The sequence below is a fragment of the Clupea harengus genome, chromosome 11 (genome assembly GCF_900700415.2).
Source record: "Clupea harengus chromosome 11, Ch_v2.0.2, whole genome shotgun sequence".
NCBI lineage: Eukaryota > Metazoa > Chordata > Actinopteri > Clupeiformes > Clupeidae > Clupea > Clupea harengus.
Window position 1 is genome coordinate 9,125,179 of NC_045162.1, and position 128,404 is coordinate 9,253,582.

The 128,404-nt window shown below is 43.1% G+C and overlaps 11 protein-coding genes and 1 long non-coding RNA gene across 18 annotated transcripts in view; 10 read left to right on the top strand and 2 right to left on the bottom strand.

Annotated features, from left to right (window-relative positions):
- Positions 1–933, top strand: part of rab13 (RAB13, member RAS oncogene family) — a 7,005-nt gene extending 6,072 nt beyond the window's left edge. Inside the window, exon 8 of the mRNA XM_012818142.3 lies at positions 1–933. This exon is cut by the window's left edge and continues 1,520 nt beyond it. The gene's annotated coding sequence lies outside the window, so the exon portion shown is untranslated.
- Positions 934–1,857: 924 nt separating this feature from the next.
- Positions 1,858–15,378, top strand: fam189b (family with sequence similarity 189 member B). Its single transcript, XM_031576692.2, has 14 exons — positions 1,858–3,188; positions 4,787–4,843; positions 4,964–5,071; positions 5,275–5,391; positions 6,004–6,111; positions 6,362–6,522; positions 6,669–6,768; positions 7,649–7,721; positions 8,450–8,732; positions 9,065–9,393; positions 9,749–9,814; positions 10,217–10,386; positions 11,366–11,500; positions 11,826–15,378. The coding sequence occupies exons 1-14, from the start codon at positions 2,976–2,978 to the stop codon at positions 12,078–12,080; spliced, it is 2,175 nt and encodes a 724-aa protein (XP_031432552.1). The 5' UTR covers positions 1,858–2,975; the 3' UTR covers positions 12,081–15,378.
- An 823-nt stretch (positions 15,379–16,201) lies between these two features.
- nbn (nibrin) lies at positions 16,202–28,645 on the top strand. Its single transcript, XM_031576434.2, has 16 exons — positions 16,202–16,468; positions 16,800–16,921; positions 17,315–17,442; positions 17,623–17,782; positions 18,190–18,293; positions 18,727–18,844; positions 20,040–20,230; positions 20,909–21,006; positions 21,168–21,306; positions 21,579–21,944; positions 22,173–22,926; positions 23,138–23,218; positions 23,825–23,986; positions 26,007–26,120; positions 26,471–26,520; positions 28,323–28,645. The coding sequence occupies exons 1-16, from the start codon at positions 16,438–16,440 to the stop codon at positions 28,357–28,359; spliced, it is 2,655 nt and encodes an 884-aa protein (XP_031432294.1). The 5' UTR covers positions 16,202–16,437; the 3' UTR covers positions 28,360–28,645.
- A 71-nt stretch (positions 28,646–28,716) lies between these two features.
- On the bottom strand, positions 28,717–39,826 carry osgin2 (oxidative stress induced growth inhibitor family member 2). Of its 2 annotated transcripts, XM_031576086.2 has the most exons (6): positions 39,111–39,826; positions 34,474–34,566; positions 33,825–33,961; positions 33,260–33,451; positions 32,464–32,555; positions 28,717–32,072 (listed from the first exon to the last, which is right to left on the bottom strand). In XM_031576086.2, the coding sequence occupies exons 2-6, from the start codon at positions 34,538–34,540 to the stop codon at positions 30,800–30,802; spliced, it is 1,761 nt and encodes a 586-aa protein (XP_031431946.1). In that variant the 5' UTR covers positions 34,541–34,566; positions 39,111–39,826; the 3' UTR covers positions 28,717–30,799. The 2 variants fall into 2 exon arrangements, with proteins under 2 accessions (XP_031431946.1, XP_042564993.1); XM_042709059.1 differs by lacking the exon at positions 39,111–39,826 and having other exon boundaries at positions 34,474–34,644.
- A 4,742-nt stretch (positions 39,827–44,568) lies between these two features.
- Positions 44,569–47,334, top strand: LOC116222447. The gene is made up of 2 exons (XM_031576594.1): positions 44,569–46,945; positions 47,285–47,334. The coding sequence occupies exon 1, from the start codon at positions 45,929–45,931 to the stop codon at positions 46,856–46,858; it is 930 nt and encodes a 309-aa protein (XP_031432454.1). The 5' UTR covers positions 44,569–45,928; the 3' UTR covers positions 46,859–46,945; positions 47,285–47,334.
- A 7,762-nt stretch (positions 47,335–55,096) lies between these two features.
- gtpbp10 (GTP-binding protein 10 (putative)) lies at positions 55,097–72,010 on the top strand. 2 transcript variants are annotated; one of them, XM_012818175.3, is made up of 11 exons: positions 55,097–55,309; positions 55,840–56,033; positions 57,031–57,122; positions 57,333–57,477; positions 58,156–58,229; positions 58,463–58,515; positions 60,483–60,590; positions 61,061–61,138; positions 64,035–64,158; positions 64,430–68,837; positions 70,698–71,143. In XM_012818175.3, exons 1-10 carry the CDS (start codon positions 55,277–55,279, stop codon positions 64,678–64,680), a joined length of 1,152 nt encoding a protein of 383 aa, XP_012673629.1. In that variant the 5' UTR covers positions 55,097–55,276; the 3' UTR covers positions 64,681–68,837; positions 70,698–71,143. The 2 variants fall into 2 exon arrangements, with proteins under 2 accessions (XP_012673629.1, XP_042564994.1); XM_042709060.1 differs by lacking the exons at positions 55,097–55,309; positions 55,840–56,033; positions 57,031–57,122; ... (4 more) ...; positions 61,061–61,138; positions 64,035–64,158 and adding an exon at positions 71,737–72,010 and having other exon boundaries at positions 64,682–68,837; positions 70,698–71,507.
- Positions 72,011–72,065: 55 nt separating this feature from the next.
- On the top strand, positions 72,066–74,648 carry LOC105891810 (interleukin-6 receptor subunit alpha-like). The gene is made up of 7 exons (XM_031576595.2): positions 72,066–72,265; positions 72,420–72,571; positions 72,741–72,891; positions 73,172–73,206; positions 73,320–73,368; positions 73,805–73,907; positions 74,039–74,648. The coding sequence occupies exons 1-7, from the start codon at positions 72,178–72,180 to the stop codon at positions 74,271–74,273; spliced, it is 813 nt and encodes a 270-aa protein (XP_031432455.2). The 5' UTR covers positions 72,066–72,177; the 3' UTR covers positions 74,274–74,648.
- Positions 74,649–77,092: 2,444 nt separating this feature from the next.
- Positions 77,093–104,535, bottom strand: LOC116222449. Of its 2 annotated transcripts, XR_004164665.2 has the most exons (4): positions 103,531–104,535; positions 82,999–83,510; positions 79,173–79,299; positions 77,093–79,016 (listed from the first exon to the last, which is right to left on the bottom strand). It is a non-coding gene; the product is annotated as an uncharacterized LOC116222449 (long non-coding RNA). The 2 variants fall into 2 exon arrangements; XR_004164664.2 differs by having other exon boundaries at positions 77,093–79,299; positions 103,531–104,534.
- On the top strand, positions 84,852–94,538 carry LOC116222448. The gene is made up of 7 exons (XM_031576596.2): positions 84,852–87,616; positions 90,487–90,644; positions 90,794–90,937; positions 91,047–91,071; positions 91,301–91,366; positions 91,452–91,530; positions 91,650–94,538. The coding sequence occupies exons 1-7, from the start codon at positions 87,580–87,582 to the stop codon at positions 91,759–91,761; spliced, it is 621 nt and encodes a 206-aa protein (XP_031432456.2). The 5' UTR covers positions 84,852–87,579; the 3' UTR covers positions 91,762–94,538.
- LOC105901679 lies at positions 102,367–106,356 on the top strand. Of its 4 annotated transcripts, XM_031576598.2 has the most exons (7): positions 102,367–103,660; positions 104,817–104,974; positions 105,130–105,273; positions 105,383–105,407; positions 105,652–105,705; positions 105,791–105,899; positions 106,019–106,356. In XM_031576598.2, exons 1-7 carry the CDS (start codon positions 103,462–103,464, stop codon positions 106,131–106,133), a joined length of 804 nt encoding a protein of 267 aa, XP_031432458.1. In that variant the 5' UTR covers positions 102,367–103,461; the 3' UTR covers positions 106,134–106,356. The 4 variants fall into 4 exon arrangements, 3 of the variants coding, with proteins under 3 accessions (XP_031432458.1, XP_031432457.1, XP_031432459.1); XR_006152660.1 differs by having other exon boundaries at positions 105,794–106,356; XM_031576597.2 differs by having other exon boundaries at positions 105,791–106,356.
- Positions 106,357–108,830: 2,474 nt separating this feature from the next.
- LOC105901673 (regulatory subunit of type II PKA R-subunit domain containing 1) lies at positions 108,831–115,377 on the top strand. The gene is made up of 7 exons (XM_031576987.1): positions 108,831–109,070; positions 110,970–111,133; positions 111,414–111,551; positions 111,664–111,688; positions 112,030–112,080; positions 114,140–114,245; positions 114,350–115,377. Exons 1-7 carry the CDS (start codon positions 109,037–109,039, stop codon positions 114,396–114,398), a joined length of 567 nt encoding a protein of 188 aa, XP_031432847.1. The 5' UTR covers positions 108,831–109,036; the 3' UTR covers positions 114,399–115,377.
- A 45-nt stretch (positions 115,378–115,422) lies between these two features.
- LOC122128477 (RIIa domain-containing protein 1-like) lies at positions 115,423–117,658 on the top strand. Its single transcript, XM_042709061.1, has 4 exons — positions 115,423–115,593; positions 115,882–115,958; positions 116,127–116,173; positions 117,561–117,658. The coding sequence occupies exons 1-4, from the start codon at positions 115,504–115,506 to the stop codon at positions 117,623–117,625; spliced, it is 279 nt and encodes a 92-aa protein (XP_042564995.1). The 5' UTR covers positions 115,423–115,503; the 3' UTR covers positions 117,626–117,658.
- The last annotated feature ends 10,746 nt before the right edge of the window (positions 117,659–128,404 follow it).

Genomic DNA, 128,404 nt, shown 5'->3' on the forward strand with positions numbered 1-128,404 from the left:
GTTTTTAGTTTGTGTGTGTGTGTGTATGCATGTGAGGGCGTGTGACAGAGAGAGGCTGCAACAGCAGTAACAGTATGGCTGGAGTAGGTTGCCCGTCATGATGACGTAACCCTGAACATGCGACTCGTCATGTATCTCCAAATCAGGTGTTACAGAGAGATCTATACAAATACTTTTACCTGACAGCATGACTGATGCCTGTAGACTGCCATGTTTATGAGTGTGGGGTGGGGTGGTTGGTTGTTGAGGATTATTTTACTGCTGGCTGTGCAACAAATTGCTCCTTGGGGATAATAAAGATGTCCTTACCTTATCTCATCACCTGCCACTAAATCATTTCACCTGCTGTGACTGCATCCCAGTTTTTGGTACAGCTAACTTACTGATGGGACCTTTGAGGTGACTCAAAGTTTATAAATGAACCAATGTCACCTTTGTACACATAGCACAGAGATCAGAGATTTATAATTTTCTTTACTTTCTGTTTACAAACTTGTCTAGAAAAAATAGGTTAGATCAATGAACAAGCGAAGGTGGATATGAATGAAAAAAGACAAAGGATGCAAGAAGGGAAAAGTGTAAAAGAAGAAAAAAGTATGTCAGAGAAATGAAATTGACGATGTCGAGGAAGAAAATAATTGGTCTTCAATGACCTGGGTTTCAGCTGTACAACATTCTGTTATGACACCAGCACTGCTATTTTCTGCTTGATTTTTGACACACTGTACCGTCTTTCGTGTGTATGTGTGTTTGTGTATGTGAGCGGTATGTTTGTTTGTGTATGTGAGTGTGCGTGTATGTTTGTGTGTGTTCGTGTGTGTGAAACCATTTTTCCTTGACTCTTATTGAACTTATGAATCTTTCTCAGGCGGTCAATGAAACACCCTGTCTCTGAATCTTTTATGGCGCTTTGAATAAAAAAATATGTTATAATATGTAGTGATTGTATTTATTTATTATATGCTGAAAACTTGTTGAACAATTCTGGTCCTTGATTCGTGTTTGCTGTGTTGTGTACACAGAGGCCATGTATCAATGCTGGGACAAAGCAAACGGCACAGACCAGCACTGTGATGTGATTTATGAGCCTGTGCTGAATGGGTTTTGGTCAAACCACCATTCCTATGTTTAGACCAGCATTACCCAATTAAAAACTGCACAGCCCCCGTGTGTTTGCGTGGTGATGTGCAAGTGTAGTGATCAGCAATGCGATGTCCTCTACTCGCTTTTGATATCACGTCATTTTAAACGTGTCGGCTTTGTGGCTGGAATCGCTGTGCTTTTGTATGGATTTTCTGTATTGATATAATACACTGTTTAGCTTAAATGGAATAAATGGGCGATTTGTAGTCTTCAGGTTTAGTCTACAGTAGGTGTTCTGTCAGCTTTAAAAAGTTGTCAGCATAATACATTTTTCTTTACAGGAATTTGTTTTATTAAAATAATTTGGCGTTTATAGGGTATTCTCCGTGTCCAGAAATACACATGCAAAAGGAGATAGATTGATTTAGATAATATTGTCCGGACTCAGCGTTGTCACAGTAAAACAAGATCTGATTGGACTACCACGGTCCATGGAGCTCGTTGCTAGGTTACCGGTCCTCCCGTGCTACATCAGCACCTTGCGCTTGCCCAAAGACTCTGCGGCAGAAAAGCACCCGTGTGTGGGCTCCCGCGATTTATGTTTGTTGATCAGCATTTGTTGTAGGGCTGCATGGTTGAATGCATACATTCCTCACATGAGCACACAAATAAGCACACACTTCACCGAGTCTCTTGTGTTGTATCCCAATGAATGCTTAAAAAGCGCGCGCATGTGTTTATGTTTGGGTTACTGTCTGGGTTTATGAGTGTATAACTGATGAGCCAGTTACTAATACAGCGAGCAAAACGTGATGCTCGAAGTCTGGCGATGATGACGTAGCCAGCGACGCAGTGAGGCATATGTCCGGGATCTTTACCGACAGGACGGGGGTCCGCGTGACTGCGGGGAGGAGAGAGGGGGCAGCAGCACGGAGCATCGTGAAACGCCCCCGAAGAAATGTGAGATGTCATATTTATAAATTACGTTTTCAAAATAGAACCACCCTTCCACTAGGCTAAAATTTGTCGTCATCGGCGTGAGGTGAATTCTGGTCAGAGCTGGTTGTGTGCAGGAGTGTGAGTGTTTTAGCATCTCTCAATTTGGCTATCGTCTGTGCTCATGTCCTCAGTCCTTTAGCGTCTGTCAAATAGGACCTTGGTGATTCCGCACCTAAGTCCCGGAGGACAGTGGAGCCTAGAGTGGAGTGCTTTGCGCAGTGTTCGGTCCCTCCCCGCTCGCAGGGTACATTGCCAAGTGTCAGTGAGATACCCACCGGAAAAAAGGAGTGCATGTGGGCTCCGGTGGCAGGCCCTTACAATACTGTCCGTTGATAGTGTAGGCAATTGCAAGTGCTCGGCCTGCTGAAGGCTCCCGTTACCGCAATGCTGCTCAGCCTGAAAGCAAGAGCGGAGAAGGGTTTGGAAGACGAAGGGCCGAGGCGGGATGTTGCGATCCATTATTCACCGACAGATGAAAACACAACATAAATATCATAGCGCATATTTGATGCGTTGTGTATTTGTACTCGTGCTGGAAGCTTGTGCTGAGAAGATGGGAAAAGGCTTAAACTGCTGAACTCGTACCGATGCGCGCGGAGACTGCGTTGTCTCGTGCTGCGGCGTGTGTTTATGAGTATACACACATCGGTTCACTCAAACGGTACTTTCAAGAGATTCATTGCTGCGAAATGACATCCTTCCGCCAGCCCCCCTGTGTATTAAAATGGTTATTAGATAAGTGCCGGATTATTGAACTGGACTTTGCATAGAATTGCCTTGGAAACAACTGAGGTAACCCCAAGCGGTGTGCCATCCCACTTGTCCTCCGCATCTCCTTACCCATTACTTGCTCTTTAACATCCTCCGCGGCGCGCTCTGAAAACCTGACAACGATGCCATCACCGTCGGAATCCAGCAGCGTGGTGTCCATATCGGGATCCCGGGCTCTGACTGGAGGGCGACGCGGGAGCGCTCGGCTGCTGTTGTACCTGGGACTCTGTCACCTAGGTCTGGGGGCCATGGTCTTGGCGTTCAGCTTCACCAGCTTGGCATTCACCTCCTCTGCGCGGGTCCGCCAGTCCTGCCCCTTCTGGGCTGGCTTCTTTGTAAGTTGCACTTGCCCAGCTGTTTTTTTTATACCCATTTAGTCTCGTGCCTGTTTTGAGTTATTCTGTGAACGTGCAGTATAGGCTGATTGGGAACTGATTGGATTTTTTTTTTATATATCTGTGCTGGTTATTTAACTGGTTTATCAGTTAATCAGTCTGTCTGTCTGTCTGTCTGTCTGTTTCTCTGTCCACAGTTCAAAATCTGGACACTCTCGATATGCTCTAGTAATCTCAGAAACATTCTGCCATTCAATGGAATTCTAAAAGGGTAGTTTCCAGGTTGAACTGTAGTGAAAGGGTAGTGTAGTGTTAAACATCATACCATAACTGAATGCCCCTTGAGTGTGTTTGTGTTTTTGTAAAGATAGGTTGTAAGTGTCAGATATGGAACAGCTCAACTATTAGCAAAGAGAAATAGCAGCTAATCATAACTTTATATCATGAACGTCAGTCAGTCCAAAACAACTGAAGAAGTTTGAAAGTGTCTTTAAAAGTGCTGTCACAAAACCCATCAGGCATTTTGATGAAAACAGCTCGGCATGGTTGCCTGTGCCGGAGAGGACACAGTCATCAGAAATCCCCTATTCACTGCACCTGAGAGAACAAATGAATGTCTCATAAATTTCAAGCTGTAGTCATATCTCTCTGTCACCTGCTCAGAGGCCATTGTATAATAAACAGGTAGATGTACTGTGGAGGCCTCGGCTAAATGGGACAGATACAAAGAATAGACATGCATTGGACAAGAGACACAGGTAGTGGACATATCAGACCAATGGGCATCTGTCCTTTGGTCTTATGTCCATGTCTGTTCAAATTATATTTTTGGTTCCAGCTGCTTTTGAGATGAAGAGAGAGGGAGCATATATTGTGTGTGTGTGTGTGTGTGTGTGTGTGTGTGTGTGTGTGTGTGTGTGTGTGTGTGTGTGTGTGTGTGTGTGTGTGTGTGTGTGTGTGTGCGTGTATGTGTGTGGCACTCAGTGTGATGTATGGGGCAGGAGGATGGGGAGGCTTTGCCTGTGACACTGTAAGACATGTGTTTAGTAATGCAGCACTCTTAACTAGCAGGGCTAGTAGAGCATTCTGTGGCTACATGCCGTTTCTAATGGCTTGGCTGTCCTTCTTGGTTCTAGCAAGACGGTCCAGGAAAACTGGGACTGGAGTGTTGAGAAAATAGACAAGTGCTCAGCATATATTCTAGACTGTTGGAAAAGTGGCCCGGGTGGCCGAATTCCAAGAATGTACAAAGCTGTCATCAAGACAAAAATGTGGCTACTTTAAAAAATTATATTGTTGTGATTCAACTTAGCTTTCAAATCAACTTTCAACTTACCTTTTTCTTTTACTGTGTAATTACATTATTCCTAACTTGAACGTCTTCATTGCCATTGTTAAATACAGGAAATACAAAAATTAGAGGGAAAACCCTTCTCAGCAACGGAGTGTCCAGATTTTGACATATACTCTGTCCGTCTGTGAGGGTGTGTCTTTCTGTCTTTCTGTCTGTGAGGGTGTGTGTCTGTCTGTCTGTCTGTCTGTGAGGATGTGTGTGTCTGTCTGTCTGTCTGTCACTGATCTTAAAACTGTGTCCTCAGGTGGTGGCGTCTGGAGTGGCCGGTGTGGTTTCCTGGAGAAGGCCTCTGACTTTAGTGGTATATAACTGTGTGTTATTCAATGTGATAGCACAATAGCCACATCAGTTGTTCCATATGTGTTAAAGTATTAACTCACGGGAATTCATCACATAAATACTGTATGTGTGTATTCCACAGGTCTCTCTTTTCATGCTGCTGTCAGCGGTGTGTGTGATACTCAGTCTAGCTGGCTCCATGCTCTCATGTCAGAATGCTCAGATGGTCAAATCCCTCCTCACTTGTCAGGTAAGCTCTTCTCTTCTCTTCTCTTCTCTTCTCTTCTCTTCTCTTCTCTTCTCTTCTCTTCTCTTCTTTTGTCTTGTCTTGTCTTCTCTTTTCTTCTCCTCTCTCCTCTTTCTTCTGTGTTATTCAACAGGAATTGTATTTTATCTGTCCCTACATTATCTCTCAATATAGACTTGTGCGTATATGTCTCTCTCCTTGCACAGGTGGAGAATGGCCTGTGTGTTTGCTGTGATCCTAAGGACACGTGTTCTCTGTCAGAGGACGATACCTTGGTCCTCTACCTGCATGCAGACTGTCACTCTGTGCGACACCAACTTAAGGTGTGTGTGTGTGTGTGTGTGTGTGTGTGTGTGTGTGTGTGTGTGTGTGTGTGTGTGTGTGTGTGTGTGTGTGAGAGAAAGAGAGAGAGGGACTGTAGTGAGGGTAAAAGAGTGTGTGTTCTATGTGGATGTGGATATGAAGGAGATAGCAAGCATAGCCTGTTGATGCTTCAGTCCCATCTATTCTCTTCATACAGAAGATAGAGATGTAAAAGTGAATGTGTTGCACATGTTACGGCACTGCCTCATGATTCTCTTGTTTAGCCTCTGATAAAATACGGTTTGTTGCCAAGTAAACACATGACTCACCATGGATGGACACATTATGTCACTTCTGTCTATTAAGATGTGTGAGTTAGTCTCTTAAGATGTGTGAGTTAGTCTCTTAACATGTGTGAGTTAGTCTCTTAACATGTGTGAGTTACTCTCTTAACATGTGTGAGTTTGGACCTTCAGTGGTGTGTCTAAGATCTGAACGTGTATTTGTTCTCTTTGCTTAGTCTGGGATATTTTTCCCGTATGTTCTTAACTCTCTCCCCCTCTCTCTCTCTCTCTCTCTCTCTTTCTCTCTCTTTCTCCTCCACGTCTGTGTGTGTGTGTGTGTGTTTGTAGGACCTGTTGTTCAGTGCCTGTGGCCTCAGCATTCTCTCTACTATCATCTGCACCCTGTCTACAGTCACCTGCAGTATACACATCTTCTCTTTGGACCTGATGCACCTGGTGTGTGCTGTACACATGGACATGCAGACACAGACATTCAGACACAAACACAGACAGACACATGCATGCGCACAACTATCTATGTGTTTGCATTATTTGAAAATGTAAACATACACACTTACTTTACAGAGCTACAGAGAAAACTGACTTGGAAATGTATCTTCTTCTCTCTCTGTCTCTCTCTCTCTCTCTCTCTCTCTCTCTCTCTCTCTCCCTGTCTCTCTCTCTCTCTCTCATTCCCTCTCTATAGCTGGCTCCTCACCGCTCGCGGTCCGTTAACCCAGAATGCACCACTCCTCAGGATGCCTTCCTTACCAACATGGTGGACTTTGAGGAGTTTGTCCCGCCTATACCCCCGCCCCCCTACTACCCACCTGAGTACACCTGCAGCTCTGAGACCGACGCCCAGAGGTGGGGCCAGCACCTGTCAATCAATCAGCCCATGCTCACAAACCTGTCTGTTATTTCCGAACTGATTCAGATTCTTTCTTGCCCTCCATGCTTTTTTTTCTCCCTCCCCGTCTCTCTTTCTGCCCCCTCTCTCCCCCTCTCTGCAGTATTACGTATAATGGGTCAATGGAGAGTCCGGTGCCACTTTACCCCACAGATTGCCCTCCCCCCTATGAAGCAGTGATGGGCCAAAGAGCAGCCAGCCAGGTGTGTGTGTGTGTTTATGTGTGTTTGTGTGTGTGTGTGTTTATGTGTGTTTGTGTGTGTGTGTGTGTGTGCGTGTGTGTATGTGTGTTTGTGTGTGTGAATGTGTATTTGGGTGTGTTTTTGTGTGCATTTTTCGTACACCTACTGTACATGTGAATGTGAATGTTTGTGAACACTAACAGCATTTGTTAGCGTGTATGTGTGTGTGTTCTTGTTCTGGGATTGTGTATTTTGTCAGTCTGTGTGTGTGTGTGTGTGTGTGTGTGTGTGTGGTGTGTGTGTGTGTGTGTGTGTATCAAACTCCACACACTGGCAGTATAGAAAATCTGCAACATAATGTTTCTCCTGATGGCCAGTGGCCCTGGGTTGCAGATGGGCGCTCCACTACTAACAAAAGCCATATTCTGCAGCCTGGCACGCAAACGCCAGCTTCAGCACTTTATGGCCAGCAAGACTCCCGTCGCCTTTGGCATCTCAGCTCTCCTGCTGCACCTTCTTGGAGAGCCAGGGTCGTTTAGGCATTCAGTGGACACCCTTGAAAAACTGTGGAAAGCAACTACTTTCAGCGAGCAAGCAGAGGAACTCATAGTCGAAGGCTACTGTTCCACTGACCGCCCGCAGACGTTAAAGTTGTTTCTTGCTCGCACAATAAGATATCCTATTTCAATAGCTTTTTGATAAAAGACATATTTTCAGTTCAGAGATGAACATTTTCCTCCGTGTTCTGGTGTCTCACAGAATGTTTCTCTCACACGGTGCTTTACTATGCAACCAATGGGCTGTGGCCGAAGGGCCAAATGTAGTGAGAGACTGTAGACACTCCACTGTAATACCTCTGAGAGATGTAAGAGACTGTCTGCTATCCCATCTCGTCTTGTAGGCCACAGTCTTTGATACCCATGCCACAGAACACTCTGGAGAAAGAGGAACATCCACAGGCTTCAGTGGTGAGGGTGAGTAGAGATGGATTTATTTACAGTGGGCATTTATCTCTTGCTTCTTCTTCTTCTTCTTCTTCTTCTTCTTCTTCTTCTTTTCTTCTTCTTGTTCTTCTTTTATCTCTCTCTCTTTCTCTCTCTCAGTTTCTGTTTCTGATTGAAATGTTTTCGGGAAGCGTGTGGTAAAATCTAAATATTTCTTACACACTTACGTCTTACTTCATATGCTAAAAACAGAGAAGGTTTGGTCCTATACCCGTGCAGAAAGGGAGATGACATCAAACACATTTAGTAACCTGACGCCATTTCCTGGCTGTGTGGCTAATGATATCTCCCTGTGTGGTTTGAGTGGAATTGTGATGTCAAACGAGATTGAGATTAGTCAGAATGGCCTGATGTGCTTTGAAGATCCTTTGCTATCAACATAATCTAATGATGTACTCTAACACCCCTCCTTTCTCTCTCCCTCTCTCTCTCCCTCTGTCTGGTAATCCCTCTCTGTTTTTCTCTCTCTTCCTCTGTCCCTCTTTCTGTGTGTGTCTCTCTCTCTCTCTCTGTTACTCCCTCTCTGTTTTTCTCTCTCTTCCTCTGTCCCTCTTTCTGTGTCTCTCTCTCTCTCTTTCCTTGTCTCATTCTCTATCTGTCTTGCTTTCTCCCTCTCTCCCTCCCTCTCTCTCCCCCTCTCTCTCCCCCTCTCTCTCTCTCTCTCTCTCTCTCTCTCTCTGTCTTTCTCTCTCTTCCAGTATCGATGGACAGTGGCTCCCTCCTCATGTCTGAGATCGTGGACATCCCTGACGACAGCTCGCCCTCTGAGGACTCGTGCCTGCTGGAGGTGGGGGTGGGCCTGGTGCGCCGGCGGGGCACGAGCGAGGGGACGGACGGCGGCGGAGAGTACGTGAGCTTCCGTTGCCCCACGCCCCAGCCATCCGAGGGCTCGCCAGTTATGCCCCAGCCCAGACACTGCTTCCGCGGGGAGAGGTCAAACTCCTGCTCCTCCCCCAGCACCTACAACACCTCCACCTACAGGTCAGGAGGAGATATGGCACATATCCATTCTCCTTATTGATGATGGGTTAATGTAGTGATGATATGTTTAACCAGAAGGCAAAAATCTATCAACTATCCTTCTTCCTATATATCCAGTCTGTTGATCTATCTATCCATAGTTCTGCCTGTGTCTGTCTGTCTATCTATCTATCTATCTATCTATCTATCTATCTAATCTATCTATCTATCGATCTACCTGTCACTCTGACTATCTATCTATCTATCTATCTATCTATCTATCTGTCTGTCTATCTACATGTTGATGTAGTATTGCTCTCTCCTGATTTCTTCACCTCTCCTCTCCTCTCCAGGTCTCCCATCTTGCACAGGCAGGCTCTGCTGGCCAGTAGCTGTTCCCAGTTGGAGCAGCTCAGTGTCGCCACCAGAGCCTCCCAGTGCTCCTCCATCCCAGAGATCAGACTCCACCCGTCCACGCCATCACGGCACGACTCCTCCCACAGCCACGCCCCCGCATCTGCTGCGGCTCAGACTGATGCTTCAGATCGCCGTGGCACCCCTCCTATGATACCGCTCCAGCGGCTGTGGCACACCAGTGGCCGCGCTCGGCGAGACAGCGATGGCCCCCTCCAGCTGGTGAGGTCCCACAGCGAACCTGGACTCAGCTCCTCAACTGACACAGGTAGTGTGTGTGTGTGTGTGTGTGTGTGTGTGTGTGTGTGTGTGTGTGTGTGTGTGTGAGCATCTCTGATCAAGGTTAAGCCTGTTAGTATGCGAATATGTAGTAATGTATGTGTATATAGTGTAAGTATATATGCATTTGCATGCTGATGTGAACAAGTTTGTCTGGTTGGAGTTGGAGTTGGAGTGTGTACTGCTTTTTGTGTACACACACACACATACAAAAATGTTCGTGGAGTGTGTGCAGTTCAGTGCATTCTGTGTGTATGGTTTGTCATATTTTGTGCATGTATATACTTTGTATGCATGCATGACAGTGTACACCCTGATTCACTACAAACTGCTTTCTCCTGCAGGTGAACTGAGTGGTTCTATTGGCAGTAAAGGTGTGAGTGTAGAGTCTCAGACGTCTACGGACACAGGTGAGAGGAACCACGTACCGCACAGGTGGATGTGGTGTTACATCACTGAAGGCAGTGAAGTTATATTGTTATTTCATAGTAGAATCGTACAGTTGATTGTTTTGATTGACAAGTACAATTTACTTGTCACTTAAAACTAAACAGAAAAACGAAGCACATCATGGCATATGGAGTTCAAAATTCCTTGTTACCTATGTCATTTTTAGCTTTGGACTTCCTTTGAGTCACTATCACTCTTCAATCACTATCTCTCTTTGAATCACTATCACTCCTTGAATCACTACCACTCTTTGAATCACTATAACTCTTTGAATCACTATCACTCTTTGAATCACTATCACTCCTTGAATCACTACCACTCTTTGAATCACTATCACTCTTTGTGTGTGTGGTTTCCTGTAGGTCCTGGATCTGAGGCGTGTCTACTTCAGCGTAGCTCAATGGTGCCCCCTCTCTCTCTCCCACGGAAGGGCAGTGTGAAAGCCCTCGCTGGGCACACGCCCTCCAAGCTGCCCCCTGGCACTCCGCTGCGTCTGCCCAAAGACTGCGCCCGCTCCCTCACTGACCTCAAGGTCTCTTCACACCTCTCTCTCTCTCACCAGCTCCAGCCAAGCCCTCAAACACTAACACTTAACACTTACCCCAAACCCTCTCTCACTAACTCTTTAATACATACTCCTAAAACACAAACGCTTAACACTAATATTAACCCAAAACCCTCTCTCACTGATTTTTTTAGTACAAACATTTGGTATTTGACACTGATTTTTCAGAGGGATGAAAAAAACATATTATGTAAGTGCAAACATATTACAAAGCACGCACATAGACATGTACAGCAGACCCACTACAGACCACTGAGAACAGGTAAATATTACAGAGAATGATAGGCGAGATTAAAGAGGTATGTCTTAAGTTCACCGTTTCAGCCATTCTTAGGTCTTTCTGGCAGAGTATTCCATAGAGCATAGAAACTAAAAGCTGCCTCTCCATGTCCCGTTGTCCTGGCCTTTGGAACTGTTAGAAAGTTCAGTGCCAGAAGACATCAGGGATCTACTGGGTGTGCCTTGAGAACATGTCTGACATTTATTCAGGTGCATGACTATGGCTTGATTTATAGACAAGTAAAAGAATCTTGAAATCTTCTGAAACTAACAGGTAACCAGTACATGAAGTTAAGACTGGTGTGATGAGCGCCCTCTGTCTTGTTTTGGTGAGGGCTCGTGCTGCTGCATTCTGTATTATTTGTGAATGACTAATGGCTTTTTTTGCTACTCCTCAAGCATTAACGCTTAACACAAACATTAAGCCAACACCCGATCAATCATCCAGTCTTAACTATTTTTAAGGACTTTCTTTCATTCTTCGTCTAAATAAGAACCTTTAAAACAAACTGGAGCATGATGTAGCTCTAAATCTAAGTTGTATGTCTTCGTATTTGTTGAGGCGTGTCTGTGCACACAAGCTATGTCAGGCTATTGTTTCTAAGCAAACATTTGATGACACTCCTTTTTTCTGATAACTTTCGCTGAACTCTTGTGTTTCCCTCAGGTGACTCGGGTGCTGGTGGCACGCTTCCTGCAGCGCTCCAGGAGGAACCTGGCTCCCGCCGCTGAGCACTCTGGGAGCTGTAGTCAGGGGCCGAAGAGGCGTGCAGGAACTGAAGGCAATCTACCCCTCGAGCAGGTGTGTCTATCAGAATCAGAATCAGAATTTTTTTTAGTAAGTTTACGCCTACCAGGAATTTGTTTTTTGCATATACTACAGAACATAAGAAAAACAATATACAATAAAATATATAAAAAAATTAAAAGTAAAAAGTACTATGTACGCATTGTTGTGTATGGCTGCAGTGTATCAAGGGTATGTTTACAACTAACATTTCGAATGGCTATGAAGATGCTCAGAGAATAGCATGAATTTTACTATTTGGCCAAAGAGTCTCAAAATTAGTATTTAATATGTATTTTGTTGTGTGTGTGTGTGTGTGTGTATGTGTGTGTTAATCCAGGTGCTGCGGAACTCCTGGGGTGCCAGCAGAGGGCAGCAGTACCAGCAACACGTTCACCGCAATCGTCACCACCATTCCCACAGCGACAGTCGCCATGACGCCCAGCGGCGGAACGACGACCCGGCTGTGTGTGTGGAGGGCATCCACCTGCGGAGCTGCGGCGACCTAAGCTCCTCCTCCGCTGCATCACTACGCAGACTCCTCCAACAAACTCATGGCTCCTCAGGAGCCCTGCACTCTGAATCAGCACTGTAGAGAGAGAGAGAGAAAGAGAGAGAGAGAGGGAGGAAGAAGGAGATGGAGAGAGAGAAAGGGAGAGAAGAAGAAACGAAGGGGGTGCAGGAAGAGATGGAGAAAAAAGGGGGATAGGGACAAAGAGAAAAATAAGTCTGAGATACGCACAGAAAAGGAAAGAAGCAAAGACAATGGTTTGTCATGGTTTGCAGAGAAAACTGAGGAAAGATAGCCAAACTATTTAACTTTGTGTGCTCGCTTGGATAAAGATATTTTGGTGGCACATTGTACTGAAGTGGTGTCTGGAATCGGAGAACAAACTTATATAAAGTAGAAGTTTAGGGGAGGTAAAAAGGAGAGAAGGGAGAGGGAAGGGAGGACTGAGTTTAAAGAGAACCAATGGAGGAAGTAGGGGAGTGGGGAGAGCAAACAACTAAAAGAGAAGATTCTGGACTGATAGACTGGGAGCAGAACTGTAACCACGGTGACTGAACAAGCAGTGTCAAAAACAGGCCCACAGGGGATGATGTGACAGTGACGAGGCTTGATTCATTAAACTATTAGACTATTATGATGGCAAAAAAAAGAACAGAAAATAAAACTAGCTAATGTTCTTCATCCACCCTCCCGTAACTCCTCTGGAGTCCGGCAACATCACAAGACTCAGTGGACGTCTTCAAATCCACACCACGCCTGGACCGCCACCGTCCACGCCACCCCTGCGAATGGGAGACTAGGCAGTGGACAAGGGAGTGGACTTTGGGACAGAGCCTGTGTGAGAGCACAGGCAGCCCTACTAGTCGCCATCCTCTGGTGCTGACCCACAACTATACACTCCTCCACTCCCATCTGTCCGTCTCGTCCTTCTCCTGTTCATCATCTGTTCATCAGTCCTACCTCGGGGCCTTTGTTTTCATTCAGGACTGAGAGAAAAAGCAGGTTTCTAGAGATAATGTCCTAGGTGAATCACACGCAAACGCACACACACACACACACGCACACGCACACGCACACACACACACATGTACACACACACACACACACAGGTAATTTGCTGTTGAATACATCTGGGCCCTGTCTTAATTCAATTAAAATTGTCATAGCTACCTACTCTCAATGAAGTAACAATGAAGGTGTATGACCTGATCATTGTTTCTATAGTTCAGTGTGCAGTCCTGATGCCACGCATCACCCATTCCCATCTCCACTGCTGCTTATGGCTGTGCATCATTCTTTCAGTTGATTGTACACAACCTCACATGTAACTGATCTATACATTGACCCAGACAGGAAACGTGGTAGCTTCTACTGAATGTTTGTCATCATGGAACCAGCAGCTAGCTTCACCATTGGTGCATCACTCGCCCTAGTTTCCGGTAGGTCTGTCTAAAAGCATCACATCCAAAAGAAAACATAGCACACCTCGGCCGTCAGCCACATTAATCTCCCAACCGGCCGTTTTAAATACCTATGTTAGCTTTCTACAAGTGCATGTCTTTTTATGAACAAAAAAAAGAAAGAAACTGCTACAGTGGTAGAAGGAGGGAGTTTAAGGCTGTCTGTATGTTTATATGCACCTGAGCCACACTGCTCCAGCTATACCTATCTGTCCTCTGAATGAGGCTGCATGCTCTGCTGAAGCCTATTTGAGCCAGTTTCTCTTTCTTTCTGTGCTGCTTTCTCCTCCTCTTTGTTGCCCCCCACCTAAAGTGAAAGGAGACATATTGTACAGAATCATTTTTTCCCTTGTCAGAACGCCAGTCCATATGTGTGTGGGTAGTGGTTCTATCCATAGGCTGAGAACGTGGGAACATGTCAAAGTTTCTACATTTCTGCAATCATTTTCCATTTTAGGAAAATATGATTGTAGGCTAGCTGTAACAAATCCAATTTCATTTGGAGTCTCCTGTGACAGCACTAAGGGCCCACATTGTTCTTAATGGCTACCGAATGAATCAGAACACCATTAAGAACTGAATAATGTTGAGCCCTCTGTCTATACACTGGAGAGTAGTGGTTCATCAGCCCTAATGCAACACAAGTTCCCTCAAAAAGTCTGCATATTGTAAAAAGCATATTGTAAAAAGCATATTGATTTAAAGAGTTGTTGTAGTAGACTTTATAATGATTTCAGAGACCATTTGAATTATTTGGTGTAAAATATGTCTCCTTAAACTTAGAGCTAGTGTAGAAAGTAGGCTTTATTTGAGCAAATATGTAAAGAAATTGACAATTATGCTCTGACACGATGATGCAACCCACACAATGCCCCTGGTTTAATATGTAATAATGAATGCAGATATTATTATCTAAATCCACATATTGTAACAAGGGCCAAATTACTTTGACATGGATTTAGGTAGGACCTGCAGTGTTGCTCTTTGCAACATTTTTTACGTCTTTTCAAATGCATATAATGGATAATATTGATGGTGCTGTATGACTACATTTGCCTACATTTATCTTTACAATATGATCAGCAGCAAGCTCCTTTCCTTCCAGAATTTGCTCCTAAATGTGAACTCATAGGCTTGATTCCTTTGTGCACTGAGGGAGCCTCACCCCACCGGCCATTTCATAATATAACTGTCTGTACGCTGTTGGTTTTGGCTTTTTCTTTTTCATTTATGAAAACCAAGGACAAGGCCATGAACTTTTGAAGTTTACTGCTCACTGAGGTGTGCAAAAAAAATGACCTTAGAGCTTATATGTTTCTGGACAGAATGGAGGTTTTTTTGTGTTAAAGAGTTGTTTTTAAATAGCGCCCTCTTGTGTTAAGGAAGGAATTTGGCCCACAGTCTTCCATTGCAGTGCACTGCTCTGCACACACACACTGGGTAGAACCAGGGTTGTATCACATTCTGATTTAAAATAGGCATGCACACACACACACACACACACACACACACACACACACACACACACACACACACACACACACACAGAATTGGTGTAAATAAATGACGTTGTAATGCACAACACAAACCACTCACAAACCCCCACCCTAACCTCTTGCCAATGCGCGCGCAAAGTCACACATGGGCAATTAAGACTCTTTCTTTCCAAAGCACTGAACTGACTTTGAACAGGAGCCCAAGGTTCTACCTCCTTTCTTGTACATTGATGGTAATGAGTGAATATAAGACTGTGGATAGTTGATATGAAGCCTGGACAAAGGGACATTACTGAGAATTTATGTTAATGAAGGTTTCAAAATAGGTTTCTAAATCAGGAACTTTTAATGCAAGTTATGTATTTAAATATGTACTGAATAAATGTAAAATGACACGTGCAGATGAGATGAAAAAATATAAATATAGGCCTACCTAGTGTGTGGTTTTTCATGTTTATTTGTTTATACAATTCTTGGATGTGTAAAATAATAACAAAATCAAAGGTACGCTAGATATTGTAGGCTATCTAAAGTGTCTTTTTTTAACAGGTGGTTTGACTTTAAAGTAACACTATGAAACCATTTCACACTTTTTGAGGGATGGTTTTGTAGGCAACTAGTTTTGGTACCATCCTCAAATTAATTTTGATAGCATATGGTCATGTGAAGTACAGATAAACACCTGTGTCTGTCTTCTCCACTAGCCATCCAGGATATGCCCTATGTAGTTCTGTGTACCGGGCTGAAGCTCCCTGCAAAAATGAAAAAAAAAAAACTTTCACACGAATGACATTGCCAGCTATACTGCCAAAAGACACCAGCTAGTGTGTTGGCAAGCTATCGGTGTCAGCTGGGCTGTTAGATAGATCATAGGTCATCCAGTAGCTTATACACTTATACACTTATACACCTCACCGACATACATACATAAATCACATATACATAGGGAGAACATATTCACACGGAGTGGGGGTGTTTACAGATACAAGAATGGGTCTGTCCCTATGGTACAGAATGCAATGATTGTGACAGTGTCGATGTCCAGGAGGAAAGTGTTCTTGTGCTGCTGGTGTGGATAGTGCAAATATATATATTTTTTGTTAGGTGGTGGTGGTATTTGCAGGCCTTTTAAGTAGTTGGCTTACTAGTTTTGGAACAGAACTCCGAACTCTTTAAATTCGGTGTGACCTTGGAGACCTTTGCTGTGGCTGCGGTTACTTCAATGATGAACTCGGACTTTTATTTTGAAATACGTTAATGAACAGGAAACTATGATAAGATTTGGCGCTGGCAAAGTTCGCCGAAAATGTCCCTGGCTAGTTAGTTTCTCTTCTTTCTTTCCGCCCATTGGTATTGTACGTAGATAACGTTACAAAACTGCAATGTAGAGTGACACAATAAAGTTCACGGCAAGATCAAACATGGAGTAGTATACGTGTGGAAACCACTGAACGCGTCAACTGTCAAGACAGAGCTGCGGTCGCAATGTGGAAGCTGGTACCCCTTCAATCTGGAGGTAGGTTAGGTTGTGGTTTCGTTTCTTGTTTCAGCTCAGTCGTTTGTCTGATCAAGATACCCTTTCAAACAGTGGATTTCCGTCAACCCAATATGCTAAATAAAGCTAATTTTCCTCTTGACTCGCAGATCTTAATCACAGGGTGACTTTGCCTTCAGTTAACTTAACGTTACAAAGTGGCTAACGTGGCAATAGTATGAGCTGCTATTTGTGATAATATAGGCCGTTGCTTCGTACTTATCCAGTCAGCCAGCTAAATCGCCCTGTACAAATGCTCAGATGTTTGATGGCAACGAAACCAGTGGAGTTTCATACATCCGTTGGTTTTCAGGGGAACCCCTCTACTTACTGCCTGGAAACGAGTATGTTGTGGGTCGCAAGAACTGTGACATCCTACTTGGCAATGACCAGTCCATCAGCCGTGCTCACGCTCAACTATCCCTCAGCAACCAGGTAAGTGACGTCAGCTTGTCATGGCGAGGGGTCTGAAGCCTTGCCGGTCAGCTTGTTTAATTTGTACAGTCACACATGTTGCTAAAGTAGTTATTGTTTTTTTGTGATACCCATGCTGTGTGGTGCATGCAGTTCCACACGGTGACATCTGTCAGGCGTTGGTCATTTATTTTTTTGCTGACATATATCCATGGGCAGTATAGAGAGGGCATGGTTAATACTCTTGAGCATGAAATGGATAGTTGTGGAGGACGGTGTGTAATTGTGTTTGGAGAGAATGAGTTAAAAAACATTTTCCTGACACAAACATCCATTCCCTCAAAAGTGTGTGTGTGTCTGTGTGTCCTCATTGCCTGTTCTACAACAATAACTCTGTGCTACTTTCCCGTACAGGCTCTGACATTGAAGGACAACTCTAAGTATGGCACTTTTATCAACGATGCACAACTGGCCACCGGCACTGTTCAGACACTGAATTCTGGAGACAGGTTGACATTTGGGGTCTACCAAAGCAAATTCAAGTAAGTGTGATTGTGTGCGTATGTGTTTGTGTTTGTGTGTTTTCATGGGAGAGAGAAAGAGGAGAAAAAGATCAGGTAGACAGACAGACAGACAGACAGACAGACAGTGGTGTAACAGTGGACAATAAGGCACATGTATTAAAAAAAGAGCAAGACTGAAACGGTTTCCCCCTCCATCAGGGTTGAGGTGGTGAGTCTGAAGGTGTGTTCCTCATGTTTGGACAACGAACGCAAGGCGGAGTTAGCCCAGGCCCTCTCCTCATTGGGCGGCCGGTTGGTGAGCTCATGGGACCAGGAGTGCACCCACCTTGTTATGCCTTCTGTGAAGGTCACCATTAAGGTCAGTTCTAGAGCGCATGGCCTCTTCATTCATTCATTCATTCATTCATTCATTCATTCATTCGTTCGTTCGTTCATTCATTCATTCATTCATTCATTCATCCATTCATTCCACCTGGACGGTCTGCTCAGCAATAGCACTGCACAGTACATGCCAAAAGCGTTAAAAAATAACAAACTGACATAAAGAGCATTGTATTATAGATCCATCAATGAAAAATGATTAAGAGGAAAACAAATCTTACAATGTTGATTGTGACAGAACTGAGTGCATTGTCAATCTGATGGACCCTTCCTTCTGTCCTTCTCTCTCTGTCTCTGTCTCCTTCTCCGTGTCGCTCTTACTCCGCCTCTCCCTGTCCCCTCTCTCTCTCTTCCTCGGCTCCTCTCCCTCTCTTCCCCCCTCAGACCATCTGCGCTCTGCTCTGCGGTCGGCCCATAGTGAAGCTGGAGTTTTTCACCGTCTTCAGCGCGGCCTTGAGGGAAAAGCAGAGCCCCCCACAGGCAAAAAGGTACTCCTGGCCACCAGCTACATATAGACTTCTTAACCTGCCATACAGACACCATTACATATACATACCAGGCCCAAACCTAGAGCAAGAGCAATCAACACTGCACCTATGGGCAGCATAGTGTGTGTGTGTGTGTGTGTGTGTGTGTGTGTGTGTGTGTGTGTGTGTGTGTGTGTGTGTGTGTGTGTGTGTGTGTGTGTGTGTGTGTGTGTGTGTGTGTGTGTGTGTGTGTGTGTGTGTGTGTGTGTGTGTGTGTGAGAGAGAGAAGGTGCTAATACGTGCTCAGTGTTTTCAGATAACAGTCAGGATGAAGGGGATTGCTTGGTAGCATACTGCACAGTTGCAGCCATCTTGGAGTACCTCAGAGGATTTAATGATGCATATTTGTAATACAAAGTACATGAAGTTGTGTGTGTGTATGTGTGTGTATTAGCTATTACCCTGAGATTGATGAGCCCAGCCTGACCAAGGAGGATGTGGATCTGAGCTCTCGTCCCGAGCGGCAGCGAGTCTTTGCTGAAAAGACCTTCATCTTCCTCAACTCTAAACAGGTCGGTCACTAGCCTGCTGACAGCAGAAATTAATATATGTAAAAGATAAAATTGATTAGGTTTATTTGAAAAAGATCGGGTATGTGTATTCTATTTTATTCTATCTATCTCATCTAATACATCTTGATCTCAACTCAACGGCCCTCCCTGATGTTGTGTGCATAGCTGTGTGTGTGTTTCTGTATTGGTCTGCATTCCTGCGTATTTGTTAGGGGTGGGGAAAAAAATCGATTTTTCGATTTCTCTCTAGAACGATTATGTCTCGATTCAGAAAAGTTCATAATCGATTTTTTAATAAAATAAAAATATAAAAAATGAATATATATATTTTTTTTTTTACACATTCATTTTGTGTTGAAATGCAAGCTGCATCGATTATTGCATTGTTCATAGAAAGTCATAATTGTGACAAGGACACACTTTTTCTCTAATAAAAAAATAGATCTGTTGATTTTCTTTAATTATCAAACACAAAGTAGGAAGTGATTTGAGACTCTGAGTAGCAAACTCAAATGTTTTAAAAATCGAGATGCATCAATAATCGTTTTATCGGTTTAGAATTGATAATCGATAATCGGTTTAGAATCGATAATCGGTTTAGAATCGAGAATCGGTTTAGAATCGAATCGTTGACCTCTGAATCGGAATCGAATCGAATCGTGAGGTGCCAAGAGATTCCCACCCCTAGTATTTGTGCAGAGCTGAGGAGTGTGAGTTTTACACCTGACTGGGCACCTTACATAAGACACACACACGCACGCACAAACACACACACACACACACACACATATCATGCCTCACAAACACACATTCATCTCTGCAGCCCCACTCCCTCATGTCTATAGCTGTTAGGGAGAGCCACTGTGTTTTATTGTAGAGTCTAGTTGTAAATGGTGAGGGTAATTATTGGGGCAGGACACTCTGCACAGATACCAGGTTGTAATGGTACCTTTATTTAAGTGCCATGTTTTATAAAACTTGTATATTATAGTTTACATTCCAGTGTTTCTATAGATGAGTCTTCCTATTGCTCAGAATAATTCTAGAATGTATTTGTATATTGACTATATTTAGCCCCTTTAAGCAGATTGGAGATTAGACTCTAACACAAATCACACGAATAATAGATGTGTGTGTCTCTGACCTGTCTGTCTGTCTGTCTGTCTGTCTGTCTGTCTGCATGCGTTTCCTCTAGATGAAACGCTTGAGTCAGGCAGTAACTTGCGGAGGTGGGCAGAGCCAGCTCCTGGAGGAGGGGTCTGTCCCTGTGTCACTCCTGGAAACGTCAGGGAGCTGTGTGATAGACATGGCATCAGGCAGCTCTCAGACGCTAATCTCCACCTCTACCAGGAAGTGGATAGATGCTGTGGATCTGGTTCTCCACAGGTGAGTGTGGGCACATTCATATAATATCCATTATACATGGAATGAATGACATGTACTCTTGCTAGTCTTCCAAACCTCTTCTTTTAAACATTTACTTCTCTGTCGAACTGATGGATGGGTGCACAGGTTTGTTGTGCGAGCCTGCCTGCGTGCGTGTGTGAGTGTGTCACAGATGCAACAATACAGTGGGCCCACAGCTCTGTATGTATCATGGTTTTTGTGCCACGGTAATAGTGCTGTTTTGGTATCTTCGAATTTTATAGAAAAAATCAAATCACCCTTTAAACAATGAACTATATAGATTTTGCCTATAGACAAATAAAAGGTTATATCCAAAATGGCAGCATGACTGACTAGATCTGGTTTCTGTCTCTACTACAGTGAGGTAGCTTTCACTTGCTCTGGAGGTCCTACTATAAATGGAAACAGCTAGATTGTGTGTGTGTGTGTGTGTGTGTGTGTGTGTGTGTGTGTGTGTGTGTGTGTGTGTGTGTGTGTGTGTGTGTGTGTGTGTGTGTGTGTGTGTGTGTGTGTGTGTGTGTGTGTGTGATTGTGTGTGTGGACATGCACTGCTGGACAACGTTTGTGTGTGGCTTTTGGGAAACTGGCTGTGTATGGAGGAGTGGGAAGATGGGTGCTTGTAGTCGTCATTGACACTCTTCTTTCTGTGTGAAACAGGCGAGGCCTGCGGTGGATCACTGAGTCTGAAATTGGATTGGCCGCCATCTATGTCAGTAACTCCACCTACTGCAATCCTTGCGCTTCGACAGAGACAGGTGGGTGGGCAATGCTGCAGCCTGTTTCTCTTAGTCACTTATTCACACACACACCTATACTTACATCTCCACACACACACACACACACACACACACACACACAGTCACACATAAAGAATGCTCACTGTTTGTGGTTCCTCTGTGCGGTGTGTGTTCTGCAGAGACAGTCAGGATGAAGCCGGTTATTCCCGGGCCCTCACTGTCCCAGAGCACAGGCGTGGACGAGACGGTTCTCCCCGCAGCGTCGCAGAACATCACGGCCTATGCTTTCAACACAGAACCTTCACAGGGCATCAGCTGGTATGGATGAGATGCTGACAACACACGCTCACATTAATACTTGCTTGTGCACACACACACACACACACACACACACACACACACTCTCTCTCTCATAGCCTAATAGTGATGCTGCAAGGTTACAGTTGTATTTGAGGAAAAAGATTTTTGATCATCAAGGTTTGGACCCATTTGCCTGTTCAGTAATGGTATTAAGTGGGCTATTGCCCGACCCATAGCATTTTTATTGAGCAGCTCCTTGTTCAACGCACTTTGGTTTTTTCTTCCTCTAGCCCAAAGGTCAGTGAGGTCACCTCAGTTGGAGAGACCCCGGAGAAACAACCCAGTCGGGCTCGATCAACCTCACATCCCAGGACAGCATCCTCCTCTTCCTCCTCCTCCTCTTCCTTCCAGAAACCTGCCGTCACCAGGGACCGGCCAGCATCCTGTACCACCATCACAGAGACTATGATGTCACCGCTTAGTGCTGCTCAAGCTGGCCAATCGGAGAAAACCAGGAAGGCAGAGATTGCTCGGTCGAGCAAGTGGCCCAGTGGCAGTGACTCAGCAAAATTCAAGGCTCCACAGAGTTCATCCAATAAGTCCCCCCAGAAACAGTCATCCCTCACCAACTTCTTCCTGCCTGCCAACAAAAAAAGGTAAACACTTACTGTTGACGAGAACATGATGAGGTCGTTCCTGTCCTTGGTTGCTGTGTATGCCGTGAAATGATGATCTGCTGTATATAAGAACATTTGTCGTGATATACATATTAATCTTGCGGTATAGATATGTCAAATTTATATCATCAGCTCACCCTGTAAGCAAAAGAATATTAAACCTGTACTTCATTTTCTGTGCAGCTGACCCATAATTCTTTGTTTCAGAGCTCGAGATGGCAGCACGGAAACTAGCCAGTCGGAGTCTAAGCTTTTCCGGTTGGACAGCGAAGACGACGAGCTCAGTAAGATGAACTCCACTCCTGCTGCAACCCACACTGCCGCTCTCAACAAGACACATGCGACTGCGCGCAAACACACCCTCACACACTCCACAACGACCACGCCTGCAGCCCAGAACCAGCACAGAACATTGGACAGCAACCAGGACAGAAGTTCTGGTCTGGGTGCAGGGTTAAGTGCTAGTCCTAGTCTGGGTCTGGGGCCTGGTTTAAGCTCTGGGTTTGGTTTGGGATCATCCAGGGGACCATCCAGGGGAATTCTAGATGGAGTCTCCAGTGAATTTAGTCTTGGACAGGAGACCAAGAAGAGGAAGGAGATGGCTCAGGAGGAGACTGTAGATCCAGATCTAGACCTCTCTCTGGAGGAACTGGAGTCCCTTATGAGTGATGACATGGACATACCCCCGGAGCCAACAGCCAATAAGAAACAGCGACTGGACCAAGAAGAGCAGAGCTCAGCCAGTTGGAAACAAACAACAAAGAAAGATAATGGCAATGCTAGTTGGCAGAAGTCCTCAGAGGCTCTGAAAGAAAACACTAAAAACCAGAAATCAGAACGGGGCAAGGGCAGTCCTGCCAATCAGAAGGTGTCCCTGGAATGTGACAAAACAGTCTCCGCCAATCAGAAACAGAAGGTGGAGCCGAAGGAAGGTGTCAAAGAAGAGGAAGTGTCTTTTGTGGTAACTGTTCTATATTCCCACTGTCTGGCCAGGGTAGGGTAACTGTGGCTATATTTTGATTTTGTTCCTGTTGTGCAACTACTGTATATGAGGACTAACAAGTACATTTATTGAGTCAGCAACACCTCTCTTATAGCAAAGTTATGTTCTGTTGAATCATGAATGTATTTGACGTTTGTGTGTTTGTGTGTGTGTTTGTTTTGTGCTGCAGGTTGCAGAGCCTAATGGAAACACTTCGTCTGAGGAAGGCAAAGCTTCTGTCAAGAACAGCTCAGTAAAAGAAGAACAGAAGGTGACAGACAATCTTACATACCCACTAGTAGCAACAACTAATCGACTTAGTCGACTATAAAAATAGTTACCAACTAATGTAATAGTCAATTTGTCAAAAGTTGCTTATGTTATTAAAAACGTTGTTGCCCACATTGACTAGCTAATTCGACATAGACCAGAGCAATATGATGTCAACTGAGATAGTTCAGTGGCCACGCCCCTTTTTGGGTGAAAACAAAGCGGTTTGTGACTGGCAGCGGATGGGAGATCCAGGCTGTCGCTATGCTCAAAGCCGCCTTTACACTGTTGCGTAGTTTTGGCTCAGAAATGACTAAAAGTCGTCCATCGCTATGGTTATGCTGTGATAACATTACAGACATTACAAATCCTGCATTATCTGTTAATACTAATGTTAACGCAGATAAAATTAGACGCTCCATCTTGTCTGCCATTTTTTTTTGTAGTAGTAGTAGTAGTAGGTTGGTGAAAATCTGAGCTGAAACCACACAGAAATGTAAAGGTGGCTTGCGTGTTTGTTTATGTGTGTGCTTGCCTACATGTGTGTGTGTGTGTGCTCGCGTGTCCATGTCTTTGTTCATGCCTGTGTGTGTGTTTGCATCCACAGGAGTCCAAGCCAGAGGTGCGCTCTGAGACGGATCAGGACCTGCCGCGGGGACTGCTGCTGGTGGAGTTCAAGTCTCTGGTGGTGAGCGGGCCCTCCAGGACCCGACCGGAACCCCTGCAGAGCCGCAACCAAAATGACAAGAACTTCAAAAAGTTCCGCAAGGTCAGTCACATGACATCTTCTGCTGATCTAACCACTAGGTCAGGTGTCTGTGTGTGTGTGTGTGTGTGCGTGTGTGCGTGTGCACGTGTTCGTGCTCGTGCACGTGGACTGAGAGTAGTTGTGTTCTCTGCATGGCGGTCAGATTCCTGGGGGTGTGACATCTGCCTCTATAACAGGTCATATTCCTTCAGGGCACTGGAGGGCGCACCTGTGACTACTGTTTATGTGCTCAGACACAATCGATGTGTGTGAACTAGGGCTGTCAGCGTTAACGCGTTAATCTATGCGATTAATGCGGCCGCGATTAACGCGATAAAATATTTTAACGCAGTTAACGCAACTTTAAAAAAAAAAAAATAATTTAAATATTTTTTTTTTTTTTTTTTTTTTTTTTAACTTTAGTTTAGTTTAGTTAGGGCTGTGTAGGCTACGGTTAACTTGCCTTGCTCCTATATTGATGTCAGGTGAAAACTTATGAGTGAAACAATAATACACAAGAAACGAAACACAGCAAGTTACTATTAGATTCATTACACCAAGAATCAGAGCAACAACAGATTACAACACAGCTGGCTAATAAGTGCTAACGTCTGCCACCAACTGGGTAATGAATGAATGGTGTGCTAACGGTCACATATTAGAACGTAACGTATCTAAATTAATAATAATTACATTTTACGTTACAACAAACTAACACAGTTCATAGAATTTAAACATAGGTCACTTAAACATATTTATCACAGTGTGAGACAGCTAAATAACTTAGTCATTGTTTTTGAGCGTGCAAGGGAAAGCATCATTTAATAGTGGCTTACTAGACATGTGCGTTACTAACTGTCACAGTTGGCAAAGTAAAAGTCTGTCAACAGAAATAAATACAATAGTGTGTGCGTGCAGGGATGGATTACCAAACGGGCTGAACGGGCCCAGGCCCAAGGGCCCCTGAACTTAGGGGGGCCCTAAACCAGAGCCTCTGCGTGAAGTCGCTGTTATTAACTTTGCTTGCTGTCAATTGTTTTTAGACTTTGTATTTGTTAATATCAGAAGTGGCTTAAATGTATCTCTTATTTGTGGTTGGAAGCGGTGTATTTTGTTACACGTCCTGACCAATGGTTTCATAATCCGTCCATGTGTGCGTGTCCATAGCAACAAAACACTACAACATGAAACATTAAATCACTCCAAGCAATATACATTTGCTGACCTAAATAAGATGCTATTTGTTTTTACTTGAGGTTATTTCAATAATTGACAATTTTAAGCTTGGCCTACCATGTTATGGGAGCGTTAAGGGACAGGTGGGGCTTGAAAAGTGAGGAATGACAGAAAAAGTTTGAGAACCACTGTGGTAATTGAAGATGGAGAGAGCTGAGGGATTGTTGGGCGGAAAGTCTCTGTTTAAAAGCCAAAATGACGGAACAATCGACACAACTAAAGTTGTATGTAGTATTTGTCAAGCTGAATTTAGCTATCACAGAAGCAGCTCGTCTTTAAGTTATCACCTTAATGTAAAGCACATTAACGATCTTACGATTTATCGTCGAGGGGCACCATTGTGTTTAAAAAAAAAATAAAAAATACAATTAAACAACAGTGTCTAAAATTCACGCTGTATGAAGTGATTACTCGTTAATTCATAAGATTTAGTTTTAAGAAGAAAAACAAACTTTTAATCGCGATTAATACATTTCAAAATGTGCGATTAATTAGTTAATTTGTTTTAATCTATTGACAGCCCTAGTGTGAACATTTCTAGAACATGCTTTTTTTGTGAACATTTCTAGTACATGTTGTTTCTGTGTTGGGGTAGTGTTGGACTATGGATTTGAGACAAGGGTTCTGATCCATTACCATCTCTGTATTTGGTGTGTGAATTCTGGTCTAATTGTCTTCAGAGCTTCTATCCCTTATTATCTCTGGTTTTGGCACTTTTCCACAATTTGTTTTACCTTTGTGTGTGTGTGTGTGTGTGTGTGTGTGTGTGCGTTTGCGCGCGTGCTTTGTGTGTGTGTGTGTGTAGGTCCCTGTCCCAGGCTCGCAGGGTCTTCCTCAGATCATTGGCGGCTCTGATCTGGTGGCCCACAGCAGGGGGAAGAACACGGAGCTGGAGGAGTGGCTGAAAGAGGCTGCAGAGGTGAGGGGGGAGAAGAAGAGATGGGGAGAGGGGAGAGTGAGATGGAGAGATGGGGAGATTGAGATGGAGAGATGGGGAGATGGGGAGAGGGGAGATTGAGATGGGGAGAGGGGAAATTGAGATTGAGAGATGGGGAGAGGGGAGATTGAGATGGAGAGAGGAGGGTAAAGGGAAGGAAAAGAGGGCAGGATTGTAGAGTGTTGTAGATCTCATAAATATATATCTCAGATATATACTGTATAGACTATAAGCATGATGAAGTGCAGTGTGATAAAGAACCTGGAGATGATGCTAATTGCTAATGGTGCTATGGAAATAAATTATATTGATATTGTGTGTGTGTTTTGTAGGAGGAGAAGCAACACGAAATTGAACAGGCAGTGGGAGACGAGCTGTTCAGGTAAACACACTCAGTTATGCTTATCTCTCCCTCTCTTTCCCTTACCCTCCCTCTCTTTCTCTTACCCTCCCTCTATTCTCTCTCCCTCTTACCCTCTTTTATTCTCTTCCTTTCTTTCTCTTACCCTCTCTTTATTCTCTCCCTCTCTTTCCCTTACCCTCCCCCTATTCTCTTACCCTCTCTTTCCCTCCCTCTTTGTTTGTTTTTTGTTGCCAACTCCCAGAGATATTAGACAGTATTAGACAGGAGTGAACTGATGAAAAACGGAACTCTGATTTTGCACATTTTGGCCTTTATGACTGTACATCCCTTCTACACACACACACACACACACACACACACACACACACACACACACACTCACTCACACTCTCACACTCTAGGGGTATACTCTCTCCCTCCCTCTCTATCTCTCTCTCTCCCTCCCTCTGTCTCTCTTTCTCTCTCCCTCTCTCTCTCTCTGTCTCTCTTTCTCTCTCCCTCTCTCTCTCTGTCTCTCTCTTTCCCACTAGCTCTCAGAGCTATCTCTACTATCAGCTAATCCTGGCAAAAGAAATGCTGACTTGGATAATTTGCTCAAACGCACACATACAGGCACACAAACGCACACATACAGGCACACAGACACACACCTTCCTCTCTCAAATAACTCATGAATACTATCCAACTCAAACACATCAAAGTTGATGTCTGTCTAAGTGCATTTCTTGTTTACACATCCATTTTTTTTTTTATTTACATTTGTTTTCTTCGAGTAGCTGTTCAATTTATTCACTGCAGCTTATTAAGTAAACACAGATACTGTCCATGTTAGAAGGGTCATGAGAACTCCTCCAACAAAACAGAAGCAAGTGTGTCCTCGTAAGCCCTTGGAATGTCAGAAAATGACCATCACAGACGCCAGTGTCTGTGGTGCGGAATATTCTAGAATCTTGAAGATTACACAATAGCAAGGCAATAGACAGTGTTTGGGGAGTAGGGATCTAGTAGGTTTTGATCAGGTTATACCTTGTTAGGTTGTTGTAGGTGTGTGTGTGTGTGTGTGGTGTGTGTGTGTGTGTGAAGGGGAAGGGGGTCTGTGTATAATTGAGAGGACTGGATTAAAACCCAACATAATCAGATATAGATACGTCTTGTTGAGGGAAGCTGATAGAGTTGGAACTGAATCATCCAGCAGAGACATGACCGAGCAGGAGTGGCAGGTGGAAAGAAGCACATACCAAAAAAAATAGAGGTGTTGCCAGGAAACAGTGGCAGGCCCCTGATGTAACCAGAGCTAAGAGAGGTGTCTCCTCTGCCTGAGCAGAAATGGACCGCTCAGCCCATGCCTCTATCGTCAATCATGCAGAAAAAGAAGAGTGGAGAGGGAAGGGGGGTGGAGGAGAGGAAGAAAAGAGGGAAAGAGTGAGGGAGATAGACGGCAAAGATAGACGGCAAAGAAAACAGCTCCCTTGCCCCCACCTCTCCCTAGCGAAAGAGAGGTGCAGGGGTAAAAAAGGCGCCAGACATAATTTATTGTGGGCATGTTTGGTTTGCTGAGTGGAGGACGCTGTCTGATGGGGAAGGTCAACAGTGATATCTTTATGCCAGCCGAACTTTCCATTGAGCGTAAGGCATCCTCAGCCTCCTGCAGGAATGTTAAAAGCTTGGCCGGACGACTTTTATGGGTCCATATTTTATCACTCTGATGGTTTATGTCTGGTCCGGTTAAAATCCCATTCCTCTTTATTTGTCTTTCTGCTTGTGTATCCAGGTTGCTTTGTTATTGATGATCAATTAATCAAACCATGTTGTTTTAACAGGTACAACCCCAAACCTGTGAAGAAGTTATGGAAATAGTGACAGGTGCACAAAGAAAAGAAAACCAAGAGGAACGTGTTCGCATTCTGAACTGCTCCATGAGATGAAGCCTGTTGGAAGCAGCCTGATAGTTTGTTGGGATGACATTGGAAACCAGTTTGATTCAGATACCGAAAAAATAATGTTTTCTGATGTATGGGTTTAGCATTTTTGTTAGCATTTCACTGATGGCATGCAATGTAACACACACACACACAACTTCAGTTGTTATTGGAATATTTTGAAAAGATTTATTTGTTCTTAATAAAAAATATTGTATACAAAACATATTAAAACCTTCCTTTATGTGTTTAATCAGAAGGATAAGTCACGCTTTGACCTTCGGCACATCAGATTGCATTTCTGCGCCTCTGGGCTGAGAGAGAACATTGAATATATACCTGCTCGTGTGTCTAGACCTCACACATTCGTTTCATTCTCCCCTTCTCCCCCACACTTCACAGTTGACTGGGTTCTCAACTTAGCCATGTGGCTACATTATAATGGGATGGTTAGCATGTATCATCATTATAAGCAGTACTCCTGTATATGCTACACACGGGAGTCCCAGAGATCAAGCCAGAGTAGAGTATTTGGGCGGAATTCACTACGAGCCTACCAGTACTGACGTCAAACAGACGAACCACAGACAGGCTGGATAGCTAAATAGGATTGGCTGTCTTGGCGTGAAAACAACAGCCCATGTCTGCTCCTGCCCCGGTCCTGGCAAGTCTGGGGTCTTGCAGGGGTGAATTCTGGTCGATTGGCATTGTGAGCTCGCCGGGGGATGCGTCCGTCTGTGTTTCCATTTGCCGTCCGTCATGTTTGAATTCCAGCCATTGTTTCGGCGGGACTGTCCGGAGGACCGCGCATGACTGACCCAGTCCCGTGAATGAGGCTAGACAGGCCCTACTCCACAAGCTTTTTAACCCATTCTCTATTGGCTCTGCTTGCAAGAGACATAGTTTGGCACAGTAGAAAACAGTTAAGGAGTTGCCTTTCACCCACAACAAAGAGCTGCAACGTGAGATGTTTGGTACCTTCCAAAGTACACAGTAACTGAGGCGACAGTTGTCAGGAACGTGAAAACAACGGCACTTGTTATGTTGAGGGAATGGAGACAGTGCACCTGTCTATTGTCCAGGAGGTAATGCCTTACATTCAGTTACACATCGAAGGGGAGACAATGAGGTCAGGGATAGGCAGTCTAGCCCTCAAATGGACAACATGCCTTCAGGTTTGCATTCTACTCTGCAGGGTCTAACCGATTTGTCACGAACTTCAAGCGATTCATTTATTGTAGGTGCACTAGAGCTAGGCTGCATCCAAACCAACAGCCATCCAAGCCCTATAGAGATAAGACTTATGTTGCTTATCATTCAGGTCATTGCATAGCAGAACACAGCCATAGCTACTTGATTGTGGGCACTACTCAAATAGATCACAACCCACTTGAGTGGGCTGAAGATCCAGGTCTTTATTTTTAGCATTTTGGAAAGTGTATGTGGTATTACAGTCCTATCCACTATGCCCAAACATGAATACCTCTTAAAGCATGAGAACAGCAATACCTAGGCAATGTATCTACGTAAGCCTATATATATATATTTATATATTTGCATGCAGTCTTTTTGTTTGAGGTCCTTACATCCAAATACACATCTATTATGTCAAATTAAAGACCACTGTCTTAAGTTTAGTATTATTGTTAAAAAAAATAATAATTAGTTCAGTCACTAAGTTTGAAAGCTATTTCAAGTATCACCAATGCAGTTATATATTTTGGCACTAACTGGCTGAAAGATTTGGTGTAGTGTTGGATTTTTGTCTGAATGATCATTTAAAACTTCAGATGAGTTGGAAGGAATATTTGGGTATTTGACCAGAAAGCATTTAGCTGACGTGCATTTCAGTGTGGTTTAAAGATATGTGCCTTGACCCTCATCTGGACATGATGAAGAAAGTTAACTACTGTGCATTTAACTAAGGTCAGATTAGGTGTGTGGAGGAGGATCATCTGTGCATTTTTAGATGCCACAAAATCAACAAAACATGGTTGTTTGTCTGAAAATGAATGTCAAAGTGTGAGTGACGATAAAAAAAAAACCTGAATACATGTAGATCCAACGAGACGAGGAAATAACGGTGCGTTTTGGCCTCTGAGAACATTAACCTGTGTAGAAGGCTTACTGTCAACACGAAACAAAACAGGAGAAGGGAATTCTATTTACTCCTCTAGCCTCTACTCACTTTCATCTTTAAAAATGGTAAGAAAGCTTTCAGGTTAAAATAGAGATATCCACTGCATACATGAGATTTAAAAAGAAAAAAGATACCACCCTAACAAACCAACACGAAAGTAGCCCTCACCTTCCACCACCTTTTATTATTCCCTCTATCTTTATCTCTCTCGCTCTCTCTCTCTCTGTCTTCACACTTCTTAAACAAACCCTCCACCTCCTCCTCCCAGGCCTCCCCCCTCCCCTCTCCCCATGCTACCATTGGTGATGAGCTTCTCTCTCTTCTTCTTCTCCTTGAGTCTCTTCATCAAGCAGCTGGCGATGCCCAGAGCACCGCCCGTCAGGAAGCGCACAAAGTTGTCACCCACCAGTGGGCCCATAGCGAACAAGCCCGGCTCGGCGCAGCACTCAAAGGTGTAGGGGTGGATTTCCAGCGGGTTCTGCTTGCACGAGACGGGCCGACTAGGGTCTAGGCTCAAATAGCGGCCCTGCTCCTTGAGGAAAAACAGGTTAGGGAGCGAGCTGATCAGAACCAGCGCCATGGAGACCTTGAAGGCTCGGAGCGAGGTCCCGGGGCCCTGCAGCACGCAGCGCATGTCCGGCTGGAAGGAGACCACGCAGTGCTCGGGGAAGCTGATGTAGCCGGGCTTCGGTGGGGCGCCACCGAGGGTGGCTGAGGTGGTAGCCCCGTTAGGGGGGGGTGCGGAGTTGGGAGCAGCCCCCCCCCCGGGGGCCAGGTTGCTATGGGAACACATCATGTTGTAGACGCGGTGGTACTCGGGGTAGAGGGTCTTGGGCAGCTGCTTGAAGATGAGCTGCGGGTCGTCGGTGTGTTTGCGGAAGGCATGAAGCACGGAGATGCCGTGGTTTCGGGCACACAGGACGGCGTCGGCCGCACACAGACCAGCCCCCACCACCAGCACCGGCTCGGAGGAGGGCCCGAGTTTGGCGCGGTTGCTCACGGCCACGCCCAGGTCGCGCACGCTGTGGAAGACGAAGGGGAGGTCTTCCCCTTCCACGCCAAGGCGGGCTGGAGAGTCGGTCGCCCCTGTTGCAAGGACGACATTCTCTGCAAACAGGCTGAAGGGCACGTGGGTGTCGCCTTGGACACGCTGGTAGCCTCGGACCTCCCAGAGCCCCTGCCCTAGCCCGGGGGTAACCCCAACGCTGCTGCCCCCGCTGTTCACCGCCTTCTTCCCCTGGTCCACCTCGTCGGCCCTCTTCTCCTCGCCGTCGCTGCTCCCGTTGCTCTCCACGCCATTCTTGATGCCGTTTCTCTTCACACCATTCGCCAGGCCTCCGTCCTTGGCGTGGCTGTTGGTCAGGTCGTCGCTGTGGCGACCGCGGTGGAGTCTCTGCACGGAGGTGATGTAGGTGTTGTCCACGAAGTTCTTCTGCAACCCCATCAGCTTCACGTAGTTCTTGTAGTATGAGGAGATCTCCTCCGGTGAGGCACGGTCACTGGCCACCCCCCTGGAGACAAATGGCCACAACACACTGGCATATTTCCTTAATTTTCCTTAGTTCCTTAGTTCTTACCTCCCCAATTTTCCTTAGTTCCTGACTATTCTTCCTTGATCATCTGACTTCACTACCTTTTTCAGGGTTGAAAATGTACAGTTCCTTTAAAGCCTTCCTGCATGTTGGCTATTAATAGCAAACTGCAACTCCCACTGAAACTTGAGGAACCCCAGCCAAGACTTGACTTGATAAGAACCTCAGCTTTTGTATCCCGATTGTTCTCTTTTTCCATCTCTCCCCCAAAGCCCTCAATCTCTTTCATTCATCTCTGTATTAATTTCAATCTCACGCACCCTCAACAGATTAGATTAGTCATTGAAATGCAGTAAAAGTCCTGTCTCACCTGCGTTTGCTGGGGCACATGTCCCTGTAGTTGACCCCTGGCAGCTCCATCCAGATGCCCAGACTGATGGTCAGCATGGACCCCTCCATGGCCTGGAGGAGCACAGCATCATCAGACTCGCACACAACACAGCGAGCAAAGAGGCTTACATCTTATGTCGGGCTTACACAATACTAATGTATGAGTTTTCAGTGGTAAACCAATGTTCAGAACCCTGGCTAAGGTGTAATGCATGTATTGGACAACCTATGAAACATTTTGATCAATGTGTGCCATGTTTGAACTTTTAGTGACATGCGCTATGTGACAATACAGCTGTGTGGTGTGAGAAGCCATCAGCTGACAGACCTTGTGGGGGTAAGCCTGGCTTTAGGCAGTTAAAGATTTGAGAGGTCAAAGGTGATGGTTGGGGGGTGGGGGTGGAATGTTGTCATGAGACTTCCGATACAGTGTTTACTGAACTATTTACTGAATAACTGAAAAGCTATATTGTGGTGTGCATGTATGCAATGAATGTACAGAATATGACAAAAAATAGCTCCGTAAATACAGGATAGCAAACTAGCAGAAGTACTAAGTAGTAGCAGGACAAGAGCACTGACACGTCTATCTGTGTCTCCGAGCATCCTTTCTGTCAGTTGTGAAAGTGTGATGGATGTCACCACCTGGGGTGTGTGTGTGTGGGGGGGGGGGGGGGGGTGACGGGGGGTGTGACTCACGTGCCAGGCGCCCCCTGGGGTGTGTGTGTGTGTGTGTCTGGGAGGGGGTGACGGGGGGCAGGGGGTGTGTGACTCACGTGCCAGGCACCCCCTGGGGTGGCCCTGCCCAGCACCAGGTGGGGGATGTGGCGTTGGGGCTCCAGCCTCCACTGGAGCACGGGGGGCAGCTCAAAGCCCATGTCTGCATTGGGGTGCAGCAGGGTGTCAAACAGCACCGCCACTGGGTTGGCCGAGCGGCCCTCCAGACCCTCACACAGGAGCTCCAGGTCCTACACATACACACACAAAAGCACAACAGACATACACACACACACACACGCGCGCGCGCACACACACAACAGACATACACAAACAGCTTTTAAGACTCACTCTAAAACCTCTTCAACAAGATGTGACTCATTTACACACATACTTCAGCAGCAAGCTTGTTTCTGTGCACTGAAGCTGAGGCTCATTTTAAGATTGTGCATGTGTGTGTGTGTGTGTGTGTGTCTGTGTGCACGTGTCTGTGCATATGTGAGGTTGAGGATGAAAGATATATTCTCTAATGGGCTAGTGGTCTCTAGTACAGGTTTGCATTGTTTGCAATATGAAGTGTATTTGTGGGCATGTGCGTGTTTGGTGTGTGTGTGTGTGTGTTACCTGCTCAGTGATAGGCAGGTGCTTGCTCTCCTGCAGTTTGCGGTACAGCACTGGGTTTGGGTGCACTGTGGCGGGATCCAGGTAGGGGGTGTACCCACTCAGCAGGTATGACAGGCAGATACCTGAGGGGCCGTTACCTGGGAGAGGCGGCCGTCACAGAAACACCTGAGGTGAAAACAATGCCTAACATCCCAGCAGTGGGAGTTGATCTGTTTTTCATTCCTATTTGTCTGAACACATACAGTATATAGGACTGAAGTGTGAGTTTGGAGAAAGGAGAAACTGAAATTAACCACAGGATTTGATCTTGTGATTTTGTTTTATTTCAGACAATGTGCCAACAGATCCAGTTTTCAGAATGTTGTACAGCTCCTATTGTACTTACAGTAACATTTCGACAGTAAGGAAACTGGTGAGCCAAGAATTTCAGCAGATTGATTTGTGGTGGCCATGACATTTTCTGAGGCAGCAGCGTTTGTGTCACTGGTTTCTATGGTGACACAGATGACTGAAGCTGTCCAGTAGGTTAGGCTGGCTTATGTGACCTCATGGTCTCTGTGAGGGCTTCTGAACACATCTCTTCTGTCTCTGGCACACAACTAAATAACTTCCCTCACACTGTTGTGGTGCTGTGGTTGGCAGGGCTCACCGATGATGACCACTGGCACGGTAGGAGGGCAGTCCCTGGGTAGAGAGCTTTCTTCCAGTAGAGGCATGGTGGCAGCCAGAGCCAGAGCTGGCACTGCCGTGTAAACACACACACACACACATACATGTGTAACTCATCACACATCCTCCACAGCTGACATACCTACTTTGTCTGCATAACATAGATATCATCGTAACATGCTTTTTTTCATGCATATGTTACACATAATAAAATTTAGTTATTGACAAATGATAAATAATGTGACTGTGTGAGTCACTCGGTAAAGACATACTTTAAGCTTTATCTAATTTTAGATATGAAAGCTATGAAGTAATTTTTATTCTGTTTGTTGAGGGATTTTATTGAACATAAGCTTGATTTAACAGAGTTAAACACTAGGATGAAAACTCTTATGATTGTACTGGCGGGTCTTAGTGGATATGGCCCTAAACTGAGAACAGAATCAGATCAAAAGTGTTCATGGGTAGGAATGTGTATTTGTGACCTCATCTGACCCACAAACAGCTGGGGGTTATGGAAATAATAAAAATAGGACATAACTTTTTGTCTCAAATCTTACATTGTCTTTTCATTCTTTTTCAACCTTCTGGTCCAACTCTGTACTCTGTACCGATCGATGCATTAACTGCTGGCTATCCCCACCCCCACAGCAACCCTGATACATTCTGACACTTAATACCCATCTCTAAAAATGTGACATGAATTTATCTGCAGGTCTTTGTGCTTTACAATGTGGGCAGCTCGACGGTTTTCAAGTAAACTCTCTCAAAATGTGTTTAAAATCCTAGCTTTCTTGTGAACCCCTGGAACGCCATCCAATGTATCAAGTCCATAGGTGACTGAATTCTCAGTAAGACTTGAGTAAACAAGCTGATGAGAATCGCTCATCGCTCTCAAGATCAGCCGCAGCTGCAAACTCAAGACACCACAACATGTGAATCTGAGGTCAAGCTATTTAGAGAACAGCAAGACTTCATCAATAAAGTCAAAGACAAGAGGGCTCGAGTGCAGTCACGCTGTCTCAGGGTCAAATGGGAGAGCAGTGAAGATCTGTCCCCATGTGGCCACAGAGACAGCCTACAGTAACATGTGGCTCTCTCCGTAGGATCACTCATCAGAGAGGAGAGTGGACACGCTACCTGTGGCTCTGTCATGGAATGTAAAGGATGTCACATACTCACTACCATATTGGGTCATGAATACATGGACACCTTGATGCATGCAAGTGATAACAAAGACCTACAACGACATATCGTAACGGTGTTAATTATCGGACGGCGTGTGTTATCGGCAAACGTTCGCATTATCATGTGAATCCATTATTAAACTGAGCATATCGATTGTTGATCCATTATTAAACTTAGCATTTTGATTGTTTACCAGAATGGCCGATGTTTGACACTGTCCGATAACTGACATAGCTACGCTACAACAGCTGTGCAAATAAAGGCAAAAGAACTAAGAATGTTTGGTACAGTATGTGTGCTGTCCTAAGAACATTATAATGGTACACTCTGCTATCCGTAAGTGTTAACATGTACTTTAATGGGGCTTGTGATGTGTGCTTGGCTGTTTCCATGTCGGAGCGAGACCTGCTGCGAGACAGCATAGTGATAATCTGCATGTCTTATGATCTTGTGTTCATGATATGATGGCATGACTTCGGTTCTCAGCTGCATTTGACCTCTATAAAAAGTAAGCACCTGATCCTCGCTGGCATATTTCGGAGGGGTTTCTCACAGGCCTGTTGCACACCTGCACACTTGGAATTACTGGGCATCGGTCAAGCACAACGCGGCACAAAGTCACAGCGTGTGCCACAGCCTGATGGAATCGGAGGACAGTCAGCACTCTTCATGCACCCTCAGCCAAGCTCCTATGGAGCATGACGTCCTGTTGTGAAGGAGGCCCCTGCTCTCTCCGTCAAACAAAATACAGACGACCCACACAGACACGGGCCTCCACCCTCCCCCACCCCCTCACAGCCTACCACCATGTGTGCATCACATGGCCTTTTGGGCCAACCACCTGTTTGTGACCAGTGGCCTGTGTGTCACAACAGGCCGAGGACAAAGAGTGGCCGAGGGAGTGTTTTTTTCGGGCCGGGGTCTCATTGTGTGAGCGGCGTGTTGTTTTTCACATCTGCGCGTCATCGTGCTGTTTGATATCAGCTCTTTGAATGGCCCAGCTGACGCTCATAGCATGCCGACAGACAGAGGGAGACAGTCGGGGTAAACACGGTGACGGACATGGGAGAGCGAGGGAGCGAAAGAGAGGGAGAGGGAGAGGGTAAAGTTTGGGAGAAGAAGGGATCAAAGTCCAAAACAAACCATCTCTTGTTCTACTTTTTTATCTCTCACTCTCTCTGCCACATAGTTTTCTGGCAACAAAAACAATGTTGGGTCAGATCTACTCACTGTACCAAATGCATGACCACACACCCATTAGCCGGCCTCCAACAACAACACACACACACACGCGCATACGCACATACACACATACATACATGCATACACAGACATATACAAACATACAAAAAGACACATACACATATGTCTACAAAAATCCCCCCCACACACACGCAGACATACATACACAAACACACAAACGTATGTCTAGAAAAATCCCCCCCACACACAGGCAGACATATACATACACAAACACACGCCCCCTGCACTAACCGTCGCTAGCGGGGTGTTGCAGCTTTCCGCCACAGCCATTGAGCGAGCTTGCATGGGCGGGAGACCCGTGTGTGTGTGTGTGTGTGTGTGTTTTTGTGAGCGCGCTCATTGTTTTCATCCCGGCCGGTCTAAATCCCCCCTGATCACACCTCCGTGTGGCGCGTAATCCGGCCCCCGCCGTGTTTATGTCGTTCCGCGCCACGCCGCGCCACCCAGCGCCGCCCCGTACCCTCTGGCATGCTGACAGTCAGACACCCGCCAGCCCGCCAACGGACCGCCTCTGACCCGCTCTGCCTGTTTACCTTCCGCAGCACCAAAGCCCCCTTCCAGCCTCCGAGGGGCGACCATGGGGTCTCGGGTGGGGGTGATGGTGATGGTGGTGGGAGTGGCGGGAGGGGTTGGGGGTTGGGTTGGCAGGGCCCAGGCTGGCATTTGCGCTCCACTGGTCGCCCATTTAACAGTCGCCTGACCACATTCACTCTGGCTACACACTCCAGCTCCATATTCAAACACATTTGCCCTTATCCGTCTATCACCCGCTCACATGAAAAGATAGAGAGAAAAAAAGAAGGGAAGAAATAAAGAGAGATGAAGAGGCGGGATGGTGAGTAGGTTGGCGGAATGGTACACAAACAGCCAATCTAATGTAAAATGGCAGTGGTTATAACAGGAGGGGACCCTGTTATAAACTTGTCTATAACATGTTAAGTAACCTTTCATTTTAAGGTAGTTGAACAACGGAAGATACTGAGGCTTTTCAATATATAAATATATTTTTACTTTTTAAATAAAGAACATTCACTTTTTTATTTTAATAAAACATTTATTTTTTTATTTAATTAATATTCACTTAAAAAATGAAGTAAGAATATACCAGAAATGTATATAGACAGTGAAATGCATCCATAAATAAATATAAAATAAGTAGAACTGGTAATGGTAGTAAAACTAAAGTAAAGTAAGCAAAACTTATTTTTAAAGGAATTAATCTATAAATAACATCTATAAAATTAAGGGTTTGATAGATTTTTATAACCTTTCACAAACATACTTTAAACACACAAGTTCTCAGCAGCTAAACCTACTGATAAAGGCCACCACATAAGACGTAAGTTCAGAGCATAATTTGCAATCACATGCAGTTAATTAGTATGTTGTACATTTTACATAATGGTAGATCTAACTTAATGCCAACATTGCAATGTGTCTAGCCATTTCAGCATCTACTCTATATGGTTTGGTATGTGCCCATGCACGTGTGTATGTTTTTGTCTACTGGAGTGTGGCTGAATGGATGCTAGTGTGTGTGTGTGTGTGTGTGTGTGTGTGTGTGTGTGTGTGTGTTATTAAACCTGTTGGCTTGCATCAAACAATGACTTTCCAGTAATCTAAGCTTTCTCATTGAACACTTTTATTTTCTGATCAATATCCTCTGTTTTTATAGTAAAGAAGAACTTGGCAGGTACTTACTAACTAACTAACTAACTCAGAACCTCTCAGTGGTTAAAAAAAACTATCAATAACCATGTATGCTCTCAGAGCTCATAATTGGAATATAATACCTCTTACCAAATTAACTTGACCATATAACCTCACCGGCGATTCCACAATCGACCAACCGCACTATGACAATTATCATATGTGTGTGTGCACGTGAGTTTAACATGTACGTGCGGTGCATGTTTCGCGCGTGCACAGACGACACGTCTAATATGTTCACTCTTCAACATACAGTACAGAAAGCAGCGCGGGTTGAGTTGGCGACAGACTCTCGACCAGTGTATGTGTGTGTCATCATCAACCTTGCATAATTTAGGTCACGGTAGTACTTCCTCTCTTAATTAGAGGGTGGCATCGGGAATGATAAAATGGCACGACATTCAAGTAATTGTGTGTGTCTTTCTGTCTGTGTGCGGGCGGGCGTGTTTCGCTTACCTCTGTGGAAAAGACACTTCTGATGAATTCTGTGATGCGCTATCAGTCCTGTCTCACTGGCTCCCTCGGAGCGCTTCGGCGGTATAAATAGACGTTGTCAGCGGTGGGAGGGTCCGTGGGCCAGGCATGACGACACGGGCCGGCGGTTTGCAGGATGCAGGCTGGCTACCGGCGGTACTTTTCAACAGAAAGGATCAGGGCAGTCTTGGTGACTCGCCGCCTCTCAGGAGACGCATGGTTGAATAACAGCCAGACTGAGGACACGCAGTGTAGCCCCGGAGAACCGCGGCTGATATACAGTCTCCTGCATCACATGCACCTCGCGCTGCACCGACAGGCATGAAAAGCGAGTGCAGATTCGTAGCCAGAGATGCTACTCAGTGAGCGTCTGGTCCACAAAGAGGAAACTTAATCGATCATTTCTCGACGTTGCCTTCTCACCTCAGGTCAGAGCCAACCACGTCATGCCTGTTCGGCCCTGCATGGAGCCTTGTTTGAGACAAGCACTACTCTTCATTCAGAAATCGTGGTGATTTTCAGGATCCCACACTACATAACTTCTCGCATATTTGCCACCCTCCAGATTCTACAACAGTCTATTGCCCTGTGTGTCCCCATTGTAACCAGAAAGCTGTATTCTAGACATTACATAATGCTGTGTTAAACCTTTTGTAATAGGCCTGTGCAATTTGCAATTTGCAAAAAATTGTCCTGGATAAACTGTTTTTAAGTCTCTTATGAGTTGTAGGGTATTATTTGCCTGTACATGAGCACACAGTCTCCAGGTCCTCACACCATTAAAGCAGCAATACGGAGTTCTGTTCCAAAACTAGTAAGCTAACTATGTAAAAGGGATGCAAAAACCTTGCAAACTTCACCAACAGCCCAGGTGGCACTGATAGAAGCTTGCCAACACACTAGCTGGTGTCTTTTGGCAGTGTAGCTGGCAATGTCATGCTGTGAAAACCTTTCTTCCATTTTTGCAGGGTATTCCAGCCTGGTACACAGAACTATATAGGACATATCCTGGATGGCTAATGGGAAAGACACAGGTGTTTATCTGTCCTTCACATGACCATATGCTATGTTGCGGAGAAAAGTGCAACTCATTCCATATTTCGCAATCAGAAGACGAGGAGGCCAAACACGTGTATCTGCGGTTTTGTTTATTGAAAGGCTCTAAGCTTTCAACAGAAGATGTCCATGGATGATCTCACATTCTACTCTCTAACCCCAAACAACCCAATATCCTAAAACCCTAAATTCCTAATACCCACTGTATGAATGGCGCGCTCACCTTTTTAAAAGTAATTTAGTCACACCCATCTATCTTTTGTTTGGTTGACTCCATGGCCAATTAGATTTAACCCCCGCTATCTGACTCCCTCAACCGAACGTGTTAACTGTTTGGAACCACGCCCACTTTATCACAGACTGCCTAAATAACACCATTTGTACTCTCATAAAATAATCCATGTTTACCAACTATTACAAATATTCCTTCAGCTGTCAAAATGAATTTGAGGATGGTACCAAAACTAGTTGCCTATAAAACCATACTTAAAAAAGTGTCAAATTGTTGCATAGTGCTACTTCCCTCGGGATTAATAAAGTATCCATCTATCTATCTATCTACTTTAAGAAGCACTCCAAACCTTTTTTTCCTCCTTCATTCTTGACAGAGGCCAGGTTTAGTACAAGGAAGTTAAAATTACTAATATATTCTCCACTGGATAGAAGGTGCAAGGCCAAACTTGTAATGACTGTTTTTCTCCATAGGATGGCGAACGCCAACCACACTCACTCACTCACACACACACACACACTCTTTCTCTCTCTCTCTCACTCTCACTCACACAAACACACACTCTCTCTCTCTCTCTCACTCACACACACACACACACACACATAGACACAGTTTCTTTTCTCACTAACATTATTGAACTGGTAAGTTATGCTGTTGGCAATCATTGGGTTGGATTTTGAGCCTAGCCTACAGGATTTTTTTGGTGACATTGTGTAATAGAAGGCTACTATTATTTTCTTTATAAACAAAAAAGACCAAACCAGAACCAAACATGGTTCTGATGATGAAGATCTATGTACTAATTTAGTGTACAACTTATAAAATAATACATTTTGTAACAATAATGATATGATGATCAAGGCTACACTGCATTACCATCAGTCACAATAATGCCAATGCTAGTAATATTAGTACTACAACTCTTACAACTACTTACAACTACTCTACTACTACAGTTTTTGGTAGTACAAATATTACTATTAATAATTATCTAATTATTTAATTATATAATAACTAATAATCATTATCAGTCTCAAAGTCTAATTCATTCAAAATTGACTTCTGCTTTCTTTTGATACATTCAATGTATTCCACTCTTCAGAAGCGTGCTGAATTGAACAGCTTATTTCTATATCTATTTCACAGCCTTAACTCACGATTCCTAGGCTATTTCGTGGCAATGCACTTCTTCCATTCTCACTGCTGTTCACAGATGGTTCATTACCAGGCCTACCCTCCCAATGCACACCAGAGCAATATCCAGGCAAATAAACAACGGACCAAAAGCATATTCTCTCTGACGCACAGGTGAAATGCCATGCTGATTTCCCAAGCAACTCAAAAGCATCATGTCATAACCTACCCCACAGTCCTCCGGGCTTCATAAACCCAGCCAACGGCCCCACCGCCCCACCGCCAACTCACCACAGGTGTCATTATCAAACAGAATAGAGCTAATAACTCTCCATGACAAATAAATATCGTTATTTATTTGCTGGACTAATCACTCAAAACCGCTGATTTTCCTGGTGGGCCCTCCTGTTGGGTTTTGAGCGTCGGTGGAGATGCCTCACTTGCCGTTGATATGGATTGACGGCACTGATTGTGGTTATTGTTTGTAGCAGCTGGAGACCCGTTGGGTTTTGAAGCAATTACTCTGAACTACTTCCGTGAGTTATAGCTACCACCAGGTAACCTCACCCCAGTCCATGTCAGTCATGGATTGTTTTTTGATGTGTTTTGGCTCCTCATAACAGCTTCCTTGCAATCTCCAGTGGTCATTAGATGATGTGTTTTGGGTCCTCATAAGAGCTGACTGCAATCTCCAGTGGTCATTAGATGATGTGGCTCCTCATAAGAGCTGACTGCATTCTCCAGTGGTCATTAGATGATGTGGCTTTGTGTGGCAATATTTAGATATTGGGCACAAATTACCCCTTTGTGTGAATGTCTCTTCCATCCAAACTGCCACTCCCAATTGTAGCCTACTTCTACCCCTTGTTTCCTTTGTTATCACATTGCATAGACGGTGTTAATCATTCTAGCTTAGTAAGTGAAAATAAGCATGAGTAAAATTGTGTTGAAAATCTGTACGTTGTATAGGCCTACTTCATTACAGCAGAGGTTACTGATTATAAGCCTCTGCTTAACTAGGTTTGACATTCCAGTAGCAAGCAGGCCATCTGGCAATTTAGGACACATTTTTTCTGTTCTACTTGAATGGAATTGACAGATATTAACAATTTCATTATGAAGATGCCTTTGTCAAATGTCATTATTACTTATCAGCTTAACATACATCAAATTCCTCCTAATCACCATCTCCAATACTCTCTAACAGGGTAGGCTACAACATCACTACCATACAAAAAGGCTACAAGTATGAAAAGGTCCAGCAACTCACCTCTCAAAAACTTGCTTATTACATTCAGAGCAGGAAATAATCACTTCAAGCCCATCAGACTTGGCATGTTTACAAATCCTCTTTTATTTCTTTACCTCCAGCATGGTGCTTGTAAGTGAAAGAGCTAGAACAATTGTGACATTGGATGACAGAGAGAGAGAGAGAGAGAGAGAGAGAGAGAGAGAGAGAGCGCTCTATAATCTGAACAAACATAGGTTTCTGTTTGTTTCAGTTCTAAAAATGTCACTCACCCTAATAATTACAAAATGTAATTATTGCCACAAAACTATGTAACATAATTTCAGCAGAAAACGTATTTCTCATATTCTCCACATTAAATTAGCACCTCCCTACTCTTATGTGCAGCTTCAAACTTGTCTTTGTAATATTTACCTCTCACTTCTCCCTCTTATCTTTAGAGCTGGGGACATCAAGATGCCATCCTGCCCTGAGCATTTAAGTATTTCTGTGTTGTGCCCTCCTCTTTTCTTCTTGGTCAAGTCATTCATGCACATTGAAATGTCACCTTCATCTTTCAGGTGGTATATTAAGGTGTAATCAACATTATTACTTATGTTATAAGATATGCAATATGCTATTTTGTGTTTGCTGAGATGTGATGGAAAGGAGGTCAGGTAGACAATAATGATAAATGATAATATGATTGACAATAATGATACAAATTCAAACACACATTTGTACTGAAATTCCCTTGGTTGATTCAATAATAACAAGTATTTGAACATGTAGCACAAAAAATATTTACTTTGATAATACTTAAATATAGCGCTGTCCGGAAAACTAAAATGTCATGAATAAAAATAAAATATGTTTCAGTTTGCTCCCGTTGTGGCTCGCTTTGATGTAGACAGGCGCTTACCCATTCCGTGTGCCCTTGCTAGGACACAGTTCACATACTTTCCCCAAAAGTTTTGCGCTAGGTCTATAAACAGATCCTTGTGCTTTGGCTGATGTGACGATCGCAGGTGACTCAGAAAGTCCCACAGACTATCGATACTTTCCGACACACGCAACTTGCGCGAGTGGATGATCGCTCGTGATGCCGCCTCCCAGCATTCAGTGTTGATTTCTCCGTTGATGCCCGGGGGGCTTGGGATACCCGCGCCGCTGGACATCATGAGGAGCCGCGGCAACGGAGTGGAAGACGCAGCCATAAGCGTCAGACACAGTAAAAGAGTGCTTTGCCATGTGACTCGGAAGTATCTCATCATCAGGGAGAGTTGATTGGACACCTTGAAAATTAAGAAAGATGACTAAGGAAATACAGTGATCTGCAAAACAAAAAAGTATGCAATTCACTCATTATGGAATGACTCACAGCTTTGGATAACAGTTAAGTTCATGTTCTCTCTCTAAGGGAAGTAGCTATCCGTGTGGTGTAGGATATCTTAAATTTCTACGGCAATTTATAATACCAAGTAATAAGATACATTTAGTTCTGTTAAATATACACGCTGACTTCACACTCAAAATAAATTATATTTAAAAAGTAAACTTACTGTGTCCAGTTGCAGACGTCCTCACACTCGTCTCCAGAAATCCAGACAATGCTTGTTAGCCTTTTAGTGTGACTTTATAAAGGTGCGCCCACGCCATTGGCGTCATTGTGAGCTACCTCATGCACGATTGCATGTAGACTAACAAGATCTCTCACAAGAGAGTTACCACCAGTCGACTGTAGCCCAGCTATACTAGGCTATATTAAAATTATGTTAGATAGATAGATAGATAGATGGGTGGATACATAGATAGATGGATAGATAGATTGATAGATAGAGTACTTGATTTATCTCTAAAGGGAAATTGCAGTGTTGCAGCAGCAATTCACATAACTTACACAAAACACACAATGTTGTAGATAAAGAAAACACTGTATTTACAGTACATACAGTATACAGTCAACGCACAACTACCATGCTAGATTAAAGATATAGAATAAAAATAAAGGTAACCTTTAAGGCAAGATATAGCTCTAACTGTGCAAATGAAATGGCAAATGTTCCTTTTCTATGGGCACTCAGAGGAGGAATCTCCTCTCCCGAGTTACTATAATATAATATAATGTAATGTAATGACGTTATGTGTGATGTGTTAGGAATGTTTTGACATGACTCTTGTATTGGGGGAGGGATATAAGGGGTGAGCTGGCGGTGTTAATTAATGGGCTACACCTGGTCATTGATGAGAGTGGAGGAGAGTGAACGTGGAACATAATCAGTGCTGAGACAACATGGATAAAGGAAGACCACAGCGAAAGGTGAGGCGTCTGGGAAGCGGTGCTAGATTGCTCACGTCGAGCTGCATTCAAGGTGTAGGGGTGGTTGCCGTTCGCATGCTGCTTAGGGCTGCCGGCGGTGAAGAGTGGGATACCTGTAGCTAAAGCTGGGGAAGAATTAGGAGTGCGTTGGCTGCTTCTCAGTTAGGGGTTTTCCGCTGGCGTTACTGGCTGAGACCTCACGAGTGCTGGATCGGTGATTTCTGTCTCTCCCCTTACCGATCAGTGCCCAAGCTCAGACCCCGGGGGAGGGTCTTGTAACTCGGGAGAGTTAAGTTTTAATCTCTATTCTTTTGTGTGTGTGTGTTTGTGTGAGCGCGTGTATGAGTGTGTGTTTTAACCTGACGGCGTAGCCAGTTTATGATCTGAGGTGGGAGGGTTTAGAGACGGTGGCTTTGTGTGTAGCCCGGCTGGCGTCTTGTGTGTGCCTATTGCAGTGCCGTGGGAGTGTGTGCAGTGCCCTACAGCGGTGGTGTGTGTTGGAACTTTATATTTATTGTGGTGTGTTATATTGCTGTGTAACCCGCCTAGTTTAGGGCCTTGGGGTAGTCGTTCAGTCGAGTAGCACTGAGGCTTACTGACTTTTAGTAACCTGACCTGATCCGGCATTTCTGGTAGCCGTATGAATTGACTGAGTAACTTGTATAATAATAAAGACTGTTAACTATTTCTAAAGTCCGTGTACAGCCTCGTTCTGTGTGCATTCTCCCAACCGAAAGAACCTGACTACAAATTAGGTTTATTACACTGGTGGCAGCGGTGGGATATTCTCTAATTTTCATAATTTAATTGACCTAGATACTGTTGTAACAATGTCAGACGGGGAAGAGAATGCGCCAGATAGGCTCGATGCTGTTAACGACGCAGGGAGAGCAAGGGAGGCTATAGCTACTGCTAGGCCGGTGTTCATGCCGGAGACATTCACTGGTGTAGGCCGTGAGTGGTCTGACTGGTCAGAGCAGTTCGATCTAGCGGCAGAGGTTAATAATTGGAATGAGCCCTTGAAGCTAAAATTTATGTCTCTACTACTTTCTGGGCGTGCCAGAGACATGTATAGTGGGTTGCCGAGTGATGCCAAAGAAAACTATGCATTGTTGAAAGCAGCTATGGCTAGATGTTTTGAGCCCTGTGACAGTGATGACTGGAGTAGGGCTAGCTTCACCGCCCGGCGCCATATGCATAACGAGACAGCTAGGGAATTTGGCAATGCTTTACGGCGTCTTGCCACTAAAGCTTACCCCACAGCTGATAACTACATACGGGATATGTTGGCTAGAGATCAGTTTTTTACCCATTTTTCTAGTGGTGAATTCCGGATTAGCCTGCGCAGTGCAAAACCTAAAACGTTAGAAGAGGCTATTGATCTTGCCTCTGAGATGGAGCTTCTCAGGAATTTGGAGCAAACCCATCTGATGCCCGATGCTAAAGTTAGGGGAGTGGTGGAGCACAAACCGAAAAGTGATCAACAAATGGAAGTACTGCTAGGGATGGTGGAAGAATTGAGGCAGGAAGTAAAACATCTTCGTACAACAGTGACTAATATCCAACAGTCTAGTAAAAATGCCACTTCAACTATGTTTTCTAGGGAGTCAGGACGAGCTTCCCGGAACAATGTTGAACCACAAGGTCCCTTAACTCAAGCCAGGGGGGCGGGGGATGGCTGTTGGGAGTGTGGGTGTTCTAGACACATAAAACGAAACTGCCCATATTTGCAGGGAAACTACAGGGGGCAGGTATCGTAGGCCCACTGCCTGCCCCCAGGCGCATCAGTACATATGCGGCCTCTGCAAGCGACAATGGTGGCTCAGGATACATCACAGCAAGAATAGGTGCGTCAGACTCCCTTCTATTGGTAGATAGTGGGGCTACATTATCCGTCATCCCAAAACAACTTTGGCTCAAAATCACTAATGGGGGGTCGGAACTGTCTGGACATCATGGTGATGTTGCTGCAGCTAATGGGGGGAGGATGAAGATTTTGGGGAAATGGCAAACAGTCTGCCAGTTTGATTCATTGGCGTTAATTGCTGAGTTTTTGGTGGCTGATGTGCCTTCCCAGGATATTCTCTTGGGTTTTGACTTTTTGAGTAAATATGGGGTGGTAGTGGATTTTGGTAAAAATGAGTGCCGAATAATGGGTAAAATGTTTCCCCTGATCATTCCGGCAGACCTGGATAAGCCCCGGACAGTAATCATCCCCGAGGACACTGTTATTCCCCACGTGGTGAGATAATCATTGCTGGCAAGGTGGAAAATTCCTTCGAACCCAGCTTTGAGGGTATGTTGGAACCATTAGACACATTTTCAAACCAATGTGATGTCATGATAGCTCGGGTGGTCTGTAGAGTGGAAATGGGGAGGCTACCTATAAGAGTGATTAATGTAACTAAGGATTCCATTACATTGAAGGGGGGATGAGGGTGGCCACTTTACATACTGACATTGAGGTGGGCTGTAAGGGTGAGCATTTAGGTATGGGAGAGGATGAGGATTGCTCAAATGAGCCATGGACTGTTGACAAGCTTATAGCACATTTTGGGTTGCATCAGAAAAGTTTTGCTCCATCTGACTTAACAGATATCCGTGACTTGTTACAGAGAAATATGCCTGTGTTTAGTGAGGGGGAGGGTGACTTGGGGAGAACTCACCTGACGCTACACCAGATTGATACAGGGGATGCAAAGCCTGTGAAGTTGCCACCCCGCCGTGTTCCCATCCATCTACAGCAAGAGGTGACTGAACATTTAAAACAAATGCTGGCAAACGACATTATTCAGCCCTCTCATAGTCCTTGGGCAGCACCAGTGGTTTTGGTACGCAAGCGCGATGGCGGCCTCCGGTTTTGTGTTGACTATCGCAAATTAAATGATTTGACCCGGAAGGATGCCTATCCATTGCCACGTATTGATGATGCCCTTGACAGTTTGAATAAAGCTTGCTGGTTCTCAACACTTGATTTAGCCAGTGGTTACTGGCAAGTGGAGATGGATCCGAAAGATAAACAGAAGACCGCGTTTACCACTCTGGTTTCTTCTGCTCTTCCACCTTTATCCACTTTCTCCTCACTAGGTGTCGATGATGCCACAGAATCACTCTGCTCCACTCTGAGCTCATGCTTGGATACTTTGTGTCCACTTTCCACCAGACCTGCTCGTTCTACCCAGTCTCATTCGTGGCTGAGTGATACCCTCCGAACGCAGCGCTCCAATCTCAGAGCGGCTGAGAGAAAGTGGCACAAATCTGCAGCACTGGACGATCTTGCAAGCTACCAGACACTGCTGGCCTCCTTCTCATCCAGCATCACTGCTGCTAAGAAGACTTTTTTCAACGACAAGATCAACGGTGCAACTGACGCTCGGAAACTATTCTCCACCTTCAAAACTCTGCTCTACCCTCCTCCTCCTCCCCCAGCTACTAACCTCACTGCTGATAACTTTGCTTCCTTTTTCACAGAGAAAGTGGCAGCCATCGGGAAACAGTTCGACCAACTGTCTCCCCCCCTAAGGGCGCAACCGTCAATGGCTCATCATTTCCTTCTTTCACCCCTCTCAGCGAGAGTGAGGTCTCCAAAATCCTAACAGGTAGCCGTCCAACTACATGCCCGCTGGACCCCATCCCATCCAATATCCTTCAAGCCATATCGCCTGCCGTCTTACCGGCAATAACACAGGTGATTAATGCTTCATTTAATTCTGGAACATTCCCTTCTTCATTTAAAGTGGCTCGGGTAACACCGCTGCTCAAGAAGCCGTCTCTCGATCCCACTCAGGTGGGAAACTATCGACCGGTCTCACTTCTCACGCTCCTATCAAAAACCATTGAGAGGGCAGCTTCCAAACAGGTCACAGAGTTCCTAGCAAGGAACAATCTCCTCGATCCAAACCAGTCTGGATTCAAAAGTGGTCACTCCACCGAAACAGCCCTGTTGTCTGTGACGGAGGCCTTGAAAACAGCTAGAGCAGCAGCTCAATCCTCAGCTCTCGTCCTGCTTGATTTATCAGCTGCGTTTGATACAGTCAACCACTGCATCCTTCTGTCCATACTGTCAAGTATGGGCATTTCTGGCAAGGCGCACTCCTGGTTTGAATCGTACCTCACTGGGCGCTCGTTCAATGTGTCATGGCAAGGTCAGCTGTCTGTACCTCACCACCTTACCACAGGGGTGCCCCAAGGCTCGGTGATGGGACCACTTCTCTTTGCCATTTACACCACTTCGCTGGGCCCTATCATCCGCTCGCATGGTTTTTCCTATCATTGCTATGCCGATGATACTCAACTGTTTCTGTCTTTCCCTCCTGAGGACACCACTGTCTCGGCGCGGATCTCGGACTGTCTTGCTGATATATCCACATGGATGAAAAACCACCACCTTCAGCTGAACCTGGCCAAAACGGAACTGATGGTCTTTCCAGCCAAACAGGCCATCCACCACAACATCAGCATCAATATTGACTCCTTGTCTCTTGTTCCATCCAAAACAGCAAGAAACCTCGGGGTCATTATTGATGACCAACTGACTTTCACGGACCACATTGCCTCTGTCTCTAGGTCCTGCCGCTTTGCGCTATTCAACATCCGCAAAATCAGGCCGTACCTAACCCAGTATGCCACCCAGCTGCTGGTGCAAACCTTGGTGAATTCCCGCCTTGATTACTGCAACGCCCTCCTAACGGGCCTGCCGGCTTGCGTGGTGAAACCACTACAAATGATCCAGAACGCGGCGGCGCGTCTGGTGTTCAACCAACCGAAGAGGGCACACGTCACCCCGCTACTCATTGACCTCCACTGGCTGCCTGTAGCTGCTCGCATTAAGTTCAAGTCACTTATGCTTGCCTACAAAGTGCTTGATGGTTCTGCTCCCACCTACCTAAATGCTCTTGTAAGGGCAAATGTTACACCCAGGATGCTGCGCTCTTCTAGTGAGCGTCGTTTGGCACTGCCGTCTGTGCAAGCACGGCAGTCCAGACTATTCTCATTTGTAGTTCCACGTTGGTGGAATGAGCTGCCCAGCACTACCAGAGCAGGGGCGTCCCTCTCTACCTTTAAGAAGCTTTTGAAGACCCAACTCTTCAGAGAGCACTTCCCGTCCTAACTGGCACTTCGACTAGTGCGTAACTTGCAACTACAGCAGTTACACTTCTGCACTCTTTCTTTCTTTTTATTTCATTTTGTTATATTTCTAATGTAAAGTAGTATTTATTTATTGTTACACCAGGTTCTATTGCTCGTAGCTTGAATATTCTCTCCCTTGTACGTCGCTTTGGACAAAAGCGTCTGCTAAATGACTAAATGTAAATGTAAATGTACCACACGGCAAGGCTTGTTTGAATTTAATGTACTCAGTTTTGGCCTTTGTAATAGTCCTAGTACATTTCAGCGACTGATGGATCTGGTGCTGGCAGATCTTCAGTGGACCACCTGTCTGGTGTACCTGGACGATATTATTATTTTTGGCCGTACATTTCAAGAGCATTTAGGCCGCCTGGACGAAGTTTTAACAAAACTACGTCAGGCTAACCTTAAAGTTAAGCCCACAAAGTGCAAGTTGTTTGCCAGTCAGGTACAGTATTTGGGGCATATCATTTCATGCAAGGGTGTGAAGGCAGATCCAGAAAAAGTAGAGGCGGTGCGTCAGTGGCCGGTGCCCAAGAATCAGACAGAGGTGAGGAGCTTTGTGGGCTTAGCCTCTTATTATAGGAGGTTTGTAAAGGGGTTTGCTGGGATGGCTCGCCCTCTGCACCAGCTCACAGAGAAAGGCAGGCGCTTTAAATGGACAGAGGTGTGTCAAACAGCCTTTGAACAACTGAAACTGAGTTTGATGTCAGCCCCAGTTCTCGCATACCCAGATCCCTCCAAAACATTTGTTCTCGATACGGATGCTAGCGATGCAGGTATTGGGGCTGTGTTGTCACAAGAAGAGGGAGGGTTTGAACAGGTGATCGCATACGCCAGTAGGGCTCTAACCAAACAGGAGAGAAAATATGCAACAACAAAGAAGGAGCTATTGAGTGGTTACTTTCATAAAGCATTTTAAACACTATCTGCTGGGTAAGGAGTTTGTCCTACGGACAGATCATAACTCCTTGAGGTGGCTGCATAATTTCCAAGGGTTGGAGGGACAATTAGCCAGGTGGGTAGAGCAGCTTGCTAGCTTCCAGTATAAAATTGTACACCGTCCTGGACGAGGGCATACAAATGCAGATGCCCTCTCTAGGCTGCCTGCTTATCTGTCAACGCCAGTGGTCTCTCAGCCAGTCGTACAGACACAAGGGGGGCCAGTGATAGCGGCGGTACATAACATAACTCCTAATGCAAACACGGGGTGGGAAGGGGATGAATTGGCTCAGGCTCAGAGAGAGGATGCCGAGCTACAGAAGATCATTGCTGTAAAATCCGAGGGAACGAATTGTTTGCAACCACCGGCTGATCTGCAGAAGTATGTAGCTGTGTGGGCTCAGATACAAATGCAGGGCTCCCGATTGGTGAGGTTTCCCCCATCAAATTCAGATGCTGCAAACCAGGTCCAGATTGTTATTCCCAGTTCTATGGTGCCAAAAGTCTTAAGACAGTTGCATAACGATGCTACAGGTGGTCACCTGGGAATACAGAAATTACAAGCAAAAGTAAAAGATCGTTTCTATTGGATGGGCTGGTTTGGGGATGTGAAACAATGGTGTGTAAGGGAGTGTAAAGATTGTGGGTCCCGAAAAGCTGCGGGAAAACAGTGGCGTGCACCACTTCAATCTGTGGTAACTTCTAGGCCCTATGAGCGTGTAGCATTGGACATCTTAGGACCTCTCCCTGGAACCCCCAGAGAAAACAAATACATTGTAGTTATTGGGGACTACTTCTCAAAATGGACGGAGGCGTTTCCTCTTCCTAATCAGGAAGCTGAAACGGTGGCAAAGTTGTTGGTTGAACAGTGGGTGTGCCGCTTTGGAGCCCCCCGCACAATTCATACTGATCAGGGCCGTAATTTTGAATCTAGGTTGTTTAAAGAAGTTTGCCAGTTGTTGAACATTCATAAGACCAGGACTACACCTTATCACCCTCAATCGGATGGAATGATTGAAAGGTTTAACAGAACACTGGGGTCAATGTTGTCGCTCTTTGTAGATGATAACCAATCTAACTGGGATATCCTGTTGCCTTATGTGATGATGGCTTATAGGAGTAGTGTTCACTCGAGTACAGGGTTCACACCATACAAAGTTCTTTTTGGGAAAGAGATAGTCCTGCCGGTGGACGTTATGCTTGACCTGGGTAATGGGGAAAAAGGCTCTTCGGCTTCAGAATATGTGGCTAGATTGTTGGAGACACTGTCTACAGTGGTAGATGCGGTAAAAGGGCATCAGTTAAGAGCCTCCAGGAAGCAGAAGGAAGATTATGATTTTAGAGCACATTTCCAGTATTATTCAGAAGGGGAATTGGTGTGGGTCCGTGGAACAGCTAGGAAAAGGGGGCTTTGTCCAAAATTACAACGAAGGTTTAAGGGTCCTTATAAGATCATAGAAAGGATAACAGAAGTTCTGTATAGACTAAGGCCAGTGGAGGGGGGGACAGAAACAGTGGTGCACTTCAACAGACTCAAACCATGTCTTTCTTCTGTGACAGAGGCTACCAATCAAGGGGGTGCAGCGAGACCACTGACAGCTGCCATACCACCTAATGAGACCCGTCTGCGATCTCCATCCTCTATAATCGGTCGAGAGGGCGAGGCGGTAGTGCCAGGAGCCAGAGCCAGGGTGCCCCCAGCCAGACCTACAGGAGGATCAAGCCGTGACGCAGAAAGCTGTGCCATCTCGGTTGGATTACAACGGCAAGGGGACCGACCCGCTCAAACTACACAGCTCCAAGGTGGTCAAGAACCTTCACAAACGGGGGCCATGCAGATACCCACGGCTAACCAGATGGCGATGGAGGAGGAGACACGCCAGGACGCACCTTTACTCGAAGCGACACGCCAAGGGCGACCAAGGAGGCTGCCAGGATGGTCTCGGGACTATGAGATGTTTTGATTGAGACTCGAGGGCGAGTCTGCTTTATGGACGGGGGGAGTGTAATGTAATGACGTTATGTGTGATGTGTTAGGAATGTTTTGACATGACTCTTGTATTGGGGGAGGGATCTAAGGGGTGAGCTGGCGGTGTTAATTAATGGGCTACACCTGGTCATTGATGAGAGTGGAGGAGAGTGAATGTGGAACATAATCAGTGCTGAGACAACATGGATAAAGGAAGACCACAGCGAAAGGTGAGGCGTCTGGGAAGCGGTGCTAGATTGCTCACGTCGAGCTGCATTCAAGGTGTAGGGGTGGTTGCCGTTCGCATGCTGCTTAGGGCTGCCGGCGGTGAAGAGTGGGATACCTGTAGCTAAAGCTGGGGAAGAATTAGGAGTGCGTTGGCTGCTTCTCAGTTAGGGGTTTTCCGCTGGCGTTACTGGCTGAGACCTCACGAGTGCTGGATCGGTGGTTTCTGTCTCTCCCCTTACCGATCAGTGCCCAAGCTCAGACCCCGGGGGAGGGTCTTGTAACTCGGGAGAGTTAAGTTTTAATCTCTATTCTTTTGTGTGTGTGTGTGTGTGTGTTTGTGTGAGCGCGTGTATGAGTGTGTGTTTTAACCTGACGGCGTAGCCAGTTTATGATCTGAGGTGGGAGGGTTTAGAGACGGTGGCTTTGTGTGTAGCCCGGCTGGCGTCTTGTGTGTGCCTATTGCAGTGCCGTGGGAGTGTGTGCAGTGCCCTACAGCGGTGGTGTGTGTTGGAACTTTATATTTATTGTGGTGTGTTGTATTGCTGTGTAACCCGCCTAGTTTAGGGCCTTGGGGTAGTCGTTCAGTCGAGTAGCACTGAGGCTTACTGACTTTTAGTAACCTGACCTGATCCGGCATTTCTGGTAGCCGTATGAATTGACTGAGTAACTTGTATAATAATAATAAAGACTGTTAACTATTTCTAAAGTCCGTGTACAGCCTCGTTCTGTGTGCATTCTCCCAACCGAAAGAACCTGACTACAAATTAGGTTTATTACTATAATATAATATGATGAAAATGCAACAGCATTTTACAGAGGTGTTAAGAACCAGCAGAACAATACTGTTGTTTGGCAAACTTCAAAGGTGAGTCAAAAGAACATTTTGACATTACGCTGACGAAATTTTAACAGATATGGCATGCGTCCAAAGAATGTTGTGGTGATTGACTGCATCAAACTTTGCAAAGCTTGGACCTTTACATCAGAAGATATTGGTCATTTTGGGCCATGCCTTCAAATTTGATTGATGAGGTAGGTGAGGTAGACAGGCAGGTAGACCATCCATTCATTTCATTTGGGCCGAATTTCTTCCTCTTTATTGTCAGAGCTTTTCATGTATTCATTGCTGTCGTGGTTTTAAGAGAATTTCAGAAAATATAGAAAAATATGCTTCTGAAATACATTGCCTACCCTTGCTATAAGCAAATCTCCTTCAGATAAAAAAGCTTAGTTATATTTGGTCTACTAGCTTTGAAAACAGATTTGAATTCTATTTGTTTGTAGAGAACAATGCACAGTTCACATCCATCAATGGGCCTGTTTTTAAGATCTTTATGGAATTCTTAATCCACATCCTTGGCTACATCCTATGCTCAAGCTTTGTCCACTGACAGACTTGAACAATATTACATACAAAATGAATATCTGCGGGTTACGCATTAAAAACTGCTTATTAAAAACAGATGACAGATGTAATTAATAACCCTAGCAGCCAGAACATTTATGCAAACTCCTTACAAAACACATAGCAAGCTTAATAGCGTAGGCCTACACTCATTATTAGTAAGTTACTGGCTAGCTAGCTGTTGTTAGAATTGACAACCCGTTTATCTGAAGGGACAAATCGGTACAATCGAGACACAAGTGCCTGCCCTGGTACCATGGACAGTATCCTAGAAGATGACTTTAGTACTCTGATGACCCGTGCGTAATAAAACTTCACCCTGAGTTTGGTTTTGATTGGCATTGACAACATCCAATCACTTTACGAGTGTGAGACGCGCTTCCTGTTTGTACTTGCACAGCAGATACACATGGTAGACAGCACATTTTAGCATGTAAAGGGCGAGCATGCAAAACGATCAAAGCAACAGCAGTCATATTCTTGTGAAATCAACTGTTCAGCACAATGGTTTGGTTAAGCAGATGTTGCTGCCGGAAGGTTTGTAAAGTTACTTCATGCTTGTCAACATAACTTAGGTTAAACTACCTAGCAAAAGCTAGCAATCTTAACTAGCTTACTGATTAAGTGTTTTCAAATGACGTGGTCTGTGTATGTGCCTTTCTTTTCTGTCAGCTCTGTTGATATTATCTTATTTATTAGTCAAATACACGGTTTGTATCCGTGACGCCTTACAAGTGCAGCTAGCGGCTAACAATAGCTAAACTCACTGGCTTCTGTCAAAGTCGTTTTGTAGCTAGCCTCTCAGTAACCCTCCTATAATGTTTCTGATTGACTTTCCTAAAGCGGTGGTACAGTGCGAATTCCTTGCAAATCGCCTTTGTCCAGAGCAAACTGCACTGTGTGCAGCTTGGTTAGCCCGTGCTGAATTGCGTGACCTCATGCTATAATTATTATAGACCTCTTGAGTAATTATTTACATGCAAGACAGAACATATTAACAATTTAAACATTATTTGTCTTCCCTCTCTCTCTCTCTCTCTCCGTTTTTATTGTTCTTTACCTGGCAGTATGGTAACTTTGTGGATCACCTGCGGGTGTTTGTGAAAGGAGGTTCAGGGGGAATGGGGTTGCCTCGTCTGGGGGGCCAGGGCGGAGAAGGGGGAGACGTGTGGGTGGTCGCCTCTAAAGACCTCAGCCTCAAGAGAATCAAGGACCGGTACCCCGAGAAGCGCTTTGTGGCTGAAGTGGGAGACAACAGCGTGTAAGTCCCATATAGGTGTTGCTTAAATTTCTACTGTATTCTGTTGTCAACTGTGATCCCTGCAGAATGCGTCAATACGTTTCTTTACAATGCTTGTAGTCTGTGTCCAGAACAATCATACATCTCACTCCTGCTTTAAAAGAGAGCAGCGATCTTTATATTAATATCTAATGCTAATGCTTTGGGCTTATTTTTTGACTTGGTTTATTTTTGATTTTTTATTGAGACTTGAGACTTGAAAGCCATAGTAAGCCCAATCACATCAGGAATAGCTTGGAAACTCCCCATATATGTTTGATATTTACACTGCAGCACAATTCCTCGTTTTGTGTAGGTAAATCGGATCAGAATTTTTAATTGATACGTAACTGCCATAGAGCTTTTGTGAAACAAACTAAAGGACTGCTTTAGCTTTGAGTCAGCACAGTGAGAAAAGCTAAAGTATCAGCAGTAGTTTGTGATGATGCTCTTCAGGTGGTGGGCTGGAGTTCATTTGATGTATGCCATCAAACAAACTGGGGGGGAGGGAACTGGTGATGCTCGCTCATCAGTGCCATATGCCAGTCGTCCATGTCACCACTATCTCAAGGTCACCTTAATTTGGCTGCATTAGACCGCCATTTATGTTTGCCTTTTTGTTGTCTTGACGTTGGTCTATATGATGTTTTGCCTCTAGAATGACCTCTGAACACTTGAGGAAACATGAAAAACATCTCTACATAATCTCTCTGTAGTGCTCTTGTAGACCAAAACGTACGTCCTTATCATACAAGAATTGATGGCAGTTTTACAATTGAGGGTTACAGCAACTTGCAGACGTTTGGTTAGAAGAAAAGGCTAGTTGTGAAAGAAAAGGTTTACCGTTGTGTGGCTGGACCTTGGACATGTTTCTGAGAAATGTGATCACCTGTGAGGAAACCTTTGTTCTGTTGATGGCGTGTACGTCTGCTGTGGTCTGTTCTTCTGATTCTGTTTGTTGATGTTTTCTCCCCTAAAGTGTCCGGGCACTGAAAGGAAAGAAAGGATCGGACCGTGAGATCCTCGCGCCTCCAGGAATCACAGTCACCAATGACAACGGCAAAGTCCTAGGTTCGTACACAGTCCTGGCAAAACAAACACAGTGCCTCGGACCAAGCCATAAACAATTCCAGCCAATCAACGCTTTGCTTCAGGACCATAGAAGGGATGGTTGTAATTTGATTGGGTGTAATACTGACAGGTTGGGATGCATGTAATGAAATGCTTTCCTGATGCTACCAATGATGATCCCTGTCTCTCTGTGACTCTGCCTGCCGCCAGGTGTACTGAATGTGGTGGGGGATAAGGTGCGTGTAGCCAGAGGAGGCCAAGGCGGCTCCTTCCACTCCAGCTTCCACCCCAGCAAGGGCCAGGTGCGCCACGTCAGGCTGGACCTGAAACTCATCGCCGACATGGGGCTGGTCGGGTGAGCGAGGCTTACCTCCAAACACACTTAGACTTGATTGTCAGCACTTACATTCCCCACTGTGTGGAATGTGGTGCTTAGAGTAATATTGGCTGATAAGACAATGTGACACAACTGTGTCGTTTTTACTCTTCTGTTTAAAATGCTGGTCAGTCAGTCATCTGTATGGATTGTGCTGTTTTTAAGCAGTGACCAAGAGGGGAATTCCCCAGAGACTTACATTTATACCCAAACAAATCCAGTTTACTTCGATCTCACCCTTCCCCAGCCACACTAGCAACAACACAACAAGCAGCCAGAAAAGGAGCAGATGTATGCAGTATAATTTATAATCAGGTTGGAAAGATCTGTTTTGCGATATGAATTTAGACAACGACATTTTAATGGACAGGAACTTATCTTCAACTAAATGCTAAATAAAGCTATTGCCCTCAATGAAGAACCCCCCCCCCCCTGTACTGTACTGTAGTGTAGCACCTTCAGTAGTATATGATCTTGAAATAGGCTGTGGCATCCATGTCTTCAAGATTAAGTAGGATGCACAATGTATTACAAATGGGAGGGAGAGATTCACACACACGCAGACGCACACACAACCTTTTTTTTTAAAACAAATGCATCACATTTATTGTCAATGTGAGTGTAAGAACTTTGTTAAATTAAAGCTGATGTTCACAGGTTCCCTAATGCGGGGAAGTCAACTCTGCTGTCAGCCATTTCACACGCAACGCCAGAGATCGCCAGCTATCCCTGTGAGTAGAACATGGCATGCACACGCACACGCACATACACACAACTTTAAAATACTCAACCTTTATTTCTCCAGCAAAATTATATAATCTAAAGCTGAATATTTATGTTTGGGGTCTTAGTGGTTGTTTTGACATGGTGCTGATGTGTGTATTAAATTGTTAAAGTGAGCAGTGGTGTGCAAAACACTGTGGATGGAGACGGGCTCTTTAAATCTCAGTGTCATTTATTTCAGTCACAACATTAAAACCAGAGATCGGCAAGGTGATGTACGACGACCATAAACAGGTGAGCTTGAACCCTCTCTCGTTTCACGTTGTCCTGTCTTGTCAAATCTTTCTCGCCGTCTCTTTCCTGTCTCCGTCTCCTTCCTGTCTTGTTCTGCCCTCTTAGGCCACGTTCACACTTGACTTCTTTTTTTAGAAAAAAGCGCTGCCTTCAGCGCCTTTTGAGCGCTTCAGCACGAGAATTCTGTAACCATAACAGCGGGAATCATACATTCGTCTATACTCTCCTGAGCAAGCTACAGTGGTAATGGCTAGCGAGCTGTTTACGGTCACAACCCACAGAAAGTTCCAAATGCCCGGGATATGTTGTGCTGTTGGATGCGACAACAGTCGCCAAAGAAAACCTAGATATACAATTGATACAATCGTGAATAATTGTTGTGCCTTATCAGAGCTAAACTCTCCTGAGCAAGCTAGAGTGCTAATAGCTAGCGAGCTGTTTAGCCCTTTACCAAGGGCTTTAGCTACAACTCGTTACCCCATATTGGCACTCTTGCTTGCTCAGGAACGTTTAGCTTTGATAAGATCCAGCAATTATTCACGATTGTTTCAATTAACCACCACCAAAATAACACGGTTGATAATCGCTGTTTGAATTACTGTTGTTTGAATTACTGCTACATGTCCTGTGATCACATTCATATTGTTTTTGTCTCCAAATGCCATATCTAGGTGTCGTTCACCCATCCTGCAACTGCATATTGATAGGCATCTGTACTCTTGAAATATCCGGTTTATGGGGATGGATTATGTAAGATAAATGTAAATGTCGGGAAAAGAAAGTGGGGGCAGATGCTTTGCAAAAGCACAGAGGAATTGCTAATCGCTAACGGCTAGTAGCATGCTAACATTAGATAGGTGGCTCATACACCTCGCAAATCCTCTTATTTCAGTTACAATAATGTTTTTTTTTTTATATTGAACAGTGTCTATTTCTCGGTAACTTTCTAAAAATCTAAGCAAAAAGAGGTAAAACTAAAAACTTGTAGGTACAAATACGATGATATACGGAGTTTGGTCCGCCATTTATTTTAACTAAGGTAGTAGGTTACTAGGGAATGTACACGCGTACCTACTCTCCTCGTTCTGATTGGTCAGCTGTCAAAAAGGCGCTTGACTTCACCCAGCGCTGAAAAGTTGAGAAAATTGAACTCAAAAAGGCGTCGGGCGCTGCGCCTTTTTAGAAGTTTTTAAAAGGCGGCCGCTTTTTAAAAAGGCATTGTTTTTTTTCCTCTTCCCATAGGGTTGCATGTAAAAAAGGCGCTGGCAGTTGAAAAAATAAGTCAAGTGTGAACGCGGCCTTAATGCCCGTGTTTAATATGCATAAACTCTTAAGATGGGTGATGTGTTTGTGTAAACAATAAAAGAAAAGGAAAAAGTAATACATAAACCTGTTAAGCACTCCATTTGGACAAAGAGGGACCTGTTTATAGAAGGACTTAATGGGTGGCTATGGCAACAGCGGTCAACAAGGCGTGAATTCATCAGGCTGCTTTTGTTGGTTTCGCACCTTCAGCTTCTTTGAATATTCAGTTTCCTATTCAGTGGTAACAGCAATTATATGTTCTACATGCTGTGGAATTGCCTTGCTTGTTTTTAACGCAGTATGATCAAGAAGCTCACCACATGCGTTTTAGTGGGTCATGGTGTGGTATGTCGTGAGATGATGTGTTTTCTGAGTAAACACACACACACACACACACACACACACACACACACACAGGGAAACTCTGGAAATGGAGTGTTTCATGGGTATGTTGGGGCATGTGCGAATGATAAGAAATTGGCAGTCAGGTCTTGATGTCGTGTTACTTATAGATTGTAGATAGATTCAATTATAGGTTGTAAGGTGTGGGTGTGTGGAGGCTATTTGTGTCAGGTGTTATTGCGATCGTATTTGTATGTTCTTGTCCAACAGCTGAGCATTGATTTCATTTTCTTTTGTGTGTGTGTGTGTTTAATGGACAGGTGTCGGTGGCGGACCTCCCTGGGTTGATTGAGGGGGCTCACATGAACAGGGGTATGGGCCACAAGTTCCTCAAACACGTAGAGAGAACCAAGCAGCTGCTGTTGGTGGTGAGTCCAAGGAGTGCAGTCATCAGTCTTTTCACCTCTCTCTGTCATGCCACGCTTATGGCAGTCACCTGTCTCCTCATCAGTCTCTTCACCTGTCTCTGTCATGCCATGCTTATGACTGTCAGTGGAACTATTCTTTTTAGTCTTCTCCTCCACTAAGCCTACAGTATGGAAGCCTTTCCATCTGTATGGAGACTAATTCTTGTCTTCACTCAGAACAGTTCACTTTCTCAGACTTCATCATCATCTCTCCCTTGCACGTGTAAAACATTAATATAGCAAAATATTTGATTGTCAGGTTTGTAATGGTTAAGAATTCACAGAGAAGAATACATTACTCTTCATATCTCTCCTTCTCTCTCTCTTTCGCTGTCTCTCTCTCTCCCTCCCTCTCTCTCGCCGCCCCCCCCCCCCCCCCCCCCCTCCTCTCTCACTGTCTCTCTCCCTCCCACCTTCCTTTGCCTTCGTAGGTGGACGTGTGTGGTTTCCAGCTGGCCAGTAAAACCCCCTTCCGTTCGGCCTTCCAGGCAGTGCAGCTCCTGGCGAAAGTGAGTGGCACCTTCAGCAGGAAACTTCCAGAGCACACTCCACACTTCCAGAACACACTCCACACTTCCTTAGACTTCCAGAGCACACTCTACCTGTGGTTCCTTAGACTTCCAGAAACTTCCAGAGCACACTACCTGTGGTTCCAAAGACTTTCAGAGCACACTCTACCTGTGGTTCCTTAGACTTCCAGAGCACACTCTACCTGTGGTGCCTTAGACTTCCAGAAACTTCCAGAGCACACTCTACCTGTGGTTCCTTAGACTTCCAGAAACTTCCAGAGCACACTACCTGTGGTTCCAAAGACTTTCAGAGCACACTCTACCTGTGGTTCCTTAGACTTGCAGAGCACACTCTACCTGTGGTTCCAAAGACTTTCAGAGCACACTCCAGGGTTTTTCCTGCATAGAGAAAATTTGGGCGCGCGCCTAAGCCGTTTTCCCGAGCGCCTACAACAAATCGCGAGCGCCTAAGGCAAAAAAAAAAAAAAAAAAAAAAAAAAGCTGTCATTCATGGCGCAATTCAGACAATAGTGTTTGAGCCCTCACCGTCGACTTCAAGGGCGCATCCCACCTCCCACCCCCTGAGCCAATCATTGAACAGAGGCTGCTCCAAGCTTGCCAGTTTAGAGAAGACGTTGGTTTGGATTTGAGATTTGAGCAAGCAACTTAATGTAGCTAGCTTTTAGCTGTTTTAAACCAAGGGACTTTACTTCAAAAATGTTGTTTTCAACCTGCTTACAAATCTGGTTAAAACAACTAGTGAAGGTGTTTTAGAATAATATTAATGCCATATACAATAACTGACTTTATGTTAACACCACTAATTAATGTTAGCTGTCTTAATTATTTAGCACAATGCTAGCATGCATCTACCGTAATTCGATATTTAACCAAGGTAGCCTATTGTAGCTACTGCAAAATATTGATCGCGACCTGTTTACAAATCTGGTTAAAAAGATAAAGGTGAGCTGTTATTTATAGATATGAATTATTTCTCATGCATCTAATGGCTTACAGCTACCTGTAAAGCATCTAAACGTACAGAGTAAGGGAGGTTGACTGCTAAATACAGTACATTAAGGCAGCCACCAGTCTTTGGATAGCTCTCATAAGTGAGTTATTGTATATGGCATTAATATTCTAACCATCACACATAGGATATATAGGTACACAAACACACTGCTTAAATAAAACACTAAGCCTACTATCAAAGTATTTTTTTAAGATATTGTAGGCAACTGCTAGCTAGCTAGATAATGTCAGCAACTGCTAGCTAGCTGCTTGCTCAAATTCAAACCAACGTCTTCTCTAAACTGGCAAGCTAGGAGCAGCCTCTGTTCAATGATTGGCAATTCATCACGCGTGCAATGCATGTAAGCGAATATGGTCTCAATAGTATGTTTCAAGTATAGGCTACAGCCGAAACCTCGTTATGTTTTGATCAATAGTAATCGAGTTGTTAAGCGTGTCTTCTTGTCTGAACAATACGCAACTGTGAGGTGCGCGAATGGACAGAGCTGCCAGCTGCCAATCAGTCAACTTGCGTATGCATCCTGACTTCATCAGTCGGCGCTGATTTTGAGCATAACATTCTATTTTCAGTATTCATGGCTTTCAATGTATTACAAATATCTGCTATGTTGAGGACATACACAGGTGTAGGCTATTATTTGATTTGTCTACCCGTTTGAACGAGTACCAGTAGACCGCGGGGCCTCGGGAGAGGCAGACAACCGCATTGGTTTATCAATGAAAGCTCAGCTCGTTCGGAGGAGAGCGGATAGATTTGTGTTGCATCTCGAATATAATAATATTAATATTATCATTGATAAATAAACCGGTGCGGTTGTAAACTGTCGTTCCGCTGCGAGGGCCAGCCCGACGTGCACGAATACACCTGTACAAATGCAAATTAAATGTCCACTCAAAATGCTGACAAAAGTTTGATTTCCAACGCAGCCTCCATTGGTGGGCCAATAGAAGTTAAACACACTATTAAACATATTTGTGGACAGTTTTCATAATAAAAACAAAAAGAATGGTATGTAGGTTTGTATAATAAACATGAATAGTAATAATAGATAAACTTGAATTTCATAATTTGTGTGTTACATTTCTGACCACTGGTTAGTTCTAGATTTTATTGATATACATTTCAGTAGTTTGCATATGTAGAGGTAAACCTTGATAATCTTTGAACCATACATGATAGCACCATGGGGCTTGGACTATTGTCAATCTATTAGCCTATCTATTTTAATCTAAAGTGTAAGCAAAATTATTTCCTGAAGCATATCCTCCATTATTTATGAAATGGTAACATGTAAGCTAATAAGGTGACATGGTAACACAGACTGTGCGCGCATAGCGCGCAATTTTTTTTTGGAGCACCGAAGACCCATTTTGACCCAGGAAAAACCCTGCACTCTACCTGTGGTTCCGGAGACTTTCAGAGCACACTACCTGTGGTTCCGATGCACGTGTCAATTTAGCACTCAGCTTAGCCTCACAACTCTGCTTCAGGTCATGTGCAGTGCTAGTGCAGTCCATTTGATAATCCTGACGATGGGTGGAACATTGTCCTTTCTAATGAAACACTTGTTTACTTGCACTGAACTATATTCTGACCTGGTTGCTTTATGCTTATGTACATCAGGTGTCCTTTGAATAGAGGCATCAGTAAAACCAAGTTCAGTGCTAAGTATAGTGAACTCTAAGTGTGCTGTGACCCAAAGCAAAAGTACAGTAAACTATAAGTGTGCCATGATCACAAGACGTATGAACTGTACAAGTATGGTAAACTATGAAGTGCGCTATAACTCCAAGTAGTTTAAGTGGTGTAATATATATTATAGCAGTAGTTCAGCAGTGTGTGTTTTGTTGTGTTTGTGTTCAGGAGCTGGAGCTGTATAAAGAGGAGCTGCTCAGCAAGCCGGCCATTCTGGTGGTCAATAAGATGGACCTGCCTGAGGCTGGAGAGAAACTCGATGAACTCATGCATCAACTGGACAACCAAGAGGGTAAAAACTCTGCTCATGCGTTTCAGTGGGTCGTGGTGACCCAACATGACCTTTACTATTATATTTTAAACCTTTTTTTTTAGTTTATGAATGTTACAGTATACAGTACCCAGATGAATATAATCTTTTTTGCGTTTTGTTGTTTTAAGCTATTTAAAGGTTCAGAGGTTTTCATTTATTTTATTTTCAATTAATTCGATCGGCTCTATTTCCCACAGTCTGTCTTCATCCTCTTCTCCTCTCTGCTCTCCCCCGCCCCCCGCCCCCTCAGACTTCCGTCACCTTATCCCCGAGGACATGGTCCCCAGTCATTTCCCGACCTTCAGCCACACGGTTCCCGTCTCCGCCTCCTCCGGCCTGGGCGTCGCCCACCTCCAGCAGCTCATCCGCCAGTCGCTGGAGGAGCAGGATGCCAAGGCCACCGAGCGCCAACGTCACGACAAGCTCCGCGAGCTGAGGAAGGCTGTGCCGCTGGCCCCCGGCCCTGCCAGCCCTAAGTGGGGTCTGCCTTACCAGGCCTGAGTCACAGACAAGCCCTTGTTGTTTGAGGCCGTCTGGAGGCCGACTGAAATCAGTCAGTCATTGACTGATTATGACACACATCTGCCTGCCTGTGCCCTAATCAGTCCCGTCAGGGTGTGTGGAGGGGGAATGTCTGATGCGAGAGTACTTGTCCTGCTGTGAGAAGCTTCTAGAACGTGTGTTGTTGCCCTTCAGAAGCAAACGTAGGAGAAGATCAGCCATGTTCAATCAGTGTTGAGGTGAGCTGTAATGTGCAGCTGGAATATACTGGTTGAAGTGTGTGTGTTTGTGTGTGTGTGTGTGTGTGTGTCTGTGTGTGTGTGTGTGTGTGTGTGTGTGTGTGTGTGTGTGTGTGTGTGTGTGTGTGTGTGTGTGTGTGTGTATGAACTGGCGGAAGTCTGTCTTGTGTTTGGTGATGCGTACATTTGCTCACTAAACCAGTAATATTTTTTTCCGGTCCGCTTCATATTCTTCTCTGTTGTTATGTAATACCTCCGGCCTATGTGCTACGTGTATGTTAACCACATACATTCATTTCCACATTTCTACTGGTGTGTACAGAAACGTTGTATATCTAAGAAAAGTAAAATGTTTTTGGAGCATAGATTTGAACCATGTTGTATTTTTTCAAAGTCTGTTCTTTGGTTGCGGCAGTAGGTGTAGAAAAAGAACAGAGAGCCCCCTGTAGTATGTATCCTGTCAAACATAATTCAAACACCAGACACTCACTCCTCGAAATCAGGAATCGTTGTCTGCTGACACCATGACGACGAGGTCCACACCCTCAGCTGTGGTTTATTAGTGCGTTTTGGTTTAGTTTGAAGGTCTTTTTCCTGTAAGATTTCCACAAACGTTTATATGGGTCATTCCACACTAAATCACCTCGAGTTCATGTCATGGATTTTCATGAAAAAAAAAAAGTCAGTTAAATTCGTCTAGTGCAGCAAAACTGCCAGAAGAATTGCAGTGCACTGTCCACCCAATAGTTTTTGTTTTAAAATGTTTGAAGTTGATGCCCAAGCCAAAACAAGTAATTTCTGCTGGTATTAATCCACATATGTTTAACTTAACCAATGCCTCAAATCATCATGGATTTACCTGAAATGTTTCCTGGATGTACAGACCATTCTCCAGATAAGGTCCACTGAATTTCAACATGATCTGTGTTCCTGAATTCATATGGGTATTAAATAAATCAGGTGTATTTCATGAATCAGTATGCAAACATCAATGTCTACAAATGAATATCTTGGGTATTATTTCTTTTCCTGATTTTGATATGTGGTACATAGGTCCATCAATCCTATGAGTTCCTTCAATACAAATCAGAAGCTCCACAGTGAGATCAAAATGCACTCAAAGTGGAAAAAAAACATTACACTATATTTTCTCAAAGGGGATTAACTATTTGCTTTGAAGTACCAGTAACCATGACATGACATGAACTCTAGGGGATTTGGTGTGGAATGTCCCACATTTGAATAAAAGGTATCCCTGTTGAGTTCAGATGCCCTGTCAGGCACTGTAGCCCTGCACAGTGGAGTGTTTCTGTGGGAATTGGTGCCCATCCATTCTGTAGAGCATTTATGAGGCCAGGCACTGATGTTGGATACATGCTCTACAGAATGAATGGGCACCCATTCCCAAAGAAACACCACAATCTTGCGGAAAGCCTTCCAAGAAGAGTGGACACTTTTATAACTGCAAAAGGGGGACCAACTCCAGATTAAAGTATATGTATTTGACTACAATGTCATTATAGTCCCTGTTGGTGTAATGGTCAGGCATTCGAATACTTCTGTCCATATAGTGTATATCTGTATGTCGTTTCAGTCATATGTTACTTGGTGAGATACTTTTCAAACAATGTTTTACTCCAGGTGTTATTAATTTAGCACAAGGACCTTAAAAATGCTCTTTTTGAATATGTACAAAAGACCAAACAAGATACAGGACATACTTGCAATGTTCTGCCCCTAAAGTTCATCTGGTACTAAAAAAATGTTTGTTGTTGTTGTTGTGCTGTGTTTGTTTGTTTCAACAGAGAGGTTATAGGTTAGATGTGTGGAAAGTCCCTATGAGACATTTGCAGAAGTGTCTGAGGTAGTGCTTGCACGTGCGTGTTTATGGTTAAGCGTTGCAACAGTTGGCACCACTCGTATGCCTCTCAGAGTAACCTGTTTTCGTGAGTTCTCATGTGAAACAAACGCTGCCCTGAGCTCTTTCATAAGACTGAAGTGAGGCAAGGGCTTCACCTCTCAAACTCAACAGGCAAAACACCCTTGTGTTTTTTTTTTTTTTGGTCTTGCCTCACTCACTCATTTTTTTTCTTGTTTTCTTACTTAAACCTCTTATGATCTCTTCACGCCATTCCTGTAGCAAAGCACAATTTGGAGGTTATAATCCTTAACTACTTCTGAATGATTTGATATGTTATTTTTCTGTTAGTGAGGTTTGAGTCAACAAGACACAACAGACCTCTGTAGTCCCTCTCGGCCGAGGCAGCCTGGTCCCATGGGAGACAGCGAGATACGAGGGGAGAGTCCCTGCAGTCTTTTCATGTCCAACGTTGAGTTTCACTCGTCTTGGTTTTGTTTATTGAGATTGAGAACATTTAATTATTCCATTTTGGTGGACTTTGTAGCTAGCCGATTAATTCCTCTCTAAAGTAGGCTACTGAGCTGAAATCACCCAAATAATGACAACAATAGCATTTCCCCTTTGTTGTTGACAGATTTAGTGAAGAAACCAGTAGTATTGTTGCTTTTATAAGTTAATCCATATATTATATATATAATGAATTAGTTTATTCAGCAATATGAGTAACTAAAGAACAACATGAGTATAATGTGAACTGAACAGAGACCATATTTACTCAGAGGGAAAAGAAAGCTTTTAAAGTCTTTAAACAGCTGATATAAATAATAATAATAATAATACAACTAGCCCTCTTTATCATAAGGCAATGTGATGTTCATTCATCAACCTCATAAACAAAAATCTGAAAAAGATCTTACCAGAGATAATGTTGGAATTTCACTGTTAGGGTCATTAAGTATTTTATATATATTATATATATTTCATGAGCCATAGTTCAAAAAGTACTTTTAGTTTTTATTAGGAGTTTAATGTTAATACCAGGGAGAAAATGTGTAGAATCGACTCTACTATAGTAGACTTGAAGAGACAAATGTGAAAAAGTTCATGTAACCAACATAATTCACTTTTCTTGTAAGATGAAAACGTTGCGGTCACGCAGAGATTTATTTGGAGGATAAAATCTTGCTTGTCATAGCATTAGCAGAAGCATAACTGCAACACATACGCCATTTCAAATCACCACAATAAATCATGTTTGTGGAAACTTAATCTTGGAATGGAAACTGCTAAATGACTAAATGTATATCAACGCACAAATCAATTGAATTTCTCAGAAACTATACAGGGCACATTCACACATGCAAGCCTTAAAACAGGTTAATGGTGGGGAGAGGTTTCATTCCACCTCATAGATACTCATTTCATTTCATGATTTCTAACTGTCTAAATTCATCTCATCTGAAGACTATACGTAATTGTACACTTCCAAGCAGGGCACGTCTATTGGCAATGGTCCCATTATATATTCTCACCACACTTTTCACCTTATGAGAGAGATGGGTGGACGTTGTGCAATGCAGGTTTTGTTGCAGTAACAGAAATGTCGTGGCGTAACTTCAGGAGGAAGGAAGGAGAGGGCCTGATTGTTTTAGCCAACAGGCGAGTTTGACGCAACAGTCGGGTACGCAGCAAGAACATTTAACAGAGAGGGCAGAAGCATTCATAGTGGTCACTTGCTCAGGTTGGATGTCCTGAATAGTATTCAGCATGGTTTGCAGCATTTTATAGTGTCGTGGACTACATTGCTTTTTCATAGTTTTCACTCGGGGGAATTCTTTTTTTTACTTTTTAAAAGTTTGCTTAATTTGTTTTTCCACTGTTGAGGAAGTACTAAGAGGGAGGTTTCATTGTTTTTTTTCTGATGGACTTTTTTCGTCAGCTTGTTTTCAGTATAGATTGACGAATTTTGGCAGAGAAGATGGACTGTGGCTGGACTCTGGCTCTGGCTCTCCTGCTGATGGTGGAAGGTCACCGAGATGATCTGTGTCCACGGAGAGGTCAGTAATTCACACAGAAGTGTTCAGTCTACAAGCTGAAACACACGGGTAGGGTATATATGGTTCTACAAGCTGAAACACACGGGTAGGGTATATATGGTTCTACAAGCTGAAACACACGGGTAGGGTATATATGGTTCAACAAGCTGAAACACCGGTAGGAAATATATTGTTATTGCAGTGCTAGAAGTAACAGGGTTCTTCAATATGACATAAAAAATAGCAAAAACATTTTTTGTCAAGTTCTAAAATTGAAGCACATTTACACCCGGTGGTGAGGCGACTGACACCAGCAATCACATCAGTAATTGCAGAAGTGTCTGTGTGACTTCTGCTAAGTTTTAATTAGCATATTTGGGTGAAAATAACGGGAAATCGGCAGCGCACTGAGAATTTTTGCTGAGATGCACAATCTGCTGTGAAAGTTCCCTTTTCCTCGTTTTGCCAGTACAATTAGCAGTGTCTCACTTGATGGATGCAGTAGATTTATGTATTATAGGATTTTTATTTTCATCCAAAATGTTATTTTTTATTTGTATTCATATATTCATATTGACAAAGCTAAACCAAAGTAAGGAACAATTTTTTATCATTTCTGTCCCCTTAAACTTCTCATTTTTAAGGAGGTCCTTTTTCAAGTTACTCATGTAGTTAGTTTCTTCATTGTTAATTCATTGTCAAACTTTTATATCTTTTAAAGTACACATTTTGAAAGTATTACCTATAGGTTAAAATAGGCTATTACTTATTTTAATCTCTGGTGCTTAGCAGCTATTAAAAAGTGGTTGGTTGTAACAAGTATGAAACAGGTTTTGGTTCACATAAGGCCACTTGCACTCATTTGCGCACTTATTTATTCAGTGTCCGGTACATCACAGCACCAACCATTTTCTATATTTTCTATATTTCTATATATATATATATATGTTTCTATTTTATTCCATTTGTGGTGCCTGCCACACACACATACACACATACACACTAACTCTCTTTCACACAAGCGCACATACAAACTTACAAACTAACTATAGCTCTCTCTCTCTCTCTCTCTCTCTCTCACACACACACACACACACACACACACACACACACACACACACACACACACACACACACACACACACACACACACACATGCTCATTGGAGACAAGTGATTTTTTTATTTATTTTTTTAAACGAAATCTTGCACCAGAGCAGCCTTACCTTTACCTTTATAACCTAAATCCTTCTCTTTGTACAGGTTATTGAACGCTGTAGTGGGCTACTTGCGTGCGTGCCTGTGTGTGTGTGTGTGTGTGTGTGTGTGTGTGAGTTAGTGCGCATGAGTATTAGTGGCCTGGGACCCAAGCAGGTGAAAATACAGCCATAACATAGGCATACTGTTTAGCATGAGTGCTATTCGATTTATTTCCCCTTGAGAGCTCTGAGAGAGGAACAGAGAGAGGTCTGAGGAGAGAAAGAAAAAGAAGGGAGGATAAGGGTGAAAGAAAGAGGAAGTGAGAGGAACACTGTGGCTACGCTATGTAACTCGGCCCTGTTTATCTGAGAATGTCACACACCTACACACATCGTTTACACCACAAGCACATATGCACACACACACACACACACACACAGGCTTTACACACACACACAATCACACAATCACACAATCACAATCATGCACATGCACACACATACACATAAATAGGCTATACACACACACACACACACATACACACACAAGTATATAGGCTACACACACAAACACACACTTGTAGATATGCACCCCACCCCCACACCCCTCTACTCATGCACATACTCTTTAAGACATGGACATTACTAACTTTTGTTCTCTCCTCACTCTCTGGTTTTCTCAGATCCACCTCCAGGGGTAATGGTGTTGACCCCGGGCAGTGAAGTCCTCCTTCATTGCCATGGCGATGTCATTGTTGACAGAGTGCTTAAGGTCCAGGGAAATACAGAGAGACCCTTTATTAGGGCTTACCAGCAAGACGCAGGGACCACATCAGATGAAGGATACCTTGGAAAAACAGCAGAGACCTCTACTGCAACATACAAAATGGAGACAGGAAGATCCTTGACCGAAGCAACAGATGACACCTCTCGTGGGAAATACCAGAAAGAGACAGGGGTGACCTCCAGTGACAGATCCCATGAAAAAGATAGAGAAACCAAACCTGGAACTTACCAAAGAGAGACTAGGAGAACAGCCACTGAAGGATTCCACAGAGAGAGAGGAGGAACCTCTTCAGAAGGATATGATGAAAGTACAGGAGGAACCCTACAAGGGGCACACGAAAGAGAAAGAAGAGATGTTACCGAGACTCAACCAAATGAGTACAGACCAACTGTCACAACTGAAACGGTCACATCGGTAAACCAGGGGGAGACTTTCAGCACAACAGAATGGCCGCAAATGACCAAAATGGCCGACACAGCAAGAGCGGCCTCCCCGCCTCTTCTCCAGGATGATGCCACGGAGGAGGGGGCAGCAGCGCGGCCCAAGAGAAAGAGGCAGAGTTACTGGACACTGGACGGTGTGGTAGTGCAGGGAAGCGCCGAGATGAGAGTTCTCAGACTGCCCCACCTTGGACTGAGGGATGCAGGAAACTACAGCTGCTACAGAGAGGGGGCGCTGATGAGCACTGTGAAAATCACGTTAGGAAGTGAGCAAACATACACCTCAATCACTTTTCTTCTATTTGTCCTAAAATACTAAATGACAAAAAAATTATCGAAATTGTTTTGTTAACAGATATGTCAATGTATAATTACATAATAATACAAACATTGTACATATATACATACATAGATACATACATACGTGCCTACCTACCTACCTACCCTACCTGACATTGCTCTCCCTCCATTCCTTCCCTCTTCTCCTTGGCCCAGCTCCACCAGTGAGCCCCAGTCTGTCATGCTACAGGAAGTCACATGAGAGTAAGATCCGCTGTAATTGGACATCGCCTCAACCTGTGGTTCCCCTCCCCAAGTGCTACATCCTGCTTGAGAAAAGGTGTGTCTCCACCTGCAAAAGAGCTCTCTGTGTGTGTGTAACTGCATATAAATAATATGCATGTAAATTCTATAATTTGATAGTTTCTTAATCTACAGTTGCTTCAGGTATAATCAACCTATTCTGTGAACTACTTTGGATTAAAGGGCCTGAGAAATGAATAAAAGTAAATGTAAACATAATTCATAGTGTTTGTTTTCCGTCTTGTTTGCACTAATTTCAGCGGGCAGCCCTCCAGAGAGGTGTGTTCATACTCGGTGGTCCATTCACGCTGCTGGTGTGTGCTGGACCACAAGCAGCGAGGGAGCTGGGGTGACATGAGTATGTACACGGCCAGACTGTGTGTGACCAACACTGCCGGCAAGGCCACGAGCCCAGTGATTCGCTTCACAGCACAAAACTCCGGTAAGAATATCCTGTCCTACTCCAGCCTCTTAGACTCCTAGCCCAACCTAACCCTAGCCCCCTCCTTGTTGTGTGTCATCTAAAGGGTTTTGTTATTCACGCGGCCATTTTTGTTTACTGACTCCATTACCTGTCTGTTTGTCTGTCTGTGCAGTAAAGCCAGACCCTCCTGTGTCATTGAGGGCCAGTGAGGTGCAGGGTGGGGAGCGAATGCTGAGTGTGACCTGGTCTTACCCCGCCTCCTGGAAAAGGGGCTATTATTTCTTACGGTTCCAGCTGAGGTACCGACCGTCTCACGGAGAAAAGGTAACGTGAGCTTCATCAACTGCTACCATATTATGTTACTTCAACTAGAAGCCTTATACCGTCTTGTACCATTATCATTGTACCATGACATTAGTTACCAGTACCCCAACATTAGTTTGGGTCAGTATGATGTTACTAAAGATGTTCTGAATATGCCATGTTTGTGTAGTATCAGACCTTGGAGACAGAGGACCTGTCCTGGACTATCACTGATGCACTGCCTCACACTGAGTACCAGCTGCAGCTCAGGGCCATAGAGGAGTTCAAGCTCGGCAACTGGAGTGACTGGACCACACCCGTGTATGCCTGCACCTGGACAGGTAAGAGTAAACACACACACACACACACACACACACACACACACACACACACACACACACACACACACACACACGAGCACATCACCACAGAAGCACACATAATACATCTGTATTTGCATACAGCACTGAGGAAAGAAGATAGATCCAGTGATGATTGGAAGCAGACTACACAGACATCTGAGTACTTCACACACACATTCACATGCAGGCAAATACACAGACACACACAACAGAATCCATTTTGGTTTTGTATTCTGAGAACATCCACCTATTTTTGCAGAGTCCACTCCAGCATCTGACTCTGTGGATAGTTTGGTGAGTGGTCTTTCTGTCCCACCCACCCCCCTTAAACCCTTCCAAATGGCCCTCTGCACCAAACACTAACCACACGGCCACTCTCTCATCTTTCCTCTTTCCATCATTTTCAGGATCCTTTGTGGTTTGATGAAGGCTCTGGATCTGTTGAAGAAATAAAAAGTAAGCTGTGTGTGTGTGTGTGCGTGCGTGCGTGCGTGCGTGCGTGCGTGCGTGCGTGCGTGCGTGCGTGTGTGCGTGCGTATACATTTGTATACATTTTGCATAGATCACAGACCAATTCCAGGTTAACAACTGTTCTTCTGTACAGTACAAGAAGACTTCCATCCATTGGTGTGTGCCAGATAAGATACAGTAGCAGAGAAAACATGCTCAGCTGCTTCTTACTATTAAGAATCAGTATTCAGATGAAGAAACAGTAGTATTCTTAACTTTGGGGTTAAGCCTTTTAAAAGTTACTGAATAGCTTTTACATGAGTATATCTTTGGGTACCTTTGTATTATTTTGGACGTAGACAAGCACTGGGGATATTTTGTCTGGCTGGTAGCAAAGAAAAATAATTTACAATTGGCCTAAGGGATGTTTCTCTTTCTTTAGCTCTCTCAGCAGTGGCTGATGATTCATTGAACACGTTTGGAAGCGTGTTTGGTGTCTTTGTGCTGGTGATCATGCTCATCCTGCTCTCTGCGTATGTGTTCAGGTATTGGCTGTTGTCTGTATTTTCAGTCAAAACATAATTCATCTGGGCTTGTCCATGGAGGAAATTATGCAGTAACCCGCTCCCTTCCATCTCTCTCTCACTCTCTCTCTCTCTCTGTCCTTTTCTCTCAGACACAGAATGCGTTTTGCATCCAAACTGGGTAAGCTGGGTTCAACTCCAGCTCCTGGTGACCCCCCTGCTGCCCGTCCCCAGCCCACCCTGGATGAAGAGAAGCCTCTGATGTCACCCGTAAGCCCCACGCCCTCGCAGGTCACCACGCAACATCACTTCCCCCTGGTGCAGGAAGAGAACAGCCACAGTGTTCATTTCTTCAACATGGGCTACTTCCTACTGTCCAAAGAATGAAGATCATGCAAACGACTCAAGAACATTCTTCTTCTCAGAACTTTATCCAACAGTTTTAGAAGTGCACATGTACATACTTTACCTCCTTACCTATTTACCTCCTAGCTCAGAGCTACGTGTGTGATGTTTCTGCTATTAAGGGCTTTGTTTTGAGCAAGCCCATGAGCTTGTTATGCCACGTATATTACCACAAGTGCGTGTTTGCGCGCGTGTGTGTGATTTATAGAGAGATAAAATTAAGCTAAGATTTTTCAATTACTTTCATCTGCCTATATGTGTGTGTGAGTTTGTGTGTGTGGAGTAATTTACAACTGGAAATATGTTTTTATCTTTATTAATGTCAGACAATGTTCAATAAAATATTTTGATATAAAACTAAGTCTGTATGTTATGGTATATCTGATTCAATGACTGATGGTTGGTTTGCCAATTTGCTATCTTCAGATCTTAATTGTGATGTCATAATAGGTATAATATGTTAATGTGGCACTACAATTAATTTGCATGATCAACAACAGTGTGGCATTAAGTGGGCTACTCATTAAGTGGTCCACCAACACCAACACGGATCAACCGTACTGCACCTGCAACGGTAATATTTCCTTAGCTCAATAATATTAACCACCTAAATGTGGACAAGTGCTGTCAACAGTCCACCGAGGGTTCTGGTTAGTCCAATACTCGCAATACTTAAATTGGTTGACAGACAAATACTTGGTAAGTTTCAACTCTACTTGAACAGTGTTCCACTATTCGCTTTATTACAAGAGACGCTTTCAGGACCCACCACTGTAACTTATACAAGAATGTTGGTTGGTCCCCTCTAGCAGACAGGAGGGGAAAACACTGTATTTTATTTGTTTATAAAGCCTTAGTGGGAAAACTGCCTAAACTGAGATAATCATGTCACTTTTAAAATTAAAATCCATCTGTCATAACATACGGTCACAGAGCCTCATCTCCCTTGAAATCCCCCTTACAAAAAATTATATAGGTAAAATAGCTTTTAAGTTCTTTGCTTCCCATAAATGGAACACTGTTCAAGTGGAGTTGAAACTTACCAAGTATTTGTCTCTCAACCAATTTAAGAGCCTTTTAGATGTTAAGGTTGTGCCTCAATGCTGTTGTTTTAAATGATTCTCTGATTTAATTATTTTGACTTATATACTTAATTTCTGAGTTGTTTAATGTGTTTTGTTTATTTATTTTGTCTGTTTTGTTTTGTGATTTTGTTATGGTTTGTTTATTTATTGTTGAAAAAAGAGACAAAAGAGCCCTGTGCTCAGTCAATTCTCCCTGAATAAACAATGATGATGATGAATAGCATCAATGTGACCAAACACACTGTATGTAGCACATGTTAGGAGCATGCACAAAGACATATAACAATAAATAGGTGCTGGTTTGGAATCGATTTAGATGTCAAGAGAGAATGAGTATAAGTAAACATATTGTCTAAGATCAGTTTTGTAGATAAATGGTGCCGTGTAACATTCCTGTTATTGGAATAATTTAGAGGTACCTGTAGGGTCCGATCACTGCTGGAGCCTTTCACACTGGTTCCATGGAGAGCAGCCAAGAGGAGCTTAAGGTAAGAGAGCATGATGATCAACCACTTTTCAATGTAATTGCAATGGAAATATACCAATCTATGTAACATATTATTAAGATCTTGCCTATTTGCCTGTCAAACTGCGTGTTTATGTTACTTGCAGATGCATTTAAGAGACATGATGTATTTTTCTCAGGTTGAAAGGAATGTGAAAGGTGGAGATTGTGTGGTGGAGGGCGTAGACATGGGGGACCAGTCCAACTGTCCGCTCACTGAGGGCTCTGGTTAGTACAGACTGGTTAGTTAGACAGTCCAAATGTCTGCTCACTGAGGGCTCTGGTTAGTTAGACAGTCCAACTGTCTGCTCACTGAGGGCTCTGGTTAGTTAGACAGTCCAACTGTCCGCTCACTGAGGGCTCTGATTTGGTTAGACAGTCCAACTGTCCGCTCGCCGAGGGCTCTGGTTAGTACAGACTGGTTAGTTAGACAGTCCAACTGTCCGCTCACTGAGAGCTCTGGTTAGTACAGACTGGTTAGTTAGACAGTCCAACTGTCCGCTCACTGAGGGCTCTGGTTAGTACAGACTGGTTAGTTAGACATCCTTCAACATAAGAATGATTAAGTCATATGAAAAAATATCCAAAGCATTTGCGGGGGAGTACATTAACAAACCCATGACCTTAGTGTTGTTAGCACGTTGCTTTAGGAGTTCAGCTACAGGAGAATGGAATTGTTATGAGAGCAATAAGTAAACCCATGAGCCTTAAATAAGTCCTGCGGATGAAAAGTGTCGTATAACACTCCTGTTACTATGATTTAGAGATACCTGTGGATGAAAAGTGTCTTATAACACTCCTGTTACTGTGATTTAGAGATACCTGTGGATGAAAAGTATCTTATAACACTCCTGTTACTGTGATTTAGAGATACCTGTGGATGAAAAGTATCTTATAACACTCCTGTTACTGTGATTTAGAGATACCTGTGGATGAAAAGTATCTTATAACACTCCTGTTACTGTGATTTAGAGATACCTGTGGATGAAAAGTATCTTATAACACTCCTGTTACTGTGATTTAGAGATACCTGTGGATGAAAAGTATCTTATAACACTCCCGTTACTGTGATTTAGAGATACCTGTGGATGAAAAGTATCTTATAACACTCCCGTTACTGTGATTTAGAGATACCTGTGGATGAAAAGTATCTTATAACACTCCCGTTACTGTGATTTAGAGATACCTGTGGATGAAAAGTATCTTATCGTTACTGTGATTTAGAGATACCTGTGGATGAAAAGTATCTTATAACACTCCCGTTACTGTGATTTAGAGATACCTGTGGATGAAAAGTATCTTATAACACTCCCGTTACTGTGATTTAGAGATACCTGTGGATGAAAAGTATCTTATAACACTCCTGTTACTGTGATTTAGAGATACCTGTGGATGAAAAGTATCTTATAACACTCCCGTTACTGTGATTTAGAGATACCTGTGGATGAAAAGTATCTTATAACACTCCCGTTACTGTGATTTAGAGATACCTGTGGATGAAAAGTATCTTATAACACTCCCGTTACTGTGATTTAGAGATACCTGTGGATGAAAAGTATCTTATAACACTCCCGTTACTGTGATTTAGAGATACATGAAGGACCAGATCAGGTGCCAGTACCTTCTCATCCTGGTTCTACCGAGATCAGTCAAGGGGAGTTTGAGGTAAACAGAAACAGTTGAATAGTCTCCAACTTTCACACATTCTATAGTGATATAGAAGTTTTTGTGAGCTATTACTGATATTAGGGGGAAAATTACATGCCTTTGTTGAATATCTTTGGGCCGAACATGAGTAAAACGTCTGAAAGGTGAAAATAATGAGACAGGCTGGCTCTACTAACCTTGCTGTTAAGTGGTCTTATTTGCAGAAAACAAACGTTGTGTGATTGTTATACACAAACAGATACATTAATATTCCACAGGATCACTCAAATGACAAACTTGAAGACTCTGTAATTGAGGACCTGGATGTGAGGGAAAGCAGCCAAGAGATCAACTTCCCTTTCACTGGCCCCTCAGCCATCTCCACCTCCTCCTTTGACTCCACTGAAAGGCGCATGTCCAGAAGCGTGCAGTTCTTCTTTGATCATGACTCAAGGCGTGACAGTATAAAGACGGCGGCCAGCACACGGACACCCACTCCCTACCCGTCGCCCAGAAGGTATCAGGACTTACTTACTTTTACAAGACAGCTGCAGCAAGTGTGAATGTATATTTATCATCATTATGTTTAGAAATAAGTATGCGGCCATAGCAAGGGGAGTCTCTTACTTATGTCTATTGATATATTAAGTTGATTCCATTTCCTAAGTTTATTTCATATTTTTAATTAACGTCATTCTTCTCAAATGTAATATTCAAAATGTCTTCCTTCCTTACCTTTAACCACTGGTCAGCCCAAGCCTAACCTGTCTGCCTGTTTGAAACCTGACTCCTATCACTACAGCAGGATGTGCACCATTTTCTGACACTTGTTGCTCTTCTGCACTTTTTTTTTAGCTCAGTCACGTCTTTCAGAGAGGCTGAGGCTGCAGATGAATCTCTGATTGATGGAGCGCAAACCACAGAAAGGGCCAACACCAAAGGACAAGAGCCACGGGGCCCAGGCCTCCACCAGAGGGTTAATGACGACAATGAGCTGATTTTCTTTCGCAGGATGGAGAAAGGTCAATCTGCTGCCTCCACCCAGAAAAGGTTTAAGTTTCTGGAACGATTCACCAGAACAGCACCAGCACCACCCCATGGATGCCCTAAATTAATCCCAACTGAAAGGTCTGCCACAGGCCACCATGTCCGTGAGAAGCTGACCGACCTCTTTAGGAGCTGCTCTTGCTCCCGTTCCAACAGTAACAGTAGTGTCTAGGGACTCTGGGCACAAGCGCAAAGCACGACAGAGCCCTGAGAGAATAAAACGGGGACTGTGATGGTGTTATGTGCACGTTCAGATTGTTTTGGGTGAAACGTGAATAAATAAATATGTCCAACATTGCTTACCTACTAAGTGAAATGAGATGGGCTGTCCTTTATGTTTCATCTGAGATCCGTAGTTGGGCTATCACTTGTTCCATCTTCTTTGTATACTTAATACCGCTTTTTTATATATCTTGTGTGCTCATCCTTAACTTACCACAACTTAAACAACAAAAACATTACGCTGCATTACAATATGAAACAATACAATGGAATGCAATGCAATCTTCTGATTTAATATGTGTACACAAGACTTGTGAGATAATTTCGCTCAGACCGTATGAGAGAATTGTAAAGTCAATCTTGTTGAGAGTTCACCTTAACATCATCCATCCCTCTGAGCTCCACCTTTAGCACATGAGAGTTCACCATCCCATCATCCATCCCTCTGAGCTCCACCTTTAGCACATGAGAGTTCACCATCATCTGTTCCTCTGAGCTCCACCTTTAGCACATGAGAGTTCACCATCACATCATCAGTCCTTCAGCTGGATAAGAGTGAAGCTCAGCTCGGTGTCCCCACGTCTCATGCAGTTTCTCACATCACTCAGGTTGTGAAGGCGGGTGACGTGGGGTGGTGCATCATTGACACTTAAAGCTGTGATGATACTTTTATCATAACCATATATATGGTATAATAATTATATTTATAGTTGTAATGATATTATAATGTATACCTCTGGGCATCTTAATGTATACAACTGGGGTTTTCACAAATTGAGGCACCTATGTTAAAGGCACAGTTTGCAATTGTGATGAAAGGTAGTTGATATTTGTGCTCAACAGCCAATCAAATGTCATCCCTCTCTCCTGTGCTCCTGAAGCAACATGTTGATTGGCTAGAATTGTGTATGGCACAGAGCCAAGAATGTATACGAGCACCAGAGCTGTTTTGAGGGCACACACTGAACGAACAGCTAGAGGACCGTGAGGAGCAATTTTGCTGAATTTAGCAAAGAAAATGTATTGGATTAGAATCGGGGAATATATACCTTTAATGACACCTGCCTTCTCTCAGGCTCCTGGTTTATGTGCTGGGGCTAGTTCCACAGTATGAACTGAACTGAACCCTACTACCAAGCAGAGGTGTAAAAAGTACTGAAATGTTGTACTCAAGTAAAAGTACAATTACTTTGATGAAATTGTACTTAAGTACAAGTAAAATTACTCATCTAAAAATCTACTCAAGTAAAAGTAAAAAGTAGTTCATTTAAAATGTACTTTAAGTAAAAGTTACTTAGTTACTTTCAATAACTTGACGGGGGCCGCTCCTATATAGTGCAAAAAACGACAGGGGTCATAAATTTTTAATTAAAGGAGAATCTTTAGAAATATAAGTGCAATGACATTAAACATGTCAAACATTAAACATTAAACATGTCAACACAACATTTAAGAACTTTTGGGAGGACATGTCAAGACATGAACCACATGACAGCTAAAATAAAGTTAAAATGCCGCTGCCGCTGCCCCACTATAAACTTTGGTTACTTTACTTTTGTCCACCTTTAGAGCATTAGTCTACAAACTTCTTGTTGAGTTTGAGTTTCAGCTGATTTTCAAGGTGAGTAGAGTTCATCCGGGCTCGCTTTGCAGTGAGCAGCAATCCAGCACAGCTGAAGAGTCGCTCGCAGGCGGCCGAGGCAGGTAGGCCAGTATTGAGTTTCAGGGACAGTTTTTTGATATTCTGAAAGGCGTCCAGCAGATCCATATTGACTGAGACACAGGCTAGGTACCCTTCTAACTCCTCTGTACCTTCTGACCTTCTGGACTTCATTGAGGAAAATAAATCATCTTCATCTGATGAATGTTGTCCAACTTGCTCCAGCCTCCAACATCCGGTCAAGGTGTTGTCTGACATATACTAGACCTGTAGTATGACAAACAACATTTCTGACAATTAAGTATTGAGCTGCTATCAAGAGTGCATCATAACACAGAAATAGCTATAAATAGCTACTTGAGATGACAGACCTACAGTACATATACAGAATTATAGCATTATCTTCTATTTCTACATGCATCACAATTCATAATCCTCAATTCTTGCTAACCGAGACCCCTGAGCATGAACATGAAAGACGTGCACGTTGCAAACCCACTGTTTATAGTTATCAATATCTGACTAAACATCGTGATAAATTCCAGATACACATTGACTTGTCCAACTGTCTGACAACGATGGTGTGCACATTCACATTGTTCCTGTTTCAATGCTTGGAGGCAGCCAAATGATTAGCCTAATATCAGTTTATGTGGTGTATTTCATTGCTGATGACTGATCTGCAGTTTTTAACACAATATGAGAGACTGAACATAATAATGCTATGACCTGAAACGAATGGAAGACAGAAATGGAATTATTATTAGTCTATGACGACTGTCGACGTTAGCATACTCAGGGCGGTTGCAAGTGCTAGCCAAAATTAGGCTATAGTGCCATGAAACGCATAGTTTGCTTAATGGAGCAAAGCTAACTTAACGACAAAAACGCTGTCTGAACTACTAATGGAAAGGGACGAATACTGTAGGCTACTTACCAATACATGCTTGTGCAGATTTGAAGATTCATTTTTATAAGCAGAAAGATCTGACTGGCGGGTTAGGCACAGCTTACACAGCACTATATAGCTGTTGCCTCTTTTACTGCATGCTGAGATGTGGCCACGGGTTTTCTTCATCTTCTTTACTTTCAACTGGCGGAAAGTTCGGTGCTTCAGCTTGTTGGTAGTCCGCACTATCATCTTCCTCCATCTCTATCTCTCGTGACTCGGCACCGGCGCCTTACATCGACTCCATCATCCACTCTATGCAGCATCCACTACTGCAGTGAGAATTGTCGTGCGCGATTCCCGCCTTGAACTATGTTTATTTTTTTTTACTCAGTAACGGATGTAATTTCCAATGTAGCGAAGTACAATACTTCAGTCAAAATCTACTTAAGTAAAAGTAAAATTACCGATTTCAAAAACTACTTAAAAATTACAAAGTACACAAAGTAACGTGAGTAAATGTAATTCGTTACTTTACACCTCTGCTACCAAGATAATTAATTCAACATACACATTCAGGCCAGTAATTTCCTTCTGCAACCCACCAGAGTCTTCAGAGATACAGAATGAGACTGCTTAGTCCCCAGTATCCCTTAAGAGGTTTTGAGGAGACCCCCGGCCTTCAGGGAACACTAATGGCATCAGCCAGTCAACATTCTCCAACATTAAAACAAAACTGGCATATACTGCAAATGTCCAGCAGCTTTATCCAACCTTGGTATCTCTAAAAATAGTTTCTAAATTAGGCTACATGACAGGAATTGACTAGGCTTTGAATTTCATGTATAGGCTATATGAAGCTAGAAACGGTAGGCTACACATTTCAAAGATTTGTCCGAGAACCTTTGTAGACCACGATAATTATTGAATGACTACTTAAAATTGATGATGATGGTTACTATTCAAATGGGATGACAATAGCCTGACCTAGGCAGACTTCTGACTCCTCCACAGTTCGCTAAAAACATGTGTTTCTTAACATATAACGAACCAAAAACATCTCCGGCGTATCAATACTTGATTTGACGGCAGGTTAGGCTTGAACGGCCATGGAGAGTCACAATGATACGTTCCATAAACCAAACTAGAATGTTTGATACGTTCTATAAAATGCCGAGTTCGATTTGGTACTCAATTTGATTTCCGACTGCGATCAGAACTGCACGGTAAAACCGCTAATCCATAAACAGAATAATTAACATAAAATCATTTAAGACGAAAACTACGTTTTCATTTCAACGTTTAATAATGTGGTTTTGAATTCAGTGTTTATATAATTTTAGCTATTAATTGTCTCTGTATAAAAGCTAAAAACATTGCCTGTACTGTAACTATCCCTAAATTAAGCAGTATCCTAGGTAGACAATTTTTTCGTGAAGTGAAAGCTAGCAATGTTGGTTAACCAAAAGTGCTTGAACCTTTTAGCTGCCATTGTACAAAGCTACGGATCTTCAAACAATATTCTACTCTATGGAGAACACACATCATGACAATTTTGTCAATGATGGACCAACTACATTGAAGATTATTTGGGTAACCAGCCACACCACAAAGGGATCTTCTCATTGTAAATCATGATCATGTACTCTTACCGTAATTAATTCCTTCTCTTCTTTTTCCCCACAGGGACCCGCCTGTGTCTTCAGAGATGCACGGTGAGGCTGGTCAGTCTCCAGGCTCCCGTCACAGTGGTTTCTTAGAGACCAGCCATCAGGACCTTAAGGTATACTAAACATATCAGCCAGTGAACATCCTGGTGAAACTAAACTGACTAGGCAAAATATCAAGCATTATCATTTCACTGAAAGCTCAGTAAAGTAAAAAAAAAAAAAGTGCACTTAGAAAATTAGAAATAATTGAGACAACAATTGGGTTGGCAGTGTCTTTCATGTATATATGAAGTCAGATACTGGCTTCAGGTATGCTAGCCACTCAGCTTGTCAGTCATTCATATTTTCCGCTGTATCCATGTCTTACAACAGAATGGGTCTGAGGATCACTGCAGAGTCTTGGTTGTTGATGGTCCACTTTGGGAGGAATGCCATCATCAAACTGTGCTCCATTCCTCTGATGGATCAGGTAAGTGCCGTTACAAGCTCAGCACCTGTAAATCAAAAGCGAACTCTCTAAATATCCAGATATAGTAACAATTTGAGTACAATACCGTACCGTTGTAAGAAAGGAAAACTGTGTGGTAGTTTAACGTGCCTTTGAGTCCAGAGTTTAGGGAAACAACTAAACTGAAACCGTTCTTTGAGCCTTGTTATTAATCGCTACTCAGTGCTTCTTCTGTACTCCTTAGGGAGAGCAACTTAGTGTGATTACAATTCCATAACCCAATATTTTACGCTTCCGCAGACACAAGTAAGACAGAATTCAGCCACGACCCATCCACAGGTGGTCAGTTCACCGAGAGGACTACGAGTTACCTTCAAGTGCGCTCTGTCACGCCATGGTCAGTGGACTCCTCCTCTACGGACTCTGAAACCATCACTGCTGTCCAAAACCTTGCAAATGAGTAAGTATCCATGATCACTGGAATACTGAACTTATGAAATTTCTTCCGATGTAAGTCACCCGAGTCATGTGAACGTCTACATTAGTCTGTCAAATTGTACTACAAGATTGACAAACAAATTCACGTAATGCTCAAATTCTTTCTTTCACTTTTCAGGTGCCTTGACTCTGTAACAGAGGAGAGACCAAAATCTAAACTCATGATATATAAGGTGATGGCCAGTACAGGGGGCAAAGAGGAATGGTACCTGGACTTGGGGTCACTGGAATTTGACCCCTCCGTCACTCCGGGCCATTCCAGCAACCACACAGATGCAATGAATGCCTTTGAGAGTGTAACGCCTACTTCCTACATGGAAACTTTAACCAATCACATAGAAGATGTCGTCACAACTGAAACCACACCGGCATCTGTGGAGCCTAAAATGGCCCAGACTATCAAGAGGCCCACTGTGGTGCAGCGTTTCCTCATAACTTGTCAGCGGTTGAGGAACCTCTTTAATGAGTGCTCATGTGTCAGAGATTCATTAGTCGTCCGTCTACCTGAGTCGTCCTCTGCCAGGTCTGCAGTTTCCAGCGGCGGTCAAAGTTGTGGCCACATCAAGGATACAGGCACCTCAGGGTGTGCTGATCTGACCACAGCCGTTGATGCCATGGAGACTGTAATGGTAAGGATGGCCCTGAGTTTAGATGATGCTGCCACTATGAGGATGAAGATGGAGAAACTACTGTCCAGTGGAGCTTTGAAGCCACTGATAGACATTCTGGTGAATCATCTCCGAAACCTTATTTTCGAGTATGTCCCTTTTACATCTACTGAAGTGCCTGGCACGTCTGCGTCCACATCCACTTTCCCTCAATGGAGAGAGACTGATCGTTTCTCAAAGTATATATATGCCATCGTTGAGAGGTCTCTGAAGCCTTTCCTTGACCAGCTTCTGGGTGATGTCCTTGCAGAGTCAAATATGGCTTATGTGGATGACAGCAGGCGTGACACTCCATCAACGTCCAGCTCTTGTATTGTGATCCATGAGAACATTGTAAGTCTTTTGACCACCATGATGACTCGGGAGATAATGAATGATTTATCTGGCGGGCCAGAGGAGGTCTCTGGTCACAGGTCACCCAGCAGAGGCTTTACAGCTAGGACCAGTGGAGCCAGTGATCGCGATGCAGTGGGGGACTACACAGTTACTGTCTGCACAGAGGGAGTGGACAAAACCAGTGTGTGCTCTGAGGGAAAGGATTACTTTTCACTAGTCGGTATAGTGCTGGTACAGCTGATGAGGAAGATTGAACCCAGTACTGAGCACATGGTTGATTTCACAGCCTTCCACAGTGACCTCACTGAAAAGATCCTCTCAGAGTTTTGCTCTACATCAGGCCTCTCGAGAAACGAAGCGTATCCACAATCTATCAAGACTCAGAAGATATGCAAGAAAATGTACAAGGACCTTTTGAAAAGCTTTATCTCCAAAGACATGGTTCATAAGCTGTTAGTTTACCGGCTTCCAGTTTTCAGTACAGTACTGACCAAATCTTTGGTGAAAGAGCTTCTTCAGTTGAACCACAAGGGGGACGCTGAGAGAGGACATGGAGGCAAAATCTTAAACTTCCTTCCGAAATTTAGACTCAGCAGAAGGCTCCTTGCAGCTTTCAAGAAGAGGTCTGTCAACATCAAGGTAAAGCAGTTTACTCTATTCTTCTACTTTGATAACAACAACAATAATAATAATAGTCATCATCATAATCACAATTGGTTTGCATTTATTTTCAGAATTCCATGATGAACTTTCACAATCGCCACAAAGTTCAGCCAATGTCTGCAGAGGTCACAGATAATGAGACATCCTTTAGTGAAGATGAGGGTCAGTCTTCTAGAGGAGGTCTTTTTTTCACACAGGGATTTTAAGAATTCCTTATAATCCCTTATCCCTTTTATTTAACATTCCCAGATATGTTAAATAACATCTTAATTCAATCCTTATAGGCTGGTAGATAGCATAGTATAGTTAGTTACCATTTCTTTGCCTTTTTAATTCATTTCCCTCCCTCTTTGTACTACAGGTCAGACACCTCAGTGCCACCAGACTGCATCCTCCTCATGTGAGGGAGAATCCCACAACAACCACTTTCTCCCCAGTGTGCTAAAGACCCTCGCCAAAGGCCTGCACAAGTCGCATAGGACTCCCACACCCGCATAGACAGCACAGATCTATACATTGTCCTGGAGCCTTTATTAGAGACTAGGATAAATTGCAATAGCTTTAAATTAACCTTTACATTACATTTCTTTTCAGATAATGTCAATTTCAAAGTTGATCAGGTAATTCTTTGATTTAATTAAATGCAGAAGAGCCAAGGCATGCAGTTTATGTATGCAGCGAATGTATGCACCGTCATATTTTCTAAATGTTATAAATTCAATGTTGTGGGGAATTCCTTCCTGTCTTTCTAGGTATTGTACATCTATCTTTGTTACTTAGCCAGTCAATCCAAATTGATATCCACAACTCGGTTTTGGCAATATGAGACAAAATAACGCCCATTGCATTGTGAGTATGCTCAATAACTAAGAGCACAGACGAGTGCATAGCATGGCCACAAGGGGACGTCATAAGTCTCGTTGTAAACTGAGACAAACTGATCAGTGTCTGTATAGAAGCTTCATTTCTATAGAACGGAAGGGCATGGAGCCACGCCGCGCACCTCTATAAACAGTCAACGGTGCCTATAGACAAACACAGGTGCATGCATTAATGAGTGATAATAATAATAATAATAATACATCACATGTATATAGCGCTTTTCATAGTTCTCAAAGACGCTTAATAATGATGTTCACAAGAGTAGATAGTTTTGCAAACTTGGAGTGTATCACCTCCTTTAAAACTGCTATGCTCTACCAATATTCTCTGCTGGACCAGAGTGACCCTGTCACAAGGGTCATGTAAAATGTTCCTACAGTATCTTGATCCACATTCCACAGACATGTAATGGACAGACAGGTGATGATCTCATTTCAAGTTTTTCTCGTGTGATTTTAGCCAACAGCATCTCATCGGCCAGTTGAAAACAGCTTAAGAATGAATTGGGTGAAGTCTGTCCTTACCGGCGGTGTTGTAGCCATTTCTGTGGAAATACGTTTTGTAAAGATTGTAATTGAATAATAATTGTAGATTGATAATTTAAGATTGAATGATATTTATGAGAACTAAGAAGAAAATGTGTAATGTAGAAATGAAAATATTGCTAGTTGACCAGTGACGCTAAGAATAACGTAATTTGATTGGCTGTTTGATTTGATATGCAAGAACAAGAAACACCGCAAAGCAGTTAGAAGCCATTGGACCTTGGAGCAACACAGTCTTCTTACCTACACCTAATGCCAGTTAACTTGTTAGAAAAGTATTATCCTGAATTTTTTACTGTATTAATTAAATCATTTTAAGCAAACTTACAAAAGAAGAATTTCGGATTACAGACTTTTATTTCTGGACTTTTTCTGTCGAGTACGAAAGAACTTTGAGGTCCTAAGATCAGTCAGATAGGCTGTACCCACAGGCGGTGTTATCAGGGGACAGAGCCACAACTCAGAGCTCAAAAGCGGTTGCTGTTCAACTTCTTTGGTCTCTCAGTCAACACATCACGGCAACATGAACATTGGACAAACCATCATCAGCATATCCACAGGTATGGACTTGACGTTTACTAATACTTCTGTTCGAATGTCGAATTTGCATCGAATGTTTATTGCCTAAATATTTACTTGCCCTGTAAGGCGAAGTCAGACCAATTCAACGTACAGCTCCTCGGTGACATTAAGAAAATAGAGGGCTGTATGCATTGTCAAATTTACGCTGTTATCGCGTTGACAGCGTTTTTAATCTTAAACTTTACTTAAGTTGAGGTTAAAGCAAATACAAGCTAATGATATTATTAATATGTTATGAAATATAACGTTATCGTTAGCCTACTCATTTTCTGCCGATTTGGAAATTCAGGTATATGGGCTATGGGCTCAAACGCGGAAGTGCTCTGACGGCATGTACCGGTACGAACACATGCCAACAGCGCGAAACGCTTTCATCGTTTAGTGCATTGTTTCCCAAAGACTGGGTCGCGACCCTCAGCTGGGTCGCAAGAGATTTTTTTTTGGGTCGCCTTGTCGCCAGTTTGTTAAAAAAAAATCGATATGCTAAGTCTATTTATAGATTAACGTTATGTATAAGCTTACCCAAACTAACGGTTTTCTAAAGAGATATTTGTCCTTTTTAACTTGTACGACTCGTTTAACACCGCAAGAAAACGTATTTCTAATAATGTTTACGGTGACACGTTACATGAGTACGTTTTCGCCTGCGTCAATTATCGGACACTCCCTCTTCGTTCCACTCACCGCGTTGGTTTTCGAGATAATAATATGCTTTCCTCCTGCTTTTACATATAGGCCTACCGGTCTCATTTCTGTACAAATGACTTTGCCACATTATATTTTGACAAGCAAACGTTAATCTGACTAGTGTTATTTTTTGTTTAATTTGGGTATTTTCGACAAAACACTGAGCGAAGTTATTCGCGTTGTAAACTTCATTAAGGCCAGCGCACTTAACAACCGGCTGTTTGATCAACTGTGCACTGACATGGGAGCAGAACACACGCACTTACTGTTTACCACTGAAGTGCGCTGCTTGTCCAAAGGCAGAGTTTTGACCAGATTCGATGAACTTAGACATGAAATTCATGCATTCCTTATCCAGAAAAAAGTCCGCTCTTGCCGAATTACTCACTGATGATTGGCTTCTCAATTGGTCTTATCTGGCTGATATCTTTTCATCCCTCAACGAACTGAATTTAAAATTACAGGGACAGCACGACAATGTTTTCCTTAATTGGAAAAATGTTCAGGCTTTCCAAAAGTCATTGAAGCTGTGGCTTGCACGACTCAGAAGGCCAGACCCAAGTCACTACATGCGTCCCACTGTGTTGCAGCACGTAGAAGAACATGATGTTGCGGCCACACAAGTGAAACACCTCTCTGCGCTTATTCAAACTCATCTCGCTGCGCTTATTGAGAACTTTCTGATCGCTATTTTCAGAGAGTTATGTCATTCTGAATGATAAAAGGTGGATCCAAAATCCCTTCGAATTTGAGAGTCCTGAGTCTTTGCTTGAGTTGCAGCTTAGTCCTTCAGAAGAAACCGAGTTGTAGCAGCTCATGTGCAATCGCACTCTGCAAAGACGCTATGGATCTGTGACCGTATCATTCTGGATAAGCATTTCGTCAGAATATCCTGTCCTCAGTAGGGCCAGTATTTCTATGCATATTCCTTTCACTACTACATATACTGTATGTGTATTGTGATTTTCTGTGCTCACAAAAATGAAGACAAAGCACAGAAACAGACTGAATGCTGCGCCTGATATGCGTTGTGCTCTCCTCCTGCACCCCGGACTGGAACGCGCTAGAAAAACGCAGACAGGCCCACCTATCCCATTAGCAATGTTGAAATGTTAAGTTTTGTATAATTTGTAATTTTTTCATATGGTGTTCCAATATTGCTGGTTCAATTGAATGTTGAAAAGAAGAAAAAAATGGGCTATATGTTTTTTTTTTCTTCAATAGCCTACATTTAATGTCCAAATAGGCACTTATTGGATACCTTATTTTAATATTGCTGGTTCAATTGCATTACTTTTCATTATTTAAAACTTAGTAATAATTGTTCAGGGAGAAGTGATCACTCAGTCTGAGATAGCTTATTAACAATGGCAGTAGGCCTACAAGTTCTGAAATAACAATAAAATATAATTTATAAAATAAAATAACAATAAAATATCCTCATTAATGTTCAATAATGGTCAAATCCACCTTTATTTTGTGATTTAAGAATAATGTCTATTGGCAAGGGTCGCGAAGGCTTTCAACTTTTAAAATATGGGTCCCCAGAAAAAAAGTTTGGGAAACACTGGTTTAGTGGGTGTGGCGTAGCGTGATGAAATAGCATAACAGACTGGACTAGACGCCGCGCACACTCAACGCGATGGATAATCATAACGATGCATAATTATGCACCCCCTCCCCCCTCAGCATGGGAACTAGTTCGCTCGTTTGTTTATGTTGGCGGTGGATGTTGGACTGCGTACAGTCACTTTACTTTAAGTTTGTGTGTCACTGGCGAACTATCACAAACATAAAACTTGACCTGTTTGAGTCCTGTACATTACTGTGCTGCCTGCAATATCGACGTAACCCCATCAACTGCATTCGGACTCCAGAGGTGTTCTTACAGACACACCAGGGCGACACCACCATACCGAACATCACCCTATACTGTCCTTTTTAAGTCCTTTACCAGTTTTTTCATGCATTGACATTCTTAGTCACACGTGGGATAGTTGCTCTTCTGGTTTTCCTTACATGTCGCACTAATGTACAAGCACCACGGACATTAAATGCTTTCGACTACATTATCCAAAGTAGTTTTTGATGTAATCTATCCTTGAATCTGTGTATGTGTCTGGATGAATGGTTTTGTGTGTGTGTGTGTGCGTGTGTCTAGCCCTATTGATGTATGTCATCAGTCAGCTCTCTGCGGCTCCTGTGACAGAACTTTGTGAGGGGAAAGTGCAACTAGACGGACACTGCGAGTTTAAACTGCAACCCAGCATTACTGACCTACTGACTGATCCAACCTGTGAAGTACAAGTGATTATTGAGGTGAACTTCACAAAACTGAACTCAAATTCCTTGTTGACAAATGCTTCTGACAGAGTATAACATGTTGCACTTACAGATAGACCTTATAAACCAGAATTAAGTTAAGCGACAGATTTAATTAATTAATTTTTTTCTGCTGTTTTCCACAGAATACTGTAAGGGCTATATATGAGAAGGGGAAGGTGCCTGCCAACTTGTCATCACCAGTCCTGAAAGCCACGATGCACAATTTCACTTTGAGAAACTGCCCCAATTCCGTCACACTGGATGTAGACTGCCCACTCAGACAAAAGGTTTCAATTTGTTCACAATTGCACCCCTTGATCTTCATATGAGATAATGAAGTTTAATACTTGTAATTAATATCTATTTATTTGTCAATTTTCCCTCCTGACTACAAAGGTCCGAAGAAAAGTAGACTGCCATTGTGAGTATTTTCATACACTTGTACATCTCACAAAATTCCATGAGTGGACACAAAAGAATAGTGTTTTCATTAGAGTGAGTATGTAAGGTGATACTATGTGTAAACTATCTTTTTGTCCTAACCCTGTTTTTTAATGAAACATGGAATGAGTAGACCTTATTTTCACTTTGTTGTCCACTGTCAATTATCCCTCTCTGATACCTTTGTATTTGTGTCCGCTTGTTCCCAGGTGTCTATTCTGCTCCAGTCCAGTCCATCAACTCCACTGCCACACCTCTAACCACAGTATCGAAGGGTAAGTCGAAGATGGAAAAAAACTGCCCCTTTTTTATCCACACGTGCTTCATACTCAATGCCTTATCAAATGTCTCATCTTTCAGCAAACATCACCAACAGTGTTGCTATTGGTCTTGGTCTTGTTGGTGTCGTTGCCATTGCCTTGATCATCTTCAAATACAGGTATGTTGGGATGGAACATTCCCTCCAGAGCTCACAGGAGGAGTCTAGATTGATGTCATTGAATTATTTGTTAATTGTTTATGTGTTTCCCTCACTTTGTTATTGTTTACTACTAACAGAAAGGAGATTGTTGCCTTCATGAAGAAAAACAACACAGGCACATCAAAAAGCTGCTCCACTGACGGTCGTGGTGCTGTAGAAATGATGCTCGGACACGATGCTCAAGCCTGACCTGCAGTGATGTTAATGTAATGAAATGAACAGTCCTAGCTCTGTAAATGGGAAACAAATGTATGGCTCAAACCAAGCAATACACGATTGAACACATTACTTCAATAGCACTGAAGGAAAGGGAGTAATTTGATTGGCTATTGCACTCAAATATCAACACACTTTTGCCAGAATTGCAGACTGTTCCTTTAACACATCTAGTATGTTTTAATGGTTAAAATGAAGTGGTCCTGTAATGTTAAGGTAATGATATGCTATTCTGAGGTGGAGGTGTCCAAGGATTGCTATAACAAGCAGTCATCTTTCCATTTAGTCCCTCAATGTTCTGGTGCTAACTGTTACATACGGGTCCTCATTTCCTGTTTCTGGATGGATACAAATCTTATTGATAATGGAAACTTAAAGGAAGGGGTTTAAGGGCCGCTTCATAAAGCACACTAGTGACAACGCATGTGCATCCAGCTCCAACGAACACCTTTCTGGTCCGCCGAGTACGCCAGAAAAGACTCCCAAGATCAATCATGTCTGTTCCAAACCTGTCATATTGGGTACAGACTACTGTACTGTCCATTCTATCAATATTTATGCAGAGTATTTATGTGAGTACATCAGTGTTTGATGAAAAGTATTTCTATGGTCTATTTTACTGATTATGGGGATGAATCTGTGGGGACTTTTTAACAGAGAGGCAGGCCAAAGGTTTCTTGGAGATGTGCTCCTGCAGGGAGTCAATTCCCAGCATCCAGTATAGAAGCAAGGAAATGGCTAAAGTAACATTACAGTGTTCTAGTTTAAACACCAGTCAGCCATGGGGAGGTTACAGTGGGGTGATGGCGGTGATGTGACTCCTGTTTCGGGTTTTGTAAGATTGTTCTCCTGTGTGCCTGTCCTTTCTATCAAGAGCTGTGAGATATATTTAAGCATTAAATATATATTAAAATATTATATATTTATTATAAATGTAAGTTTATATTTATTTTTGGATAATTGTATTTTGTTATTAAATGATTTCGTTAAAATATTTAAGGACTCATTGTTTTTTTGAAGGAGTGCCAAGTGCACTGAGAATGAGGAGAGTAAACACTGTTAACACAGACTGTAAACACAATCAATACATACGTCTGTAGAAAGTGCAACATATTTGTCCCTTAAAAAACACGAAAAACAATCCTCACATTGTTCAAAGGTCTTATAGACATTACAGATGCTAATGTGCTCGGCCAAACCCCTTTCAGACCCTCACTTCTTTGACATCCCCTTCTGGGATTTAAAATGTCACTGCCAGGCAACATGCCAATCCGCGACTTCCGTTCGAAAGTGTCATCAGATAACGTGATCTAGGTTATTTAAGGTCATTTCCACTTGCTACTGTTTCATTCAAAGGCATGGGCTCATATGTGGGGTGATCTATGCAGATCCACTGATTGGACAATTTTATGTAGTAGCATAATGATAGCATAATGATGCCTGAGTCAGCTGATGCCCAAGAGTGTTGTGGTGCTGTGTAACGTAATGGACTATTAGCAGATGAGAAAGTTTACATATACGTACACGTACTGTATATACATTAACTTTATACAACACAGGCTACCACAGCCCCTGCTCATGTACAACTGCACCACTCTTCTGGGATATCAAATGTCACTGCCAGGCAACATTCCAAATTGCGCCTTCCGTTTGAAAGTGTCGTCAGATATCGTGATCTAGGTTGTTTACCTTGGCAAGCATGACGTCATTTCCACTTGCTACTATTTTCTTAAAAGGGCATGAGCTCATATGTGGGGTGATCGCTGCAGATCCACTGATTGGGCAAGTTCATGTAGCAGTGAACATAAGACACAGTCAGGTGATGCCCAAGAGTGTTGTGCTGTGTAACATAATGGACTATTAGCAGATGAGAAAGTTTACATATGTCATATTGGGTACAGACTACTGTACTGTCCATTCTTTCAATATTTAAGCAGAGTATTTATGTGCGTTTATATTTGTATTTTGTTGAATCATTTAATACAAATCTTAACAGACTGTAATTGTTTTGTTTTAATGTAGTGCCAAGCTAATGTGCTCTGCCAAACCCCTTACAGACACTCACTACTTAGGCATCCCCTTCAGGGATATCAAATGTCACTGCCAGGCAACATGCCAAACCTCCGTCAGATAACGTGATCTAGGTTAACTTGCTACTATTTTCATGAGCTCATATGTGGGGTGATCTCTACAGTTCCACTGATTGGACAATTTCATGTAGTAGTAAACACAAGACACAGTCAGGTGATGCCCAAGAGTGTTGGGCTGTGTAACATAATGGACTATTAGCAGATGAGAAAGAATACATATAAGCATTATAGGTCCAATACAAATATTTCTTGTGTATGTATGTGTGTATATAAAGAAAAAGAGAGAGAGATTGATATAGATAGATAATGCAATAAAATACAATTATTTATTGTAATGCGAAGGTGGCTCTTCCAGTGGCTTGAACATATTTGCAATCAAATGTTCTTAACATACTTGTCACAACACAACCTGCAAGACGATGCCTAAGATGGTGCCTCTAAGCTATGTTGAGTCATTCAGCATAAAAGGGCAACGCCAACTATCTTAACTTAGTATATTAGTTAACTTAGTTGCTTAACTATATTAAGAGCTCTACCGCTTATTCTGTGTTCATGTACCCAGGTTTGTCACTTCCTCTTGCCTCATTCACAAAAAAACTCCCTCACACTCCTGGAAAACTCAAGAAATGTTTCGACAAGACAGTGAGAGACCACAGACTTCCTAATAGAAGAGCAAACCTCCTAACAGAATAGCCCTATGTCTTGGTTTTGCAAGGAGAATTAAGTCATTATATTAAGAGGTCTACCACTTACTATGTGTTCATGTACTCAGGTTTGTCACTAAACCACATACTTGGAATAGTACATGTTGCTAGAGCTCCTCTGATAAATGGATCAAACCAGTCAAGAATGCAGAACTGGCGTCAAATTACCTTTGAAGGCACATAAAATCTAAGGCTCATATATGCGTTGCATTACATCATCTTTACTGAATGGGCACCCAGTAGGGTACTTTATCATGTTTGCTCTACTCTGGGGGCATTTGAAAGGGCACTTTTGTGGCATTTTCTTTAACCTTGGGGGCAAAAGGAACCTATGCTTATGTCGAATGTGGTTGGTTGTACTGTCACTCAAAACCTGGGTTTAGTTTTAGTTCCCAGTTTACAGAGTGAGACATTGGCTCCTAAAACTTACCCTGATGCAAGCTGTGATTTTTTTAACTTCTATAGATGAAGGTCAGAGGTTGGTATAAAGGAGTACTGCAAATACGATCACCTCACCCTTTGCATCTCAAAACCCTCTTCCAGGTTTAGGCGCTATGCACATAAGATATACTTTTAATTTTTTACCTATCTATTGTGAGATTCTCACAAAGGCAGTTTTGTTGTTGTTGTATTCTGTGTTTAGCATTTGTGTCCTACAGACAGCAGCACTGTGCAGCACTGTGAAGGAGGGCCTTTACAGACCCCTGTCTCCAGCTGTGTGTTGTTGTATCCTGCTGTGCAGGATCTATGGTTGATCTATCGCAGGTGTTTTATTGGTTAGGTTAGGTTGCTGGCTATTGGTACTTGTATGTGAGAGTAAAAGGATTGGGAATTCCCCAACCAGTGGCACAAGGAATTTAAGGATCCTAACATGATAAATATGACTTAATCAGCCTCCTAATCCTTGCATTTAAAACAAGACTGGTGCAAGACTAATCAGGGCCTATACATTGTATTTTTGGTACTTCCTCTATCTCACTTCTTTGAGGAAAACAAGTCTCTAAAGTTCATATGAGCTCTGCAACTCACTCCTACTCACTTCCTTTCTGTCTGGTTCAGATTGTGGAATACCCCTCTGTCCTGTAAATCAGTGAATCTGGGTTCTGATTTTACCAGCTGCAGAAGCTTTGCCTATACACAATATTTGATGAGTTGTTTGCCCTCTTACAATCGTACAGTGCAAACTTTTGTTTTTGTAGTCTGTTTTGAGAGGTAAACCATGACAACCATGGTCCTGTAAGTAATTTAGAGAGTAAAAATAGCAACAGCTGCTGCACTGGGTCTTGCCTCACACTCTCTTTTTTTGCAAATAGGAAGTCATAGGGCTTCTGTTAAGAGGTGTACCACTTGGAATAACCCCCAGATAGAGACATCTGCCTAGAACTGACCACTTACATATGTACTCTACACTTTTCCCTCGGGAGTACCCCTCAGAGAAATATAACTTTACACGACAGGCTCCCACAGCCCCTGCTCATGTACAGCTGCACCACTCACTTGCCAGAGGTTCCCTGTGTGTCCCCATGAGTTTGGTTTGGTTTCTGCTTTCCAGACGTGTTCATATAATGAAACGCATTGCAAATAACTCCTCTGGGCCAGAGCTATGAGTTGAGTTTGTATAAGACACTCTGAGGCAAGTGCTTCGGGTCAGTCAATTCGTTCAACCAATTGTGAGCCTGAACTCATTATTGAGGTAATTATACATACTGTACATACATAAACACACACACACACACACACACACTTTTCAAGTGGGTACATCATCACATATACTTAAAAGCAAATACATAAAACATCAAGGTACATAAACTACACAAAACCTGAACGGTTATGGGCCAATTGTTGTATTAATCAAATAATAACTGGGTTATTTACTAGAATTTTCTAATTTTGCTCTTGTGATCTTATTGATAATGGAAACTTAAAGGAAGGGGTTTAAGGACCACCTCATAAAGCACACTAGTGACAACACATGTGCATCCAGCTCCAACGAACACCTTTCTGGTCCGCCGAGTACGCCAGAAAAGACTCCCAAGATCAATCATGTCTGTTCCAAACCTGTCATATTGGGTACAGACTACTGTACTGTCCATTCTTTTATTATTTAAGCAGAGTATTTATGTGAGTTTATATTTGTATTTTGTTATTGAATAATTTAATACAAATCTTAACAGACTGTCATTGTTTTTCTTTTTTAAATGTAGTTGTTACGAACCAGCTAGTCTGATACGCAACAAATTAAGAGAAATCAGATGGGGCTTGTGTCTAGCGGGTTTTATTAACAAAAAGGCAAAATAGAACAGAGGAGAATTTCTATTACAAAAATTGGACAACGAAGAAGGCCAGGATAGCGTGGCGGCACGCAGTAGAATGAGAGCCTTCTGGACGGCCATCCTGGCCTTAAGACGTATCGGGCTCCGCCCCCGGCTGACAGGCAACACCTGTACACAGGCAAAGCATTAGGCAAAGCAACAGAAATAGGCACAAGGGAACAGCGGCCCCTAGGGGCAGGAGGACGTAACAGTAGTGCCAAGTGCACTACATCCTCACATTGTTCAAAGGTCTTATATACATTATAGATGCTAATGTGCTCTGCCAAACCCCTTTCAGACACTCACTATTTAGACATCCCCTTTAGGGATATGAAATGTCCCTGCCAGGCAAAATATTTCTTGTGTATGTATGTGTGTGTATACAGTGGGGAAAGTAAGTATTTGAACCCCTGCTGATTTCGCAAGTTTGGCCACTTGCAAAGAAATGTGTGATCTATAATAGTAGGTGTATTTTAACAGTGAGAAACAGAATATCTAAAAAAAAATCCAGAAAACTGCATTTTATAACATTTATGACTACATTTGCGTTTGATGCAGAAAATAGGTATTTGAACCCCTAGCAAAACATGACTTAGTACTTGGTGGAATAACCCTTGTTGGAAAGCACAGACGTCAGACTTTTCTTGTAGTTGGTCACCAGGTTTACACACATCTCAGGAGGGAATTTGGTCCACTCCTCTTTGCAGATCCTCTCCAAATCCTTATGGTTGCGTTTTCAATGGGAGGGAATGAGGGAATGAGGTTCAAGCCCAATATTCCACGTTACATGGCCCCATCCATAGTCCCCTCGATGCAGTGGAGTCGTCCTGTACCCTTGGCAGAGAAACAGCCCCAAAGCATAATGTTTCCACCTCCATGCTTGACGGTGGGGATGGTGTTCTTGGGGTCATATTCAGCATTCTTCCCCCTCCAAACACGCCCAAGTCGAGTTGATGATAAAGAGCTTGATTTTGGTCTCATCTGACCACATCCTGTCTCCCAATCCTCCTTAGAATCATTCAAGTGTTCATTGGCAAACTTCAGACGGCCCTGTACGTGTGCTTCCTTGAGCAGGGGGACCTTGCGAGTGCTGCAGTACTTGAAACCATTACGGCGTAGTGTGTTGCCAATGGTTTTCTTGGTGACTGTGGTTCCAGCTGCCTTGAGATCATTCACAAGCTCCCCCTGTGTAGTTCTGGGGTTATTCTTCACCTTTCGGATGATCACAGATACCGCACGAAGGGATATCTTGCATGGAGCCCCAGACCTAGAGCGATTGACAGTTGTTTGGTGTTGCTTCCATTTACGAATAATCGCACCAATAGTTGTCTGCTTCTCACCAACCTGCTTGCCGATGGTTTTGTAACCCATTCCAGCCTTGTGCAGGTCTACAATCTTATCTCTGACGTCCTTGGTCAACTCTTTGGTCTTGCCCATGGTGGTGAGGTTGAAGGTGTGAAGTATGATTCTTTGGACAGGTTTCTTTTATGTCACCAGTTGAGATCAGGTGTACCTTGTTAGGCCTAATGAGGACTAATCTGTGTGGTTCTTGGGCACATAACTAGTCATTGGGAGCCAGAATTCTTGCTGTTTGCTTGGGGGTTCAATTACTTATTTTCTGCATCATCATCATCATTGTTTATTCAGGGAGAAATTGACTGAGCACAGGGCTCTTTTGCAGCAATGCCCTGATTGAGGCCACATAGTACAGAAGAACAATACATAAACAAACCACAACAAAACGAAACAGACAAAATAAATTTAAAAAAAAAACACACCAAACAACTCAGAAATTAAGCATAAAAAATAAATAAATAAAATAACATAAAGTAAAAAAATTAAATCAGAGAATCATTCAAAACAACAGCATTGAGGCACATCCTTATTATCTAAAAGGCTCTTAAATTGGTTGACAGACAAATACTTGGTTAATTTCAACTCCACTTGAATAGTGTTACATTTATGGGAAGCAAAGAACTTAAAAGCTATTTTACCTATATTAGTTTTTGTAAGGGGGATTTCAAGGGAGATGAGGCTCTGTGACCGTGTATTATGACAGATGGATTTTAATTTTAAAAGTGACATGAGATAATTAGGCAGTTTTCCCACTAAGGCTTTATAAACAAATAAAAGACAGTGTTTTTCCCTCCTGTCTGCTAGAGGGGACCAACCAACATTCTTGTATAAGTTACAGTGGTGGGTCCTGAAAGCGTCTCCTGAAACAAAGCGAATAGCACTATGGTAAACAGAGTCCAGGAGTTTTAAGGTAGAGGGTGCAGCATACATGTAAACAATGTCACCATAGTCAAGAACTGACAAAATTGTTGATTGCACTATTTCCATTCGGTTTTCAAAATCAAATCAAATACAAATAAAGTCATAAATGTTATAAAATGCAGTTTTCTGAATATGTTTGATGATATTCTATTTCTCACTGTTAAAATACACCTACCATTACAATTATAGATCACACATTTCTTTGCAAGTGGCCAAACTTGCGAAATCGGCAGGGGTTCAAATACTTATTTTCCCCACTGTATATGAGAGAGAGTGAGAATGATGATATAGCTAGATAGTATATAGACAAGTATTTATTGTAATGAGAAGGTGGCTCTTCCAGTGGCTTGAACATATTTGCAATAACATTTTCTTAAAATACTTCACAATACACTGCCAGACGATGCAAGACGATGCAAGACGATGCCTAAAATTGTGCCTTTAAGATATATCATTCAGAGATCATAAAAGGGCAATCCCAACTGCACTTCCTCTTGCCTCATTCACAAAAAACCCACTCACGCATTATGAGTACTTGCATGTGAGAGTGAGAGAATTGGCCACTGTGGTAATTCCCCAACCAGTAGCACAAGGAATCTAACACCGCTCCTGTGTATAACTAAAAATATGACCTTGTGAGAAGACAGGATCCCAACATGCTAATTTGATAAATATGACTTAATCAGCCTCCTATTCCCTGCAGTTAAAACATGACGGGTGCAAGACTAATCAGGTCCTATAAATTGTATTTTTGGTACTTCCTCTATCTCACTTCTTTGAGAAAAAGTCTCTGAAGTTAATATGAGCTCTATAACTCACTCCTACTTCTTCATGTATTTGTGTGTACACATGTACATGAGGATTCATAGGTTTGGATATGTACAGTTATCTGTCTAGTTCAGATTGTGGAATACCCCTCTGTCCTCTCAGTGAATCTGGGTTCTGATTTCACCAGCTGAAGAAGCTTTCCCTATACACAATTTCATGAGTTGTTTGCCCTCTTACAATTGTACAGTGCAAGTTTTTGTTTTTGTAGTCTGTTTTGAGAGGTAAATCATGGCAACCATGGTCATTCAGAGAGTGAAAATAAACAGCTGCTGCACTTCCTGTTGCTTCACACTCTCTTTGTTTTGCAAAGAGAAAGTCATAGGGCTTCTATTAAGTGTGTTAAAAAAAACGTTGTCAGCAGGCGTAACAACGTGGTGGGTCTCTGATGTCTGAGGTCATCTTACTATGCTTCCTGTCTTGCAAGGATGTCAGTTTTACACAAGGTCGAAAGAAGCACAGTTCGACCCTTATTATCACCTCTGGTCCAGACATGCTCTTGCAAATATGCAGACTAAGTGGCACCTAATAATCTAGGTTACACAAGAAACACAGAAAGGCCTATAGTTATATATCTCAAAATATCTCCATAAGCAGTATGGGTCATACCTATAAAAGGTCACAGAGATCCTGTCAAGGAACAATCTCCTCGATCCAAACCAGCCTGGGTTCAAAAGCGGTCACTCCATGAAACAGCCCTGTTGTCTGTGACAGAGGCCTTAAAAACAGCTAGAACTGCAGCTCAATCCGCTTTCGACACAGTCAACCACCACATCCTTCTGTCTATACTGTCAAGTATGTGCATTTCTGGCAGGGCACATTCCTGGTTTGAATCTTACCTCACTGGGCGCTCGTTCAACGTGTCATGGCAAGGTCAGCTGTCTGTAGCTCAACACCTCACCACAGGGGTGCCCCAAGGCTCGGTGTTCCGGACAACATGTCTTTGCCATGTACACCACCTTGTTGGCCCCTATGATCCCAGCACATTTTTCATATCACTGCTATGCAGATGATACCCAACTGTATCTGTTTTTCCCTCCTGACGACACCACTGTCTAGGCGCAGATCTCGGGTTGTCTCTCTGATATATCCACATGGATGAAGGATCACCATCTTCAACTTAATCTGGCTAAAACGGAACTGTTGGTCTTCCCAGCCAAACAGGCCATACACCGCAACATCGATATCAAAATGACTCCTTATCTCTTGCTCCTTCCAAAGCAGCAAGAAATCTAGGGGTCATTATCGATGACTATTTAACATTCACAGACCACATTGCCTCTGTCTCCCGGTCATGCCGCTTCGCGCTATTCAACATCAGCAAAATCAGGCCGTACCTAACCCAGTATGCCACCCAGATGCTGGTACAAACCTTGGTGATTTCCCGCCTTTACTAATGCAACGCCCTTCTAACGGGCCTGCCGGCATGTGTGGTGAAACCACTACAGATGGTCCAGAACGCAGCGGTGCGTCTGGTGTTCAACCGTCACCCCGCTACTCCTTGAGCTCCACTGGCTGCCTGTAGCTGCTCGCATTAAATTCAAGTCACTTATGCTTGCTTACAGAGTTATTTCTGGTTCTGCTCCCACATACTTAAATGCTCATGTAAGGGCAAATGTTACCCCCAGGATGCTGCGCTCGCCTAATGAGCGTCGTTTAGCACTGCCGACTGTGCAAGTACAGCAATCTAGACTATTCTCATTCGTAGTTCTACTTTGGTGGAACGAGCTGCCTAGCACTACCAGAGCAGCGGTGTCCGTCTCTACCTTTAAGAAGCTTTTGAAGACCCAACTCTTCAGAGAGCACCTCCTTTCCTAACTTGCACTTCCTCTTCCTTCCTCTTACTTTTTCTACCTCTCCTTATCCGTCCTCTAATGCTCTCGCCTCTAACTAGTACTTAACTCGCACTTACAGTAGTTATATTCCTGCACTTTTTTTATTTCTTATGTAAAGTGGTATTTATTTATTGTTACTAGAGTGGCACGGTGGCTCAGGTGCTTGCACTGCCGCCTCACAGCAAGAAGGTAATGGGTTTGATTCCCGCATGGGGCGCTGTTGACTCTGGGGGGCAGGTCCTCCGCAGACCTTCAGTGCTCAGGCGGGCTATCTCCCAGGCCTTTCTGTGTGGAGTTTGCATATTCTCCCCGTGTTCAGAAGGGGTTTCCTCCACTAAGAACCGCAACAGAATATGCACTTTCCTGTCCGTCCCTGACCAAGATGGATGGTTCACTTCACTTGGTCCCCGGGCGCTTAAAAGCTGCTCCTGCGGGGTCCTGGAGGAAGGACAGTCCAGGATGGGAAAACGCAGAGAATAAATTAACAGCGACCTGACCTGTTTTGACAGTTAATTGTGAGACCGTGATCATGCAATATTTGGGTTACTCCATTGTGTCATTCGATCACACCAATATTTAAAGCCTAGCCCTGAGTATTCACCCTGGAAACGGAGGTGTTTATAACAAAACAATAGACAGACTGTGTAGCAGAGTGGAACCTGATGGTGTCTGAAGGAGGGGGGAGTAACCAATGGCTACATAGTACACACAAAGTGGGAACACGTTTGTACCAGATGAAAATTAAAAAATAAATAAACATCTGGTATGTAGGCTACACATAGTAGTAGGATGTGCCTCATATGACTCATATTGACTGTACGAACATGGCACTGTGACAATCTCAGCACATCAGGAGAGCTCAACTTACTAGAGTACGTCATATCCATACACATATATAGATATGTCTATTCGTCATATCCAGTGTCGCGTTTTACGTATCGACTCCTCATTTGTTGTTTGTCTCGCGGAGTTCAACGTTGACGGATCCAACCTGAAAGCCAGGCGATACAGTCCCGTAGTGAGCGCTCTCGTAAAAATTATAGCTCTGTGCCACGAGTCGATGAAGGGGATTTCTACCGCAGGGGTTTTCCACACCGGAGACAAACTGGTCTTATCCGCCGATAGTGAGGGCTTATTTGCGCCCGAAGGCACTTGCAACGCGTGTGTCGCTTGCTGATCTCTTGAGTTTCAACAGCCATAAACACGTCTAAAGAGATGAAGATGCTAATAACCTGCACCCAATTGACAGGTAGGCAATATACAACGAATGTATAATACACCTGTGCGTAGACTTTGTTCAACTATTTGGTGTCCTGTACACTAAACTACACTGCAGCCGTTGTCATTACTGTAGTAAAAACTTAACAAACCCAAAACAACCAGAAAGTCAGACATCGACACAACCTGCTCAAAATCAGCCGAGCTTATCTGACACAATCAGCATATCGGTCAGACCCATACCTGCCAACATTTGAATACGACTCCCCAAGACTTCGATAAGTGGGGTAGAACCTTTTAATTTGCCACAGACAGAGAAAACCTCTGCTAACCTATCTTAGCATAGATTCAGATAGATTCTAGACTGAAATCAATGAACTATGCTAAACTAGGTTTGTTAGCGGAATAATGGATGCATCGTGACAAAAGCTATTACAAACTTATCGAAGTCTTGGGGAGAAGTGAGAAAAAAATTACTTACCTTTCAGAAGTTGGGTTGTCTTCGTTCCTCCCAGACGAAGACTTTCTAGCAATTACGGAGTCCGGGAACATCGATGCCACAGTGGCTGAATACTCAGGCATCACAAAAGGAAAACGAGATGATATTTTTGGTGACTAACATTGCCATTTTCAGTTCGGCCTGCAGCATTTGCTCTTGTTCGGTCTGTCCCTTAGTGATGTAATTTGATATTACCTGAGTGCCCTTTTGTGCCTCGGCAGCACGGATATGTTTTTGAGACTTGACATGTTGGAGGACGTCATTCTTACCGCCGTGCCCTATGTTGAAATCGATACGACAAGCTTTGCAAAAAGCATAACTATTATCTATATGTTCGATATACATGGAAACTCCTCTGTCCAACAAGACTTAAATTTACAAAGATATTTCACGTTCTTCGGTGGTCGACCGGCGGCGCATTCTACCATTTCCCTTTCCCTTTCCTTTTCAGTTTCAGTTTCAACTTCGCGCGTCAGTAGCCTGCGCATAAACATCAACTGCGCAATAGGATGTAGGTTGCCAGATTGACAAATGGGTTGAAAATGGTATAGTGTATTTATTGCGTAAAACAATGATTGCGTTTCATACATGATCTGGCAAATTATAATATTGGACAAACATTTTGATTTGATTATTAATAAAATATGTTTGGACCTCGTAAAATACGGGAGATTACCGGGAGAAATAACAAAACGGGAGGGGGCGGGAGATGGGTCAGAAATACGGGAGTATATTGGGCATATCGGGCTCACTCATGTCTTGGCAGAAAAGAGAGAAGCACGGGCGCACCCTCATCTTGGATGGTGAGAGAGAGCCCGGGCTCACTCCCGGACTGCAGCAGACGAGAGAGAAGCAGTTAAACACATCACACAAGGTTTATATAGGTTGAAGTTAGCGTTTTTTTCTGATGCCAAAGCATTGTGTCAGCAGAGATAACCACATGGTGGGGTTCCCATGTCCAAGGTCATCGAGGTCAGCACATAGCTTCTTATTTGGACCCCTGTCATCCCCTTGAACACAGGGTGTGGGCACAGCTCTACCATGGGGATTTCAAGTGGTTTGAGATATTTTAGCTATTTTACCCTTCAGAATTCCGTTTGCAGGTTCAACCATTCCCTGGCTCTGGGGATGATAAACACACCCTAACCTTCTCTTTATCCCCAGAGCTTGCATTATTTTACCCCATGTTTATCCCATATCTATGTAGCCTCTAACCACATCTGTGTATGTGTCTGGATGAATGGTTGTGTGTGTGTGTGTGTTTCTAGCCCTATTGGTGTATGTGTTCAGTCAGCTCTCTGCGGCTCCTGTGACACTCCATTGTGAGGGGAAAGTGCAACTAAACGGATCCTACGGGTTTACACTGCAGCCCATCATTACGGACCTTCTTAAGGATCCCTCCTGTGAAGTACAGTTGATTACTGAGGTGAACCTCACAAAACTGAACTAAAATTCCTTGTGGACAAATGCTTCTGTCAGAGTATAACATGTTGCACTTACAGATAGACCATATAAACCAGCATCAGGTTAGGTTGAGTGACAGATTTGATAATTGTTTTTCTTTCCTGCTGTTTTCCACAGAATACTGTAAGGGCTATATATGAGAAGGGGAATGTGCCTGCCTACTTGTCATCACCAGTCCTTAAAGCCACGATGCACCATTTCACTTTGAGCAACTGCCCCAACTCCGTCACACTGGATGTAGATTGCCCACACAGACAAAAGGTTTCAATTTGTTCACAATTGCACCCGTTGATCTTCATATGAGATAATGAAGTTTAATACTTGTAATTAATATCTATTTATTTGTCAATTTTCCCTCCTGGCTACAAAGGTCCCAAGAACAGTACACTGCCATTGTGAGTATTTTCATACCCCTGTAGAGAATTCCATGAGTGGACACAAAAGTAAAGTGTTTGCAAGGGAGTTGGTATGTAAGGTGATACTATGTGTAAACTATCTTCTTGTCTGAACCCTGTTTGTAATGAAACAATGAAAGAGTAGGCCTTATTTTCACTTTGTTGTCCAACAGAAGCACTTACAGCACTCCACTGTCAATTATCCCTCTCTGATAACTTCGTATTTGTGTCTGTTTGTTCCCAGGTTCAGTCCAGTCCATAACCTCCACTTCCACACCGCTAACCTCAGTATCGAAGGGTAAGTCGAGGATGGACAAGGACTGCACCTATTTTATCCACACGTGTATCATAGTCAATGCCTTATCAAATGTCTCATCTTTCAGCAGACAACACCAACAGTGTTGTCTCTGGTGTTGCTATTGGTCTTGGTCTTGGTCTTGTTGGTGTCGCTGCCATTGCCATTGCCATCACCTGGTTCATCTTCAAACACAGGTATGTTAGGATGAAACATTCTCTCCGGTGTTCACAGGGAGAGTCTAATTTTATGTCATTGAATTGTTTGTTAATTGTTATTGTGTTTCCCTCGCTTTGTTATTGCTACCTACTAACAGCAAGAAGAGGAATGATGTCTTCATGAAGAAAAACAACAGAGGCACATCAGCAAGCAGCTCCACTGATGAACTTGGTGCTGCAAACATGATGCTCAGACACGACGATCAAGCCTGACCTGCAGTGATGTTAATGCATTGTAATGCACAGTCCTAGCTCTGTAAATGGGAAACAAATGTATGGCTCGGACCAAGCAATACACTATTGAACACATTACTTCAAGAGCACTGAAGGAAAGGGTGTAATTTGATTGGCTGTCACACTCAAATATCAACAAAATTGTGCCAGAATTGCAGACTGTTCCTTTAAAGCAGCAATATGGAGTTCTGTTCCAAAACTAGCAAGCTAACTACCCAAAAGTTATGCAAAAACCTTGCAAACACCACCAACAGCCCAGCTGACACTGATAGAAGCTTGCCAACACACTAATTGGTGCCTTTTGGCAGTATAGCTGGCAGTGTCATGCTGTGAAAGCTTTTCTTCCATTTCTGCAGGGTGTTCCAGCCCGGTAAAAAGAACTACATAGGGCATATCCTGGATGGCTAGTGGGGAAGACACAGGTGTTTATCTGTCCTTCACATGACCATATGCAATCAAAATTAATTTGAGGATGGTACGAAAACTAGTTGCCTATAAAACCATACCTCAAAAAGTGTCAAATTGTTGCATAGTGTTACTTTAACACGTACGGTATGTGGTAATGGTTAAAATGAAGTGGTACTGTAATGGCAAGGTAATGTTATGCTATTCTGAGGTGGAGGTCTCCAAGGATTGCTATAACAAGCAGTCATCTGTCCGTTTTTGCCTCGATGTTCTGGTGCAAACTGTTATACATACTAGTCAGCATTTCCTGTTTCTGGAAGGATACAAATCTGAATAGAATTTTAGGAAGATCGTTTACATAAGGGGGGGACAAAGGCTTACCCCAAATGGTAAGAATATGTGTTTATTCCACACAGCTGGGGTCTGCTACCTAAGGTGCTAAAGAGCATTGGGACACACACAAACACACACCCACATAAACACACACACACTATTTAATGTTATGACTCCTGTTTCGGGTTTGTAAGATTGTTGTCCTCCTGTGTGTCTGTCCTTCCTATCAAGAGCTGTGAGATATATTTAAGTGTTAAATATATATTCAAATATTATATATTTTTTGATATAATATTTCGAGTATATTTGTATTTTGTATGATTCTATTTTGTTATTAAATAATTCATTTAAATATTTAAGGACTCATTGTTTTTTTTTATGGAGTGCCAAGTGCACTGAGAATGAGGAGAGTAAACACTGTCAACAAAGACTGTAAACACAATCAATACATACGTCTGTAGAAAGTATGCAACATATCAAAAAACATGTCCTCTCCGACGTTGCAAACCCTCTCCGAGCACCTCTCCGTGGCCTGACGTGCACCTCCCAAATTTTGCAACTATCCAACTCCGTCAATCCGTCAATACATCAGTATCAATGCTTTACAACACCCACAACCGTCGGAGAACCATAAATGAAAACGAGTCCGTCGAGGCAACTGCGTGACCACGGAGTAACGGAGTCGTAGGAGTATATTTCGGCCTTAAGATGTAGCCTCTAAGATATGCTAAGTCATTCACAGAGCATAAAAGGGCAACTGCACTTCCTCTTGGCCCATGACGTGGAATATGATCGACGTTCAGCAATGCCACTACCAGCCTGGTGGGGAAAATAAGGTGTGGTCTCCTTACTTGGGTTAGTGCTTTACTGTCATCATCTCACTGAGTCGTGCAATGTGTACAAAACCATGCAACCCAATGCTACAGAAAGCTTTTGAAATGTTGCCTTTTCTTCTTAACAGTCACATCCATATGACTCATATTGTCTGTAGATCCATCCACCACCTGATCAACACATGAATGATATGTGGTTAGAATGTGGTCAGAATTATTTTTCAACAAAACCCAGTGAGATTATTATATGAGTACTTGCATGTGAGAGTGAGAGGATTGGCCACTGTGGGAATTCCCCAACCAGTAGCACAAGGAATTTAGCACCTCTCCTGTGTATAACTAAACAAAATGGCCTTGTGAGGAGACAGGATCCCAACATGTTAATTTGATAAATATGACTTAATCAGCCTCCTAATCCTTGCACTTACTGTACAACATGACGGGTGCAAGCCACAGCAACCATAACACACTTCAATGGCCCACTTGTTTGGTTTGCCTCAATGGTCGATTACTTGGAACACATGCCGTGGTCTACCCAGAGTCCTTATTGAGTGTTTAAAAATGTGGTGTGGGCTCACCTCAGAGTATTATATGACATTACACAAACACACCACAGCACCTGCTCATGTATAACTGTACCCCTCACTCCCCTCTCTATTCTGGAATCTTTGTAGTATGTGGTAGGAATGATGCTAGTAATTCAGCTTTTTCACGACTTTTTGCATAGCAGTAACAGATAATACATGAAGTGATTTAACTGCATAAACCGCATGCAGTAATGTTGCTTCTAGAGCATGCAAGGGAGGGGTGTATTTGACTATTTCGCCCGGATCAAAGATAACATACGTGATATTGTGATTCTATGTAATAAACACTTACAATTTACATCGTCTGATCCAGATTTCACAACTCCTGCACAGTAACACTCGTAAAAATCACAGCTGTGCGCCACAAGGAGTCGATGAAGGGGATTTCTACCGCAGGGGCTTTCTTCACCAGCGACCGCCCGCCTTTTGGGGGTGTGTTGATAATGTAGACGTTTATAGTGAGATTGACAGGTCAACAACCAATCACATCGCGATACATTTCTATCCCTCTGTAACTTCGCTAGCGAGCTAACGTCGTGGGTAGTTATCTAGCTCAGACGCATCGCTAATCACCTCCGACGTATTTTTCAGTTACAATAACGGGGTTTTAACATTGTACAGTGTCTATTTCTCGGTACCTTTTAAAACATCTAACAAAAAAAAGCCTTACGTGTGTCTCTTGTTGATCTCTGGAGTTTCATCAGCTATAAACACGTGTGGAGTGATGAAGATGCTGGTAACCTGGACGCAATGGGCAGGTAGGCAATATACAACGAATGTATAATACACTTGTGCGTAGACTTTTTAAAACGATTTGGTGTCCTGTACACTAGACTACATTGCAGCCATTGTCATTACTGTAGTAAAAACTCAACAAACCCCAAACTATTTACTTGCAACAACAACAAAAAGCAGAGCAGAGAGTCAGACACCGACATACCTGCTCGAAATCAGCCGTGCGTATCTGACACAATCATCATATTGGTCATATGTCACGTTTTATTTGTGAAACTTTTCAACATTTCTCATTTCTCATTCAACACTCGTGTACGTGACGTGTGGTTTTTCACTCATAGAACAACAATTAAAAGTCTAATAGGCAATGTGGAACATTCAGTGGCTGTCCTGCCACCTTGTGGTAGGAGTTGTGTGTATAAGTATATTTGTATTCAATATGCTTATCGGGCTCACTCATGTCTTGGCAATCAAGAGAGAAGCATGGGCTCACCCTCATCTGAGCCCGCCCCGGTCTCACTCACAGACTGCAGCAGACGAGAGAGAAGCAAAGTTTAACACCTTACACAAGGTTTATATAGGTTGAAGTTAGCGTTTCTCTGATGCCAAAGCATTATGTCAGTAGAGATAACCACATGGTGGGTTTCCCACGTCAAAGGTCATCGAAGTCAGCATATAGCTTTTTTTTTGGACCCCTGTCATCCCCTTGAACACAGAGTGTGGGCATAGCTCTCCACATGGGAATTTCAAGTGGTGTGAGATGTGTAGTGTGGTTTCATTGTGATCTCATGTGCATCAATGTAATGGGAAAGGCACCTAACCAGTTAAGATTTGATGATGCACATATCTTTAAGATGATGATGCACATAGCTCTTTTACCGTTCAGAATGGCTCCCTGGCTATGGGGATGATAAACACACCCAAACCATCTCTTTATCCCCAGAGCTTGCATTATTTTACCCCATGTTTATCCCATATCTTAGCAGCCTATAATCACAAACACACCTTCCAATAAAGAGATTTGACCCCTATATTGAGTGGTTACAATTAGTTGTCTTCCCAGCCTAACAACTTTTGCGGTATCAGTGTATGTCAATTGGGCCTGTAGAGATCAATAGGCCATGCGCTTGAAAGGCTGTGGATGTCACGCGAACGACAATTCCCCATTTTTTTTAATTTCAGAATCATGTTCTACACCCTCTAATAAAGAGATCTGACCCCTATATTGTGGGGGTTGGGGGTATAAAGAATACAATGGCACTCTGACATGACCTGAGATAAAAAGTTGTGAAAACACACATTCTATCACACCTCCCGCTATCCATAGGACACAGTATTCCAGATGGCAGGACACCTGACCAGAGACCCTTACATTCCAACCTAAGTCTAATTAAGAGATAAATAGATGCAAAATACAAATGAATATGAGATTCATTGGATTACTGATTATTGTCAATCATTAATTCTGATCTTTAATCCTGATTTTTCACAATGTATCGAATTATGTTGATGCCAGAAAAACATTTTCTAACGCGACTATATAACTACCCAAGCGAGATAGCCCATGGACAAGTCTTGTCAGGTGAAGGTTTCTCTCTCTCTCTCTCTCTCTCTCTCTCTCTCTCTCTCTCTCTCTCTCTGTGTTCAATTAAATTCAAATAGACCTGCATTATTGACATGACCATGAGAAACAATATTGCCAAAACAAACTTGAGGAACAAAACAAACACATATAGGCTATATAAGGATAAGAAAGAAAGCATTTGTTTTCTGTTTTGTCACAAACACTTCCACTCCAACCTACCATTGCCAATCTCCCTTAAAAATAAGGACAAGCCCCATGCAAACTTCAGTTCACCCCTGATATTTTCAATAGATATATCAGTGAACTAATAGAACACTGATGCATGTGTTTATTACAGCCTTCACGGTGTTGCTGTTTGCCACCTGTGAGTCATCAGTCATCCCTCCAGCCTCTGTGCATGAGGGGCAACCCCAGTCCAAGGACTCCTGCAGCTGTGCCATTCCCACCCGTACCGCTGATGTCCTGAAGAACCCCTCCTGTGAGGGACAGCTCATCATTAATGTAAATATCTGCTGGGTCAACATCTATTTGTAATTTTATTTTTAATGATGATGTGTTTACTCATAGAGGGAACATATTTTCATAAGAGTCTCAGTAAAAATGACAAAAAAACACATACAACTGACATTCGATACTTAAGATAGTTCCATACAAAAAAAAGCCTGACAAGCAGATGGATACCCTCTCATCCAGATATATCAACATGTGCCATGCGTATAGAAAAGCTTAATCTCCTAATATTTTTTTTGTCTGTTTCTTGAATTGTCTGTTAATCCTTTAGAGGAAAGTGAGCGCTGTATACGAAGATGGCCGTGTGGCAAACTCAACACACCCAGTGAAGTTTGTCTCCGTGGAAAAGTTCACCTTGGACATGTGCCCTGTCTCAGCGTACATTCTTGCTGAGTGTTCAGAGCAAAACGTGAGTTATTTTTGTTAATCTGAATTCTTAGAGAGAGATCACTGTACAGAACACACACAAGTATTTGATCATCTATGACTATCCCTGAATTGTCTTTGTTGCTTTTTTGCAGATCTTTCACAACGACACTTGTGTCTGTGAGTAACCGATCTTTATTTCTCCTAGATCATTTATCATATATGTGTGTGGGTAGACACTAGGTAAATGGCAGTAACAAGCACATTTCAGCTTGGCATCTGACATTGATCCAGTTATGATGTCTTAATGTTTGTATCTGACTGGGTCTTCGTTAACACTCCTTATTTGAGATTACACATCAATGAAGCGTCAACTTCATTTATGGGAATAGGCTTTTGTCAGAATCTCTCTCTCTCTCTCTCTCTCTGTCTGTCTGTCTGTGGTGTGTGTGTGTGTGGTGTGTGTGTGTGTGTGTGTGGTGTGTTGTGTGTGTGTGTTAATGCCTGGTTTCTCTTCACAGGCATGAAAACCACTGAAAGTCCAACCACTTTTCCAGCCCCTCCATTGACTAGTGAGTACCACAAAAAAAGTGAAAATCCTAAAATATACTTAATCACTCTTTGTTTTATGGCAGTATAGAAGAATAACTTAGCTTAGTTTTACAAAAGTCTGTATAATGTCTCTGGCTATACCAGACTGTAAGAGTGGCAGTTTCTCATGTAATATTACAAACGATTCACATTCACAGAAAAACAAACAACCTGCTCTATTTAAAATAACAACAGGCAGTAAGAGTTTCTTACTCTAGTGAAGTTGTTCTTCTTCCTTTTTGTGTATCCTATAAAAGATAGATTTAGATTGTAGTTTTGTCACTAAAATGATTTTCATCAAGATAAAATTGCCTTAACCCATTTTGCTCCACTTGGCCTACTGCCTTTTGGGTAAACAAACACATTAGTGGACATTCTAGCTTTAAAACCATTCATTCATCAAACTTTAGTTTTATATAATTAAGAACAGTAACTAATGTGTGGGGGCAAAAAGCTACAGCAGTGGTACTCAGTTAAGCTTGCAGGCCAGCTTAGGAAAGCAACCTTTTTGTTAGCATTTTATTTTCCAGCAGGGGGCACATTATCACTAGTAATGACACTTGTTTAAACCTAAGTAGACCTCTTTTGGTTCAGACATTGGGCACATAATTAGGTATACAGAGGATATTACCCATTTTGATGGAATGTACAGCCTCCCAAAGAATTTCAGGATTAGAATGAGAGTTTGTAGGTTAATTAGCGATTTGATTTGGCTTTCCTGACAGCAGATGTACGCTATAGTGCCAAAGTCCTAGGCCACCCTGACAATTCTCATTAAAGCCATAAGTCATGCATGAATCCTTTCAACTGTGCATTGCAGATGCTCCACAATTACCACTCCAACAAGTAACCTGGATTGTTACTAAGTAGGCAATTATACACTTCATAACAGCCAGAATTACTTTTATGACTGCTTTTGTGACAGTTTATATGACAATATGACTGAAGATAAGACTGATGTGATTCCACTGCAAATTGCTCAAGACTCCATGACTGGAAACAAATCACAGATCATAAGGCTTATCTGAGGTGCTGATGCTGGATAATCCAGATTATGCTGGACACATATTTTCATTCATTAGGCCTGTTTTGTAGTTTATGCACATATAGACTACAGCATGTTCAAATTTGGTTCAATAGTAATTTGGTTTAATTGTGCCCTGGCCCAAGGTCATGCCAATGGTCTGATGGCTCCTTGTTAAGAGCAACAGACTTTTCTCATCATTTGATAATACAATCATGGGTCTGGCAATAAGTCTGTTATCTTCATGTTAACGTATTAACTTGCAGTCTGCTAACTTGCTGTAAATGACTGCTGCCCTTTATAGATTTGAAACATCTGTGATTAACACAGGTGTCGTGCTGTGTTCTGCACCCCTGCCGTGGAATGCACCCCACTAATTTCAGTTGTTAATTGTCCCTTGTAAATTTGGACCCAATAAGATCTAACAACAGGGCCCAGGTTGAAAAATCCGGAAGTTTCCTTTAATAACTTAAGAAAAGTAGTAGCACAAATGTTTCTTTTTAAGGCACAAACCAGCACAAACATAGCATATATTATTGAGATCATTCTGGAGTGATGACGTGAATGATGTCACAGGACAGAAAATGTAACTTAAAACTCTTAACAGCACAAACGATTATTTTTATGTCACAAACCAACACAAACAGCAATACCTTTATTCATTTTTGCATTACATGGGGGGCCTGCTTCATGGAGATTTGAATAGTCAGCTATTTCAAACCACACATCAATGTGGTTTCTAATTAAATTTCATTTGATTTTTGGCTGTTAAGACTTGCTACATATGATTGGATCAGATATGTTCATGAATAAGATCTGCTCAGCTCTGTAGCAAAACAAATCCTTTTCACCAAGTCAGAAACATCAGACACATCAGTTTTTATAACACTTGTTTATGTGTCAATGTTTTAATGTCTTGCTCAAAGTAATGTTACTTAAACTCTGTAGGCTACTTGTAGTAGTTGTTATAATCAAGTCTCTGTGATGACTAAGCTACTTTTATATATTTTTTTCAGTACTTGAGACTCCAAGTGAAAACTCTGGCCCTCATTCTAGACATCATTTTATCTTGGGCGTGGTCTTGACTTTGGCAGTAATCTTCGGTCTTATCCTCACAAGCAGGTATGTGTGTCTTAAACAAAACCTTCAAGAGATTATAGTGACAGTGCATTTCAGTTCAGCCATCCAAGTAACACAAACTTTGCATCTGTGCCTTATCACAACAGGAAGTTGGTTGCCTACTGCACCAGAAAGGATAAGCCTACGCTCCCATAAGGATCAGCAGGCTGCCGTTTGGAGGAATGTATTTGGCAAATGGTGCTGGGGGGGTGCCAAAAGTGACAAAATGAACTGTCCACTGGTTTCCTACTTGTACTGTAAGTTATTTGGAGCTACACTGTATGTATTGTGGGGATCAAAAACCAAAGGTTCCTTTCCACTAAGGTGGGGTTGGTGATCAGCAGCTCCCTGATACTCCCTGCCTCAGATCACCTACAACCATGTGGTATAGCTGCAGACTCAACATATACATTTGCATAATCATATCCATAGTCATTTGGCAGACACATTCATCTAAAGGGAAAGAAAAATGTGGGCATGTGGGAAAGGAAAAAAAAGGTCATTTTCAAGTGTCAGGTAAGCAAGAAAAGTCATAAGGCGTTTATGCAGAGGAGTTGCATCTTTAGCTGATTTACCAGCATGAAGCTGCCAAGCACTGTCCCTCTTTTTCTACTCGTTTTTTCTGTCCCTTTAAAAAAAAATGCAGTTTATTGTAAATGTACTGTCTTATGCTGTCTATTTCATATTTATGTAATATGTAAAAAATGTCAATTTTGTTTTATGTTATGAATGTAATTGATGTCATTACTTTCAATTTTTCCAATGCTGTAGTGATTTTTTTAATGCCTTAAACTCAGATATGATGTTTTAAACGGTGGCCATTTTATGACACTTTAAGGCTACTACAAAGCACACTGTGAATGCACTGACATGTATTTGTTGATAAGCTATTTTATTTGCAGTTGTCAGGGATGCTAGAAACTGTAGGGCACAAAAGAAAGCATTATCAAAAACTACGGTATTAATTTTTCGATTTCCATTTGCTGAAGCAAACTTGCACAAGAACAAATAAAGTAAATGTATATTTATTCTTCCATCCATGGAGTATGTTTTTCCTTTGTACGTCGCTTTGGATAAAATCGTCAGCTAAATGACTAAATGTATATGTCTGAAATAAAGCGTTGCTTAATTTTGATACGGTTTAAGTCTGTTTTCCTTGAACTGTTGACGGTCTCATTAAATAGTCCAAACGGGAGGCGCTAGGGTTTGTTGCCTCGCAACAACATTGTTGTGTGCTACTCGTGGATGTGTTGGAAGACCCATGTTGGTCATGGCTGGGACAAGCTTGTTAGAGAATATCGATATTGGCGCACTGAGCCAAGAACAGCAAGAAAAACTCCGGCAGTTCAAGGTACAGTGCCAAACAAACTGGCGTTTCTAATGTCACTCGGTTAGTGTTTTTTTTTACGTATTGTTCAGAATAATAATGAATTGCTAGCTATCTAGCTAAGTTAGCTAACTTCCCTTGAAGGCCAAGCAGAGTACCAGATTGTATTGACATTTGCAGATGGCACGCATGTAATTTTGGTAAAGGTAGGCTAGTCTATATTTTTCCTAATTGAATGCTCACAATGGGTAAAATATATCTGAATGTCTGTTTAATGTATGCATTTTGTAAATGTGTATTTATTCCTTCCAGATACAGACGAGAATCGCGAATGAGAAATATTTGAGAGCACACCCAGAGGTGGAAGTCTTGCTGAGTCACTTTTTGCGGTTGGTATATCCTCTGATAAATCTCCTGTCTTGAATTTTTAGATCTTTGTTTAAAAAATCTCTGGCATAAAGTAACCCACCTTGTTGCATTTTGATTAACAGATTACAGTATCCATGATAGGCCAAAATTACAAAACCATGTCTTGTTTCTTTGTCTCTCCTATTTAGGGATGTATTTTTGAAAAGACCTGCGGACATTCGCGAGTTTGCCGCAGGTTGGTCAACTTCGCCTATCGGGGCCACAATCACCTACTCATTTTCACTTTTCTCTGGTTATCTTAAACTGTCAGAATATTGCCGCCACAGAAGCTTAGAGTGCATAGCCTGCTGTCAGATTCAACAGGTTCCATCTTCAAGGCTAAAGTCATTGTTGACTGTAGTTTATAGGTTAAATTCGCCTTTACATGTAAACCAGCAATCTACTGCAGGCTTGTAGGAGCCAATAATGTAATTACTACCGTTAATAAAATAACTGCCAATTACGTAATCCTATAGCCCTATAATAATATGTATTAGTTAATATGAGTTATAACATTATTGGCTGGTCATTAGCCTACAATATTAGTTGGGTTTGAAATCAAATAAAAAAATGTAATGAGTGGAGCTGATAATGTAATAATATACTTATATCACTTTATTTAAGTTTTATTTATTGGCCATGACACTTCCCCTTGAGTGGCCCACTCAATGGTACTTACCATGTGGTACTCAGTTGGCTATGGAGTAGAAGGCAAGGCTGGAGATAATTCTATGGAGATCTTAATTCCTAGAAAGAGAGAATTGGTGTGTGTGTGTGTCCGTGTCCTCAGCATATGACTTTCATAACAAGTTGAAGTTCAAAACTTAAACATAGTGATATAAGTATATTATTGCATCATCAGCTCCAATTATTATAAAACATTTCGTTTTAACCCAATTAATAGTATAATAACCAGTCAAGAATCTAATAACATTACATTATACACAAAAATTAATTTTGTTATTACTTATCGACTTTTATTACATTAAAAATGGAAATGTTTTACATTATTGGCAGTACATCACATCACATTAACAGTAGTTATTAAATGATTATGTGCTACAATGCTGTTATGTTGAAATATTTCAGTAATACCAATACTATTTAAAGAAGCTATAAGTAGTTCTGTTCCAAAACTAGCAAGCTAGCTAACTACCCAAAAGGCATGCTAAAACCTTGCAAAATCCACCAACAGCCCAGTTGGCACTGACTGAAACTTGCCAACACACTAACTGGTGTCTTTTGGCAGTATGGCTGGCAATGTCACGCTGTGAAAGCTTTTCTTTCATTTTTGCCGGGTGTTCCAACCTAGAACACAGAACTATATATTGCATATCCTGGATGGCTAGTGGGAAAGACACGGGTGTCTATCTGTCCTTCACATGACCATATGCTATCAAAATGAATTTGAGGATGTTACCAAGACTAGTTGCCTATAAAACCATACCTCAAAAAGTGTCATATTGTTGCATAGTATTGTTTTAAGGACTGTGCATTGCATCTGTCAAGCTTCATCTATTGGTTTAAGAGGTACAAGAACGTAGCTTAACTCTCATTCATTCATTTTGTTTTGTCTTTTACAGAACATTTCACAGACCCAGATTTTCCTCAGAAAATTCAGTCTGAACTGCAGCACGATGACAAATGAAACATTTAAATAAAGTATTTAAAATATCTTGAACATGTGTCCAATATCTTTCTGTGAACTATATGGCTTTATACTGTATGTCACTTAAGTCATTAAAAGTAGGTTTCTTAATTAGCCCTATTACATAATTATGCCAATTTAAACTGTGTGTGGTCTCTGGGGGAAGTGGCAGGCCGGAGCTTGTTTGTCAGGGAAGTCTATGGGGAACTGAACTTCAGCTGAAGTGTGTGCTGCAGCTCTCACCTTGGTCTCCTGGAGCATACCGCATAGATTTTTCCCTTTTAAAGCTGCTTAACTTCTGCTACAACTACTTACCATAAGAGGCCGCCCCTTACTATGTGTTATTTACCTACAAAACAATTTCCTGGGATGTCCGTCTCTTTTAAAAGACAAATGAACTAGACATTTACTTCTTCTTTTGAAACCTCGAAAAATATCAACAACCTTTCGAGAATCTGAATCATTGACTCTATCTTGAAATGCTACATTCCAAATAAAGTATTGCTTAGATTGACTGGCATTTTGTTAACTTCATAATTAATTGCATCTCTTGAGAAATTGAAAAAAAATGTCAAATCATGGGTCTCATTACAGCAGAGAGAGACATTTTAAAAGGTACATTTAAAAGGTCAACCTTTTTTTCCAGTGGGGATGTGGTAACCCCACAGGGATCATATGCCTTTACCAAGGCTACTTTACCAAGGCTACGTGCTAACTAACATGGACAGTAATCAAAGCTGTATCTCATTTAGAATATGTTTTTATAGATAAGGGAGTTTGGATACATAAAAGTTATGTCAAGACCATGTACAGCTTTTGTTTTGTTTGGAGATTTTCAGACAGGAATTATGGTTTGCCTTAATTCACTTCCCTGTATATGTAAGATATATGTGAAGTTTTCCATTGAATGCTACACCATGATTTTGGATGTAATGTTCCAGATGGAAAATAGAGTTTAAACTACTAGCATGAGTGTCTGAGGTTTAGTGACCGTATTACATGCCACAATCACCATGCCCGTTAATTAATTAATTGATTAATTGATTAATTGATTAATTGATTTATCAATACTACCACTTGATGTGTTCGTTTGTGTAGAGTTTATAGCCTATGTATTATGTTTTTTATGTGTTGTAACAGTGTTGTTTATTCTGCAGTGTAGAATACAGTTGGCAAGAATTAAATATTTATTTTAGATATCAGAGTAACTTTTAGATGAGAAAATCCCAATCCGTTTGTTTCAAAATCTAGTAAATATTTGAGTACTTGAGTACAACCAGGACTAGCTCACCATACAGAGGGCAGTGTGCCTCACTTTGATCTCTTGCACCTGTTCTTCCCAACCCATTGTGAGAGAGAGAGAGAGAGAGAGAGAGAGAGAGAGGGGGGGGGAACCATGGGAACAGACATGCATACTCATCCTCTCAGTACTCTCTTCACCTGTTGATGCAGTCAGGTTGGTGAATCACACACTCCACGGGCACAGGTGAATCACACACTCCACGGGCACACAGCAAACCGTGAGTATCCTCTGCTTCACCAAGTAGATGGGGGGGTTGGGGGGATTTTTTTAACTCGATTCCATTTTTATTTTGTTAGACATTAAATGCCTTGTTGTAAATCAAAATTTGACTAATTGACAAATGTTATCAGTTTTAGCCACATTTAGAGATTTCAGCCATCAAATGTTTTAAAAAAAAATGTCTTTATGCGGAAATGTTTCTATCCGTAAATATGATCAGTGTGTGTTTGTGTACTTCCTACAGCTGCAAGTACAGTTATCACTCATGCACCTATGCGTAAAGAATCATTTATGAAATGCTGTCTTGATTAGGAAGTATTTGAAAAGCATAGTAATGAGACCATCATCTCTCCAGGTGATCCCGTTGAAAGAGATGGTAACATTCACCTACGAAAAGCTTAAGATCTAGCGTGACTCGGCTGACATGCGATACTCAAGGGATAAGCAAACAAGCTATTCAAATCAGGATGTGCATGCTGGAATGGGACTGATTCAGCCATATACTTTTGTGGGGAGCAAACAGTAGCATAAAGACAAGGGTTATGTCCGAGAATTCACAAAAGACAACAATGCAAGACAATAAAAGACAGAGAGAAACTGAGATGGGAAGAGAGAGAGAAAGAGAGAGAAAGAGAGAGAGTAAGTGTGTGTGTGTGTGTTGCTTTAATGTCTGTGTGAAGGAGTGTTTTTCTCGGTGTGCTCTTGCTGGTCTCCAGTGGGAGCGTCCTCAGCTGAAGGGTAACCAGGCAGCCCGTGTCCCAAGCTCTCAAAGCTGCAGGTGGGAGACAGGAAAGAGCCTCTTTTAGCCTCAGTCGACAACAGAAACAAAACCATGGTGACGGTGGAACATCTGACAAATAGGGTTCTAATGTTGCAACTTTGGAGAAACGAAACAGGCATCATTTTCCTTAGAGTACACTGACAAAAATTGAAAAGCTAAAAAATTCTAGTCATTTTGTCATATTAATCACTGATGGTGAGGTGTATACAGTTCAAAGTGTAATCCAATCCACTGATGGTGGGGTGTATACAGTTTAAAGTGTAATCCAATGCCTTGACTTTTGCACATTTGGTGTGATTCTTAAAGTACTTGTAAAAAATGTGAGTTCTTACAGTAGCCTGCCAACAAGAGCTTCCTGTTGTTCCCATCAGAAATGTGTTAGCACAAAGTCTAACAGTGCTGCTGACCTGATGAAAAACTAAGGCCACATACGTGGTATCGCAAACAACCAACCATCACAGAGCCTGTAAACATGCCACGGCTCATCGTTACATATGTAACACGAGTCTTTTTATTTTGTTTTAGCCATTAATTATTTGTGTCTGTGTGTATGCACGCATATGTGTGTGAGGCGTGTGTGTAGGTGTGTTAGACGTGTGTGTAGGTGTGTTAGACGTGTGTGTAGGTGTGTTAGACGTGGTGTAGGTGTGTTAGACGTGGTGTAACCACCTTTTCTCCATTAAAAGACCCATGGAAAGCAGATGTCTGTAATGCTGTAAGATGACACCATGGACACTCCTTCCCCAGACCTATCTAAGCCACACCCAAGCCTAAACCCCCCTATGCCTAGAATGCATGGAAACAGAATAAACTCACAGGCTTGTCTTATGTTGATAAACTGGTAGTTTTAGTCTTTACATTAACATCTGTCATGGATCTGGTGTAGAGCATCTGGTTGGTATTATAATCTCAGTGGTACTGGTCCTAACCCCTAACAGTGTCTACTTGGTTAGATCCCACACTGAAGACTGAGGGGAAGTTGGAACGTGCCATGCATTTTTGGGGGGAGAAAGCTCTGCTCTGTCTCCTTCTGGCTGGCTGGGTCACAGGTGAGATGCACATTTCAAACAATGCATCTGTACTTTATTTGTGTCATCTGTGAAAATAATGAAGTTTGTTTATGTGTGTCCAACTCCACAGCCATGCCACAGGACATGATGCCTGAAAGCAACCAATCAACAATGGGCTTCCCGCACATGACTCCAGAGTTCAAGGAAATGGCAAAGAAACTGGTACCTATTTTGACCCGTTCATTCAGTCATGAGCTCCCTGAAATTAACGTTGAGAGACCAGGCAGAGTCCTTTTGAGACAACCTAAGCAGCAGCTATTAGCAGTGCTATCAGACTCCCGCTGAGGCTAATTGAGCTAATTGGGAGAGAGGGCACCTCAGCTCCGTGCCCTTTATGTCCCTCTCTGCTAATTAGTCTGCCCAGGATAATGAGGAGCCAGGGGCTTTCAGTGAAGTGTGAGCTGACCTCTCCCTCTTCTCTTCTCTTCTCTTCTCTTCTCTTCTCTTCTCTTCTCTTCTCTTCTCTTCTCGTCTCTCTCTCCTGACAGATGCTCAAGTGCTCTAAAATGGGTGAGAAAATACTGTCTACATACACACAGACACACACACACACACACACACACACACACACACACACACACACACACACACACACACACACACACACACACAAACACATTTAAACAACATCACAGAATCACCTCGTATTTTGTTTACAATAAACTCACTGCAGGATACCAGCCGCCAGCTATGCCAGAGGCACCATACATGTACTGGACCGCAGAGGCACCATACAACAGGTACTGGACCCCAGTTCTAGTTTACAGTTCAGCAGACATACAGTATATCCAATGCATACAGTGCAAGAGTGCATACAGTGCATCCAGTGCATCCAGTACATACAGTGCATACAGTGCAAGAGTGCATACAGTGCATCCAGTGCATCCAGTACATACAGTGCATACAGTGCATCCAGTGCGTACAGTGCATCCAGTACATACAGTGCATACAGTGCATCCAGTGCATCCAGTGCGTACAGTGCATCCAGTACATACAGTGCATACAGTGCATACAGTGCATCCAGTGCGTACAGTGCATCCAGTACATACAGTGCATCCAGTGCATACAGTGCATCCAGTGCGTACAGTGCATCCAGTACATACAGTGCATCCAGTGCATACAGTATGTCACGGCTGACAGTTTTCCTCTGGTTCTCTCATGCTGTTCTCAGCTCTGTGGATGAGGAGGAGATGTTGCCGCGGAACCCTTTCTCTTTCTTCCCCTCGCTCCTGTCCTCCCTCCCTCCTTCTCCTCCTCCTCCTCCTCCTGTTTTCACCTTCTTACGCTTGGCACACCTGTCCAACCACTCAGTGGATCTGCCTGACAAGAACGCTGAATGGGTAAATCTCTCGCACGCACGCATGCATGCACGCACGCACGCACGCACACAGACACAGACACACACACACACACACTCGTGGGCACACACATATACTGTACACATTCACACACGTGTGAGCACTATCTCTTGTGTAAATCAGTCAATACAATATACAAAGCAGGTGTCTTTTTGAGAGTCAAATCAGTTATAATCTGCGGTTTAGTTTCACAATAATCCACAGGCAGTAGCTAACAGTGATTCTGTGATTTATGTCTTCTGTTTCCTTCCCTCAGAATGTCACGGAGCAGCTGTGGAACGTCACCTCTCTGCCGGACATGATCGACATTATGAAAAACTCTACAGTCCGTACTGCCCAAGCTGCTCATTCCTCTGTGTTACCTCTGATATTTCTGCATCTCTCTCCTTCTAAACATGTCCATTTGTCTTTTCTCTCTCTCTCTCTCTCTCTCTCTCTCCACCTTCTTGTCTCCATTCATCTGTCTGTCTTTGTCACTCCTTCATTTCCCCTCTCCTCCTATAGGATCAGCCGCGCTGCTTCATGCAGGCGTTCATCTCTCCCGTGGCCTGGTTCGCTGTCACGCGCGGTGGGCGGCGGCTCATGCCGGAGCACCTGGAGAAGCTGCTGTGGGCAGCCAAGCCCTTCCTCGAGAACATGCCCCCTCACAACATACCACTGCCCCCTCACTTAGATCAGCCCCGTCTGGCCACGATGTGAGTGTGTGTGTGGGAGTGTGTGTGTGGGAGTGTGTGTGTGTGTGTGTGTGTGTGTGTGTGTGTGTGTGTGTGTGTGTGTGCTTGTGTGTGTGTGTGGGAGTGTCTGTGTGTGTGTGTGTGTGCTTGTGCTTGTGTGTGTGTGTGGGAGTGTCTGTGTGTGTGCATGTGTGTGTGTGTGTGTGGGAGTGTGTGTGTGAGTGTGTGTGTGCTTGTGTGTGTGTGTGTGTGTGTGGGAGAGTGTCTGTGTGTGTGCGTGTGTGTGTGCTTGTGTGTGTGCGTGTGTGGGAGTGTCTGTGTGTGTGTGTGTGTGTGTGTGTGTGTGTGTGTGTGTGTGTGTGTGTGTGTGCGCGCTTGTGTGTGTGTGTGTGTGAGTGAGTGTGTGTGTGTGTGTGTGTGTGTGTGTGTGTGTGTGTGTGTGTGTGTGTATCTAAATGTACATGTGTAAATGTCTCTCTCTCTCTCTCTCTCTCTCAGGATGAGGATGTTTAGTGAGGTGTTTGGTTCTCTGTCAGAAGAGCAGAGGGACCAGATCAGAAACTGGGTGAAAGCCAGAGTGCTGGAGAACGATTTTAGATGCACGCCAAACAACACTAGGCCCAAACCACTCCTATCCGAAAGCATGGAAGCAAGTCAGCCTGGACTACTGGTTCCATACCCCTCCATGAACCCAGGTGAGTCTCACACCCCACTGGAGCTGACCAGAGGTGGGCTGTTTTCTCTGTGTAGGGTTATACTTTTCTTCCTTCTTCTTGCTTGGACAGAAAACCTGAAGCCACATCACTCAAGTGATAATAACACTATTCCTCTGCAGATGTTCATAATATTGGTCTAGTCATTATTTTGTGTAACGTTTCAAGTGGCATTAATTGCAATATAATTAGTAATTATCCATATAATTATGGGTAAAAATAGAGATTGTTTTCACTGAGAACTTCCTCTTGCGGACTTGTCGATTTCATAGAGAATCAGTAACAAATAAGTATTGCTATGATATAATTTGTGACTAAATGATTAACCAGTTTCCCTGTTTGATCTAGAAGATGGACCCAAAATGGAGGGAGAGAAAGGGCAAATTGGTGGAGAAGCAGACACAGAGAAAGAAAAGGAGAACTACAGCGGTGGAAAGAAAGAGAGTGAGAGAGGAAGAGAGGGGAAAGAGGAGATGAGCTCAGGAGATGGGGAAGAAATAGAACGAGTGAAAGAGGGGGGGAGAAAGAAAGAAGACAGTCAGGGGAAAGGAGGAAGAGTGGGCGATGAAGAGAAAAAAGAAGCAGAAACGAGAGGGGAAAGAGGGGATGAAGAGACCATGACGACACCTCAGGTTAGACCAGGAGAGCCCGGAAGGGATGCTGCTAAAAAGAGGATGGGAATGTCATCGTCAAAAAAAGGGAGAGGGAAAGGGAGCGATAAGCTCAGAGAGAAGATAATAGAGAAGAAGAAGTATGAGAAGCAGAGGTGGGAGTCAGACGTGTGGTCAAAAGCAGCAGGTAGGGACTCAGGGATGGGAGAGAGGGGGAGAGATGAGGAGAGCAATGAGGAGACAGAGGGAGGAGGAGAGAGATTGGAGGATGAAGAGAAGGAGAGGAGAGGGCCAGAAGAAGAGGATGGAGAGAGTAAGTGATGTCTCTTATCAAGTTGAGGGAGGACAGGAGGATGAATAGGTTCAGTCTATTCATTGGACAATACACGTGTTTGTGTGTGTGTGTTTGTGTTGGTGTGTTTTTGTGAATGTTTGTGTTGGTGTGTTTGAGTGTGTACATGCCTTGGTATGTTTGTGTTCTTCTCATGCATCCTTACCAACACTAAGTGATGTGTGTTTGTGTGTGTGTGTTGTGTGTGTGTGTGTGTGTGTTTGTGTGTGTGTGTGTGTGTGTGTGTGTGTTTGTGTGTGTGTGTGTGTGTGTGTGTGTGTGTGTGTGTGTGTGTGTGTGTGTGTGTGTGTGTGTGTGTGTGTGTGTGTGTGTGTGTGTGTGTGTGTCGTGCAGGGGGCTTGAGACTTGTCCACTGCCCCCCGAGGCAGCCCTGGCTGAACAGAAGGGTGCTGAGGATCATGGGACGCTTCCTGTCTCGTCTGCCTCAAGAGGAAGTAAATGCCATCCCGTCAGAAGAGGTGAGTGGCCTCCACACATTCACACTCATCCAACACCAACCTTCCCTGCACACATTGTTTTATTGATGAATTGAAGAGGATAACTAGTAATTATATATTATTACACTACATTACATGAAATTATTAATTATTACATTATTACAAGTCATTACACATTTCATAACTAAAAAGCCTATTATAGATTTTAGAGGAACTGAAACCTCACAGAGGCAGTTAGTATCTGCCGTCTAATTATAACATATGCAAAACATATTTATTATTAACTTGATTATATTTTAACTCCATATATGATGTGTTTTGATGTGTTATGATGTCAGTGCAAATGCATACTTTGGAGCCTGTAAACTTAGAAGAAGTTTGTACTGAGAGAATCGCGTAAATTATATTATATGCATATTTAGGCAATAGCCACTAAAGATAGTAGACGTTAATTATATATTATAATATGAATATTTAGGCAATAGCCATTAAAGATAGTAGACGTAGATGTTTACAGTAGGAGGATCTGGACCACAACAAACGTACCTGTTTCTCTTTCCCTACGCTCCTCCATCCTCCGTCTCTCTGCCAGCTCTGTGAGTTCTACCGGAGCCCAGACTTCGCCCGCTCCTTCCAGAAGGTGGGGGTGATCAAGGCCTCCCTGGGCAGGTCTCTCCTCGGCAGACTGAGGCTGGAGTGCTCCTCAAGCCAGCAAGACTTCCTGCAACACACTGCAAGGTAGACCTCTACCATTGGTCATTAACAATAAGGGGGGGGGGGGTTGTGTGTGGGTGTGGGTGTGTGTGTGTTTGTGCATTTGAGCATTTGTGTAGGCCTGCCTCTGTATGGATCGGAGTGTGTGTGTTTAACAAATTATGTAATAAATGGACGTATTTATCTCTATATTTGTGAGTAGTGACATGCCCTTTTACCTTTCACCTTTGACCCTTGTGCGGTTCAGCATGGGTTCGCTGGCTTGCTTCTTCGATGGTGAGGCCTCGTCTCTGGACGAGCGCATGAGCAAGGGTCTGCTCTCTCAGTTGGGAGAGTGCCAGAACTCAGCCAGCAGCAAGGTGAACATGCACAGATACCTCACTGGTTTACACATGTGCAGTTAATACACTGTGTACACACACACACACACCACACACACACACACACACACACACACACACACACACACTGAAATCCCCTCCTCTCCCTCCATCTCTGCCTCCTCTCCTCTGTTCCTCTTCTGTCCTTTCCCTCCTCTCATTTCCCTCTCTCCTCTTCTCTCCACTTCTTTTCCTCCCTCTCTCCTCTCCTCTCCTCTCCTCTCTACAGCTGAAGCAGCAGCTGGTGCGTAAGCTCTTCTCCTGGGCGGACTCGTCCCCCGGCCCCGAGCTCCTGGAGTCTCTGGGCTCGGCTGTGTCCGTGCTGCTCCCCTCCGAGCTCACCAGCTTCTCCCCCCAGGCCCTGGCCGACACCTTACCCAGCCTCAGCAAAGCACCGTGGAGCGCTGCCCAGGCCACCACCCTGGTCAAGGCCCTGATGAAGAAGAGCCAGGTGAGAGAGGGAAGGAGGGAGTGAGTGTAAGATTCAAACAGCTACCTACGATAAAATGTTCAGATTTGAATAATGAATTGATGGTGGGTTATAGCTTGGCTTCATATAACCTATACAAAAATTGAGGTGAAAGGGTTTTGCATGTTCAAAACAAACACTCCGGGTTTCTGAGCATGTATCCTGACTACTTAGAAAAGAGTGGCTTAGGGGCTGATTTTGCATGTGCTTAAGGGCTTTGTTGATGCAAAAACCCAGGAGTGATACGAGCACAATTACAGCCTCTCCTCTCCTCTCCTCTCTTCTCATCCTTCATGTTTTTTTATGTCCTCTCTTCTCTTTTCCACCTTCTCCCCTCTCCTCTTCCCTCTATTCCTTTCCTTCTCTTTCTCTCCTCTTCCCCTCCACTCTTCTCCTTTCCCTCTCTCTTTCTCTCTTTCTCCTCTCCCCTCCTATCTCATTCTATCTCTTCTCTTCTCTCCTCTCCTCTCCTCTCCTCTCCTCTCTCTCCCCCACTGCTGTAGAGCATATCCAGTGAGGATCTACTTTCTTTGGGGACGGTGGTGCGGGGTGTGGCCAGCTCCATGCTGAAGAACATCCGAGTGACGGAGCTCCTGAGGGGCGAGGACAGGGAGCGCCTGGAGACCATCAGCCGGAAGATGTCCGCCCTGCAGAGGAAGGCGCTACTTCAGGGGGTGAGATAGAACATGGTGAAGGGGGTGGCAGAAACTTTGGCATTTAAATAGTGCTCCCATATGGCTATAGTGCCAAGAGACCCACCAACCTAATAAATAATTCACCACCAATAGCTCGTGATTAAATAAAGTGATTAAAGCACAATGGCAGTCTGATAATCCCACATGTATTCTTTGTGATTGGATGTGGTATGTTGCTGCCCCCTGCTGGCTGTCTGTAGATGCGCAATGATGTGAACGTGTCTGAGCTGGTGCGGAACGTCCCTGCGACTCTGCTCTCCAGCCTGTCACTCAGCACTCTGCAGCGGGCACAGCTCACCTCCATGGAACAGCTGCAGGGACGCAGCTGGACACGCGCACAGGTACGCCACAGCACTGATGTGCTTGAACACAGTTGCGCTTGAGCTCAGGTGTGCTAGAACACAGGTGAAGTATACAGTATTCCAAACACAGATGCAGCGGTCCTATCATTGTTCAGAGAACATCGTTTATTGTTTACAACATTCACAGAAAATGTAATGTGATTCCTATGTGAGGGGTAACATATAGTGTTGTACACTCGCATTGTATTAATTTGAATGACTAATGCAGAGATAACAGCATTCAATTTGCACCAGTATAAACTCATATATGTGCTGGAGTCCTATCCTTTCTTCAGACAGGAAGGGATAGTCTTAATTGAGTCTCAACCCCCCCTCTCTCTTTCATGTTTCACTCTGCAGTCTGCCTTCCTGCTGAAGAAGATTCTGGGCCAGAAAGTGAAGCCCCAGCAATTAAGGTAGACTAGTCCACTAATCCCCAGGTCAACCTGATCCACTACTCTACTCATTGATGTTCAGACTCTTTTGTTTTTGTCAAGACATGCTCACTGATTTAGCCTAACCTGATAAGAGCCTAATGTGTCAATCTGTGGCAAAACTGCTTTGGTATAAAAGACAAATGATTATTGAGTCAGGGCATTTTCTCACACAAGAGTATATTTGAAAGATTCAAACTATTGGTTTCATGTTGTATGTCTCTCCAC

What these genes read in the sequence shown, in the direction of transcription:
- fam189b (XM_031576692.2), top strand. Translation starts at nt 2,976, where the DNA reads ATGCCATCACCGTCGGAATCCAGCAGCGTGGTGTCCATATCGGGATCC. An exon ending in GCCAAAGAGCAGCCAGCCAG is followed by an intron (nt 6,769 to 7,648) that starts GTGTGTGTGTGT and finishes CTCGTCTTGTAG; the next exon opens with GCCACAGTCTTTGATACCCA. An exon ending in TCAGACGTCTACGGACACAG is followed by an intron (nt 9,815 to 10,216) that starts GTGAGAGGAACC and finishes GGTTTCCTGTAG; the next exon opens with GTCCTGGATCTGAGGCGTGT.
- nbn (XM_031576434.2), top strand. Translation starts at nt 16,438, where the DNA reads ATGTGGAAGCTGGTACCCCTTCAATCTGGAG. An exon ending in AGCCCCCCACAGGCAAAAAG is followed by an intron (nt 18,294 to 18,726) that starts GTACTCCTGGCC and finishes TGTGTGTATTAG; the next exon opens with CTATTACCCTGAGATTGATG. An exon ending in TCTTCCTCAACTCTAAACAG is followed by an intron (nt 18,845 to 20,039) that starts GTCGGTCACTAG and finishes CGTTTCCTCTAG; the next exon opens with ATGAAACGCTTGAGTCAGGC.
- osgin2 (XM_031576086.2), bottom strand. Translation starts at nt 34,540, where the DNA reads ATGCCTCTACTGGAAGAAAGCTCTCTACCCAGGGACTGCCCTCCTACC. An exon ending in CGTGCCAGTGGTCATCATCG is followed by an intron (nt 33,962 to 34,473) that starts GTGAGCCCTGCC and finishes CGCCTCTCCCAG; the next exon opens with GTAACGGCCCCTCAGGTATC. An exon ending in ATGTGCCCCAGCAAACGCAG is followed by an intron (nt 32,073 to 32,463) that starts GTGAGACAGGAC and finishes ATTTGTCTCCAG; the next exon opens with GGGGGTGGCCAGTGACCGTG.
- LOC116222447 (XM_031576594.1), top strand. Translation starts at nt 45,929, where the DNA reads ATGTCAGACGGGGAAGAGAATGCGCCAGATAGGCTCGATGCTGTTAAC.
- gtpbp10 (XM_012818175.3), top strand. Translation starts at nt 55,277, where the DNA reads ATGGTTTGGTTAAGCAGATGTTGCTGCCGGAAG. An exon ending in GCAGATGTTGCTGCCGGAAG is followed by an intron (nt 55,310 to 55,839) that starts GTTTGTAAAGTT and finishes TTTACCTGGCAG; the next exon opens with TATGGTAACTTTGTGGATCA. An exon ending in AGAGATCGCCAGCTATCCCT is followed by an intron (nt 58,230 to 58,462) that starts GTGAGTAGAACA and finishes CATTTATTTCAG; the next exon opens with TCACAACATTAAAACCAGAG.
- LOC105891810 (XM_031576595.2), top strand. Translation starts at nt 72,178, where the DNA reads ATGAGTATGTACACGGCCAGACTGTGTGTGACCAACACTGCCGGCAAG. An exon ending in CTGACTCTGTGGATAGTTTG is followed by an intron (nt 73,207 to 73,319) that starts GTGAGTGGTCTT and finishes CATCATTTTCAG; the next exon opens with GATCCTTTGTGGTTTGATGA. An exon ending in CTCTCTGCGTATGTGTTCAG is followed by an intron (nt 73,908 to 74,038) that starts GTATTGGCTGTT and finishes CTTTTCTCTCAG; the next exon opens with ACACAGAATGCGTTTTGCAT.
- LOC116222448 (XM_031576596.2), top strand. Translation starts at nt 87,580, where the DNA reads ATGAACATTGGACAAACCATCATCAGCATATCCACAG. An exon ending in ACTGCCCACTCAGACAAAAG is followed by an intron (nt 90,938 to 91,046) that starts GTTTCAATTTGT and finishes CTGACTACAAAG; the next exon opens with GTCCGAAGAAAAGTAGACTG. An exon ending in TTGATCATCTTCAAATACAG is followed by an intron (nt 91,531 to 91,649) that starts GTATGTTGGGAT and finishes TACTACTAACAG; the next exon opens with AAAGGAGATTGTTGCCTTCA.
- LOC105901679 (XM_031576597.2), top strand. Translation starts at nt 103,462, where the DNA reads ATGCATCGTGACAAAAGCTATTACAAACTTATCGAAGTCTTGGGGAGA. An exon ending in AAGTACAGTTGATTACTGAG is followed by an intron (nt 104,975 to 105,129) that starts GTGAACCTCACA and finishes TGTTTTCCACAG; the next exon opens with AATACTGTAAGGGCTATATA. An exon ending in AAGAACAGTACACTGCCATT is followed by an intron (nt 105,408 to 105,651) that starts GTGAGTATTTTC and finishes GTTTGTTCCCAG; the next exon opens with GTTCAGTCCAGTCCATAACC.
- LOC105901673 (XM_031576987.1), top strand. Translation starts at nt 109,037, where the DNA reads ATGAAGATGCTGGTAACCTGGACGCAATGGGCAG. An exon ending in AACCTGGACGCAATGGGCAG is followed by an intron (nt 109,071 to 110,969) that starts GTAGGCAATATA and finishes TGTTTATTACAG; the next exon opens with CCTTCACGGTGTTGCTGTTT. An exon ending in GGTCTTATCCTCACAAGCAG is followed by an intron (nt 114,246 to 114,349) that starts GTATGTGTGTCT and finishes TTATCACAACAG; the next exon opens with GAAGTTGGTTGCCTACTGCA.
- LOC122128477 (XM_042709061.1), top strand. Translation starts at nt 115,504, where the DNA reads ATGTTGGTCATGGCTGGGACAAGCTTGTTAGAGAATATCGATATTGGC. An exon ending in AAAAACTCCGGCAGTTCAAG is followed by an intron (nt 115,594 to 115,881) that starts GTACAGTGCCAA and finishes TATTCCTTCCAG; the next exon opens with ATACAGACGAGAATCGCGAA. An exon ending in TTGCTGAGTCACTTTTTGCG is followed by an intron (nt 115,959 to 116,126) that starts GTTGGTATATCC and finishes TCTCCTATTTAG; the next exon opens with GGATGTATTTTTGAAAAGAC.